This window comes from Melopsittacus undulatus, chromosome 8 (genome assembly GCF_012275295.1).
Source record: "Melopsittacus undulatus isolate bMelUnd1 chromosome 8, bMelUnd1.mat.Z, whole genome shotgun sequence".
NCBI classification, from domain to species: Eukaryota; Metazoa; Chordata; class Aves; order Psittaciformes; family Psittaculidae; genus Melopsittacus; species Melopsittacus undulatus.
This window is the reverse complement of record NC_047534.1, coordinates 24,119,842-24,241,737: the sequence shown is the minus strand read 5'-3', so window position 1 is coordinate 24,241,737 and position 121,896 is coordinate 24,119,842. Positions and strand designations below refer to the sequence as shown.

The 121,896-nt window shown below is 40.4% G+C and overlaps 3 protein-coding genes across 3 annotated transcripts in view; all 3 read right to left on the bottom strand.

The window, feature by feature from the left end:
* Positions 1–840: 840 nt before the first annotated feature.
* On the bottom strand, positions 841–24,437 carry CCDC34 (coiled-coil domain containing 34). Its single transcript, XM_013129395.3, has 6 exons — positions 24,094–24,437; positions 19,732–19,864; positions 16,820–16,927; positions 5,981–6,139; positions 3,302–3,443; positions 841–1,350 (listed from the first exon to the last, which is right to left on the bottom strand). The coding sequence occupies exons 1-6, from the start codon at positions 24,276–24,278 to the stop codon at positions 1,142–1,144; spliced, it is 936 nt and encodes a 311-aa protein (XP_012984849.1). The 5' UTR covers positions 24,279–24,437; the 3' UTR covers positions 841–1,141.
* Positions 24,438–28,348: 3,911 nt separating this feature from the next.
* LGR4 (leucine rich repeat containing G protein-coupled receptor 4) lies at positions 28,349–107,223 on the bottom strand. Its single transcript, XM_034065616.1, is given in 19 exon segments — positions 28,349–31,327; positions 34,324–34,398; positions 35,075–35,196; positions 37,064–37,189; positions 37,477–37,548; positions 38,513–38,584; positions 39,676–39,741; positions 40,989–41,060; positions 41,464–41,532; positions 42,189–42,260; positions 42,347–42,418; positions 43,001–43,069; positions 44,808–44,879; positions 45,531–45,746; positions 56,123–56,194; positions 57,776–57,847; positions 73,258–73,329; positions 106,915–107,027; positions 107,029–107,223. Coding segments are annotated over 19 exon segments (2,853 nt in total). The 5' UTR covers positions 107,101–107,223; the 3' UTR covers positions 28,349–30,050.
* Positions 107,224–118,097: 10,874 nt separating this feature from the next.
* LIN7C (lin-7 homolog C, crumbs cell polarity complex component) overlaps positions 118,098–121,896 on the bottom strand; it is a 13,049-nt gene continuing 9,250 nt past the window's right edge. Inside the window, exon 5 of the mRNA XM_005150578.3 lies at positions 118,098–121,651. Within this exon, the coding sequence (XP_005150635.1) occupies positions 121,496–121,651 (156 nt within the window). The 3' untranslated portion in view covers positions 118,098–121,495. The remainder of the gene's footprint in view (positions 121,652–121,896) is intronic.

Genomic DNA, 121,896 nt, shown 5'->3' with positions numbered 1-121,896 from the left:
CTTAGAGGAAACAGTCCTTGAAAATCACCAGTTCTCCTGGATTATTCTTTCTGCAACCGTATTTCATGGGATGCCTCCAAGTTCTTCAATGAGACAAAATCTGCTCTCCTGAAGTTCCAAGTCCTGCTATTTATTCCCTCCTCTTGTAATGCTGAACTCCACCATTCCATGGTCACTGCAAGCAAACCTACACCAAAGCTTCATGTCCCTGACCAGTTCTCCCTTGTTTATACATATCAGGTCTAGTAAAGAACCTCCCCTTGTCAGCTCCTCTACCAGCTGTTTCAGGAAGCTACCAGTGCTCTCCAGAAACTCCCTTGACTGCTTGTGGCCTGTTGTATTGCCCTTCCAGCAGATTCCAGGGCACTTCAAGTCTTCCTGTGAGTCCAGGGCCTGCAAGAATAAGGCTTCTTCTAACTGCCTGAATAATGTCACATACCTCTTCCTGATCAGGTGGTCTGCAATAGATGCCCACCACAACACTGCCCACCTTGGTCTCCCTTTTTAATCTTGACTTGTTAGGTCTCAGCTAATCATTGGTCCTCAAGCAAAACCTGATGTGCTCATTCTGCTCCCTCCCCTCCTTGTTGACCGAGCCCGGACTTAAAATGCATGCCAGCCATCCACTGCAGCACTCCAGCGATATAAGCTATTCCACTACATCTCTGAGACCCAATTACATCATAGCCCTGCAACTGCAGACAGGTCTTGTATTTCTTCAGGATTAAGCCAAGAATTGTTTTAAAGTCTGTTTTAATTAGCACCTTTAAAATAACCCAGTAATACTGGTGCCCCAAAGAACAATCACATAGAAAAAGAACTCATGCAACAGCAAAAGAGGAAAGGAAAAAACAATCCCATGCATTTTATTGGTATGGATCTACAGTCCCGTTACAATTGGCTAAATATGAATTCTTTTGGTTTGGGGTTGGTTTTTTTTTTTTCGTTTTTGTTTGAGAGTTTGGTGTTGTTTTCCTTTATTCTCTCTTTTTTTTGGTTGTTTTGTTTAGTTGTGGTTTGTTTTGTTTGGTTGGTTTTGGGTTTTCTTTCTTTGGGGCCTTTTTGTGTGTGTCTTTTTTGTTTTTACTAATACTTCTGTCTCAATTCACTCAAGATCCTAAGAACAGTTTTGTTTTCTGTGTTACAACTGTTTTCCGATCAAGGATCTAACGCAGGCTTTGTCCTTGGGCTTGTAACTTACTATAGGCAAAGACACATATGACTGAGAAGATACAGGTCTCTTCTTCATGGTAAGAACACTGTCTTCCTTTGGAGGAGGCACATGTACAGGTTTCCAAGGAATGGGATTACAATATGCTGGAACTGGATACAAATTCCCATCAGCACACCCTAAAATGTTTGGAAAACACATGTAACTAAAAAAAGATTATTTACACTACAAGCTTCATAGTGCAAGCAGTTATAATAATCATCTGGACTAATGAATTTAACAGCATCTGCAGAGGAAGACAGCATAAGCACATCATGCAATTTCAATGATTTTTTTTAACCAATAACTGGCATATTCTTCAACTCTATTTAAAATACTAAGCAGGTCGGACGCTTAACATTCATAATGCTTAATCCTTTGTGTAAAAGCTTTGTGTAAATGACTTAGCTACTCTGAACTATTTCAAAGCATTTATAAATAAAACTTCCTGCCACCACATATGCAAAGCTCACATATTTTTTCATCTTTGCTTAACTGTTGTTATTCATTTTATTGAGGAGAAAAAAAACACTACTTTTCCACATATACATTAATAACCTGCAATGAGTAACTCAAGGCTCATAAAGCAGTATGAGAAAACATGAAATGAAACAGAAGAAACATGGTTCCCATCAGTCATCTGTGTGTAGTGGAACTTTGGTGCATACATCGTGGTTGGGTAAAACAGTCTGTAACATTCTATTGCATGAACACAACTGAGTAGAGAACTAGGTTTCAGAAATCACTTAACTAAGTGATTGCAGCTGTGGGGAAATAATGATGGTCCAAAACAAAACATGAGGGCAAGGTATATCACCACTTATAAACTTATGGAAGCAAAAGAACTTCACTTGCTTGACACATTTTTCTTAAACATTCAGAGGCTGGAATTTAGATCCCAAATTATTTTCTGTTGACAATTTGAATAATAGCAATTATTTTAATTCTAAAAAAATATAGACAAAAATATACATATATATTTTTAAGCATTAATTAAGCACAGAAACATATAATGCAATTCTATTTCATACTGCTCTTCTGCTTTTGTACCATGTGGGATGACAGAAAGTACTAAATAAAGTGAGACTCACAAAACACCCCACTATCAACAGCATTCTCTGTAACGGTTCCCTTTCAAACAAAAAAGGAATAGGGTTGGAGAAGGCAAGAAGGTATGATCCAGATGTAAAACTAAATGGAAAGGAAATCCTAGCTAAGAATGCAGGTTGATTCCCAACTCTTCTTTTTCAGACAAGACCTTAGTCAGTCTTTTATTAACTTTTCCAGCTCAAAAAAACACTTCCTTTCTAAGGGGACTCAGGTGTGAGAAGGTGGCACACATCATCTGTAACACAAACGCTAACTTTACCAGGATTCTAACGTAACTGATTTGCTTTACAGGAACCGGCAATTGGCTCTAGTGATTCTTATCCAAATTAGAAAAATGAGATCAAAATCAATTACATTTGGTACATTTTTTACATGCTAATGATGTGTTTCCACATTGTACTCCAGTTGTACTTTGCTTCTGCTATTGGTGAGGTAAGTTCTGTTGATTTTTTTTTCTTTTTCCTGCCAAAGCACAATTTAAAAGACAGCTGATTAATAGTAAAAGAAATTATTTTTAAATGTGACTTTTCTATAATTGAGAAAAAAACCTCTCTCGCTAGCTTTGTATAGTGTATTCAGCATTGAATCTCAGGATGAATTTTACTGCAGGGCCAAAAAAGGGATTAATTCTCCCACACGTAACTGTGACAGCAATATAGGAATACCATGTTTGAGTTCTTAAATGTATAAAAGAAACCACTATTGTGTGGAAAAAGAGTACAAGTATTGGGTAACAAATTTGGTTTACCACTTATTCTCTCAAACAATGTAATTTTCATCCCAAATAGCACGAAGGGCTACAGGAATGCACAATGGGCCTCAGAGTAGAAGCTTCTCTGATTTACACCATTTGAGATATTCATTCCTGTGTGCCAAAATTAGATATTTGAAGAAAATCTTAAACGGGCTTCATTTTACATTCAAAGTCTAGAGGGAAGGAACCACAAACCTAAGCCATGGCATACATGCAGAAGTACAAACCTGTAGTCTTCCCACATGGAAAGCCATAACCATTTAAAACAGGGCGTGGTTTATTTCTAACATTATGTAGCCATTCCTTAAAGATCTTCTCTGATCTTGTTTTTTTCTCCTGTAGCTCAGCTTCCCTTTCTCTTTCTTTTTCCTAAAAATAAAACAAAAATCTAAGATTCACAGAGGCAAAGTGATATACAACATACACAAAATGGTAAAATACATCTTTTGTATTTTTTGTATACAGACTGCTAAGTATATTTGAATGTTTTCAAATATATTTTCCTGACAATAGAAGAGTTACTTTTTTTTTCTTTAAGTCTTGGAAAAAAAAAAACAAAACAAACCAACTTCCACATTAATCCGGTGTTTCTCTGAGAAAAAGTTCTAAAAAACCTTTGGAAGACTACATAAACATATTCTGAACATAATGGGCAGATGACCAGGGCCTACTATGCTGCAGTTAGCCTAAAGAGGCTATTGCGTGTGGGACAGCCACTCATGCTTTCTCTCATCTACCCATATTCATGCAGCCATGGGTCAACCATGACTGTGTTTCCTTAATTAATCAGAACTATTAACCAGAAAAAAAAGAGTAAAACTCATATGTTTAGGCATAGCATTTAGATTTAAACTCAGTTTAATTGATACCATGAACACAGCTTATAAGAACCTGCGTAATGAAGACATGTCTAAAAAGAACACACGTGGTTTAAATCTGTCTGACTTTCATTTTCTTGGGTTTCAAAGTCCTTCTGTTCTGCATTTCAGCACTCAGCAGTGACACAGAATCAATTTGTTAATCAGGAAATAAACCCCGCCAGTACAGAATATTTAAGTGTGTTTTAATTATATGGAAAATTTCAAGATACTGAGAAACTGATATAATTAAGGCCTAAAAACTGATCTGATACAGTTGATGGTATTTTAAAGTTAATCCAAAGAAATTATTATATGTGCTTGTGAAATACTTACAAATGTGTTCTGCACTCTAAGAACAATTGCTGTAATGTCAAGAGGAATATATGGAAGTTTTTCTCACCATAATCCTCCGCACACTTAGCTACAACAGTGGTGTAATACTCCTATAATATTACATATTCTACTGAAAAATAAAACTGTAATGTTAATTCAATTAAAATACACCAACCAATCAATCTCACAGATAAGAGAGCTGGTCACACATTCCATGAGGCACTGGAATGCATTGCCCAGGAAAGTTGTGAATGCTCCATCCCTGGAAGTGTTCAAGGCCAGGCTGGACAAAGCCTTGGGTGAGATAGTTTAGTGTGAGGTGTCCCTGACCATGGCAGGGGGGTTGGAAGTAGATGATCTTAAGGTCCTTTCCAACCCTAACTATTCTATGATTCATAGTTTTCAGCCATAATCATTACCAAATGATATTTCAGAGGAATTTTGGATAAGCTTTAAAGTCCTTTCCATCAGGAGAGCTTTGAATCCAGGTAAAAACTTCTCTTATGTGTTCATGTGGAACTTTGAGCCTTGAGACTTTAGTTTGCATTTCATGATGATTTTTGTGAGGGTGCATTTCATGAGGGAACTTTGAAAATTAACCAACATGTTGAAATACACCAACTCCCCCCTCTACTCTGCCTTGGTGAGGCCGCATCTATAATATTGTATCCAGTTCTGGGCCCCTCAGTTCAAGAAGAACAGGGAATTGCTTGAAAGAGTCCAGCGCAGAGCCACAAAGATGATGGAGTGGAACACCTCCCTTATGAGGAGAGGCTGAGGGAGCTGGGTCTCTTTAGCTTGGAGGAGACTGAGGGGTGACCTCATCAGTGTTTACAAATATGTAAAGGGTGGGTGTCAGGATGATGGAGCTAGGCTTTTTTCAGTGATATCCAGTGGTAGGACAAGGGACAATGGGTGTAAATTGGAGCATAGGAGGTTCCACGTGAACATCAGGAAGAACTTCTTTACTTAAGAGTGACAGAGCACTGGAACAGGTTGTTCAGGGGGGTTGTGGAGTCTCCTAAGTTGGAGATATTCAAGGCCCGCCTGGACAAGTTCCTGTGTGACGTACTCGAGGTTTCCCTGCTCTTGCAGGGGGGTTGGACTAGATGATCTTTCGAGATCCCTTCCAACCCTTGGGATCCTGTGATTCTGTGATTCCTGCAAGCATAGCCTTGTTAGAGCACTTGTTCTAGTAAACTAGAGTACCTCAAAGGCCATCCTTTAGGAAGCTTAAAATAAGTAAGAGGTCTTCTGAAACTCACTATGAAAATACATAGGTAATTAATTAATATGAAATAACATAAAAATTATAACTCCTAACATCAGATTGGTACAGACAGATACAAAGAAAAATGCTTTTCATTAGAAATATGTGCAAGTGTAATAATAATAGAACAGTGGTGCTGGGAGAAAATTGTGCATATATGCAATTGCCTATTTTCTGTCTGGGTCACCCTGAGTTATGATAGGTCTAAGTACAGTTGCAAGTGGTTTTCAGTAGACTAATAAACAAAATGCATTACTATGCATCTTGCTTTACAGACTGTACCTCTGTGTCAGAGAATCACAGAATCCCAAGGGTCGGAAGGGACCTCGAAAGATCATGTACGACATTGCCATTTGATAATCTACTCAATTTCATCAACAAATACATTTAATAATTCTGTATTTAGGTAACTCCATCCAAATAAATTATTAGTTGATTAATACCTTCTCTTTCTTCCTCTTTTCTGCCTCTTCAGCTCTCTTCTTCTTTAACCATTCTTTATATTTTGCTTCAGCCTTTTCTTGTAACTGCAGCTTTTCTAGTTCCCTTGTGGCTTTTTCTGCCATTTCTTTGCTCAACTTTTGTTCCTTTTCCCTTCTTTCCTACATGAAATAGATCGAATAAACAGAACAGAAGCTTTTCAGTATATTTCAATAAGCAATTCTTAAGAGGACTACAGTTCATTGTATTACATAATTATAAATAAAATTATCACAGACCTGAGAAAAAGAAACATTGTAAGGTCTTTGAAAACAGAATCAATCATCACTAGGTCCCAGATAAAATAATTTTAAACATAGAAAACTGTCACAAAACATGATACAAAAATTACTTTCAGGACTCCTTTTGCTGTGACATTTACTACTTTGTTTGGTTTGCTCAACATTTTTTAAAACACTTCAGACACTTCTCAGTTTTTCTGGGAAAGAAATACAGGTTGCAGTTCTTGACAATGACGTGTTAGGTTTACTTTTCAGTGAATCCAGAGCTAACTACAGTTCCAAATGGAAGTCATACAACTTGTCCCCTTCTCAGAATCATTAAGATAAGCAGATTGTTCAGGACACAAAAACATAAACTGATACAAAAATAACATAGTTCATGTTTTGTGTTTTATGTTCATATATTCTCTACATTTATTTTACTCTTTAGTTTATTTGCATACTGACTTCTATGAATCCATCTACACATTTATCCTCTTAAATGATGAAAGGGAAAATAAGCAAACACCTTTTAGGGTAGGTAAAAAGTGGGAACTGTGTGAAGTGAAATTGCTATATAATTGTATAATTTGAAAGATACAATACACAGAGGTTTCATTCACTTCTACATCTTTTCAATGTTTTGAAGACCATTCTCTAAGCAAACAAGCACATACAGATAGCCTTTTTTTATCTCAGCAGGAGGTCACTGGAAGACCAACAATAGCTCTCCCATACCTTCCCTTTCATAACCTTTATCAGATGTCTCAGATACTACTGATACAGCACTATTTCTGCTCAGTTTGCTTAGCTCTGAAGAACCTGCATACACACATAAAGGTGAAGATATTTACCAGACAAGCTGTGCACATGACTCAGAAGAGAGGCAGAAGATTTGACATCAGTTTCCACTTTATAGAAAAGAACTCTTGAATAAAAACGTTTTTCTTTTAAGGAAACTTTTTTCTCTTATGCATATTTCTCTTGAACAAAGCAGATGTGTAGTTTAGCAGAACATATGCTGACTCAAGAATGGTTCTAGTTGGCAGTTCAGAAGTCAAGAGCCTAAAACTACAACTGCAAAGTATAATAAATAAATGGAAAAGCAGAAAACCACACAAGAGCAGGAATATTCATCACATTTTACCTCTTCTATGCACAAAAGGGCAGAAAATCTAAGCTAAGGGTCTTACACAAAAACCATGAAAATAAATATAGAAAAATGAAAAAATAATGGGCCCCTTCCATAGCTAGGGGGATTGTTCAATAATGGGCAACAATTACAAGTAGAAAACAGCCTAAAAACATTTCTGAAGATTGTATCAAAAGGCAGGGAATCTTCTTAAATTATCTTTACTCACAATACTTCAGATGAGTTTAGCTACTATCTAGGCTGACCCAAAGTTAAATTAGGTCTTATGTAAACAATGATATGCCATTCACACTACCATGAAAGCCACAACTATTGCTAAATGTTACTTCCAGTGAGACATCCTCAAGATGGGGAGGCTCTCTGAAGAACTACAGACATTGTAGCCGCCTAGAAATTATTCTGCAGACAAATCAGAAACACTTTCTCTCAGGCACAGAACAGCTTTTCATTCATAAAGTTAGTATACACCACATTCCCAGCTGCTTTAATAACCTGTTTCATGTCAAACTCCTGTCACCCTGGCCTCCCCAAGCTTTCCCCCATCCTCATTACTTTCCCCTATACAAGCCTATCAAAAATGATAGGAACATGCATATTAATGTACTTGTTATTCAATCCTCCTTTCACTCTCCTTCCACATTATATAGGGGGAGGGAAATTATGTAATTTGTTTGTGCTTCGTGTTGTCAGATTGGGTTTTAAAAATTCTCTTTCATCCTGCATTCCAAACAGACACAATCTATTCACTAAGCCACTAGTAAAATTTACCTACACTTTAAAATATGGTTACAGGTATTACATAAATTAAAGTATTGATTGTAAAACATCCAATTACTCATTGCAAGAAAGGTTTGCTCTCCTTCCACCCCACCTCAGCACATTATTAAGAGAAATGATACAAATCTGCCCTGCAGGTTTACTGCTCTGGGCTGTGATCCTATCAAGCCTTAGAAACTACTGAATCCTGGGCTAAGTCACTTCTTGGAAATCCCCCACCCAAAACAAACCCAGCTGTGCCACAAGCAGAGGTGGTGACTCAGTAGGTAGCATGTGTGTCACTGAGTCAGTACCAATGCCTCATCAGCAGAACTACTAACTTTTCAAGAAAAATCAGACTTCTGTGTATGAGGAGAACCAGCAAGGGAATTTAAAATTTGAAGAAGCATTCCACTTTCTTCCTAACAGAAGGTATAAATATTAAATAATTGTCCAGGCAGAAAAAAGCCCAATTGCCACTGAAACAGGAAAAATGGGGGGAAAATTAATAAAATATATGAGAGGCTGGAAAGGGTACAATGCAGAGCTGCTTTCTGTTCCACATTTTCTATGTGGGTGCCACTGAACAGATATCTTTCCAGAAATTAATGTTGGGGTTTATATTTTTTAAGATACTTCTTATGGCAATCCTTTCCCATTTTCTGGTCTACAGAACCTAACAACACTTTTCATAGATAATTGATGGTTCTATTTTGCAGCTGTTTGCTCTGACATCTTAGCTAACACATGCTAGAATTATCTGATGCTGACTGATGTTAAAATGTAGGAAAAGTCCACATTGCTAGCAGTGCAACATACATCCAGATTTCCCCATTTATCGTCATAATTATCCTGAGCATCAGTCACAGTTAGCAGCCTCAGAAATCTTGGTTGTTCAGACAATTTTTATTATGTTTTCAATTTAGCCATATTACACAGATCACTCACCAAGTCTAGCCCATAGAAATACTTAACCTCTCAAGAACTGATATGCAAAGAAGAGGCCAGAAAGGAGATCAGTGAAACAACATTGAGCTGCACTTGTCTACTGGCAGGCATGTTTACAGTGATTTACTATTCCAGTTCACAGTCAGTGCAGACCCCACTGCAGTCTAGTCACTGGAGAAGTTTAAGACAGTTACATACATGTATCTTTCTTCCAAACCATGTCCTTTCATGTGGGTACTCAATATATGTGACAAGCAGAAAGTCTTAGTGTAATTAGTCCCTAAACACTCTCAGAGGCTTCAGAAGAACACTCCATGAATTCTGCTAAAAATAGACAGGCATTCCTATTTCAGTTATCTGCCACTCTGACCTTCTCCTTCAGAAGTGTATCTAAAACTCATTCTAACATTAAACATGAAGAACTACTTCGTTCTGCTTACAGTAGAAAGTTAAGTCTGGATAAAATTATGAGCCAGGTACAAACTACAGTTATAACCATGGCATTGGCCATGCCCAACCTCACCAAAAAGTTTCATGTGAAGACACATCAACACTGCTAAAAAGTAAAGTACATTGTAAAGTACTCCAGGTCTAGATGTGGAAAACTCCACAATATGCAGATAAAAACTTAATTAAGCCCAGTCACAAAGAGAGTATAACTATGTAAAGACAAAGATAAATAAACAGGAAACTTAAATTCTTAAATGCAGTTGGTTCTCAGGAGTGGAAAGCATGATAGATTTTAAGCTTCTCTCACAAGTACTTTCTTGAAAGGGTTCAGTCTTAAACAAGGTGAACATCCCAGAATCTCTTTCAGGTCTCAACTGTCAGCAAAAAACATAGCACATCAGATTTTACATAAAATGTAGCAGTAACCACTGCTCTGACTGAGAACATCAGCTGTTAGAACAGCAACCTAGGACAGGGAAGATCCAGATTTCATTGGCTTTCTGCCTGAGGGGATTTAAACTAACATGTCTCACTGTGGGGAGAACATTCTATCTACCAAGCTGCAGGCTGGGATGATAGGATTCTCCACCTCTTCTGTTGAAGAGGTACCACTCCTCACCAAATAATTAACAATCCATTGGATGAAAGAAAGAGAGCAGGAGTGAGCATGAATTTTTAACCTGAAAGTCATGGTCAAGCTGCTGAACCATCTGTGTTCTCTGTTACAATAGTGCGATAAAGTATGCATTAAACAAAAAGTCTTTGGAGTAACAGCTGGAATCTAAGACTCTCTTCTGAGAAGAATCATGCAGCACACCAAGAAAGAGAAGTCTGCTGCAATGTTCTTATTGTCACTATTTCACAGTGTGCTGGTCTTAGGCTTTCATATTTCATACTGATTTTTCCTTCTTATAAGGACTACCAGCCAATAGCAAAGTAAATTGTAAGAACAATGCAGAAAGTATTAGAAATTAGTCAAATTAAGATTAGTATTAGAATAATTTTTTCCCCATATAAAATGTGTAACTTCACTACTTGTGCTCTTATAACTTTGTTATCACCTTAAGAGATATCACATTAATATAGCATGAAGTATTATATGCCAGTTAAAGACCAATGACAAGGATGCAAACAGCATTAGCTTCAGAATTACATGGTTTTGAGGATGCAATCATACCACTTTTTAGACAGCAGTTATTGTTGCAAATATATATATTACATATGTACTGGGTTTTGGCTGGGATGGAGATAATTTTCTTTATAGCAGCTCCTGTTGTGCTATGCTTTGGATTTGTGCTGGAAACAGTGTTCTGCTGTTGTTACTGCTGAGCAGTGCTTATACAGTTTCAAGGTTTTTCTTTCTCATACCGCTCCACCAGCAAGCAGGCTGGGGGTGCACAAGGAGTTGGGAGGGGACATGACCAGGACAGCTCACTCCAGCTGACCCAAGGGATATTCCAGACCCCGAGCATATAAAGCTGGAGGAAAGGAAGAAAAGGAGGGATGCTGGGAGTGATGGCATTTGTCTTCCCAAGTAACTGTTAAGGATGATGGGAGCCCTGCTTTCCTGAAAGATGGCTGAACACCTGCCTGTTCATGGGAAGTGGGAAATGATTTCCTTATATTGCTTTGCTTGTGTGTAGAGCTTTAGCTTTACCTACTGAACTGCCTTTACCTCAGCCCAGGAGTTTTCTCACTTTTACCTTTTCAGTTCTCTCCCCCATCCCACTGTGGGGTAGGGAATGAACAGCTGTGCTGGGCTGAGCTGCCTACTGGAGCTAACCCACAATATGTAATATAAAGATGTGTAGACGAGGCCTTCAGTGGTATGATTTAGCAGTGGACTTGGCAATGCGGGGGTAACAGTTGGACTCGATGATCTTAAAGGTCTTTTCCAACCTGTTTCTGTATGTACACATATGCATATACACAAATTGAATACTCTGTATATTTCTAAGTTGATATTCTATCGGCATTCTACAAATGAAGTAGCTTTGCAGAGTCAGTAAAGGTGGATTGGAAGATACCATAATAGAGCATAAGGGTGGAATGCACTGCATCAGTATTATTTTTTTTAAATATTTAATCAAAAACCTTTTGTCATCAAGTCTGACATTTAATCCTAATATTTTATTCAGCATAAATTTGTAGGAGGTTCTGAGTGTTATGATAATGTTCTAAAACATTAAATAGTCATGGCAGTTTACACTTCACATTTTATGCAACAACAATGCATTTCTCAAAGCCTTCAGAACCTTGATTCGAAGGCAATTAATCAAGAATTCAGCAATTACATGTACCTTACTTAACTGTTCAATCCCATACCTGGTGGCAGGAATGAAAGAGACTCCTCATCTCAAGATCAAAAGTTCACTGTCAACAACAAGCAATCCTTTTCTATGGCAAAACATTACAGAGTAAATCATATGTACCTGGGGTTCTTCAGATACAGTCTTGTAAACACAGCACTCTTGACAGGTGGGCAAGTCTTAAACCCAAATTACACTTACAAACTATAAAGGCAGGAGCTGGCTCCCTGTTAACATGAAGATAAAAACATTTCATGTAAGACTACATAAAGGTCCATAGTCAAAACCACCCTTGGTTCTTGAGAGAAATATCACTGAGACTGAATAACAGAAGAAAGGGAGTCTGGAAATCAAAGGTTCTACCAAGATTCTAGCAAGGAGTTGTCCATGCGGCACCTCATTCCTGGGAGATGAGGTTGCAAGGATAAAGTTTTCTTCCTGGAAGAAGGCTACATATGTCTTGAATTTATTAACTGAAGGACAAATGAGTGGGGAAAAAAAGCCAAACTGGCTTTAGACAGAAGCTTGCATATTTCCCAAAACAGAGGAGAAGCTTTTCACTAGCATCTCCAGAAACTTCCATTGAGTAGGACACAGTAAGTCATCAGGCAGTAGAACCAGTACCTGGTTACACTGAGAAGGAAAGAAGGAACTTGGAATCGAACTGTAACTGGACAAATTATGAATAGTGCTGGTCTTCAAAGGAAATACTACAAAGAAAGTGTGAATGAGTGATCAACTCTAAACATCTATGACCTCACTTAGCAATCTTTTTTTTTTTCATATTTTACACCCAGCCATCGTTTTGTCATCACATATTTTATGATTCATCCATCAGAATTTGGAGAGAGAAAAATCCTTGGAACGAACCAGAAATGCAATTCCCACATATAGTGAAGATATTAAGCAGTACTTTATATTTTCCTCCTTAAACTGCAATTTACTGTCTGTAAACAGTGTACAGATCATCTACAGCCTGCTAAGCCAAACAGTTACAAAACTTTGTTAAGCAAGAACATATTTGACAAGACACAAGTTGCAAAGATGCCACTATGGAGAGATTTTCAAAATGCATCACACTTGTAGGTCCCCTGATCTATGTAATTCCAAGATACAGTTTAGGAGGGTGAAGTGATGGTGGTGTTAGTGGTTGTTGGGGTTTTTTAACTTACTCAGTGGTGGAGAACGACTGAAGTTAACTGATCTGTTCAGTATCTACAGGAAGTCAGCATGTAAACATGAAATGATAGATTTCAAGGGTCTCTTTTTGTAATGATAAATTCTAGCCATTCTTTGGTTTTATTTTCAATAAAAAAATTCCTCTAAGAATGGGTACTTTCTTGCTGAGAAAAAAAAACAACACATAAAGCACCAGAATGAACTTACACAGAGAAACTAAGCTTTCATGAGCATTAATTCTAACCTGAAAAAATGAGACAGTAGTCAAGTTTTTAATACCTATGCAAGATTTAGTTCTATGATGTGATAGGGATTGAGGTCATCAATTCCCTTCTTTTCAAACTTCATGGTTCAGCTATTAGTTGCCTACACAAGGGCTCCCAACCAAACTGGAGACCAAATATAGCAATTAGCAACCAAGCAACTAATTAACAATCCTGAAAGATTAAGACAGATTCTAATGGCTTTGCTGTTTTGCATTCCACTCAAATCGAGGACAATTTAAAAATGAAAACAAGACACTGAACACCAGCTTTACTTGCTCAGAATTTATAGTCATGCCACTTTATTTTCATTAATAAATCTAACAGTAACTGAGAAATAGAAGTTTTAGTTATATACAAAATCATGTTGGGTTTGTGTAAATTTTCTTCTGGAATCAAATGAATGTTTGGAGAGGTTTTAGTGATAAAATATTGATTTTAATAAAGACTGATATTTCAGTGACTTCTTAAAAAATAAAGCTCTACTACGTCTAAATCAAAACAAGTCCAACAGACTTGTGTTTACGCACAAATGACTCAACTTTAGGATAGAGAAAAAATAAGACTATCTTTGTCCTCCAGAGATCTGGTATCTTACTGGAAACTGTAAAGGCATTAGTAGAACCAGGACAGCACCTGACAGTTAATTTTATTAGACTTTCAATTCCTAATGAGCTGGAAAATTTTGTCATATTTGAATAAACATATTTCACAGCTTAGAATGTTCGTATTTCAAAATATTACTTCTAGTTCATTTACAACCTTTAAAATCATGAAAGCTATTTACATAGAACATCAAATGGCTATGGTTCCTTTATTTTCAAAAATAGCTTATGTAAAACAATTGGAAACATCAAAAATTTCACAGCATAATAGTTTTAAATATATATTTAAACAATAAAAAGAAAACTGCCAGTGAATGGGGCTCAAGCTTTGCTTCCCAACCTGACCCAAAAGCACTATGTTTAACAGTATAAGTATCACAATTGACATTGCCATGCAATAAAATGCAAGAAAAACTTGCTTGGCATACAAAAAAACAGAATTCTTTTATGCACAAACATTCCACTTCACCAGGAAGAGCTCCAGCCACACTGCCCAAGTGACAGAAAGCAAAAGCAGGGACTGGAGAATGAAGAACCACGTGTTGTAGGAGCAGAGCAGGTTCAAGATCATCTAAGGAGCCTGAAGGTGTGTAAGGCCATGGGTCCTGAGGGAACTGGTGGAGCAAGTGGCCAAGCCACTATCCATTATATTTGAAAAGTCATGGCAATCTGGTGAAGTTCCCACGGACTGGAAAAAGGGAAACACAACCCCATTTTTAAAAAAGGAAAAAAAAAAAAACCCAGGGAACTAGAGGTCAGCCACTCTCATGTCTGTGCCTGGCAAAATCACAGAGCAGATACTCCTGGAAACTATGCAAAAGGCACATGGACAGTAAGGGTGTGATCAGTGACAAACAGTGTGGCTTCACTAAGGGCAAATCATGCCTGACAGATCTGGTAGCCTTTGAAGACAGAGTTACAGCACTGGTGGATAAGGAAAGAGCAACTGATGTCATCTACCTGGACTTGTGCAAGGCTTTTGACACTGTCCCACACGGTATTTTCTGCAGTCTGCACATAGGGGCTCAGAATCAGTAACTGGACATGAAAGAGATGGGTGTTTATTGCATACTACAGTGAAGAGTACTGTGAGGTTTTGCCTCAAAGAGCATCTTTTGATGTGTCAAGGAGAACATGAAGTGAATTTTCCCTAATAAGATATATATACAGGCTCCTCACAAAAAACATACCAATCACCAGCACTCATAAATATAACCTTAAACTTCATGTGAAATCCTCATGCAATTTTAAACACCTTCTTAGTCATTGACTTGACATGTTTATCCTTCAGCCTGTGTCCAGATCCACAAAAAATCTTGTGGAAAAAGTGGTAAGGTCTATGCAGCATATCCTAAAGACAGCTAAGCTTTTAAATTCAGTTTGTTCTAGATTTCAATCGAGAACAATTTCTGTGGTTTACAGAAAAGACTAGCCAATGAATCATAAGATTAAATGAAAATCAGATTACTTTTGGTAAAATCTTGGGACAGGGCATAAGGATGACCTTATCCTTCCAAAATCTAACATGATAAACTCCAAACACGATTATGTTTTATCTCTGTCCTCTGGGCTGTCCTGATTAGCATAAAAAAAAAACAAAAAACAAAAAACAACCCTCCTATTCCCATTAACAACAGCAAAGAAGTTCAGTAAATCCACAAAGACAAAAGTCCAAGGAGCATCCAAACAGGTAGAAATTGACAGAAGCTGAAGATGGGATAGGGAGGAGAGAAAATTAAAATTTTCACTGAACTGTGAACAATTTTAAGAGGCAGACCAAACTCTGGCAAGCCAACAAATAGCTGGACATCTACAATTTACTCTGCATTTTAGAAGAGGAAAACTGCATTGTTAGCACTGAATAATATTTTTTCTACTAATTTTTGCTGTGTATCTGAATAAGGAAGAATCCTTTTTACATCATAACAAACACTTAGAGCAGGACTGGTTCTGGAGTAGGTGTATGTGAATCATCTAGTCAGCATAGAGACTAAGAGTAACCTAGGTTAGATCCAGCACAGATTATTCTAGCAGTTCCAGACTGAATCTTGAGTTCTGAAATGATGAAGACAAATGCTTAAGGTTTGGATATCCAGCTCAGCTAGTGCTACTGTGATATCTTTACTCAATTTTCATCTCATTTTATTCAGTACCAGAGTACAGAACAGTGAACTGGCATTGCTAAGACTGTAAGCCAATGAATGCATGTGCCCATGAACTACCAGGGGTTGAACAAGCCCAAGCGTCTGGGGCGTTCCCAATTCTGTCACTTGCTTTGTGCAACATAGAGCTGTATGCTGTCACATTGATTGTGTCTGATTCTGACCCTGGACATAGACATCCCTCTCAAGACAACTTAAACTTTTGATCCCCCTCAGAAATGACTTTTTGGATGAAGGAATTCCCAATTGTATACTGTGGCCTACAAAATTTCCTGAATCTGGCCTCACACCTCAATTATCCCTCTGAACTCTAGCATACTATTTGCCTGGCCACAATGGTACTTGACTCAAATCTTCTTCTGGCTCTACCTGGTGCACAAGACATTGCAGACAATCAAGACACACTCTACCAAAATGCTTCGGCATTGAACCTAGGAAGTCACAAACAGAAAGTTATACTGAAGATCAGATCCCAGCTACAACTAGCAGAAGGCTACTGCACAAGATGTAGGCCAACTGTCAGTTATATGACTACTCAGAAAACAAATCTCTTTCACCTTACAGAAAATAAAAAAAAAATAGAAAAAAAGAAATCAGTCTTGGAAAAACGTTTAACTGTGTTGGCACAGTTTAGAATTCTCAACTGAAACAGCCATTCATTCCAACTAACAAGTCCAAACAGTCTAAGTAAATTTTACATAGATTTATTTAAAGCATGGTATTTGCTCAAGTATTTGCAGCCAAAGCAGTATTTACCTCTTCTCTTTTTTTTTGGACCCATTCCTTATGCTTCTCTTCAGCTATCCTTTTCCTCCTTTCACATTCTTGCTTTTGCTTCATTTTCTCAAGCTGTATATTCATTTCCTAATTAAAGAAAGGGTATACATTTTAAATCTATGGTGACTGCCTACACCAATACACTCAACATTGGAAATAGTGCTGCAGTTAAAACAATGTAACCATTAGATTTAGATATTTTTCTGTCATTAAGATTTTGGAAAAGATGGATGAAAGTCAACACAAATATTAGGAAATGCAAGTGTGAAATTTTTAAAATAAGAACTGGAAACATGTATTTCCACTTGGAGTACTGTGTGCAGTTCTGGTGTCCTCCACATAAGAAGGCCACGGAACTCCTGGAGCAAGTCCAGAGGAGGGTCACGAGGATAAGGGGGCTGGAGCAACTCCTGTTGCTGAACACAGGCTGAGAAAGTTGGGGCTGTTCAGCCTTGAGAAGCTGTGTGGAGACCTCATAGCAGCACTTCCAGTGTCTGAAGGTGGCCTACAAGGATATGGGAGAGTGCCTCTTCGTCAGGGACTGCAGTGATAGGACATAGAGTAATGGGTTCAAACAAACAGGGGAAATTTAGGTTAGATATAAGGAAGAAATTCTTCCCCGTGAGGGTGGTGAGGTGCTGGCACAGGTGCTGGCCCAGAGAAGCTGCAGCTGCCCCATCCCTGGCAGTGTTCAAGGCCAGGTTGGATGGGGCTTGGAGCAACCTGGTGAGGTGTCCCTACCTGTGGTAGGGGGTTGGAACTAGATGATCTTAAGGTCCTTTCCAACCCTAACTATTCTATGATTCTATGATTTTGGGCTTTGGAAACAACTCATTCTTCAGCTTATTTAAAAGTCCTTTCAGTCAGTGGAATCTTAATTTGTGGCAATACATTTCTACAACACTTAAAATTTACACACCACTCTGCATTCAGAAAAGCACTGAAAACTAAGTGAAATATTGTGATTTCTAGTACCAGAAGCTTAACCAAAAACTTAAAGACAAATTTATTGAAGATTTTAGCAAACTTTGAAACAAGAACTTTATTTTGAAGATGAGAGAAGAAATTCTGAAGTATCTTCATAGGACACAGAGTATATACACAATCAATTATATCTAAGGAGATTAATCAATAAAGTAAAAAGATGACTAGGACAACAGTTTCTCTAACAGTAGCATCAACACAAAGCACTATTTTTCAATGAAAATTTAGAGACATTGAATTATTTCCATGAAACTGATTTTATGGTCCCTAAGCTGCAGTCAGTTTCATAGAGAATCCCTTCTTTCTGAAAAGATAGGAGCCTACACAGAAAGCTCATAGAAAACAGTCACAATATAGACAAAGTTTGAAACTATAGTTATTGCTGTACTGAGGAAAAGTTACAGCCACTAACATCTCCTCTAAATTCTGAAACATCTCTACTGCAGGGACCGTGGTTTCTGGAAAAGGCAATAGCACTGTAAGTACCTTAGAAGACCCATATCCACTATCCACTTCAAATGTTCACACACATTTCCCACATTCAGGGCAGTCTCAATGCTGCTGTCAGCAAAAGACCTAGGACTCCACAGTTTCTTCTTAGGATACTTTTTATATGCAAATGTAGTAACACACTTTTATATCACAATTACATACTTTGTTCTCTTCTGGTATCTTGCAAAAAGGTTGATTGATACAAGCTGTTTGAGTTGCCTATATTGCAATTTAACATCTAATGCTTTTAAAATCTTAAAAATAGATTTTTAAACATTTACTTATTCCACTGATTTCTACATGGCTTTAAATAATGCTTATCCTACAACTGCTCTTAATATGCATTTGAGAGATTTCTTCTCAATTACATTTAGTACTGTATAAATGCTATCATGTAATACACAAGAATAAATTGCTTTGATTACTCATCAAGACCATGTGAGAAGTCCATACACAAACCACATGTTTTACATGACACCAGAAATTACTTTGGCTCATTTTTTGTATTTAAAAATTAAAACAGGGAGAAATGAATTGAATCTAAAGGGAAAGTCATTAAATGTGTGGTGAATATTAACAGATTATACCATATTCCTCAAGTTTAACAAACTATTCTGGTATTACACTGACCTCTCAAAGACTGTTCCAGAACCTTCCAGCAGTGGGTGTTTTATAAACAACATATAACAGCTGTACATTATTCACTTTACAGATAAAGACAATCACAGAAAGGTTAGGACACTGCTCAAGATCAAACAATAAATCAGTAACTGAAGTGACAAATGATCTAATTTTGATGTGATTGTTCTAATCACTACCCAATACTTACAGTATCATTTAATCAACTGCAGCTACAAATACATTAATCAAGAAAAGATACAGCTTGCACTTAATTCTGCCCCAGTATTCAAAACACTTAATTTGCAGGGGGGCAAAAATATAGAAGGAAGGAAAAAACCTGGAATAGGGAAAGCTATTCTGGGAAAGGACACCAAACAGTTGTATAATTACACATTAAGTGGGTAACAACACTGTGCCTCATATCTAACCAAGCAGCTTGGCATACTTACACTCAGCACACACCCTGTCATGTTTTACTACCTACATGCAGTCATATGTACCCATGATGAAAATTAAGGTACCAATTATATAAATGCTTGAGTGCTTTAAAGTCAAACCATTACCTGGGAGTTGGATAAGCAGAGTATTAAGCAGCATCACTTCAGTGGAGCATAACATTTAGCAAAAGAGAACGTATGTAGTGTGAATCACATCAGCATTGTCAAACAGTGGGGAAGCCCAAAACACTAAAAAATAATGGACAAAACTACTTGGATTTCCACAACCAAAAAAAAAAATTCCTGTGCTTGCTCTCTTCTATTAGACTTAACACTGAGCCAACTGCGTGTATTCACCTCTGCAGCTCTAGTCTGTAAGCGGGCACGTAGCTCCTTCTCTTTTCCAATGAACCATTCTTCCCATGGTGAAAGGTTATCTTTCAAGGGTGACTCTTTTTTCTCTTCTGCTATGTCAGAATCTTCAGCCTTCCTGAATCAAAATGAGAAATACACCTATATTGCATTGAAAACTTAAGCAGTGCTGCTGGCTTGCAAAATGACATTCTTTTTATGGTATATTGTGACAGCAATTCCATCATTTTGTACTTGCTTAGCAATCTCCTGAATGAATAAATGGCATATATAGTGCACCTCCGACCATCCCCCTCATCTTCTACTCAGTAAATTCTAGCTTATTAGTAATTTTTCCCCACCCGGTTCCAAACCATGCAAGAGATTTAAGTATTAACTCTTATGAACCACACAGAAACTAACACCAGAAATATCAAAGTCTCACCTTCCTTCTCACAACTAGGGGAACCAAAGGAAATCAGACTTAACATTAACACCCTGTCCTTGGTCACAGGCAGGTTCCACGTACAAAGTGGCCCTTAGCACGAGCAAAGGATAACCATGAACGCTTTTTCTTTTTTCATGTCCTATAGAACTGGATTAATGATATCAAACAATCTCAGTATTAAGAATCCATTTATTCTAATAGGTAAAGTTTCCCACCCTAAAAAGCTTTCACAGGAAACATACTGTAGTGGTTTAAACTCAGCCAGTCACGCAGTCTTCTCTCTCATTCCCCCCCTTCCTCCACCCCACTCCCGGAGGGATGGGGAGGAGAATCAAAAGAATGTAACTCCCATGGGTTGAGATAAGAACAGTCCAGTAACTAAGGTATAACACAAACCACTACTGCTACCACCAATAATAATAATGATAAGGGAAATAAAAGGGAAGAGAATACAACCACTCACCACCTGCCAACCAATACCCAGCCCAACCGAGCAGTGATCTAACCCTTCCAGGTAACTGCCCCCAGTTTTACATCCTGGGCATGATGTGCTGTGATATGGAATACTTCTTTGGGTAGTTTGGGTATTTTGGATCAGGTGCCCTGTCTCTGCTTCCTCCCAGCTTCCCCTCCTCCCTGGCAGAGCATGAGACACAGAAAGTTCTTGGTCAGACTAAACATTACTGAGCAGCAACAAAAAAACATCAGTGATACCTGTGCTGTTCCCATAGCACTGCACCAGCTACTAAGAAGGAGAAAAAATGACTACTACGGCTGCTGAACCCAGGACACATACTTAAGAAATATGGCTTGCATACAATGCTTGATGGTATTATACAAGGTTCTATTAAACTTTTAATAAGATACCTTGCATAACTCCTAACTTCTGTACTCATGAATAATGCAGCAATCCTAGCCCCAGGCCAGAAATATCTTTTAAAATATTATATACATGAACTATTTCATATACAATACAGTACTATCAGCTCAAAGACAGTGAAAACTGAGAACTTGCCAATAGATTTCTTTACAAGATTCCTTCAATCTTATACAGAATTTTTTCTTTACAACTTAGCAGTGAAACTAGACTTCACTTTAGTATTTTATATGGATGTATGGGTTCTGTAAACACCTACCTACTTCACTACAGTGAGTAATTCTGTTTACTGAATTCAAGTTACAGAATAGGCATACAAACAATATTACATTAATGTTCCTGAAATCTTTTAAGCATAAGATATCTGGTTTTTATCAATATAAAATATTACGTATCTACAGGGAACAGCAATACTCTGTTGCCAAACATTTTACATCCCAGTACTCTTTAGAATATACTTCTGTGACAAAGCATCTGGGGACAATGTCATTGGTCCTAATGTCTATTATTGTTACCCACAGGTGTGTGTGCAAACATGACTATTCACTGGCCAAGCCATAACATACACAGGAGAACTGACTCACAGTGAAACTAACCTGGAAAAGGGTTGTTTTCCCCTGAGAGAAACCCTTTTTATGCTGTGCTGCCACAGAAATGTAGCACAGCGGAAACAGCAGGATGCCCTGACACAAAGACAATGCATGGACAGACACAGCACAGTCCAAGCATTCCCAAGCCCCACATTTTCCAGTACCTCCTGCTGCACGCCAGGGCTTTTATGCTACAACATTAAAAAAGACCTAAAATTTACCAGAGAGTTTTTAAACAGATATATATAATAAGAGATGCAACTTAAGAATTCATAAGAGCACATCTTGTTAGAAAACAGCTCTCTGAAAGTTTATTAAAGATAAAAGTATTATGCATTCAAATTTAGGAAACCAACACAACTTTGTCCAGACTTGACATTTTGGGCAGGGATACTTCCTCAATACATTCTTTCGCTGTGCATGATTTGCATTGAGGCACCTTCTGCTAGAATAATGCTGACATATTAAACTGACCTGAGAAAAATACTGGTAGATGGACTGAATTAAGAAAAATAATATTTAGTGTGTTTTCCTGTATCAGTAATTATAAAGTTGAAGCTTTTGACTTCTAAAAAAAAAGTTAAGAATCAGAGTAATGTTAAAAACTTGCTGTGTGCAATACATAAGAATTATCAGAAAATTAAGTTAAAACAGAGGGCAACACAAGCTCAATATGAAGAACTGCTAGGAATTTCTCCTCTCTGCACTACTGTGTCTAAAATTCTCAGATGGCACTGTAGCACGGACCAGAATCCAGTCCTCCAGTGCACATCCAGCTGTACTCTCCCTGCACACCAATTATGTATTTCAAGCTACACAGACCCTGAATTTCATGGGACCATTTTCTGAAATGCTAATACATTCACAGCTATGACCCTCCAGATAATTAGAAGACTTCTTAATGTACCATATGCTCAAGTGCATATTTCTTCTTAAATAAACATCTTAAATTAGATCCTTTTGGCATTAGAACTGAAGTCTGATTAACAGAACACTGTGATTATCATTTACCATATATTCACTTTAGTCATGCCATCAAACATAACCCTGATCCATAATGAAAGTATGAAAATGCTAACACCATTTCACAAGGCTGAAAAGAAGGCCTTTCTCTTTTGCAAACATCGCATTTCCCACATTAAATGTCTGCCTCCGGCTAATTTTTGTGCAGTTTTAAGAGGACAACAACAAAAAAAACTCTTTGAGAGAGTGTGTACATATTGCAGGCAGGGTGGGGTGGGGGGCAGTGGCTGTGTAAGAAGAGGTGGGTTTTATTATTGTACTTTTGAGATCTTGGCAGTCATACACGGAACATTCAGTAGAAACTTATTACAACACTGCAGAAGTATTATTCAGATGCAGTGTCTGCATGAGCAAGTCTACATTGTGCCAGCAGAGTTTAATGAGATTGTTTCAGCTCAGGCCCTAACAGAGGTCATCTTCAGTCACATCTTACCGCTGTCAGGGAATACTGCAGCAACAGGCCCTAAAATCGAGAGCTGTCTCAAGTAGCATCTCAAGCTGCAAAGACATGCAGTGCTTTGAATCGAGTACTACAGAACTTCAAGGTACGTGAACATTGCTGTTCAGTGGGAAGGAGTAAAAGGAGAATTAACAAAATCTGAAACAGAAAGGACCATAAACTGGTTATTATCCTTCTCAGTCTGACGCTTCCCTGACTACATTTGGACACTTTCCCTGGACTTTTAGCATCTTTTTCAAGACATGCTTGTAAGGAAAGTTCTGTGCGGTCCATATTCCTCCACTGCCCTCCATGGAAGCTTGAGCGCCACACTGAGACCCTGCACCCCCTGTGAAGTTCAGTTGTCCTTCCCTCATCCCACTTGCAAGCAACATCCACCATCAGTTACTGCACAGATCCACAAAGCTCATTGTGAAGACGTATTCCAGAATAAGACAGGCACTCCCTGCTCTTCCCCTTCCATTTTAAAGGGAGAAAAAGAATTATTTATCCTCCTGTCAAGCAGAGCAGAACCAAGGAAAGAAGACATATTAAGTCTGCATATAATTAAAAGGGAATGAAATTAAGCCACGGGAAGACCCGTGCAACGCATACACACAAAACTGCCTCTACCTAGGTACACCAGGCAAAACAGCTCGTTAGTTTCTAAGAGCATTTAAAAGGGTAACAGCAATGGTTGTACTTTTGTAAGTTGCAAAGACCCTGAGGATCAGGCTACCAGCTCATAGGTATTATATAAGCCCATGAAAATACTTATCTAACAGAAGGTACTTCTGTAACCTGCAACTTCTTAAGATACCATAAAAACGAAGGAGCTGCCTAAAGCACTTATCTATACAAACAAATCTATATTTATGTGGAATAACCTTCCGGCCTCAAGCAGAGGGAGGCGAATGCAGGAGTCCGGCTCCTTACACGAAGGCCGGCCCCGAGCTCCCTGCTCGAACCTGGGCCCGGACGCAGGGGTTACCTATCGCCTCGCCGAGAGGCCGCCGCCCGCTCCTCCTCGCCGCTCGGGGAGCTGGGGCGGGACGCGGGAGAGAGCGGGGAGCTGCCGGAGGGACTGAGGCGCTCGTCAGAGCTGGCAGAGGACGGCGGGACGAGGTGCACGGCCCTCCTCCTCCTCCTGCCGTGGGTCCGAACACGGCTGCTCATGCCGGCGGGCGGAACCGGCAATAGTAGGCAGCAACTAACAACGGTCAACGGCTTCTTCCCGCCCGCCACCAGAGAGCACCGCTCTCCCGGCGGCCCCCGCGGCTCCCTCCTCTCCCCTTCCTCCTCCAAGCGCCGCCATAGCAACCGGGACGCCCCGCCGCCAATCTTCTCGCCCGCCAGCGGCGCGCCCCGCGCCTGCGCCGGCCGCTCCTTGCCTCAGCTCGGCTGAGGGCGGCAGCGGCCCTGCCTGGCCCTGTCGCCGTCTGTCCGCATTGGGCTCTTACATGAGCTCGGTACAGCTGCTCGTTCTTAGTGATGAACGGTTTTGCACATTTAGCCGTTCAATAAACGGAAACCTCACACGTAAATGACGGTTTCCAACATGTCAGAAGAATGTAGCTTAGCATTTTCCAACAGTCAAGCCCCAAGCCAAGTGACACCTAAACATAAGCTGATGATTCAAGCATTGGAGCCAACAAAATACCATTAGAATTTAAATTTCATGCCAAATTAGAACAAGAAAGCTTCGCATCAGACTGAATTCTTGCAATACAAGGTGCACAGTGCAATGCCTCAGCCTTGTTAAACAGGAACCACGTATGGTTTTACATTAATGTCTGTGTTTGTGCTGCATGCAGCTAAGATGTCCAGGAAGTAGAAATGTTGTTTACTACATGGCTGAACAAGCACTGAGAGCAAAGCTCCCCGTCATGGTGGGAATGAAAACTTCAAGTATTTCAACAAGCTGCAGAACAAGGTAATTTCAAACCATCTTAGGAAGGCTTGAAAACCTTCCCTGGCTTTAAAGTCCACCTCATAGTGAAGGCTGGCAACAGTCTGAGAGGAAAAAAAAGTCCTGTCTCACTGAATTGAGGAATTCTGGAGCTCACTGCACTGGGCACCTCTCACTTCTGATGGAAGACCTATAGCTGCTACTCTGGGATGGCTTGAAACTGGGAAATGAATGTCTCAAGGGAAGGCAGCAACCAGCTGCAATCTTTCCAGACACGAATACATGAGTCTTTCTCTTCCCTCCTGGGAAGCCCCTCCTTGGGCATTCAAGAACAAGAATTGGGCAAGTAGCTTACATTAAGAAACCTCAGCATTGTAACAAGGTTTATGCATTGCAACAACCTATAGAGAGGGAGGCAAAAGCCAGTTTGCCTTTCCATGGATGAAGGCATCGTTACTGGAATAGAAATGAATTATAAAATAATACCATTGTTATCCCTCTTCTTACTGCTCTGCCCAACTTGTCAAGCCTGCTCCACAGCCACTCTGCCCTAGTTAATAACACAGGCATGGGCCCAAACAACATCCTCTGTTAAATACTAAGGATTGAAAACAACAACCCTGCAGGTTCAGGTACACTACTCCTATGGCCATAGAAGGCCTGACAAGCAGACAAAGAGCATGTTACCATAATATGCTTCACAGCAAAATCTTAATTCTGTGAATTTAGTACCATAATAGGAAAGCCTCCCTCTAAAAGCATCTGCCCTGGCAGGAATTAATCTCCAACTCTGCTGAAGCCTAGAGCAAAATGAAACTGACACAATAAAGTTGCTGCAAATAAATTTCTCACCAAAGAAATGGCAAAAAGTACATTCAGTCTTTCAGTGCTAACTGAACCAACACCTTCACAGACTATGGAGTAAGTACTTAAAGCTATCTAGCAACAGGGAGTTAAATTCAGAGTAAAGACAGAGTGATGTATTCACAGACCTATACTTTGTTCAGTCATGCCAATCAGCATGTCTGAACATCCAAATGCTCCTGACAAATTGCTCACAAAGTAACCCCTAATTGCCATCCACAGTAGTTGAAAAACCATTTAACATAGAAAATGATGTCAAGGAAGCAATTTTACAGGTAACTAACACAGAAGAGAATTAAATTCTAGGCATAAATCTACTACCCTGAATCACAAACTACCCTGACTTGACAACTGTATGAAATACTTGAATTTGCCAAATCTTCTTTATGATATAGTTGAAATTTAGAAATTGAACTGTAATCTGATCAGCTCAGTCTCCAAAAACTTATGAGCCATCAGAAGGAACCTCTCAGTTCAACCTGATTAATATTACATGGATTTAATAAAAAGAATCAGATACGATTATTTTCAGATTTAATGCTTAGTTCCACCCCTACATGCAGGAATGCAGAAAAAGCGTAAGAATAATCTTACTAAGAAACTCACCTGACTAAATTCAGACACAAAATAAGGCTTAGACAAGATGCCTAAAGTTTGAAAAATGTGTATCTTTAGTTCTACTTGCAACCTGGAAAAAACAAACTAAATCGAAACAAACAAAAAAACGAAGTACAACAGAAAATTTGACCCAAATATAGCCAAATTTGCCTTCCTGAGTCTTCAGATATTCCAGTGTGGGGAAAAACAATGTGGCAGGCACAGGAGTGAGGAAGAAAACTATTTGGCTCATGCTGTGTCAGGGCTGAATGAGCCCTGCCTATACTTGTCTACTGGCTATTTCTGTGCCTGCATTTGTAGTTCTTCCTGATGAGAGGCTGTGAAATCTAGAAGGTTGTGAGTTGCTTCAGTTTTCCTCCCTGGTAGAGTGTATTCACATTTCTGTGATACACCATGCTCACAGCACTCCTGCTTCTGAACAGCCTTCGCTTGTCTAGCTAGTTCATGCTCCTGCACAGTCTTTTTCTCTTTAAAAGCATCAGGAACAGATTTACTTGCTCCTTTTTGGCCTGAAATTTTGAAGGTATTTACAGGTTATGCTCTTGTTATTGGAAACCAGTGACTCACTTCTCATTTTGTTACCCTCAAGTCTAAATAATTTCACCAGAGTAAATGTCACAGTGATCATTAACTACTATTTCTTAGGTAAAACCGAACTTATATTTTCTGGTAGTGTTGTGCCATGAATGCAAGATCTGAAATGTGTCTGTTCACCCCTGAAGTTCTTATAGTATACAACAGTGAAGAGCAATTTGTGATGTATTATCCCATTTCAGATTTCACTTCCTTAAGTACTGAATCATCTTCAACTGAACATCAGTGCTAAGAGTAAATCTGTCAGACTCTATTGCATGGTATGTGAAAGGCAATATTAAAAACTCTTGCTAAAAATAAACTTGTTATGCTAGTACTGAAGGATCAAAAACAACTGTGTAATTAAAAATTATTAAGTTGGGAGACACAGCAAAGGAGGCATTACCTGGTGGCTGGATTTCTCTGGGTTCTCCCTGTGTGACCATCCATAGGTGACAGGCAATGCTGAGACGCTTCTTGGTGCGTTGATTTCAGCAGCTACTGCCAGCAATCTCTCACCTCTACCAGTAGATAAAACCTGTGTGTGTGTTGGAAGACACTGGGCTGACAGCATTAAAAGATAACTGCTAGCATCACTGTAAGTCCAGAACTAGAGTGATATACAATGAAATACTGGGACACCAAATGGATTACATCTGAGCATTTTAACAGAATTTCAGTGAAGATTTGTTTGTAAAACAGAGGAAGAAATCGATGCATACCAAAGAATATTGTTTGAAAACACAACAGGCTTTCTAAAAGCCGGATGGTTGGACTTGCTGATTATGAAATGGCAGTTGACATTTACTGTCCTTTTTGAGTATTCCCCTAGGAAGTATTCCTGTTATCTGTGAGTGGCTGGCCAATAGAGGGAGTGTGGAACAGGCTAGGCTCTGACAAAACTATGGCTTTAAAAAAACCTGCATGCAACTCTCAGCATAGAAATAGTATCAAAACCAACCTCATCATCTGTATATTTTTCTAAGCCATTCCAAAATCATTTAAACTCAAACACAGTATGTAAATCTTTAATAAACAGACTGCTTCATAAAAGGGCAAGGACTTGTCTGAAGGTTTTAACCTTTTGTATGCCAAGAGTCAGCATTAGTCCAAGATCATAAATCCACTTCTAAATGACAACTTCCTTATTTTTTCTGGCAATTGTTTCCTGAAACTCTCACCACATGTAGCAGAGAGCAGATGACACATTATTTATGCTCAATAATTTTATATGTGTGCCATTTTCAGCCTTAAACTTTTGAAAAATTGAGATAAATAACAATCAATATTCATGTACCCTTTATTTGCTTTCAGTGTAACATTCCATGCTAATTGCAGATGTAATATTCATGAGTGTAAATATAAGAATTAACAACTCTGGATTGACTTTCTTCACTTTTGCTTTACATGTGAATATTTTGGCTTACAAAATTAACAGAATACAGTAAATAATCCTCCCATACTTTATACAAACTACATGATTTTGATATACAAGGATTCTGTTTTTATTACAGTGACAATATACAACCATGTCTATTTACAATGCAAAAAGTATATAAACCACATTTTAAACATTCTGCTACTGGCAGCCACTATTGTTTAGGAGGTAGCTTTAATTAACAAAATGAACTGAAGCCACATTTCCCATCATGTGTTCTATCAAATAATTTACAATACAAAGATAAAAATTCATTGTATGAACAGTATATACAGTTTAATTCTGAAAACAGCAATCTAGCTTTAAATCTTAATGAGAATGTCTCCAGAGTAACTGGGATGGCAGTGGATTTGCTCTTAAATTTAGTGTTTTGTTCAAGAAACATACATATATTTACTTAATCATGCATTCATAACTTTGTATCAATTGATTTCAAACTAAATGTAGACAAATGGATTGCTGATTGTACTTAAATCATTTGGGTCTCAGGACTTGAATGGTTTAAAACTACTGCACTGATTTATGTGAAAATCAGTGACTGCACAGTGTACTTCACTCTCAGTAAAACTGGAAAAATGCTTTTCTTTATTGCAAAAATGCTTTCCCTTTTCCCTCCATTTGCTAAAATCTCAGTCTGTTCATAGGTATTATTGGGGCACTGTAACATTCTACAGGCTGCAGAGTATTAGCCGATCTTTCTGCAAAGGCAGCTGTGTACTATGACAGCACTGCTAACACCCCCTGATGCATCAATACTCCTTCCAACAGTGTGACCTGACTGCCTAATACTAAAGTAAGTTGCTGTGGTTCACCATAAGTCATGCATCATCTCTGGAAAATCCTGTTCAACCCTATTATTCCGGACAGCTGTTAATATTCTTACTTCATCATCTACAGGTATTGTGGATTACAAGTGCTTGATTGTAATAATTTTTTTTTTGTTAAAAATTGAGTATTCTGAAATACAAAACGAACATGGTATTCCTATATTGCTGTCACAGTTACATGTGGGAGAATTAATCCCTTTTTTGGCCCTGCAGTAAAATTCATCCTGAGATTCAATGCTGAATACACTATACAAAGCTAGCAAGAGAGGTTTTTTTCTCAATTATAGAAAAGTCACATTTAAAAATAATTTCTTTTACTATTAAACAGCTGTCTTTTAAATTGTGCTTTGGCAGGAAAAAGAAAAAAAAACCAGAACTTACCTCACCAATAGCAGAAGCAAAGTACAACTGGAGTACAATGTGGAAACACATCATTAGCATGTAAAAAATGTATAAAAGAAACCACTATTGTGTGGAAAAAGAGTACAAGTATTGGGTAACAAATTTGGTTTACCAATTATTTACAGTCAGGGCAATCGATTAATTTGTTTCATTATTTTTAAACGTATGGCTCAAGAAATTACTGCCCACTTCCCTTCTTTACAAGTGACACTAAACAATGATTACAAAAGTGCTTCCTGCTCAGAAAGGTCAAAACAGGCAACAGTCTATGAAGGATTATACCTCTTTATTAGAACAGCTGATGGCAAAAGGCCTTTTCAGTCTTTAATTCTTGGTATGTTGTAGGCATAACGAACCAAAGGGAACCCTCGGCTTTGGTAGAAGCACGCACGACCACAGGCCTGCACTTGGTCTGAGCTGTCCGACACAAAGGAGTCATCCTCATCTGCATAGTCAGAGTGGGCTGACTGGGTTCCACAGTCTGACCAGTAGCCATCCGCCCTTTGGCAAGGCACCACTGCCAGTGCGGGGCAGCTGTGTGATTTGATCAAGTGTTTACAGGGCACAGGCTTGGATAACAGGAGCGATTCGCAGCATTCACACACAGCAATGTTACCCTGCAAGTGTGTGTAGACACCACAGTCGTAGTAAAAATCCTGTGTCACACATCCCCCTTGAGTGTTGACGGCGATCGCCACTGCTCCATTCTTCCTGGTCATGTGGCGCCTGAGCAACTTCCAGTCTTCCTTGAACTTCGGGTTGAAGAACACATACAGGACTGGATTCAGGCAAGCCGGCAGTGGGAAAAATATCAAAGTAACAGACTTCATGATTTCAGGGCTGATAGAAATCGCAGTGATCAGCGGTGCAAATGAGAAGAATGCAACAGGACAGAAAAAGATGCAGTTCGTGAAGATTAGCCAAGCGACATGCTTAATCATGCTGGACTGCAAGTTTTCGGAGAGGTCCTCTTTCTCCAAGTTGCAATACAGTTTAGTGTAAATAACAGCCATTAGCAAAAATGCTAATGAATTCAGGAGCACTAAAGTTACGGTGAAACCTAATGAAGGTGTTTCTCCAGTGGGGAAGGGCAAGCAAAGGGGTGATGCTGAGTACTCCGCTTTGTAAAAAAGTGGTAAGCATCCCGCTACCACAGCGCACAAGAAAGCAAAAACTGCTGCAATCCGAAATTGTTTTTGGCGATTGCTTTTGCCCTTTTTAATGATCTCCTTTGCAGAGAAGCTCCGTTCAACAGCTGCCAACATCAGGAAAAAAATGGCACTTTCTGACGAAAAGACGGCAAGAAACCCAGCCGCTCTGCAACCACTGCCAGTCTCCCACCATATGCCAAATTCAGCGAATCTTCCCCAAGAGACAGCATCCAAGAAAGTTAAAATACCAGTATAGACTCCCATAAATAAGTTAGAGACAGAAATCAGACCTATAAACAGTTTCGAAGATGGCAATGGAGTACAGGATGCAAATATTGTTAACATGACAAGCAGGTTGAAGAATAAAGCAACCAAAAAAATGAACCAAACAGTAAGTCGAATCATCCAGCTGCCCAATAAATATTCACAAGGCTTAAAAGCACCTAGAAGAAAGAAAAAAAACAAACAAAAAACAAAACAGAAGAACAAGCAATTTAGGAAAAAAATCGTGCCTTAATAAGCAAGGTTTTCAAAAGGTATTACGTGAGCAGTCCTCATTAATTCCCAAATAGAGCACACAGCTGAACTGCTAAACAGGTCAGTTGAAAGTAAACTATTCTGCTGAAGCTATTTACTAATTAATTATGCCTGAAATAACAATTACTGTGAAGAATGGTCACTTGAGAATACTTCATGTAAACAAGCTCGCTAAACAAACTTAATTACCTTTCAGCTACTCAAAATAGCTTTCATTAGTGCCACCTAAATACCTTTTATTTTCTTTAGATTTCATACTTCATTAAAAAACACTGGTACCAAATAAAAGCTAATGTTCACAACCAATTTGCAAAGTGAAAGAATTTTTTAGAAGTAGCATGTTCTCTTGAAAAATGACTCACAAATGTGCCTTGTGGAGCAACTTTTGGTCACAAGGAAACATCTGTAAAACAGCTGACAAATTCAGTTTATCAGCTTTAAGAGGGAGAGCCCACTCCCCGATCCTTGTCACTGAAAGGCACTGTGAGCTTCAGTAAAATGATTTTTTTCTTCTTCTTTTGCCAGTTAAAAAAGCTTAAATAATAAAATACATCCAACGAGAAAAATAATACGAGCTGAGACAAGGAGGAAAGGTCACTACTCCTGTTTACCCCTCTAATCCTTCTAATTGCTATTTATTCCATAGGGAAATCCTACTGATTTTAAGTAACAATTAGAAGAGTTTAACCCCTCCTACATCCCCATTAGGCACTGCTAATTGTCCGAAGCACAATACTTGGGGATCTCTCCTTGCAGTTTGGCACTCTGTGAGCTGAAGGCAGAGCAGGAAAGCCCCAGACTGTGCTACCACCTCAGGCTGGAGCTTCGGAGCTGGATTCTGCCCATGACTCCTGGCTCTGCACAGCTCATGCCCTCCCTTCAGGCAGGTGAAAGGTAAGTACAACCCATCCCTCCTGCAGGCTGGAACAGCAACGAGGCAGAACGATTAAGTGCCAGCACAAGAAATCTCCCAAAGCCTAAAGCAACTTCCAGAAATTACTGAAGTGACAAATCAAAAAAGAATCTGTTTGTTTGTTTAAACGAGCATGCTTCATTTCTGGACAAGAAATAATGGTGCTAACCAGATTATCAGATCAGTAAAATCCCCCTTTTTACAGATATTACTAAGACACCCTCGCCAGAACAACTATTTTTACAGTACATTCATGTGATGCAAGAATACCTGCTAAGCTGAATGTACTTATAAATGAAAACAACTTTCACCTTAGGAAATGTAAAAGTGTCAATGTTGTGCTTCAAAAATCATTTTTTCTAGTAGCCATGCAGCAAGGCATCTTTGGAAAAAAAAACCCACCCCATTTTCCTGTCTTTCTCCCAGGGTTTAGCTATCCTTAGAGTCAAAAATTACCCTCCTCTTTAACCAATATTCCCAGCCCACACGGGGAAATTCATGCTGGGAAAGACGAGTTTCACCACTTTCAGTGCTATTCTACTTAACTGCCACTGTTCAGCAATCCATTCCTGCCATTAGGCAAAGCAGAAAGTGGATCTACGAGATGAGCAATGATTCAGAATTTAGATGGTGGGTGGAGTGTCCTACTTATGACCAGACGACAGCACGGCATAGAAAACAAGTTGTTAGTATGGGAGGGACTGGTGAAAAACAAGGCAAATTGTGAACTTGTAGAACACGCTCTTCATTCCTTTTAGAGCTACAGAATCTCTGGCATGGGCAAAAAGTGAGAGCTAAAAGCATTAAAGATTTAACCTATGTAACACACCATCTGAATTCTCATTCTGTGCACAGAAGATCAAAAGCAAATAAGCAGCATTGGTCAAATTATTTCTCAGATCACGTACAGCTACATTAATAATGTATTTTGACTTTCTGACCACAATTTTTTTTTGGTTGTGATTAAGAAATCCTTGTGATATTCTGTATACTGAAGCCAGAGCTAGCCAAGAGATGAAATGCTAAGATTTTCGTAATGGATGTAAACTGCCAGTTTAGTAGAAGAGAACGAAACAAAACTTGGAAACCCCCTGCTCATCCAGTATTAACTTCTCTGGAAGTATGCTGTTCCCCCGATCTATGTGCTCCTATTTATGCAAAGATGAGGGTACAAGAGGTACAGAAGGAATCCACTGGAGAGCCCATGGCAAAGGCAAGGTTGTAGGAGGCACCACAGCAAATGCTTTCAGAGCCAAGTGGAACCGTGTGTGGAAATTTGAAGTTTGAGGAAGATAAGCTGAAGGGCAGCAATGAAGCTGCCAAGGATGGAAATACTTGTTTGCAAGATCAAAGACTTTCAACACTCCTGAGCTGTTCAAGCCTGAATTGGAATAGTTCTGATATGCCAATAAGAATACTCATTGCACAGGTAGCTGTAGCAGTTTAAGATGCTACTGCATGCTCCAGCTACCTGTAACAGCCCTCTGCTGTCAGTTAATGTGGCTACAGTAGGGCTGGGGAACAGATTAGCTGAAGTGTTCCCCATTCTCTCTCCTGCAAAAATATCAAGTTTAGTTAAAACCACCTGTGACAGTAGTTTGAGTTAAACTTTTAAAGCACAGGCTGACTTCGCACTGAAGCAAATGAGCATTCATACAGACATCTCTTTGGCAAGAGTAACACAGAATTAGGGGGCAGTGCATTAAACACAGCAGGCTCTAAATACAAGCATTACAGTCTTGATTGTTCTGCTTATGGAAACAAAGTTCTGTTTTTTCCTAGTACAGTTCTCCAGTAGTGCTACATGACTAAAGCTGAGACAAATCTTTGTGACTGCTCATCCAAAACAATACTGACATCAACAGAAGTTTCACTCAAGCTTTGTAGAATTTCATCTCCTATATACAGAATGACTAGGAGGAATGAAACATGTAATTCTGCAGACAGCTATTTGCATAACATCATGCTAAAGCACATTTTAAGATTTACCTGTTGCTGGTGTACAGTGAATAATAGTCTGTCCCAGTTCCTCATTTTCCTCATTTCTTAGAACATCTGCATCAGCTGTATTCAAGTAAAAATGAAACACAGGTTAATTGTAGAAGAAAAAGTGAAATTCAGCAAAGCTGCCTAGGATGGAAAGATCAAAGGCCTAACACTTCACCAACATTCAAGACTTTAACAGTGGAGCCGTTCCCATTTGGCACATTTAATCAAATGCTCAGTGCAGGAATCGCTGCAGCAGTTTGAATTACTATTGCATGTCTCAGCTACTCACAACACTCTATAACAAAGCAGCAATATCTTTCATCACTGGAGAAAGATCTATGGGCCTTGAAGCGCCACAAAGAACCATCGTGGTTTAAGTGAAACCATGTGGTTTAAGTGAAAGGACAAGTCCTTTCTGAACAGAAAGGTTAAAATACTAAGAACCATAACACATTTTCTGCTCTGGCAGAAAATGACAGAAAAAATACTGACAATTATTCTTTTATTATTATTTTTATTTTTTTTTAAACAGGCAAATCTTGCACTGTCTGATAATACATTTCACTTTCATTTAGAAGGAACGTGGCAGTGCCAATCTGTAAGCAACTCCTAAGCACTTTCAGAGACAGCTTTTGTATCCCTATAAATATTTTCATTTTCAAAATTTCCTTATTCAAAGACAACATACACCATTATTCAGTCTAGTCTGACCCAAAATAATGATGCTGATTTAGCACAACGAAATGCTTACCCTTCTCACGATCCAGCAAGGCACCTTGATCTTGGTGACCTGAATCTTCAGCATTAGAGTTTAAGTAAGAATCACAACCCCAAAATGCGCAGCACTGATAAGCATATGGTACAGAGAGTGACCTGAAGTACAGGCAGAATACCAGTGTTACCCATTGTAACCAACATTATCATCTATTAATAACACTTAGATAGCACACTTGAGTGCCAAACTTGAAGCTTCTTTTTGTCATAGTCACTAATAAAAAATGATTACTTCAAATTGGATCAGTTGTAACCATTTTTTGATGAATTTTTGCACTGAGATAAAAAATAGGTGAAGACCTACATGTCTGCTGCAAGGAGTACAATGAAAATACTGCGATGTTTAGCACTCTTTACTACTGATTCTACTCCTTATACAAACCAAATTCTGATCAGTGTTTGCGGCACTGCTGTGCAAATGAAACTGCAAACTAATTAAGCAAACTAATTAAGGAGTAACTGTTTTGTAAGAAAGTTAATTCCCATATGATGACATTAAAATCTACCTCTTTCCTTCCCACTCTTCATTTTTTGGCCCCAAAAGAGGACTTTTTTTCCCCTATTTTGTTTATTTGAGTTTAACAGAAATGGTACATACTATTAATTCTGGTAGAGAAGAAGTACAGCTGCACACAGAGATTTAAGATGTCCACATAAACAATGAGATAATAGCAGACCAGAAGCTGATTTTTCTGACTCAAGGTTACAGTATCAGCTATCTGCAGTATTGTTTCTGAATTCTGTTCTTGTACATATCATCAATCTGAAGGATCCCACAATGCTTTAGTTCTCACAGATCAAAACCTAAAAACAATCTGCTATTCCTACAGGACTGCTGAGACATGATTCTAAAAGTGACACGGATTCCTTTGCTGGTCTTAGACAAATTAATAGCATGGGAAAAAAATCTTTAACTGCTTCTTAATGCACAGCAAGACTTCTGAAAACACAAAGCAGTCAATCACTGTCTGATCCACCTCACACTGAAATCAGTACCGGTCTTCCATTTGAATTATTACTGTGACTCTTATCATTTGCCTCCTCCAAGAACAGATAATCAAGACATCTGTGCATCTGCTCCCATTTTCCATGCTCTGACAGATGGACTCATTTCAGTAACAACTGGAATCTGCCAAAAAACACTACTCCAAAGTCAAGTGCTATCTGCCTGAGAAGTAGTGGAGGAAAAATATAAAAGGTTCCAAAGAACCAAGCCTGCAAGTGGCTTCTGTACTAGAATAGTCAGGTGCCCTTTCATATATGCCAACATAAGGCAATACAGGACTCGGCAGAGGGCCTGACCAGCAGGTTAGAGGAGCTGATTCTGCTTTAATAGAATAGATCCCTCTACTCTGTTCTCTTGAGTTCCCACTTTGGAGTACTGCATACAGTCCTGGTGTCCTCAGCATACTCATGTGGAGCTGCTGAAGCAAGTCCAGAGGAGGGCCAGAGGATGATCAGGGGGCTTGAGCACCTCCTGTATGAAGACAGGCTGAGAAAATTGGGGCTGTTCAGCCTGGAGAAGAGAAGGCTGCGTGGAGACCTCATAGCAGCCTTCCAGTATCTGAAGGGGGCCTGTAAGGATGCTGGAGAGGGACTCTTCATCAGAGACTGCAGTGTTAGGACAAGGGGTAATGAGTTCAGACTTAAATAGGGGAAGTTTAGGTCAGATATAAGAAAGAAGTTCTTTACTGTGAGGGTGGTGAGGCACTGGCACAGGTTGCCCAAAGAAGCTGTGGCTGCCCCATCCTTGGCAGTGTTCAAGGCTGTACAGGGCCTGAAGCAACCTGGTCTAGTGGAAGGTGTCCTTGCCTGTGGCAGGGGGTTGGAACTGGATGAGCTTAAGGCCCTTGCCAAACCATTCTTATTCATCATGAGTATTATCTTAACCGGCTTAATTTATGGTCTTATTGCTTGTTACTGTCAAAATAAGAAAGGCACTCTGTGGTGTTATTTACCAACATACCGGAGCTTTGCAAAGCTCTTTGCTGCTAAAGCTTCTTTCAGCTCTGAATTGCCTGCAAGTTTAAGCTGGTTCAGTCCACTCAATCCTTCAGTTGGAACTGAAGAGAGTTCATTGAAACTCAGGTCTCTGAAATGTGAATATTAAGACATTGTTACAACAAAGTAAGTTTGAAGATCCTTTAGCATACATTTCATTGAAATAAGAAGGCTTTTTAGGCCTCATACTGAGGCTGTGGCCTGGCAAATGCCTGTCAGTGCAGCAGGCGCTGCAAACAATGGTCAGCTAGCGAGAGGTTTCACCATTCACACATGAAACACATAATGGGCAAATACAAATTTTAAGCTAAAAATATTTACTATCTCAGCAGTTTAATGCTAGAGAGAGGAGGTCGCTGCACAGAACAGTCTACTTACAGGTTAACAATAGCTCCAACAGTAGTGAAAGCTTCCTTGTGGATCTGTCGGATCCGATTTCTACTGAGGTCACTACAAAGAATGCAAAATCAGATTATTTTATCAGCTTTATCAAAACTTTGTAACAGCCACTGTACTGAGGGAAAAAAGCTAAGGTGACAAATGCATTATGCCTTTGTCAGAAAAGCTGGACAACATTCTCACTTCCCTTCTCTCCCCTAGTCAGTCAGGTGCAGTAGCAGCCAAATCCCATGGTAAGACAGCTGTATCCTGCTTCACCTCACTCCCAAAGGAGAATCCATCTCCCATTCCTGCCCTGCTTTTCTTCCTTCCTGGCACTATCATCACAGTCTGTGTTCCCAAGGCATAAGCTGGCTCTAGCATCCCCTACTCCCAGGGTGAAGGTGCCAGGTAAATCACTTTGGTGACAACCACACCAGCGGCAGGGTACATTGGCAAGCAAGGGGGGAGGCAACACAAGAACAAGCAGAAGGGCCTCCACTCTGTTGGATGTCAAAATCCAGCTGAATCACCATGACCTATATTATGACATTCCTTTTGAAACATCTGTCAATTTTTGTCCTGATAATTTCAGTGCTCCTACTATAATCTTCCTAAAGCAAGAGATATAGGGGAAAGAGATAATTTTGTTTACTGGGCTGCTCATCCTGAGGAAAACAGATAGGAACTCTCCAATAAATACTGTATAACAGAATAATACAGTAATAATATAATGCAAGATAGCAGTGATATAATGCAGAATAATGGAGTACAAAAAAACCCACCATCTCCTTTTTCAATCTCCGTATAAATATGTTTTTAGAAGTATCTTTACAGGCTAGAAAAACAAAATGGAGAATCAAAAGATCAGGACTGAAACTAGCTGTTGCTAATACTTCCTGCACATGGTTTGCTTCACCTTAGGATCCAGCACACTTGGGTTTTTGCCATCAATTACATTTAGAACACCAAGCAGTTTACATGAGACTCAAAAACATTATCATGTATTATTCAGAATGCGGTTATGTACACTTACAGGACACGAAGGGAGGACAGTCCTTGAAAGGTATCCTCTGTGATTTCATGGATTTGATTGTGCTGTAAGGAACTGCAAAGTGAAGAAATATAGATAGAACTAATTAGCTAACTGATCTGACCTCAAAGTAAGGGGTAGGTAGCTTCATGCCTGCTAATTCAGATTTAGCCTTACCAAGGGCAAGGTTTTTCTCATTTCCCCTTGCAGGCCAACAGTTTTACTATTTCCCATAGCCACGTTAATATAACCATGAAGCACTTTCATGCAACCTCTGCCTAATCCCAACTCGCAACCAATTTAATTCAAAAGAGACTTAAGCGTGGACGGAATTATTTCCAAGCAAAAAAGTAACACTTTGCAAACTCTTAAGAATCACACTGAGATTTAAAGCAAATCCACTTCATTTTGCAGGGAATCTTTAGGCATGTTCTGACCCTCAGTGTACTTTAATTTCTCAAAATACAGATTTATGAAATATGTTGAGAAACACCCTCAAGAGCTAATGGGAGAACTGTACTTCCAGTTCAGTAGCTCCCTTTACAATGAACCACATGTACAATGAGCCTAAAGGTGTCAAAAGCATAACAGCAAAGGCCTTTGAGAAGTTTATTAGCCCTGCTCTGGCCAAGAGACAAGAAGCTTGAGTGCAGTAGAGACAGAAGAAGTAAGAACATATGCAAACATGTTCCACACCTTAGGCAGAAATATTGTTTAGGGTCTGGTAATTAAGCTTAAGAAAACTCAATGAAGCAAGGAAAAGCAAAGATGGGCTTTGAATGTGTCTTACAGGGAGTGGAGGAAAAAACATTTTATACAAGCATAGGCTGATAGTTGGAGGGAACTGAAGAAGAGTGGAAGAGATAAGAGGCAAAAAGAAAAACACATAAATTCTCATTCCATTTCTGTGTATAGCAATACTATTCTGAAATGCAGGATTCCTTTTTGTGCCACATGAACAATTTAAACTTAGCTAATTGAGGAAATTTAACCACTAAAGACAAGTGGTTGAATTTGCTATCCAGCGCACTTCTCACATTAGATGGTCATATCTCCGTCATTAATCTTAGAAACCTAGGATCAAACACAAGCAAAAAAGTTTCTAGAGACCTGGATTCAGCATACTAAGGAGGCAATAAAGATAAAAACCATGGTTTTTTTCTTACATTTCTTCCAAGGAATGGCAACCTTTAAAGCTTGGCAGGTCCTTTATACTATTATAAGACAAGTCCCTTCAAAACAGAAAACAGGAGAAAGGTGCTTAGTTCAGCTTTTCTCTACTAGAAATATCTCATCATTTGTAACCATTAAATGGATTGGCATCATCTTCCTGTTAGCAATGTTCTGAGAAGAAACTAAGGGCAATTTAGAGAAAATCATGAAAGGAATCACAATTCAATCAGCAAGGTAAAGCCAGCAACCATTACAAAAATTTCACCCATCCCAAAACTATCTGACAAACTTCAACTACTGAAACTGGTTCCTTGTAATTGAAAACTAATGGAAAAACAGGCTGTGCCTCTGCAGTGGCTTTGACAGCTCATGAGATACCTCCCAACCAGTATTTTTGATTCTATATCCTGTATTCTATTTCACTGCTTTCACCTCTGCATCTGGATATTCGTCTACCCCAAAACCACACTGTACAAATTCCCTCAATTCTGAGAGCTGTAATCTAAAAAGTTTTACTAATAATCTGCTTTTTCAGAATAAACTGGATAGATGGTATGTAGTGCAGGAATTCAGTGCAAATTTTGATTTAGTGTGTTGGTACCTCCTTGCAAAGCATCCTCAAATTTCTGCTCAAAAATAAACTGCCATTTGAAAATAAATTCTACCTCATCATTCCCCCCCAACCCCCCCAGTTTGTCTTCTAGAAAACAGAACCTATTTTTCTCCTCCTTTTTTCACCACTTGCTTTTGTTCCAAATTTTCCTGCATGTATACTTTGTAAACATTGCGTTGCTCCTCCCCTCACAAGGGTTTAATTTACTAGTTTGGGTTTCTTTGCATTTATTCTAAAATGCCCTTTTATTGCTTATTCTGTGTTTCCTTTGTTTTACTATCCTCTTCCTAATCCTCGTATCTATTTCTCTTAGTTCGTGATGCTCCCTCCTGTGTTCTCAAACACAGAAAGTCACAGCACAGTAACTAAACTCTACTCTGAATGTAGATGACTACTGTTGTGTTACCAATGAGTGGTGGCAAAATGAGTTTGAAGATGCAAAGACTGTTCTGCAGCACCACCTTACATGGATTTTATACCATAAGAAAGAAACACAGTGCATGCCTATAAAAGGAATATGTCATTACATCAACTCTGCCATGAGTCTTAATTCTTAAAATCAAGAAGCCACAATCAGATCTTCAATAGGACTACTAGGATGAGCGTTTCTAAGCAATACTTTTGCTGCATATTAGATTTAAGTTACTTTCAAAACATTTTGATGCAAATGAAAATAGAGGAGTGTATACTTACAAAGTTCGTAGCACCTTTTGCTCCTGGCATAAATTAACAGGAATACTGCTTATCTTGGTCCCTGTTAGAGTTCTGTGGGGAAAAAAGGGAAAACATAAATGTTTGTATTGTTGCTGGTAAATGGCATAGCAAGCACATGTAAGAGCAGAATAAGGATGGTATCTCAGCTACCGGGGTGCTAGTTTAACCATCAATTTGTTTGTTTGGAAGGGGCAAACTTTTCTGGTTTTCAGTTCTGTGAGAGAGGAGTTAGTATCAGTGGGCTTTTCATAGGCTGTTGTCAGCTCACCCTACTAAAAAAATACTTAAGAGGCACCCAGGTACCACATTAAGGAAAGCTATACAATTACTTTTTTTGACAGGAAGAGAACATACAAGCAGTCACTCTCCAGACCCACTAATCATGTTTCAAACACTTCACAAGAGTGTCAAAGTAAGTAAATTATTGCAAAAGATTTCTGTAGAAGATACTTACAAGCTCTCCAGGTTAACAGTTCCTGTCAAATTAGGAAACCACTGCACCATGCTGGCACCCCGAATGACCCTAAAAATATTCCCACAAAAATGAGCTGTAAGCTATCAGGTAGATATTTTCACTAATAAGACATTCTAACATTCTTACTGCTTTTGTGTAAGTTTTACACTTGAACAGTGCATAGAGGTATTTTCACTGCTTCTTATACTAGTAATATGCTTAATAAATCACTCCTCCATTAGCAAACAACTGGAATTCATCAAGCTGATAGGAGTCATATCAATACATTCATATGAAAAGGGCATAAACTTATAGGTAGTTTGTAGATCAAAGTTTGAAGCCTCGCTCCGCTTCAATTCCTCATCACCCTCAGAACTATCTTTTGAGAACATGTATACACTAACCTGCAAAACATTCTCACAGTGCACATCCCTGTTCAAAAGACACCTAGGATATATTGCAGTTTAGGTAGGAACCTGAGCATCTGGCCTGAGGTTATGTGTCTTATGCAAGGCAATCAAGATTAAAAAAAAAAGGTTGTAGAGCATATTTACTAGAGCTTCTTAACAAACTGGATATTCCCAACAAAAAACAATGTTTATTAAAGCTTAATGCAAAAAAAATTATAAAGCAGTCAGAAGATTTAGTTATTTTGAGCTCTTAGCCACAACATTTCATATCCTTATATCTATTTATTGTTACTGTATAGTTGAGAGGATACTTACAGGGAATGCAGATCTGACAGATTCTGAAACGCTGAGTTCCCCACAAAAGACAAAGGATTATCATACAAATGTCTGGGAAATAAAAAATGTGTTTTAATCTTTGTTCTTACAGTTACTGTCTGCTACATACTAAAAATAGGTGCATAAAAATTACTTACATCGTTCTAAGAAGGGGGTTTCCTGCAAATGCACCATCAGGAATTATGGAAATGTAGTTACTGTGAAATCCCCTAAAGATATTAGCAAAGAAAAAAAAAGCATTTAAAAACATACTGCCAGTAAATTCAACCAATAGTCATTTTCTTCACACCTACTCAATTCCCAATTGTGCCAAAACCAGGATTGTAGTTACACAGGAATAAGTCAAACTGTAGGAATAACTTGGAAGGAATGATTTATGTTTTTTGCATATCAAGTAAACAGAAAATATTTAATTAGAAAGAAACTACCTCTGTCCCAAAACATAATGCTGTGTTTTCTCTCTTCTTCCTTCTCTCTTAAGGAGGGGACAAGGAAAACATGTGTGAATATCTAATTCTGTTGCTGGGGGCCAAAACCAGCTCATATTCAGGATCTATGGTAATGGTTCGCCTTGAAGAAACTGTTTGCTTATACAGCTCCAAAATAATTTTCAATAGGTTCCCTGTCTAGCTGATGATTATATTTTCCTTTAATTATAGATTCACTTAGCATCTGTTAATCTCATTTAGACTGCTGCGTAATAAGACAAGCATTCCTAAATCCAAGAATTTTTTCTCTATTATGAAAAGGAGAAAGAAAACTGGTAAAAAGGGAGAATAAGTAATACTCACAGCTCCTTTAGACTTGGCAGTGCTTTTATGGCTTCAGGAAACTCTACCATGTTATTATAATTTAAATCCCTAGAAGAAAAAAAGCAGGAGAATTATAAAATTCCTAATAGCAGTCATGAATTACCAAACTAAGGTTTGTTTATGACAATTCAATGAAAATAAAAAGTTCTCAGAAGATCTTTAATTAGACCATAGAATAACTTGACTTGTATTTAGCCTTCTAATGTTTTACATGTTTTAGAACCAGCTAATAACTTAGGTAAGATATTTAATATTATCTAGAAGATTATTCATATTAAGTCAAATGTTTCTTTAAAGCAAAGTTCCTTATTTTTCAACACCCCACAGATTTTTCTTCACCAGAATTTACATGGAAATAAACTAAGATTTCAAAGTTAAAGAGTAGATAGAAATGACTACTCTTTATTAGCTTTCAGACTAGAAAACAAAAAGTTAATAAGCTGTTAGGTAATAGCAGACCTTGTAGCAAAACCAATTATAAACCCTGAACATGAGAAGAGGGAAATCTCATCACACTGAGTCAATACACATCAGTGACAGGGATCTGTTGAAACCACAGTTAACCTGTCACCATTCCAGCAGTAATGTCAAGACCTGCTACAGCTGTGTTTCCATGAAAGGGACTCCTCATGAGCAGTAAAAATTAATGTAAAAAGTCTTATATTTGCTATGCATATATAAATAGTATCTAATTATTACTTGAGGTTCTAAGAGAATGACAACACAGTTGGAGTAAGCAGCATTCCTGGACTCATCCAAACTCTTCATGTTAGTAGAGGCTGACACTGGCTTGCTCTTCGCCTCCTTCATTTGTTTTATTTATTTAGCATTCTCCCAAGCATAACAAAATGCACCACTGAGGCAATACTGCATATTAGATGTCTGATCTGTGAGACAAAGGGAAGTGGGGAATGTAACGCAAGCAGCTGAAAGGCATTCCTTGGCAAGGAGGCACTCTGGAGATGGAGTAGTCCTGCGGATGTGGGATCTGGTCACCATGGACACCCCATACTGAGAGGAGTATGACATGTCAGCAGGGACAGCAGACACAAGGTGAGGGGAAGGTGATGCTTCCCATCCCCATCCAAAAGAACATAAAACTCATTGTTTCAGATAAACCAGTCCATTATCTTAATATCTGCCAGTATTTGAAGTGAACTCAAGTCAATCTCACGTATGAGATGCTGAGAACCAGGAGCTGGGCTGTTTCCTACCAGCCTGCAGAGGACCAGTTCAGGAGCTGAGGGGACACGTGAGCAACAGTCTCCATGGCAGGAAGTGGTGCCCACCCAGTATTGGAGGAGACGTGGAGAAACAGCTCTCTGGAGCCCTCTAAGAAACCTCCTGTTGTCACACAGCAGTTCTGGCAGTGTATCTTAAATATGTTTAAACCTACAGTAAATCTGAGAAACAAATATTTGTCCCTTATCACCCACAGGGCCACTTAAACACTTCTGATATATCCACCTGACTCAGTGGAGTGCTATGCAAAGATACACCAGCCAGATCAGAGCTAGGAACATTAAGAGCTACATCATCCAGCATGACATTTCATCCAGGCTAATGTTTACCTGCTTCTCAACATAATTAATTGGTTTTGGTGGAGCACTGCACTGATACTAGCCTTCAGTTCCAAGACCTCAGCTGGACCCGAGTGTTGGTGCTGTGCTGCGTGGTGCATACATGACTTATTTGCAAGATCTTCACCATACCAGTGAGGTAACCTTAATTAAGCTGAGAATGAGACAGACACTGAACAATCCATTACTTTAAGAAGCATACTTACAAGGTTTCAAGGTTGTCTAATCCATCAAAGCAGTGTTTTCCTATAGTTTTTATTTTATTATTATGAAGATGACTAAAAAGCAAAAACAGAAGAAGTATGAAAGCAAGTTAATGATTTCATGCAAGTTAACACATTAGCATGTATTTCTATGAAATCAAGACAGTTAAATGGTTTAGAAAAAACATTGCATGAGGTAGGTTATGCAGAAGAATGGCTTTCACTTCCAGACAGAAATATTTCATCCTCATATGGAAACAGAACAGACTGCCTACAGTTGAGACAGCCTATTTTAAACCTTTACTCACTATCCAGAAAGGTGATAAGAATACATTTATATATATGTAATTTTTCATATTATCCTTGGAGATATTTAAGACTTCACAGAAACAAGTCTGTGGCAGATATTTTATTCTTGTAATATCTTTGAAAGCTTTCTTTGACAAACATTGTTTCAAAATATCTATTACTAAAATGAGATCTGAGGAACTTATGTATCAAGCTCACTACCTACTGCCTATTTGACTTTCTGTTTAAGAGAAAGTCTTTAGAAAACCTTCAGTGAATTGTCTAATACACATGGTCTCATTTCGTGTCGGCAGTATAGGCTGTTACTAGACAACTGAGCTAAAATATAGCAAAATCATCATTCTCAGTGCCATCCCAGTAATCAAAGTAACTGAGGAGAGAATCCAAATAACCTATGAAACAGTTACACATACTCACAGAACAACAAGACTTGAAAGGTTTGTAAATGCATAGTCAGGAATGTGTGTTATTTTGTTGAGAGCCAGCGTCAACGCCTGCAGAGAGGGCAGATTGCTGAGCGGGTAGATGGGAACTTCTGTCAGACTGTTGTCATCCAACCAAAGGTGACGCAACTGCACCAGACCCTCAAAACTGTCTTCTGGTATGGCAGTAATATGGTTGGCATCTAAACGCCTACATTAAAACAGAAGGAATTCACACAGTAAACTCACAAACCACAGGTAAGTAAAAATACCAATTAAAAGAAAGCTTCATAAAAAACTTCTTCTCAGACATTTTTAATAAAACATGTTAACAAATTCATATGCTTATAATCAGCCTGTGATTATAAGCATATTGAATTATAAGCATATAATGAATATATGAATTATAAGCATATTTAATTATAAGCGAAGTGAATTGCTAACTGTAGACATCTCACACACATGCACAAAACCTCAGCTGCTAACACCAGAACAAGTCTTTAAAATGGTAGCTTGGTAGTGCATCAAAGATTGCAGAGGCATTTATACCTCCGAAGTGATTATTATAGACCCATAGAATGGTTTGGGTTGGAAAGCACCTTAAAGCTCACCCAGTTCCAACCCCCTGCCATAGGCAGGGACACCTTCCACTAGACCAAGTTGCTTCCAAGTTCCGTCCAACCTGGCCTTGAACACTGCCAGGGATGGGGCAGCCACAGCTTCTCTGGGCAACCTGTGCCAGTGCCTCAGCACCCTCACAGGGAAGAATTTCTGCATAAGAGCTCATTTCAATCTCCCCTCTGTCAGGTTAAAGCCATTCCCCCTTGTCCTGTCACTACATGCCCTTGTAAAAAGTCCCTCTCCGGTTTTCTTGTAGGCCCCATTTAGGTATTGGAAGATTGCTCTAAGGTCTCCTCTGAGCCTTCCCTCCTTTCCTGTAGCTCTTCTTGTAATGTATTATTCCTATAGCTACACTGTTGACAGCATCACATACACTTTTTGTTGTGGTGCTGCTCTACACCTTAAGTGACTAATTTAGAGAATTGCCTTTAAAAGCAATTCTTGAACAGTCAGTGCTATGAACTATCCTCACAAATAAAACATTTTAGCATTAACCAAGACAGAAATCTCTCTTGCACCTGCTCTTTCCTTACATGCTCCACAATACGCAAAACAGCACGTTAGCACTGTTGACTATTGTACATTGTTGGATTTGCCATCATGCTTTTCCCCCAGACAAACTCCAATCACAAACATTAGTGGTAGTGACACACGTGGAAAGGGACCTAACCGCGTTCCACACAGAAAGTCAAGCCATGTGTGACACTTAGCTCTGCTGCAGCTACCGGCTCACCTATGCTGTGAGGCTTCACCACATCTCCAGGTTTCAAAGCATTAAAAAAATATAAAAGAAAGAAGAACTCCACACCTGGAACCCTAGGAGGCTGAAACGCACGTCCTCAGCTACGGCTCCAGATGTAAAGCCCTCATGACCGGAGGTGCAGGTGCTGCTGGCTGAATCTCACCCAGAATCCTGATCCATGAAAACTGACAAACCTGATACTGCAACTCTTTGTCTAATGGCTTTAGCAGTGACAGCAGAAACTCTTATGCAAGATGACGTGCTTTTTCCTCATGCACAACACTCTGAACCAATTTGGTTTGGCATCTTCCTGTACTAGCAGTGTGGTTACTTAGCATCAGGGGCAACCAGGGCAGGCAAAAGACATGGATGGGGACCCATTCAGGTTTGTCTACACTATGTCATATAAGCTGATGTGTCGTGAACAGAAGTGGAAAACCACCCATTCTAAAAGCTTAAGCTTGGATTTACACAGATGGAAGCCCCAGAAATAGGCAGCAGCAACAGGTGACCCAGGAAGAAGCAAGACATTAATAAAGCAATATTCTTCATATGGAGCTGAGAGGAAAAGTCAGCCCACAAGATGAAGTAAATGGACTGTAACCCACCCAAGCCAGGTTAGGGCCGTGAGCAACAGGCAATGTTTGCATGTCCTCTGCCCTGGAGGCTGTCTGCTCAGGGTCAACACACAGCTGAACCATGGTGACACTGCTGTGAATGTGGAAGAGAACGCCTTGCGTAAGTGCCTTTAAACACCTGGTGTACCAGCCGTGGGATGTACACTGCTGTCTGGGGAGACAGAACATGTACACCCTCCCCCATTAGCATTGATGACATAAATCAGCACAGGTTTTGACTTCCATTAAAGCATTCATTGTTTCCAAAGCCATGATAAAACATGCTCTGGGAACTCTAGCTGAGTTAGTTTAAGAAGTTGTTGCCTCCAGCCACTTGTCCTGTCCCTCTCTAGGTTGGCAAAGTGGACCAAGTGACTGTGTTGCACTTCATCCAAGGCAGTCACGACAGCTTAAACACTGAATTTGAAGGGAGAAACTGGCTTCATGAAGAACTGATACACCTAATCTATATCCATAAAAGAGAGTTTTGTTGTTGTGATGTACATGGTTTACAGATTTCAACATATTAGGAAACTCGGCAGCTGAATTTTCATGTAATAAAAAACCAAGAAATAAACCAAATTAAGCAACTAATACACATACAAGTGGGAACTTTCCAACCTTCTCTGCAGCCAAAGGCTCTCCCCTAAGATGAGCAAGGTGCCATTAGCTGTAAAGGCATACATCAAAGAGCTAATTCCTATGGTTCATATACTGGCATCCCCTTATCATTTGCCCCATGGTCTGACAGGTGTGTACACTATTCTGTTTGAATGCTTTTAGACTGCACTGAGACTGGAACATTTCATAGAAATTAAATGTCTGATGATAATGAAGAAAGGGGGGGGGGGGGGGGAGGAAAATAAGCCTGAGGCTGTGCTTCAGAAAGAAAAAAACAAACCAGATGTTACCTGTCTTTCTTCTCTCCTGTAAATTTACACACCTCCCTGAAGATCAAAAGAATTACTTTCCAGTGGAATAAACAGATCTGAGTCTTCTCCAACTAATTTCTCTCTGCTGCCCTGCTTATTTTTTGGGTTTTGTTGGGTTTGTTTTGTTTTTAACTTATTTTTTGTTTGCTTCATTTTGCAAGCAAGGCAGCGTACCCAAAAGGCAGGCCTCGGTTCTTGTCCACACCTACGTCTGTACTTTCACTGTGCTTCACACTGAATTCATGTACACTAGTAAACTCTGGAAAACCAAAACACACAATGAAGCCCTGAGCTGAGGAGCACCTCCTCTCCCACTATTAAAGCAGAAGATGACCAGAAAGAAGGATGTGAGCAACAAGGCAGCTGAACCCTCATCCAGGAAGAACAAAAGAGGTCACGGAGATGATGACAGAACTTTCATCCCTACCTTGCATTGCCAAAACCTATGTCCCCCAGTATAAGTGGATCAGAGCTGCATCTTCAACTGATGTCTCTGCACAGCCATCCAGTCTTTTGTGAATCTTCTGACCACAGCAGTAAAACGGGGGGGGATGGGGGGGATGCGGGGGGGCCAGAAAAGACCACGACCCACGGCTGTCATTCAGCAGGCAGGTTTCCAGGTGAAAAAGGGTGCTTTTCAGGCTCTCTGTCACTTCTTTGCCAATTTTTGCCATCATCTTATCAAATGCAATGTCTGAATAGAGTTAAAAGTAATAAGCAATGCCAAATCATAAAGCCCAAGTCAAGCAGAAAGACAGGACATTGTGCTGTGATTATCTGTGTGCCTCCCACCCTCCATTTGCATAGTGACTTTCAGATCTCTGCAGCTGAAAATCACTGCTACAGATGCCAATGGATTCAGCACTAAAATAAAAGTGGACTGTTTGCCCTGAGTTTTCTTTGACCTGCATTTATAGTTTTGACAAGAAAACCTGTGATTTACAAATGTAATAGAAACAGGCAGAGCACTGAATGAATCAAAGTGGTTATTATGTTCAATGCACAAAACACAGCTGTTTCTATTTAGTGTGAAATGGACATAACAGAGGACTTTGTGAAACAATTGAAAAGCAAACCTAGAATGTTTGACAACATCCACAAAATAACGTAACTAAGGACTGTGTCTTTTCTTTAAGATGGGACAAGGGAATATTCACTACCTCAAATAATCCAGCAAAGTACAAGTAATATTCTTCATTTGGACTGAACTTTTACAAAGACTGTCCTTTTCCACTAAAGTGTTAAAGATAAGACTATGTTCTTTAAATTAGAGCTTGCGGCATGTACTTAAATTCCTTAATCTTTCAGAAGCTACTCCAATTCCAGCTTCCCTATAGGCATTAGCTTGTGAGAGACCTTTACATTTTAGTCTATAAATTCAGAGTTCACTTGTAGAGCCATCACCTTTGCTTTTATTACCTGTCAGGTTCCCTCCTCAAACAAACTTCAACTTCCACCAGAAAGAAGAGCAGAAGGATGATACGACCCTATATATTCAGCAGCTCTTATATCAGTGTTTGACATATTGTTAAAACATGTAAAGAACATGGCAACTTAAAGGACTTCAATCAACTCAGACTTAAGGGAACTCAAGCTAGGATGAACTGCTACCTCAATTCAAACAAATAAAAGCTGTAAAGTCTAACACACACACACACACACATGAAATAGTTGTATTTATATAGACACAATGTTTTGTTGTCATCCTGTAGCCTCTACAGGCATTATATGGTCAACTCTTGCCCTTCTGGAACAAACCACAGCAGCATGCCAGCAGCCACTGCTGTAGATGCTCCCTAGCGAGCCAGCCATGCTCCTCGCTGCATGAGATACATCTCATAAATGTAATCTCAGTAATATTATGAAGGTACTGCCACACATTAACACTATTTACTTGGGAAGAGGAGACTATGCCAGATTTGTTTGTAGCTACTGTTCCAGCCTCACTAACTCTCACTGTGACCACACTGAGCGTCCCAGACTTCAGGGACTGGGAAATTTTAACAGCCTTGTACCAACAGCAGTTTAACATTGATGCTAATGAAAAGAAAAATCACTCCCAACTCTTGTGTTAAACCACTTCTGCTCAATAGCAATCATTAAAGAGCTTTTGCTCTTTAAAGTGCTCCTTCAGAAACCACAAAGAAATCACTCAAATAATAGTGGAGTAGATTTTTAGGTTTTGAAGTTGAGTACTGATAAGCCTGGTACCTAGGAAATCCTGCTACAATGCATGGCAGCAAACCCAACATGTTAACAGAGGTACTTTAAAATACTCTTCACGTTTGCTTACTGCATTTCAAGCAGCAGCTCTCACTACCTTATGCATTGAGAACACCAGGATTTCCTTTATTCAACAACAAATTTACAGCAGCTCTCAAAGTAATGATACACACCAAAGCTATTTCAGCTGCCAGTACTGATGTGCCAGCACATATGTTTCTTCTAAGTAAATGTCTAACATGGCACCAGAAGTCATACAAAGTTTGCTGCAAATTACCCACAGAGGATTCAGCTGATCTTTACCTACATGCTGTGTAACTTTCATTATCCCACTTCAGTTTCTGATAACTCAGTTTCTAAATAATGTACTGATTCTTATTTAAACATTAAATTTAAACAATTCTTTAAGCAAGCCCCAACAGTTTAAAAAAAACCAAAAAGGCTACAAAAATCCCAGAGATTCCCAAAGCTCACAACAAGTACCCATACCTCACTTTCAAGAAAACCAGAACAGCTTCTGAAGGTGAACATGGCATAGAAAAATGAGACTCTTGTCATTCAGCAAGTATGTAAAGTTCATGGAGCAGTATATTTAAACTGCTGCATATTTAAAGATTTTTCAGCACAAACATGCTCAGGAGAGCTCTTCTACATTCTTTACTCAAAAAAAAACAAACAACCCAACAAACTGCAAGGGAGAAGAGCATACTCAGCATATTTAAGTTGGCATTGTTTATGCAGTTTAAAAAAGACGTAAATTTCTTCTTTCCCCATTTTGGTGCCGATAGTTTAATCCCACAGCTTAAGACAGACTCGCTGAAGGGCTGGTCCCCTTTAACCCTTCAATAACAGCAAAGCAGTGAACTAAAAAGAACTCTGAAGACAACCCATTAAAACTTGGTTAGTTGAAAAAGAATCTGCCACTGGTAAAGGTTCACACTGCATGTAAGACCTTAGAATGCTTCTTAACTAGTCATCACTGTTAATGAACATCATCTTCCCCAGACTACCCTTGCAGACACCCCTATCCTTTGAAACTCTATACTCCAGAATCACAAAATTATCTGCATAAACCATAAAATACAAATCTGTAGGGATTTAAAATCCCTAATTGGGGAATCCTTCCTAAAACAAGGAAAACCTCGAAATGCAAGGCTCTAGCAAGTATGTGCTACAGCACACACTTTAAGTGTGTCCTGTCTGACTGAAATGCCTTCCATCCTCTGTCACCACCTTTTTACCCTGCATCTTTATCATGCAAAGCAAGATCCTGATCTTGGTTCTTTCAGTCCCACACTTAAGACCCCAGCCTTTTCTGCTGGGCCAAGCTGATTTTCTCTCCCAGAAAATACAATCACATCCCAGTTCAACACGTTCATGCCTCCAGCTGTATCCTGCTGCAGGCCTGCTCCAGCCTTCTGATATGGGAAGGCAGACTGCAAAACTGGTTCTAATCCTGCAGTGGAGGCTGTGAGCAGACCAGGCTAGGGAGCCACAACTACTATCAGGTACCACAGACAATGACTGCTGACCACATGCATGAAGACACTTAAACTGCAGCTCAGGTGAACACCCACATGCAGAGAAAAGCAGGAGCTATCACACTACAGTGCCACACTGGTATGATCCCAGTACCCACAATTCGTGAATCTGGTGTAACAGCGTAACTGCAGTGCTTTGAACTAGTGCTGTAGAACACTCCAATATTCCCCTGCATGTAGGCATGTGTGCACATGGGCAGGGACAGTAACTCGGTGATTCCTGACATACAATGATAATAAATCATCTCCAATACGTGAGCAGCTACTGACAAGCTTTCAAAAAATGACTCCTGGATTTGATGGCAAATGCTCACTAGAATTTGCAGCAATTAAGGCTTTGGAGTTTAAATGGAACACTCAAAGCATCTAAAATTCTTTATCATAGACTCAAAGAATGGTTTAGGCTGGAAAGGACCTTAAAGCTCATCCAGTTCCAACCCCCTGCCACGGGCAGGGACACCTTCCACTAGACCAGGTTGCTCCAAGCCCTGTCCAACCTGGCCTTGAACACTGCCAGGGATGAGGCAGCCGTTGCTTCTCTGAGCAACCTGTGCCAGGGCCTCACCACCCTCACAGGGAGGAACTTCTTCACAATGTCTCATCTCTGTCAGGTTAAAGCCATTCCCCCTTGTCCTGTCCCTACAGGCCCTTGTCCAAAGCCCCTCTCCAGGTTTCTTGTAGCCCCTTTAGGCACTGGAAGCTGCTCTAAGGTCTCCCTGGAGCCTTGTCTTCTCCAGGCTGAACAAGCCCAGCTCTCTCAGCCTGGCTCCAGAGCAGAGCTGCCCCAGCCCTCGCAGCATCTTCGTGGCCTCCTCAGGACTCACTTAAGCAGGTCCACATCCCCCTTTTGTTGGAGGCCTCACACATCCTGCCAGATAGACTTTTCTGGGGTGCTAGACAGCAAGTTCCCACTCAGTAAAACTTTCATTTTGCTAAATCTCACCTCCATAAATAAAGGCTCTATTCTAAACCTCTTTCAGAGGCCAGAGCTGGGAAAATATCCAATATAAACAGAAAGTAAAGAGCTGTTGTTTAGTATTCTGAACCAGGCTGGCTACTGGCCAGCTATAATATAAACATTAGAGATCATGAAGCTCCTGTAACCATCATCTTTATTTCCACCCAGGTATGTTTACTGGGCTTGTTAATACATACAGTGTGGCAACCATCTTCCTACGCAGTTAGGACTGCAGCACATTAAGAGAGAAACTGGATTATCAATACATTATAAAGTTTTATGAACAAGTAATTTGTGTCTCCACAAAGAAAAAAAATCCCCCTAAAGCCTACTTCAGAGCAAACTGTGAAACTGCCAAGAGTCAGTTAAGCGATGTTTAAACTTGCAGGTTTTGTATGGAGATTATATATTTAGAAGGTAGAAGCAGGGTTTTTACATCTATTCTGCAAACAGTTGTTTGTTTTAGAAGAAAGTCACAGCAGCTCAGGAGCTTTAAATCCATTTTTGCCACAAATTCCTTTGGGCGAGAAATAAATCACTTTTTTCCTTTTTTTTCCCCCTCACCAAAGAAATCAATAAAGCAGCATGCTGACACATTTCCATGCTCACACACAATTCAGAAAACCAGTCCTACATTTCTCTGCCAGAAGGTGCTCCCGACACTAGTAGGGAATATGCATAATTACACTGTAATCCTGTGAGTGATGCAATAAATGGAAAGTTTCCCTGAAATTTGTTAAAATGACAGATACGCGTTCCAGTGAAGGAAACAAACTGCCCAGGAAAAATGTTCTACATTTCTTACTACACTCGTCTCAAAAACCAATTTGTTTTCAAATTGCTGCCAATCCTCAAAAACAATGTGATCTTCAATGCAGACAGATGTCCTTCTCAGGAACAGAGAAGGGGGCAACCCAAAGTGTGAGGCACAACAGTGGAATCAAGAAAATAGATACAAAAAGTTCCTTGTGAGCCTCTGACACCCATGAGTTCCAGACTGCATTTGCCCACCCTGTTTCTTAACAGCTGTTCCGAAATGCCGATTTGGCTTTCCTGGGAAAAAGTAGTAACAAGTAACATGCTGCTTATTAACCAATTTCCTCCTTTTTCATCTTCTTGAAATTTATACAGTTTATCATTTGCCTAGCAACAATGAAGCTTCCAGAAAGAGAAACCTCACCGCACTCAAAGTTGTTACTATTATATTTTAATTAGAATGATGTTATGTCAAGGGATTACACTGGTTACCTTATGCAATATTACATAAACATTCCATGATTCTTTTTCAACAACCAAAGTGTCTCTTTTTTTTAAATGGCTCTAACATGATCTTTTTTCCAACCATATTAAAAACATACGAATTTTTAGAAAGAGAGAGATGCTGGCTTAGTTAATTGTTTTTCCTTTAATTTTGTCCCTTCTCTTTCGCACATAAAGTTACCATGAAACCAGTAACTGCAGATTTGATATATTGAACTTTCATTCAAGAAAAAACATACCACAAACAAGTAAAGGAAAAAAAGCACATTCATTGAAAATGAAACGGTGATTTGTAGACAACAAAGGTATTTACTAAAGCAGTTTCTGGTTTTTGCATTACTGAAATGCTGGAAGCCAGGAAGGTGTTTTGTTTTGAATAATTACTAAAGGGTTAGTCACATCATACAGTACGAAGAATGCATTTGCACAAGATGACAGTGGCACTCAGACCAAGGTATTCTCTCTTCTACACACACACCCCAAGACAAGAGGGAAATGTGGACATCAGATTCATAAAATGGCTGCAAACTGAAAAGTGCATCTGTCTTGCTCTTGGATTCAAAAGCCTGGAAAAGCTCCTGCCCGCTCATGGCATCAAAACTCATAGCTCCCTCCTGCTATGAGTTGTATGCTTCCCATGCTCACTGTGGTGGACAGGAGATACTTGTCGTAAGCAGCTCAGCAGAAGCAGCTCTGTGGCTCTGTGGGAATATCTGCAGCCCATCTTATTCTTCTGCCCTGTGCTGCTTACCATGCTTTCTTCAGGTGAAAAAGGCGGGAATACCCACACAACTAGGAGGAGGTAGTGGCCAAGATCCAAGTTGAGGGAATGCAGAAAGCACCTATGCAAAAGTTGCACAACAGTTTGCAAAGCCAGTTTGCAAACCTAATTGTTTTTTTTTCCTCCTCCAAACTGTTCCATAATCTGATGCAACACAGAAAGAAAAAAGGTTTTAGGCCAGAAACCTGAATTTTGGCACAAAGGGAAGAGATAATCTGCCCCCTCTCTCCGTATGTAAGCAGAAAGGAGGAAAAATCTTGAAGCCCTTCCCCCATCCGCCTCCTCATCACAGTGATAAGTATCTACCACCTACAGAGCTGTAACTAACTATTAAGGTCTGATTAAGATGCTTTATAAAACATAATAAGCCGTGAGATAGTATAAGTATGTATGAAATACCTTGTGAGCAACTAGCAATAATGGCTGAGGTATTCATAACTGTCTTCGTGATTTCAACACATTCCCGTAAAACCAATACTATGTGTGTCTCAAGCAATACTCCTTCCCAGAAACCCCTTTTCCTCCTCCAGATACAAAAGACTTGGGCATGATTCATTTTTTTTTTGCACAACATTTTAAAATTGCTTGAACACCTTAGGACATGCAAGAAGGATGACAGATGTTTAATACCACCACCACTGCATTTATACAGCAATCTTGTACCTGTGTTTGAGTTTTGTAAGAGTTTGGACTTGGGTCACCCCAGCAAACATGAAAAATAAAATTCCTTATAAACTTAGCTTGGGAAACTTTGCTCCAGTCGAAACTGCAAATATCTGAAAGCCCAAGTACATTACTGCACATGCATAATTATACTTCAAAAGATGACAGAATGAAGAAAATGTGCACAAAGCGACTGAAAGGGGAACATGGAGAACAGACATGAACAAAAAGCAAAGTACAAAAACTTACAAGGACTGTAAGCCGCTCAACCCTCTGATGGCCTCATTAGGTACAGTCTTCAGCTGATTGTTCTGCAGGGTTCTGTAAAAATCCACTGTATTGGTAAAGTTCAATTTGACAATAATCTTTATCAACAGTAAAGGTGGCAGAAGAGCCCACGGTCCTGTTATGGTTTCACAGATTTCGAGCATACATAAAAACATGTAGAATTATCAAGCCCAGATACCCAAAGGCAAGGATGAAACAAGAAAATGGCCTATTCCAGTTTATTTACAATCCATTCATTAACTGCATGAATTTGCAGAGAACAAGCCTCTGACATAATGCTCTGAAATTCCCCTGGGAGTTCACTGGGGAGGCTGAACAACTTAACGCTGCTACAAATTTGCTACAATGCATGCTATTTTACTATTTTCTTGTGAAATCATCCTATGCATGCTACCAAACACACAAACCTCTAATTTTTTTAAAGCCGCATCAATACACAATGCGTTAACAATCTAATTTGCAAAGTGAGTTCACAACAAAGCACCTCTGGGCACAACATGAAAAAGACACAGAATGAAATCAGAGCCAAACTGAATTAAGTTATACTGGGGTTTTATAAGAAGTTCTCTTATGGGACAACATATTATTACATGATGAGTTCTTTCATAAAGAGAATTTAAATAACTGAGATCTCACACATTGTAAAATCTTCCCAGATTTTGATGCACATTGGGGTAAAAATGCAAGTGGACAACTAAGTTAACTGTTAATTAACAGCCACATGCCCAGTGTTTCAAGAACTCCTGGAACCTCAGGCACCTTCAGGACTGAGTATCCTCCCATGACACTCTGGCATTCAACTCACAAAACATCACATTTAGTAGTTTTGCAGATGGTCAATTTCCTAATCTGTACCCTGTTTACCCTGTTTATAGTTCTTTCTTTACAACTTCAGGGTCCTTTTCCACTACTGATTTTTTTAATATCTGCTGAATAAACTATCCATTACCCTACTAGCCATCGGAAATATTTACCTTAGCATAAACGCTACAACTGCTACATACAGGTTTTTAGAACCACAAGCAACAGAAAGCTCTTTTTATCTTTGACTATGGAAAAACAGTTGAAATGAATATTCTTGTCTCAGAAAGGAAAACAAGATATGGGAAACAGGGCACACAGCTGTTTGGTTTTCTTTTTCAATTAAAACTTTTTTTCTAATAGTAATTCATTTTCACCCAAAGCACCAAACTCTAGGAATTATTTCCATCACCATTAAAGGTCAAACAGTTTTAAATCACTGTAAGTACTAGTACTACCTGATAATGTTGGGGCACCTGATGGTGTAAGCTGAAGGGGTGGAAAAAAAACAAAAATCTTGATGTGACCTTTTTAGGATTTTTCATTCTTAGGATTCTTCAAGATATACTTCAGAAGCAAGTAAGTGTTCTAATTAAACACAGTAATTACACTTTAGTCAGGTTCACCACTGTTCATCATCACCACTGTTTATCATCACCGCTTATAGCAGGCTTTGTAATAAAACAAATAAAGTAGAAGAGCTAAAATGGGACAGGGAGAGCAAAGATTTCCTCCAGCCCACCAGTAAACAGGCTAGCTGTGCACTAAGAAAGCATACAGCTAGCTATGAAGCTTTAAAACCCCATTACTTACAGAACTTTGAGTTCTTTCAACCCAGACAAGGCCTTTGGATGGATAAAAGAAAGGTCATTGCCAGCCAGTCGCCTGGAAAAAAATTGCAATAATAATTTCAGTCATATAATAAAGCACTTCTACAACCATCTAAGAAGGAAAAATCACAGATACATCAAATCTTGCAAGCAGTTATGCATTCTGTGTTCAGTTATGCCATATTCATGACCTTCCAAGTTGGCAACAATAACTTCAGTCATTGCACATTTTTAGCTACAAGAACACGTTACTCAGCCTCATGTATATATTTTGCAAACATGTTAGAAAAAGCACAGCCTAGAATGATAAAACAATCTTCTTATGACACTGGGTTTGAAAAGTGCATTTACCAACTATTAATACAAACCCTTCGCATTCAGCATTGATCTCCTGAAAGCCATGCTCTGGTACCCATGTGGTTTTAATCTATCCAGCAGTTTCTAAAGAAAGTTAATACAGTTAAGTAAAAATAGCTAGATCCTAGTATGAAGCAGCGAAAAGTTTCTGTGACAATCCCAAATGTGAAGGTGATATTTGCAAGCAGGCAGCATGTTCACAGTGCTGACAACTGACAGGATGCCTGCTGACATGACCAAGACATAATCTTGGTAATATTTCATCTTTTGGGTCAGCTGTTTGGACAAACATTTCAGGAAAGAAAACTCTTTTGGGGGAGGGAGAGAGGGAACAGGATCCTCAGCTGTATTCTCTCTCAAGATGTGGCTGGTTTCATACCTGGGACTTCAGACACTAACATAAAGTAAATTGTGAAAACCACTATGATATTAAAAGCAATAAATATAGGAGATTCTGCAGAAGACAAAGCAGGAAAGCAGAAACAGCAGCCAAAACAGCTGCTTTCAAAGAGCTTGCTCCCCCTTCCCCCATGTCCTGACCAGCAGACCCTGTGTGGTCCAGCCTTCGTTGAGTTGCTAATAGCACGAGGTATTTTATTAAGGATAAAAGACAGTGATGCAGAACACCTGGTAATCTGCAGCTGCCAAAGATGCCATCATTGCAGCCAAAGTATTTGCTTTCAGACTTGATTCCATATCCAAGCTAAGAAAAAGTGATGTTATGGAGAACGCTGTACAGTGAAATCACCCAGTGGAAACACGCACTATGTGTTAATAATTAAACAACAGTCAGTGTGCTTTAACAAAGGCCACAGAATATCAAAACCCATCTCTGCTGTTGCAGGGTACTCTGAAGCAAACCAGCTACAGTAAATGGAAAGTACTGTATGAAAGGGGCAAACGAAGGAAATAACAAGACTATCATCCAAAGCATCAGCTTGCCAGAACATGACAACTTTATTACGTTTTTATCTTAGGCTCTGTTTCTAACTACATAAAAGAGATTACCCAAATTATTTTGTGCCTACATAAATCTGCTCGCAACAGAATTGATGACTTCATAAAATGCTGCCTGATCGAGAGGATGCTAGTTAAGTTTATCAAATGCATTTGACAAAGATAGATGGTTTCATTTACAAACCAAGAGAGAAGGAGATGGCTTCTCATGAACAGGAAGGTGACTACAGCAGGAGATACTATCTGATTTTAGAAAACTGTATTACAATCATTTGTTAAAGCAGACCTTGGTATTTGTTTAGTCCTATTCTCATGCACACCCCAACCGCCATAGCTACGGCTCTGACATCCTTACAAGCATGCTTAAATCTCAGCTTCTTCGAAGCTGAGATCTCCGGGCTGCTGAGAAAGGCTTCTCTGTGTGGCTTGTGTGTAACCGAAGAAATCACAAGTAAAAGAAAAAGAATCAATGTAACTTACTCTTGATATCTCCTGTCTGCAAACAACCTCAGGATTTCAGAGCTGTGGCATCATTTTTCAAATACTTGGCATTTTTAACATGAACAAAATATTCCAGATGGCAATTAAGCACTCCCCTAAATTCACTTTACTGTCAGAAGCTGCCTAAATCAACTGTATTAACTTTTTGGGGGGGGACGTGGAAGGAGGTTTGCAGTATTTCATAGCTTATCAATTTCTTAAGAAGTTCACTGTAAGCAGCAAAAATACTGGTGAAACATGCAGGATCTCTACACCAGAGAGCCAGTGATGTAGAAAACATATGTTTATTTTTAAAAGTGTTCAAAATATCAAAATAGAAATCCTTAAATCAAGCAAAATTTAGCTGATTTTATTGCATTGAGTTATTTTGGCACTCTGGTTGATGTTGATGCTACCTACCACACCATTCAAGAAGCAGCAACCCTAGCACAAATGCATGTCAGCCAGCTCTGGCTGCAGCTCTGCTGAGGTTCCCTGTTAACTGGGATGGTGTGCGGATCGTCGGGCATTTGCTGTAACTTCCCTACCATCAGAAGAGGCTGGGGATTATGGTTTGTTTGAAAAAACCTAAACTAGATCCAGTTGAATAGCTTCCCCCACCCTCACTGAGTGTCACTGACACAACCTACAGAGCACTGGAAACAAAATACAGCTGAGCCAGAGAAGGCTTGCGTGACTTCAAATAGCAAGACTTCACCTACCTCAAGGCAGCTCCTGTTTATTCAGCTTTTTCGCAACCAACCAACAGAAAAAAACCCTCTTGCAATCCATTACATTTCCGTTTCTCCTCCATCTGGCAACCTTCCAGGAAACAGGATACAACTAGCCAAGTGTGCAAAGGCTTTACTAATCAGTTTACCAAATACACATTTATCATTCACGTCCTAGCCTTGGGGAGCACGGCTGCTCATCAGATTTCAACTGCAGTTTTCCAGCAGGCAAAGACCAACGTATCTTCCCTCTGCTGCGGCATGCAGCAGCTGAGAGGGTGGAATGATTTCTCTTTACATAACCAGATTCATTTTAAAGAAATGAAAAATTAATGGAATATAATATAGCGCATGTACAGCATATAAATGAAGACACCACTGAAATCACCCAGGCAGGTTTTCCATGTTACCTCCTTTCAGCATGTCTCAAAACCAGTCACATTCAGATTTTCAATCTGAACATTTATCATGTTCAGACTGAATGTTTAAATGATTAAATATTTAAAAAAGCACCTCCAAACTTAAACGGGAGATTTAGGTTAGATATAAGAAAGAAACTATTTACTGTGAAAGTGGTGAGGCACTGGAACAGACTGCCCAAAGAAGTGGTGAATGCGCCATGCTGGAAGTGTTCAGGGACCGGCTTGGAGCAACCTGGCCTAATGAAAGGTGTCCCTGCCCATGTCAAGGCATTAGAACTGGATGCTCTTAAGGTTTCTCCCAACCCAAACCATTCTGTGATTCTTTCTCTGAAACACATGGTAAATTTGCTAAGGAAAATCACAGCTTTACCAAGGTCCAACTCCAGCACAACAGAAAGGAAGCAATCTTCATCTCCTTGCAGCAAGACTCACTCTAAACTGCTTGGGATCAACCCTGGGAACCTCTTCTTGGTTGGGAGATAACTTCACACTGCTACAAAGTGGCACCTGAAAGCTGCCCTACATTCACACTACCCAGAGCAGAATACCCATCCGTCCCTTCATTTTGAGTGGAAACAGCCTCAGAGACCTTGTCTGAAAGCCCGTCTATTGTTACTGAGTCAAGGTGCATCACCATTAGTTAAGAGATCTTTCTCCAAAAGCCAGAAGACTATACAACAGATTCATTCATCGAAGACAGTAAAGTCTTACTTTAATAAACTATTGTAAAGTGTCCTGTTATGCTGTAGGCCACAAAATCTTAATTTGCTGTTTCTTCATTCTCAAGGCACACAGACACAGCAGCAGGCATCATCTGCCATGGAGCATGTGTGTACCACACTGACCGAGAGTTTCCCTCCTAACTCAGGTTACACCTCCCTTTGTCTGGAAACTCTGACTAGGATGTGGGTATCCTGCATTAGTTCATGTGAGTTATAACTTGGAGGCTTCTGCAGTGGAATCACAGTTGTAATATGTGACCACACGAGATATCTTTCTTCTAGATTGTCAATCTCCTTGTAATTGCTTAGTATTGAACACTGTAGTACTCTATTTCTGCTTTGAAAAATAATTTAGTGTTTCAATGGAACAAAATCTCTGTAAATTTGGATAAATTCAATTAGACATAAGCAATTTCAGCATAGCAGGATAACAGAGTAGAACATAAGGAGGACAAACTACTACTTCTATCCCGTCACATATAGGTACCCTCTAATCATTAGTTTCAGTGACAGAGTAAATGATCTCCAGATGTAGAAGACACTTTGGTGCTATTTCAGAAATGCAATCTGGCTGGGGGAATAATCTTGCATGGTATCCCATTCCCAGGGTACACAGCAAGAAGAGCTCCTTGCAATGAAACTCATCTGAAAGCAGCAGACCGCTTTCTGTCTTTTGGGAAATTAAAACTTCTGCAATTATGAATCTGGCAACCTGGCTGCATGTTAACCAAGCCAAATTAACTCCAAAATCAGGCAAGATGTCCCAGGTATACGTTTTTGTCTGTAACAATTAAAACCATCACTCTCTTCATTTTGACAGGATGCAATACAAACTTCTTGGAAACCTCTCTGCTTGTCTTGCATCCCAGATGGTGGTGAACCTCAGGTTACTTGAGCAAAGAATTAGCTATTTTTCTGTCCTGAAGAGCTCGTACAAGTAACATGTTTTACTATGGGTTCCTTTCTTCCTCTTAGTGGTATTCTGGGATCCTCCTAACCCTATCTGTCCATCCTGTCTCTGATCACAATACATTGGCTACTTTTTTCCGTTCATCACGTTAATTTTACTGGCTCACTGAAAATTCCAATAGGGACAAAGACTGCAATCCCAATGTGATTGATATAAATCACCTGATTTCTTATTTTCATTTCTTCATTAGCTGCTTTCTGGTAAAACTCAAGACTCTTACTTCAAGACCTAGTCAAGGCTGAACTTTCTATAGCCCTTATAAATCATCTATCACTGCCCCTCTGTCCATTCAACTTTTAGCTCTTCAACCTACCTGTTTTCATCCCATTGGAAAACATTTCACTGCTTCCCCACTTGCACTTCTGCAATTTCTTTACTTCCTTGCTCTCTTACAAACTATTCTGCCACCCTCACATGCCTGTCCCCGACATCAATGTCTTCTTTGAAAACACCTCATAGACACACCTGTTGATATCATGGATTACATTTTCTCAAACCTAAGAAAAGAGCTTCAGGTTACACCTATTCCAGAGAAGCAGCTGCTTCAGAACAGAATTGAGTTTCCTTAACAGATGACACATAGTTATATGCTACATTTTATTCATCAAGGCTTGAAGTTTCACACAAGAGGTACAGCCACTTGCAGGAAACTACCAGGGGCTCTCTGCCTGTTGTGCAGCCAGCTCCCACCCAAGCTGGGCAGCTGCAGAAGGGGACAGGCTGGTAAATGAAAGCCCGACCACTACTTTGCTGATCTGTGATTAGCAAACAGCCCCTTTGGGACTTCTATCAGCTGCAGCCTGCTGCGCTGCTGTGAAGCCAATCAATAACCTAGAGATTGCTCCCAATTCTTCCACGCTGATATGTTAACATAACTTAATGGATGCTTTATTCTGCTGCTGCTAATGGAAAATGTATTTGTCCCCTTCTCCTTTTCTTACTGTATTCAGTATTATACAACCACAACCCCTAAAGTCATGAGTATGTAAGCCAAGACACATCAGGACTGAGAAACAAAGCCTGTAGTTACAACTAGCACTGAAACTGCACCAACTCCATTCAGCTGAGTAGGCACTTCTCATCCTCAGCCTTCCCTCCCCACAGCATTTACAGCTTTCTCGAAGTTACACTGAACTTCAAGGTAACAGCTTGTTTTCAAAATGTGTTCATGGTCTAAAACTCCAACATGTGCAAGCAAACTAAACCAATTGAGTGAATGAAATCTCAACCCTGACCAGAAGTTCTTCTGTCAAATTGTCAGCAAAAGTCACCAGCACCCACTGCAGGACAAAATATGGCTCTATGAGACTGCTTTTCATGGACTATCAAAGAGTATTTGCTACTGTATTTTTTTTAATTTACTTACCAGGAAAGTAAGTTATGATGGATTTTGAAGAAAGCAAGCATCTCCATCCATGCAAAATATGCTCTATCATTCAATTTGCAGGAAGTATCTGTGTTTGGATAAGACCTCCTTGAAGCAGAGCCCACATGCTACAACATATATGCACTGAAGGAAATATATAATAACCTAAACCAATTACTATACAACATGAGGTCTTAAAGTAACCTGCTTCTGTAGTCTCAGTTACTATTTTCCAAGGAAAAAAAAAAAAAAGGTATTCACAAATCTGCTAAAATTACCCTGTGTTGGTCGGAAAACTGGCAACAAATCTACAGCATGACAAGTTGTTGCACTAAGCAACTTTGATTCCTCTGGCCACCAAATCAGAATACATTTTATAAAATGTGCCTTTTCCTCTCCAATTGCCTTTGTGGTTCTTGCACTGTGTCATGATAACCTTTCCTTTGCTCTGCCATAGGCCAAGTAGACCTTTCTCTTGATAGTTATCTCAAGGCACCTGAGTGAGTCTGCATATGCTGATCCAGGTTCTGCCACTCTGGATTTCCAGTTCCCTCTAATTTCTCACTGCCTGAATAGCCATCATTACAAACACCATTGTGTTTACTTGAGAACATGTCCCTGTTCCTCACCATGATGACCAAACTTAAACACTTCAGTGGCAAGAGTATGGGGAAGTAGGTGGGTTTGCTGGATTTTATTTCTTCTTCCTGTCCCCTCAAAAAGCCGTGTCTAATGTTAAACTTCTCCTTTTTGCTGTGGATGCTAAGGGATCAAGGGCACTCAGCTGTGCTATGGGAATGACTTCCATAGCGATGGGCTGGCTGCTGAGAAACTAGAGGGGAATTTGTAGTTGACAGCTGCGGTTTGGAGGACTCTCACACTCCAAGAGGGATCTGTGGATTTGATACCAACTTAACTCATGGGCCAGCACAGAGAGAGAGAACTGACAGGAGCTCTTTCAGGATCAACTCACTCCTTCCTACCTAGAAATGTATTTCACTTACCTTGCCTGAAAGCAGAGACACAGATAACAAAAGTAATTGAGCTCAGTTTTGACTAGGTTGGATGAAGCCCTGGGTGATACGGTTTAGTGTGAGGTGTCCGTGCCCATGGCAGGGGGGTTGGAACTAGATGATCTTGAGGTCCTTTCCAATCCTAACTATTCTATGATTCTATGAACTGGGATACAATAACTGAAACAACTACAGGTATGTGCTTTTAGCAAAAACAGTGATATCTGGAAGTTCAGAAGGTTTCCCACATCATGAAATATGTTAATGGTTAGACATGAGTAAAAAAATTATTGTTGAGATGGTAAATCCTCAACATTGCTTTGGTCTGTCCATACAGCATGTCTCTTGCCCTGACATTTATTGCTTTCCAGGCTCAGGATCTTTTGAATGACCATGCACTTAGCAAGTGCAAAATGTGGAAGTAGATTAAGTCTACATATATTTGGCAATTAACCTTCTGTTACAATCTCTCTAACCCCTTCAGATACATACAGAGTGAATACAAGACCCTGGATTTGTAGAAACCTTCACACCAAATGACCTTGGAGGAATGGGAGTACTTTTCAATATGATTTTTCTCTTCTTTCAGATTGAGGTCAACTGTTACCTTTCTCCCAGCTGAAAAAAAGGCAAATATTTTATCAGAATCATCTGGAGTTTTACTTTTACACAGGAAGAGCAGGAAAATAATTTTCCATGAGTACTGCTTACTGCTTCTGTGCCAGGATAAGACCTGCCAATGCTAATTAGGCAAGAGTATTTCAGTACTCACAAAAAATATACCAAAATACAACCACCCAAGAGGAGGAGAGGAAGGAAGGGAAAAGAGTTACTTTATTCCTCACTATGTCTTATTAGGATAGCACAGTATCATACCAGAGCACTATAATGTCAGAAATGCGCTCTATTTTCTCAGAGCACAGGGATAATGCATTTACCTCCACATACAGGATTTGCTTTTAGTGCTTTTCTGTCTAACCCTCTAAGCTTGTTGCAGAGCTACATGTGACTCTCATTGAGGCTTGAGCCTAGAACTGGCTTCTTACTCGCTGGCACACATACATCTTTTGTCACACCCTCCAATTCCTGAGACCAAAAGGAGGAGGCTGATGCACAGCAGAAGCACAGTTTGGGGGACTCTACCTGGAGCAACTCAGCCTGAGAGTTTCGGAGGCTACCAGAAGTTCCTTATCTGGTTTATACATTCATACAGCCCCAACCTGGCAGCTCAGGCAGCATAATAAATTCAGGCTCATAAGATGGGTCTGGAAGCTTAACACCTCAAAGTTCAGCCTCCAGGCCATTTAGCTAAGCCAGCTTCTGTGTGTATGCACATGTCAAAGTAATGCTGAGCACTGAAACTCAAAGACAAGAGATAAGTAAAAAGTGTAATTTTCCTCTAAAAGTACTTGCTGCAGAATAACCAGTCTTGGGATCCTCATACACAACAATGCCAACTTTTGCAATGAACGTGTAGAAACAGAAAGTGGAAAGAAACTTCCTCATCTTTTAAAACAATGAAATTTACTCAACCTACTAGTATTTGTCCTTACAAACAGGAAAAATATGCAACTGTTAAGCACAGCAAGACCATTCTGAACTACAGAAATACCATTCTTCTATCAGCAGGATCGAAACTCATCCAGAATCAAAACTGATTTAGGACTCGCACAGATAAGAAAACATTAATTAAACACAGGTTGGCCACCATGTTTTTAAATATCACTTAGCATCTAGTGTAGACCAAGTAAGTGATGTTTAAAAATATCTTAGCTGACTGTGGTTAATTCTACTTGGGAGTCTTTGCCTAAAGGTCTGTCTTGACTAGAATCTGAAGATACAAGTTACAACACGCCAACGTGCTTTCTACAGCTCTGGCACTCACGAGGCAGCAAATGTTTCTAATGCATGCTAGCTGGTCAAGTCGAAGCTTAGGCTACTTGCTACCACATGTGAAACCTACACCTTGCATTTTCTTCATTAGAACTTCACCTCTGGAATTCAAGCTGCAGCAACTGAGGAAATTACCTCCTCCAGGTGTTCAAATATTCGGAGCTGGTAGATGGATGAAGAGCACTCATCAGCTTCCAACCCAAAGTCAGGCGGCTATTTTTGAAATACCAAAAGAGGACATCTACCAAAGCAGCTGTAGAGAGCTCTTGGCTCGTTCCTCAGTTTCTGCTAGCAGGGCTGAATGGACAGGCACAGGGTGGTAACATCTCAAATCATACCAGCTAGTTGCACAAGAGGATATTTAAACACAGCCTCAGTTCCCACATGCCAGCTAACACGAGGCACCAGGAGAGCTTTTCTTGTGAAGATTCATCCTTATCTTTTCTACTCAAAACAAACCCTTCATCTCCAGCTTCCCACTACAAATCCTGGGACTACTCATGTTTAATAAAGGGAGAGGAACTGCACCATCTCATCAACATTGACACACTACCTTGAAAACAGTATTTTAAAAGACCTAGGACTAATGGACAAAAAAACCCATCCTTCCTCCAAATGCTCCAGAGCCAGGTAAGGAAAGACACTGCTTCCCAAACTAAGAGCTCAGCCTTGGTGGCCTTGGCGTTACTCCAAGACACATCTTATTCATAAAACCAAAGTAATAAAAAAGACAGACACTCCCCCCCCCTCCCCAAGGATAATACAACTTGATGCTGATGCAGAAATTAGAAGGAAAGAGACCATCTAAATTACACACTGAAATAGATACAACAAAGGCAAGCAGCTGTGACATTTCAGCCAGGTGGTCATCTTCAGCTGCAGTCAAGAGGAAAAATAACTCTAGACATTTCCCTTGCAGATACTTCCTGATTACAACCTTATGGCAAAACCACCTCATTTTCACTACCAGAATGCATTTTAATTAATCCTTATGTTCTTAAAATATACTTTGTCAATGAAAAGCCATGATCAGAGACTCTGGCTGGGGAAGGGGGAGTTGAGACGTTTAAGGAAGGCCTCTTAGTGCTGTAATCTGCACAGATTTTATTAAATAGTCGAGCAAATACCCAGTTGCACTCTTTCTTTCCCTAAAAAATTAGTTGTGTGTGTGTGCGGTCTCTCACTTGCTGTTTTTTCATCTCTCAAAAAAACAGACTAGCATTGTCTTTCAGAAAAGAGGAAATTTTTATTGTTCTAAATCTTCCTTTTATCACTTTATTTCCCTAACCATTTTCACCAGCTATTAAACAAAAACCTCAATAAAGTGTGACAGAATGAAAGTTGTTTCATACTGTATATGAACAAAAGCCAGAAACACAGACCTTGGCATCAGCACACATCTGGAAGATAAGAGCACTGCTCTCTCTTCAGTGATTTCAGCTTCAGTGCTTGTGCTTTCAGGAGGGACTGTTTTCCTTGCAGTATTACTGGGCATGATACAGTCTTCAAAACCACACCAGTCAGAGAGCACAGCATCCTCCCTAACCCTTACTGGAGAAGGTCAGAGCCCTGCCTTGAGGCTGACTGGTTGGGAGGTGACCAGCGCTCCCATTGGCACAACCACATGCTTATGTCACAGGCAATCTACAGAAAGACTACAGGGCAGTTGGCTGTCCTCTGCCTCTCTGTAGCCTCTCACATGGACCAGTAGCCAGGCAGCCAAAATCTTATCATCTAAACTTCACCCATCAACACAGGGCAGATAACAACATTTTAAAGAGTTAAGAGTGGAAACTGAAACAAGGCTAGAAGGTCAGTAAGTCAAGGAGATTTCTGCTTTATTAGAGTGGTTGAAGTTTCTGAAGCCAAACAGGTAAACTGGGCAAAGAATGAAAATAATTGTTGATTTTCCCTCCTTTATGAGAGTGTCTTTTTAATTACTCCTGCAGATCATTAGCTAATAAGGTGAATTGAAATCATGCAGTTAAAAACCTTGAGACTGCTTCAGATAATTTTATTTATTAGGAGGAACTGTATCTGTGCAGAAGAGTCTCAAAACATAACACAGCCTAACTCTTCCAGTTCAAAATTCACACTGGAAAATGGTTTCTGCTTTCTAAAAACACTGCATTATCTAATTGTATTTCCATCTTCTAGCTTTCTATAAATACTTTAAGGTGTGGTTAGAAAAGGGTGGCCAAGTTCTTCAAGGATTTTTTGTTTCCATATCCAGCAGTTCAGGGCTTCAGTGTATTTATGTTAGCATTTTCTGGGGAATACACTTCATTAACTGCTGTGGCAAAGCCCTTGGTGGTCTGCTCCTTGCTGACTCTGACCATTGCCATTTCAATCATTCGCAAATTACTTCCAGATGGGTATCAGTTACACAGAGAAGGAGAATTTTTATAACATTTATAAATAGTGCAAGAATCCTACAGACATATGATAAGTGTGCTATGCAGTGACAGGCACGATGAGGCTGTGGACAGGGGCGCATTGATCACATAACCCAAAGAGCACATTCTACCCATGGACAAGCTGGAAGCCCTTTGCTTGTACCTGTGAGTGATGCTCAGGTAGGATGCTACCTTAAGGATGCAAAAACTCAGAGGACACCTGCAAATTTGATACTTCTCAGGGGAGCCACTTCCCTAAACACATCCACTTCAAGCCAGTTCATATGTCTTCTTCCACCTAGCAGTCAATCTCCCAGACTTGCTAGTGTCTCCAATAACCCAGCATGGCATGGGATGCATCCATCAAAGCACCCAGGTCCCTCCCCCTTCAGCAATGTAGAAAGCACCATTGCACTGAGCAGTCAGCCTGTACAAGTTTGGCATGCTTCTTCTTGCACTTTTATTCGCTGGTGTTCATTTTAGGATTCAGAAAATGATCCTCCAGACTACCAAAGGATTCACTGCATTAAGGAAATTACAACCCCCCCTTTTAAATGGCTCTTACTGCATTTTTTAATCCCATCCTCTTCATAGAGGCACTGTGTAAGACTCAGTTGCCTACATAATACATCTAATTGCCTCCCATTTATTCAATTAAATCCTGTGATACTATTCTGCAATATTAATTAACTGCCTTTGCCAGGGGCTAATGTCCCCAAGCATTTGACAAACAACACGGCTAAAGTATGGTAAAAAGAGAAAAGGTGTCTACGACTGTCTTCTGGATGAATAGCTACTACAGTCCATGGTGATGTGGGTACTTACTGCATTCCTATTAGTTTGTGGGATTTTCATTTGCTTCAGATGTGCAATTCTTGGGGAAAGTTCTCGATGGAAAAGTCACTTCTAGCACAGATTTCAACACTACTTTGGTTTTTCTTTGGTGTGGAGACTCACACCCAGGTTTCTGTGCTGAAAAAGCAACTTTGCTAGTGCCTAGCAGTCAGAATGTGGATCTGTTCAACTATAAATAAGAGACGGGGCTAGAGTTTGAAGATCATCTTAAGAGTGGAGAGGGTAAATTGTGTTTGTAGAGTGGGAAGTAAAACAGTTTGGTTTTTTTCTGTCCACAATAAGCAGAAATAAAAACCAAATAATTTCTGTATCCTGTCCCATAGAGAAAAAGGAACTGGCAGAATGAAGCAAAACCATGTTATGTCTAGAGCTGGTTATTTCTACTAAGAAGGGAAGTTACTTTTCTTTGATTATATTCCCTCTAAGGAAGAACATGAACCGAAGCAAAGGAACATGGAGTTGACTAGTGCATGAATGGTCTTGAAAGAAAAGGAAGAAACCTTCCTCATTCAACGTTGGTAGGCATGGCCAGAGCCTTTGCACTCTTTGCTTCAAATTCAAAGCAGCTGCTGCCCTGAAACATTACCAACAGCTGGAAAGTCTCGGTTAATGGTTTTCAACTGAGAATTACTGTTCACAGATACTGTCTACTGATGGCTCTGCTCTAACGTGTGTTTTCCTGTCTTTCTGCATCCATGATAGCTGTTGAATTGGAGAGAGCTTTTCTTTTGTATCTTTCTGGAGAATCTCCTACCTCTGCAGCTGTAGGAGGTAACTCAAAAATGAAAACTGTATCTATTTTTTTATTGCACTAAGGAGTTATGACTGATTTTAGTATGTCTAAACATTTGGCAACTATCATTTTTACTGTAAAGTTGTTGGGGTTTGTATGGGGGGAGAGGGGTGACCTTTTTGTTGGTGGTTTGTTTTTTTTTGTTGTTGTTGGGTTTAGTTTTGGTTGGGGTTTTTTTCCACCAGAAATTGCTTTGACATTTCAAGTAAGCATACTAGGAACAAATTAAAGCTTCTGGGTGTTCACTTTAATTCTGAGCTTAATTCTAGCCTATTTTTTCTTGCAAACTGAAATGCTGGAATACAGGGGGACAATGAGAGACACGCTGCAAATGGCTCTTAGGCAATAAGCACAATAGATGATGGCTGAAGGCTCTGCCTTTTCTCTTTACCTTCTTTACCTCCTGACACACCCCAGGATTTATGGAAGTTACACAACATGCACACCCACCAGTTAGGTTTTTATTGCTTAATTACTTATAGGGGAAAAAAAAGTCTCCCACAGTCATCTCAAGCTGGAAAACAGCGTTGTTTGGGGGTTTTGAACTAACTTTAGCTGTGAAATATGACTATTAAGAATCTCAAAAAAATGAACTATGCATTGTTTAACAAAACAGACAGGCATACAGCAGCATATATTATAAAGCACACAGGTAATGCTGGCCACTACATATGCTGGGCCAAACAAGCCTTCTCAGGCTTCAAATTTTTCTATTCTTTTTTTTTTTGGGGGGGGGGGTTCTTTTTAATTAAATTGACTACTCCTGCCATAGTGCCTTTCTGAAATTGTGTCAGTTGCACACACACATCATCTGAAACCCTGGTAAACCTATTTTCTTTCATAAAGTATTCTTGACTACATTGCAAAGTTAAGCAATACCAAAAATCAGAGGGAATAAACCCAAACCTGTTAAGCATGAAATAAGATACCACACACTATTCATCTGACACAAATAAGATCAACTGCTTCACAATTTTACTGGTGAAAGCCAAAACCACTTAAGAACCAGGGAAAATTGAGTTATTTAACTGTATAAGTAATGGTAACTACTACATTATCAGGATATAAGAGAGACCAAAATAGTAAGTAGAGGTAGAACACCTTATTAGACAAACCAGCACAGCTGGGGTGCAAGGAAGAAAAGCAGAGCACCTTTCAGGAATGCAAGCTTTTCTTCAGGAGCAAGTGTTTCATCTCATATCAAATTTCTCAAGTACCTTTGTTCCAGTACGGTGCAGTGGTTGAGCTCCTTATAGCAGATAACCAGAGTCAAAAGGTTCTGGGTTTTACCTGCAGTTTTGCTATGGGGTTAATTTATCATCTTGCCCTCTACAAATGTCTTCCATGCTTTGCTTCAGTCTCTTCATCTGTAAAGTTGGAATAATGCTTCCCTACTTGATAAACGTTTGTCTCTTTTGGGAAATTAGTTGTTCTTTCCCTAATGTGTATTTATTGAAAAAAAATCTCTCAACACAGCATTCATAGTTCCAGTCTAGTCAAAGTCACTAATGAAGACAGCTTTACTTTGTATTTTAAAGTCTCCTCCATGCAGGAACTGCTACTTTGACACTGAAAACACACCAGAAGCAAATCAAATCACTGTGGTTTTGTCATATCTATTGCTTTTTACTGGAATTTCTCAATGCTTACTGGCAAAGGTTGAACCATTACCCTCTCTTCATAGATAAGGAAACTAAGGCACACAGAAGCCTCTTGACGTATCAGAGTACCCACTAAAGTGGCAATTGGAAGTCAAAGCCTTGTCCCTGTTCATCGACCCTGAAACACAGTCTAATTCAGGGCTATGCTGTGAAAGGGTGCTTCAACTTGGCAAAGACATCTCAGTGAAGACTTTGGTTCAACAGAACACCAGGCACATGAACCTTAGCAGAGCTCAAGGATTCAGAAATCCAAGTATCACTTTAGTGAAACTTCATAAAAAGCTAAAGAAAAGCAAAAACAAAACAAAACAAACAAAAAAAAAAAAAAAAAACAAAAATAAACCCAGAAAAGAGTGAGGAGAGAGGAAGATGGGAAGTAGAGAATTACTTCTGCCAAGGAAACTAAACACAAGAAAGCCCTGTACCACAGAACTTGAATTTCTGATGTAGGTCCGGATGGGCTTGTGAGCACTGCACCTGCAGCCTATGGGGGCAATGGGAGCAAGCTGCTCTGTAAACGAAACAACATATATTTTATGGAACTTATGCAACAGCTATACTGTAGCTCCTTCAGAAACAATGGTAATTACACACCTCTTGTGTTATCTCTGGATAACACTGTAATTAGTATGTGTCATCACCCTAGCCATGATTAAAGTAATTACCGTAAAAAGCCCCTTGTAAGTAGCATTTACTGTTCCGGTTTCCAAACATGTACAGGATTATTTTTTTAAAGTATAATTGCTTTCTCTGTTTGCAGCTCAACTCAACACTATTTCCCCACCCACCTTCCACTTCACACAGCCATCTGATGTTGTAGCAAAACCTGAACATGTGTGAAATACTTACAGCTCTTCCAAGTAGGGAAAGTTCTTGAATGCATCCTCCGGTAGCCTTGTGATGTTATTCATGCTGATATCTCTGGAAAAGAAAAGTAGGCAGATTTATCAATAAACGGGAAAGGATTTTTACACTCTAGCAAAAGAAGGAGAAAAAGAACGTTTAGGCAGATTGCATGACAACAAAAAAAACAAATTCCAGCATCACACAGTAGTATCTCTTTCTAGTAATTTGCCTCCTGAACACTCAAAGCACAGTAATTTGAGAATCCAGCTGCAGCAAAGACCTATATAATGGAAAGCTGATAAAAGAGTTCTCTGACATCTCTAAGCAAAAAAATTTCCTGTGAAACTACAGGGTATGCATGGATGGAAGAGGCTCTACAGCACTCTTATCTCCAGCACGGATTTTTACCAACTTACACATGCACACGATTTTAAACACAGATGATTAAGACCACTCTACAATCACATCATATGAAAATAATAATAATAAAAAAGACTGCGACCACCCACCATGCAAATTTTCATCCCACAGTGTCTTAAAAAAATAAAAAAAAGTATGCATTGGGACTTAGTAAATAGCTTCTGGCACACAGGGCTTCTGGAACTACTGACAAGAACAGCAGAAACATGTCCTAGCTCTACCACAGTCATTTTCCTTCTACAAAACTTATAGAAGTCCCCGAGGTAATAGTTTTAAGCAGATTTCATTCTCAGTCCGTGAGCAGAGACAGGCCGGCAGCAAGTGCTTACATGATAGGTATGCAGACCTGTTCAGCCTTTTTTCTTTCCAAAGGAGCAGTAAGTGGCAAACCTGGTGCCATCACCTCGGTTCACACCTACATAACCATCACAGATAATCCCATCCTAAAGCAAGTTATTACTCAATGTGAGTAAAAGTAGCACAAAAACAATTCAGTTTAATAATTAAACTAATAACTGCCTAACAATTCATGACATAACCCAAGTTCTTACTTTCCACTTGGTTACTGCTTTTTTTGGTTGTTTTCAACATGGAGTTTAATGAGCAAGTCAGAGAGACTATGTAGAGCCCTCCCTGCTTCCACGTACTGTTCTGTAGCATCCATGTGCCGCCCCCCCACAGATTTTGGGTAAAAAGAAACAAACAAAACTAAATTACCCATTCCATCTCACTGATAGTCAGCCAGTAACACTGAGGCTCCTCTAGGAAGATCTGGAAAGGTTGGTGACTGCATACAGGACAACAGATTTTGCTTGCCACCCGAAATGCTTAATGTCAGAATAAAGTACCTGCTGCTAGGGCAGACATTCTCAGCCCATCCATAGCCACCTCTCTTTTCAAACATCTGCCTCAACTGCAGTTATCACTTCCAATGAGGCAGAGGAAAGGCAACTCTTCCTGCTATGCAGGGAAGGCACAAATCCCTGAAGAAAAGGCCCATGAGAAATAAAAAGTTTCACATTCAGGATATCTTCCATGGCTCACACCCATGACAGAACTCAGTGCTGACCCTAGGAGATTCGAAGTCAGGCCCCTAAGGGGAACAAGGAGCATGTGAAGGGGTTGGTGTTGCTTCTGTGCACAACCATCTAAAGCATTTGTGTCTCCTTTCATACTGTTGACAAACCCAATGCCACATCAGTACCATATAACCTACCAAAAATGTTGCAGCAGCTAATTAAACCCCTTTTTGCAAGTGCCCACATTATTCCTCCAGCTGCCACACCATAATGTCTAACATAGCTTATGAAAAAAAGTTTCCTTATTTATACTGACAACAGAATGCACGATTTAGAACACGCCATAGTTACTGGGGGAAAAAAAAGTTTGCCCCACGGCAGTTGACAATGTCAACTGATGTCAGTGAATTTATGTTCAGATTAACAAGTAACTGGCAACTGGTCTGCTGGCCCTGACCTGGCAGCACAGGCCCTCAGCAACCCCTGATATGAACACTGCACTCTTACATATAATCTAGATGACATTGTTTCTTTAAACTAAATGTTTAGTAAGTAGCAGGCCAAGGCTTCACTGCCCATATCCAGGTGTAAACCAAGAGAGTTACTCCCCAGGAGTTGTTAAGAGTACGTTAACGTAACTCAAGAGCAACTGTACACCATCATAACTCAAGACCAATGGAGACTAAAATAAGATTCAGCACATACAGACCAAACCAATTGTGAGAAAAGGACCCAGAAAATCCACTGTGGCACAACCAACTCCCTCACTAAGCTCCAGAAGGAGCTGAACAGGAAGATGATCTACTTCTGAACTCTACGGCCTGCATGCTTTAAGAGGTTCTTTGTGTCTCAGCAGCAGCCTGGGTACTGCAACATGGTGCAGTTGCTGTGGGCGACATTTTTCTTCTTGTTCAGGAAAGTAAATGAAAGTATGACACACATGAATCGCCAGCTGTCTGCTCCACAGGAGTCTGCAACTTTGATTCACCCTACCCCCCACCGGCATTTTTCAAATTGTCACGAATATACGTGCTTCACAAATCCAGACCAGCCCTCTGCTTTCCAGAGGACTACACATCCCTGCCACTATCAACTAGGAAGCATTTATGAACAGAGCAAAAGAGCAAGCAGGAAGTGGATCCTAAGAAATAGTAACCCGTGCTAGCAAATGAGAACTCTCTCAAAAGACTGTCCAAGTGATATAAAACCCTATCAGGGTATATTAAATGGTGGCAGTAAGTCAACAGTACGTACCATCAGAAAGCACTTCATGAATGACTAACCACCAGTTTGTCGATGGTTTTGACTGCAACCACATCTGTTGCACTATGTGACAGCCCTTCAGGGCAGAACAAGTAAGAAATCACATCTGTCTGAAAGCAATGGTCTTGGAAGTTCCAGAGCAAAAAATGCCTGATTTTCACAAATGTCACTAAACAAAGTCAATGGAAACCATGTAGACCTACAGTATGGTTCACATCCAAATTTGACATAATTTTGGCTTTCTCTGGGTTCTGAAATCAGAAAAGAATTATTTTTGCCTGTGAGTTAGCATCTACAATCTTCATATAGGGAGCAGACTCTTCAGATGTAAGCATGAAAAAGAACACCTTAATAATGAAGATGTGTAAATCATCAATATTCCCAAATCCTACTGAAATGTTTGTTTCAGCAAAGCTATACTTATAACAGAAAGATGCACAAAGACGCATTGCAATTCTGTCTTTAGCATTATCATGTCAATCTTCACAGGCTGCTTATCATGATGCCTTGCTAAAAGTCTGGAATTATGAGCAAGTTTCTGTATCTGCCTTCACTGCAACCGACAGTCACTCCTACTCAGTAAAAAAGCCAATCTTTACAGCACTAATTCACAGACTTCCAAAGTTTCTTCATGATCACCGCACTACTTCTAAATCAAATTTTGTTTAACTAAAAGCATTATGTAAAAGCAGTTTTGCTGCAGAAATTGTAAGTGTGATTGCAAATGCCTCACCTAGTAGCAGACTTGAGTAGAGCACACTTTGAAAAACTGCTAGCTAAAATTAATCTTATCTGAAGTGCACTATCAGCAAAAAAACAACCCACACAGAAGGAAAACCACAAGGAATTGTAGAAGCCAAAATCAGACACTTGTTTTGTTTTTTATACATATGTGTGTGTGTGTGCATACATGTAGGTTTTTTAATTTTCACTTCACTGTACAGAATATCCTCCGTCAAAGAATGAGTTCAGGGGCACAATTTTCTGGTAATAAAATATTGAGAAGTTCATGAGCTTCAATGCAAGAATTTACAAACAATATTATCAAACACCCATATCACTAAAATTAGATGACTTAATAACTACTCTTTTAAAAGTTTACCTACTTAATTTGGAAGACACTGCCAGTATCCATGGCAATGATACTATCACACAACCAAAGGGTCATGTCAGCAGTTGCCTAATGCCTCATTTCATCAGGACTCAGCTGAAGGACCCTCTCTGGATTGGGTTATTACACCCAGACCTAAGCCCCCCCAAAACAACACAATACCTACAAATCTTTTGATCACCACCAAAACACCACCCCCCACAAGGCCCCCAACAAACACCAAAAAAGCCCCACAGTTGCCATAGATTTTACTGGCACACTGAAGTTCTGACTCGGTATCTGAAAGGCATATCTTTAATTTCTTGGGTTTTTATCCCTTTGCAGAATGATCTGTCAGCCCTGGCAACCTGTATCTTTGTCTTGAAATCAGAACTCAGCCCCATGCTTATATTTGGGGTGTTTTGCCTGGGAAGCACAAAACAAACACAACATCTTAAAGAGGCAAAAGACGAGGACAGAGATGTTGTGGGATTACATCATGGATTTGTCAGGAAAATTAAGGAGAAGTCGGGGTAGACCTGCACCTTTCAGTGGCTAGCCATTAACTGAGCTTATCAGTACAAAGCAGCCAGGCTAAATCTTCGCTTACTAACCAACTTTAACTGAGGAGAGAGGTGGTAGATGTTCCCCATCCCTGGAAACATTCAAGGGTGTGATCAGGCAAGGAGCTGGCATCAAAACTAAAACGATGAGCAGCTGAAGGTGGTAATTTCTTTAGCAAGAAGAGGCTACATGTCAGGGATAACATGAATCACAGGCTTATAGTTACAACTGGTTTCACCATTTCAGGTAGGAGGGATGTAACACCAGAATATAAACAATAGTGTGCTCCTTCCTCCTGTGCTATTGCTGCCGTGGCTGCAGTTTTGAACAAATAAGGCTCTAGCATGTGGTCAGCAGATTTATCCTTCTTCCAGGAAGGTAATACAGAACAGAGAAAAAAAGCCCCACCAAAACACAACTAAGACAAGTACTGAAAATGTTATTTCATTATGCCAGGCGCTGCAGAAACAAATTTTTACAGGCCAGAGATGAAAAAGCCACAGTACTCCAGCAGTCATCTGTTGTATGTGGTGGACTTCAGCAGATTCCTCCAGGTTATTCAGACAGCTACTTTAATCTTTATTTCCAGCTTAGTTTAGCAAAGTCCCCTGCTTTCACCCAACACTGACACATGAAGTCTTTACAAATACTTGTACCTATAGTAACCAGCACAGAAGCTAAAAGCATGAAACCTCCCTCTGTTGAAAACAGGCATCAAATGAGATAAAATAACTTGGCAGAGGACAGCACCTTTGCTAGATATGGTAAAAATGCACAGTACCACATCTCCTCTCTGCATAGATTTAAACTCTTAAAGCACCCAGCAGAAGAGACTTCAGAAGTCTGAACTAGGCAATATAACACACTTAAGGTTTTTTATTATACTCCTGTGCAAAAATTCCAGTCCCTGATATTTCCATTGTCAGTTTGGGTTTTTTTTTAAAGATTCTTTATTCTACCACTAACCAAATTCAAACTCCCCCAGGCTTCAGGATGAGCAGAAATACTTCCCATCATAAATGGCATCTTACTAATTCTATCACATTTTAAAAAGAGAAACTCCTGCTTATCTTTAGAATGTGGCTTCAGTCACAGCTTCCATCCGTGGTATCAGGCAAAAGAGAATTAGATGAAATGCACAGCTTCTCACACCATCTCCTGCAGGTCACAACTCTCGCCCTCATTTTAAAGCATAGCCTCCACCATGAGGCAGCCTGAAGTTTATCCTAAACTTCCTAACAATGGCCAGAGTGGGATTCTGGCACAAACAGAGTAAGGGAACAATAATTCTTGCATGAGAAGAAAAGTTGCAACAACAAAGAAGGACCACAAAATGGGAAACATAGACTGCCTGTAGAGGGCGACAGAAAGGACAGGCAAAAAATTATAAACAAATTAGCCCAAGATATAGGCTGAGACTGAAAGCTAACAATCCACAATAGTTGATGGGCATTGGAAAAGAAAACTATGCCAGCCTACCTAGACTGAAGGTCATTTAACTGCTACAGCCTAGTTTTGATGATACCCACTGTTCTTCACTGCATCTCCCCAGCCAAAAGGTATGTGCATTTTATGCAAAGAAACCTTGCTTGCTACCCAAATCTGTTATGCTGGCACATCTAAAACTCAGAGATGTGGATGCTAAATTCCTGATCCTGTGTTGCAGCCTTGATTATCAACACCTGGATTTGCCCTGAACGTGCATGCCCCTTCCTACCTACCACATCCATGCATTCTATCCAAAGGCATATCAGCTACTTAAAATACTCCAAAAATACTATACAAAAGTTCTTCAGCTGGAAAAACATGAAATATGTAGCTACAGAAAATTACATTGCAGGCAAACCCAATCAAGATTGGCTGCTTAGAATATAAAACCAAAATACTTCCCCCACCCCATGCTCCCCTGCACTTTGTTAATAGTTTTCTTTTTGGATATCACCTAACCTCTATCTTTTGTGAAGTTTAGAAGGGGGAGAGGGAAGGAAAAAAAGAGAGAGAGAGAGAGAGAGAGAGGAGTGTCTGTTGAAGGAAAGAAGATCATGTTTCAACAAGGCACCTTTAGAATCCTATAAAATACTCCCTCTGAGCAAGCTTAACCTGTTTGCTGATAGATAATAGCATGTAATACTGTAGGCTCCATTCAGTCTTTTCCAAGGTCTGGGCCCTCTGCCACTGAGTTATTTAATTATAACACTTACAAAATGATTTAGGCAGAGCTATCTATATTTGAATAAAGCCCTCCTACCTACTTGCAAGAAACCATTAGGTAAAAGGTCTTAAGTCTTATGCAAAATTCCCCAGGTATTCAGCTTCAGTAGTACTAGGAAAAGCTGGAGCTGTTAATATCTTTACAAACTGCATTCAGTAAACCAGGTTACTGCAAATGCAAGTCAACATGACAGAAAACATTCAGCAACAATCAGCCACCAGTTGCCACTGGGATCACTGATGGGTGGATAATGTCCCAGTTACATTAACATTGGTGAGGATCAACAAGACAAAGCAGCAGGTATTTTTGTCAGTATACCAGACCAACAATTCTCTGCCAATTATCCAAAAAACAGGGACAGAAGTAGATGTATGAAGAAGTAGAAGTAGATGTATGCCAGTGCTTCGAATTTGATCCAGGTCACATCTGCATTAACCAGCACAACTACCTGGAGTGAGGAGAGGGCAGGGGAGGAAAGGAGAAGTCAGGGAAACTCAAGGCTAGACCAATCTAAGTTGTCCTGTGGTGCCACGGTTCTGAAGAAACACCTTTGGCAACAAACTCCTTGGAGAAATACGCTCACAGGATGAAAACCAATGTAATTCAACCTAATCACACACTTCAGCAACCAGGTCCAGGGGAAACCAGAAGCTGAATTACATCCCTAGTTTAGACCTACTGTTCTGTCCTAGTTAGCCAATTCCCTCAGGATGAACATAAAACCACTGAAGTGATATAGCAGGCAAGTTTGCATTAATACTGTCCCATGTCTTAACTGTATTCAGTATATAATGAAAACAGAAAGCCTAGAGGATCAGCAAGGAAATTCTAATTAAATTAATTCAATTAAAAGTTTGGGTTGTTTTTTTGCTGTCTTACTCTATCTGCCTGGTGACAAGCAGCAAACAATTCTCTTCCAGAAGCACCTCCTCAAAGATACTGTTTGGAATGGTAATGGACTGTGCCATGAATCCAGTGAGTGCAGCTAAAATTCATGGGTATGTATTACAGGCAGACATGCCAATCCCAACAGCTAGAAATCATGAACAGAAGGCAAACAAAATTGCCATGTGTTGGAGGATCCCAGGTAAATTTTTCAGTCACTTGGAGTGGTTTCTCAAAACAGACTGAAAATTGTCCTTCGGCTTTAAATTTCACTCATGCTACAGAAATGTCATCATTCAAGGCCTGATGTGGTTCTGGGCAACCTGATCTAGTTGGGTATGTCCCTGCCCATGGAGGGGGTTGGAATAGATGACCTCTGAGGGTCCCTAACCCAAACCATTCTATGAATCAAGCAAAGGAAATCTGATGTTTACAGAGGAGCCTACACTTGGGAAGTGTTTGGGCTTGCAGTAACGTTTGGGTTTAAAGAAAAAGTTATACACTGAGTAATTAATTTCTTACCTTTTATATACTACCTGCATCTGTTACTGCAAGGTTTGGCTACCTCAGCCTGTACTATTAGGTAATGTTTATATGGCAATAGGACACTGATGCCCCAATATGTTAGACTGCTATTGTATTTAATGTTTACCTTCAACCAGCTTCTGACAGCTCTGCACAACTGCTGGTGCCCATCTCTCATGGGGGAGGGCCCAGCCCAAGGGCACCTCTGGGTATGCCAACAGCCAAGGACTCCACAACCGATATCCTCCAATCCTCACTGCTGTGCCCCAACACATTCTTCTCCTTCTAATCCTCACCTATTGTTACCTTTAACACGGACAAAGTTGTTCATGATAAAACAGAATGGAAGATTTGAAGCTAATTATTGCATTAATGTACATTTTTCTCCCTGTGATTCCATCTCTCCCCAAATACCTTAAGTATGGTCCTACTGCTTTTGACATGACCAGAAACCTCCAATGCTTAAAAAGGCACAGAAACCTGATCTGCGTTCACAGCTCATTTTGCAGTCACAAAAAACCTATCAGCCATGCCATTTTTTCAATTATGAGCCTGTTTCCTTTCTCACTTCTTCTAGGAAACATTCTTGTAAGAAAGGATATCCAAATACTTAAAGCCTTAATCAACATCTGCAGTGACTAGCTAAATAAGACAGAGGTTGCATTCCCACCCAGAAAATACACTTGCCATTTCCTAAGTACTCATACTATCTCTCTAATGAGCACAACGCCTTATCATCTCGTTTGTATTGCAACAAGAAGCTAAGGGCCCTAGTTCAACATATCAACGTGTGATTGGCACTGTATAAATACACAGTTGGAGACACTCCTCACCTAGAAGAGTTTGCTGCTTAAATGGACTAGACAAACAGCAAATGGACAAGAAACAGGCACAGAAAGGTGCGGTAAGCTGCCCGAAGTTGCCAGCAGAGCCTGGAGTCCTCTCCAGTCACCCAATGCTGCTCTCAGGTGTTATGCCCAGCAACTACCCACCATGTAATTTCCAAAACAAATTAATTATGTTTCTTTTCCCTGGGTTTGGGGGTTGGGTTGGGGGGGGTGTTAGTCTTTTTTTTTTAGCAGAACAACAGGTCAGGAGACCCTTTTGACAGTTTCTCCTTTGCTAGATGTGTAGGTTCACTCCATTCGGTAGCAGCAGAAAGAAATTACACTCTAACAGCTATGCAAGAAGTTACATGCAGTGCTTCCATCCACTTTTCTGTGGCTCAAACTAACTGGTACATTTGTGTCACTGCTCACTTGGGGATGAAGCACTTAAAACTGCTTTTTCATGGAAGCAATCAAACATGAGGCTACCCACCAATCCTGGCTATTAAGAGGGGATTGACCTACTCATAAGTAAACAAAGGTACATGGAGCTGTTGCTCAGCACAAATACACAAAAAAGACAAACAACCCCACATAAATCCTGTTGATTCCAGTAAGCTTTTAGCATTTTGCTGAAGTAGCACCTACATTTTCACTGACAGCCACAGAAAGGCTGAAAACATTCAGACGTGTCTGTTCCTGCAAGGGAAGTAACATCCCCCTTTCCCCCACCGTATCTCTAAGTTATTTCTCCTGCCTCCTCCTTCCCATGTCACATCAACCTGTTGCTTTTTATTTTCTTTTTTTATTTTTTCTTCCAATGTGATGTCTTAGCTTTCTTTCAGACACAGTAACTAGCTCTAATGTACCCTATTCATGTGCCAATCAAGCCATCATCAAGATCTTAGAGAGAACAATACTTGTATGCAAAAGCCTATTTGGAACTGGTATTTGAGTCACTGCAGGCCAGCCATTAAGCAATCACACATACGGTTAATGGTCTATGTTGACACATGGTGGGGAATTAACCCAGAAAAAAATTCCATTGCGTTATTATGAAAGAGATCCTATCCTGGAATAGGACTATAGCACAAGTTAACATGCTCTTCGGTTAATTTTTAAGAGTCACACATTTGGTGCGGATTACAGGCTGAAGGAAGGGCTGATTGTAACCTGAAGGAGGAAACAAAATGTCTTTCAGTCCAAGAGTATTTCCCTTACATAGTTCAGAGATTATTTACAGCTGATAGTAAAATTATGCATTATTCATAGTTTTGTAACTACTTATTTTCCAGAATACAGGAATGCAGGGAACCGAGTACAAAAAAATAACAGGCCGTGAGTATGACAGGCACATTAGTCAAGCAGTCTGAGGGCAAGCCAGTGCTGAGATGCTCTTCCTGTATTTGTGAATAACCATCATAAAATAGGAATAATCAACCTGTAGAAGACCATGAAAAAATCCATGAACAAAACCAAGCAGGAACTTAGATCATCCACATCCCGGATCTGTAACCAACGTTCTATGTGCTGCTACCACCCAAACTACTAGGGAAGCTCCCAGCATGGCTTCGTAACAGCTACCTTCTGGCCTGAATGTAACCTGGCTAATCAAGACTCCGAGAGTAACCACAGATTAAAATGTCAGATCATCATAAGCATTTGGTGACAAACCCCTCAGATACGCAACCACTTGAGGTAACACAGACTACAGGGGACTTCAGGAGAGCAGTGAAAATCTGTAAGGACCAACATTTTCCAGAGGACCACTGGAAAGCACCTTTGCCAGGCAGACTCATCATGCCCTGCAACTAGCACAGCAGTTGTTCAGGGGGTGAAATCTGAACAATGTCATTATTTCAGACAACTGCATGTTTTCTGCACTTTACCCAGTTTGGCTTCTGTCTCCAGACAGTACGGCTTAGGTTATGCACAAAGCCAAGGCTAGTTGTAAATCTGGCAAGATGTAAACCTGGTGCAAGCATTCAAAATGCTATCCTCCCATTAGTGAAACTTTTGCACTTCATTGATGTCTCTTCCAGCTACAGAAAACTATGAAGAATACTTTCGTCCCATTTAACAACCCATAAACTGGCTGAGTAGCAGCTCTCCAAGTAAGGGAGCTTGAAACTGGCATCATCTATGCCCAAAACACACGTCTAAGTCATTCATTGCTACCATCACTTCTAGAAAGGCTTGAGATGATTTGTAAAAGCCACTGAAAAAAAGCAAAGGATTGTTTCTTTTTTTATTATGATTTTTTAATCCATAGCTCTCCACACATAAAGGGTAATAGAGAACACAGCAACAGACTACATGTTTAAGGCTTCAACCTATTACATCTCCAGGGTGTAGTCACAAAGGAAATTGACTTATATTCCCATCGCTTTCCACCTCTACAGTGGAACTGTTTACAGGCAGCATTCTATAATCAGATAATTGTAATAATCTGGATTTAAGCAAAAACATTACTGGGTTTTGGCCTATTATTGTTTTTTTGGATGAGGTCAGCTTTCTGCTCTATAGCATGGCCTTGGAGAGAGCTGCGCCAGCACAGCTATGGAGCAGCAGATGCCTGTGGCAGTAGGAAAGAGGAAAGATACTGAAAGAGACAGTGTGAACTTCGCACTAAAAGCAAACATAATATGTAGCCTGTGATGAGCTCAACACCAGATTCCCTAAAGGAGTTTTACAGAAAGTTATTTGTCATGTTTTAAGTAAATAAAGTTTAACACTGTGTTTGCAACCAACTTAAAATAGGGCAGCACTGCCAGTTTCAACAATTGTCTTTACTACTGGGGAGTCATACTGAACCATCAACCACCAAGATAGCTATATCATTTTTAAGTAACTTGAACTTTGACTTTTTTTAATGAGCTACATAAGCACCAGGTTAGACAAACATTCAGGTCTTAATTTAAATCACATATTACTAAACTGAACACAGACACTTTACGTGTTACCAAGCCAAGGTTTTATTCACTACTATTGAGGAAGTTCTCAAGCATTTTGCTCCTTATCAAAAATTTCTGTGAAGAACTATTGCTGAAACACTAGGAACATCACCAAACTATGTCATCAAACCAGTTTAATGAGATCTGTGCGTCCTCCCCTCCAGTCTCGGGTCCTTGCTGCATAACCACAAACACCTACAAAGCACGTTTCATTCCATTTAACAGCTTCAAGGGCAATGCCATAAAACTTAAACCGCCTCTACATGACTGTAGAGAGCCACACTCACCCTTTGGACTCCAAGGACACCACATCTCCCTCCACCTAGCAACACAGTACTTACTACAACAAACATTTCACACCAAAACCTCCCCGTTACAACTCCGGACAGAGGTTCAGTTCCTTGCCCCAGCAGATACCCATTTTGTGGGTTTGGACAGGTTGATTCCCCTTCCCAAACCCCAGGTTCAAAGGAGAATAATCTTTTCTGCATCTCTGCAAGGAAGAGGGAGGATAAAGCTGCTGATGTTTCTGAGCTGCCCAGACAGAGCCCAGCACTTCAATCTGATAGAAAAGCAGTGCTATCATTACACATATATATTCACATCGAAATCTTCTGCTGCATTTTCACTCTGTGTTTTTGCTCTGTTACAGAAAGAGAACACCAACAGCTAAACATCCCATTTTATAAAAATGCCAACTTTAGTAACTCTAAGTACTCTGGATTTTATTCATTTTCTTCTGGTTTATTTTGGTCTCCTAGTCTGTTCCACCCAATGTTTAGAAAGCAACCTGAGCCTCAGAAGTCTGGCAAGCCCTGCATTTTTAGAAGGCTACAAGCAAAAAAGAGCAAAATAAAAATGGTGTATGAACACAGTCACTGACAGAATCAAGCCAGAATACAAAATGTAAATGTCTCAATCAGTCCAAATGTATATACAACAGGTTCAGCATCTAAGATTTTTTTCACTTGCACATAACATATAAAATGTAACTAAAAATTATTTCTAGGAGGAAAGAAGAAAATTAATCTTTTCCTGCAATACAGCACTATAATTATCTACATACTGTGGGAAAACTAAAAGCACACTGTGCAGCTTTCTAGTGTCAAAATAGATTTTGTGGCAGCACCTGAAATGGCCTTTAGAGAACCAAATGTGCTTTTACATAGGAATTTCCAAAGCACCTTGAAGTAGCTGACAAAGCACATTTTGATACAATGTAAAACTTAGGTTATGGAAAATATTGATCATCAACTACCGCACAGTACCTGAACAGAAGAATAATTTCCACTTTGTGACTTTGAAGGTTAAAGTCTGCTTGAAACACTCTGAAGTTAATACCTTCACCAGATGGTAAAGGGAGGGTTGCTGCCTATTGACAAGATGTGTAGCTTAAGACAAGAATCCAAACAGCCTCCCAGTCTTTACAGGTACTCTGGTCTCAGCTACATTCCTCTTTTTATTTGAGATGGACGGCCAAGGCCCTTACACGCATAAGTACATGGGCTGAGCATCCACCCTACATTGCAGTGACACTTAGACACAAATTGAAATGAAAGCTGCACAAAATGTCTGCCAGCAGACTCTTAGATAAGAGCTACAGTTTTGGGTTCTACTTCCAACAGCATAGGATTGAACAAGGGATGTCAAGGAAGCATTCTAAACCAATTTTATTTCTTCTTGCATAATGAGAGTTAGGAATTATCTCATTCTTACCTGACCTAAAGCAAATTATTTCATTTCAAGCACAAATTATGCTTTCCCTTGTAAAAAAAACAGAACTCTCTGCTCGGTGGTCCAAGTGGTACAGCTTTTTTTCCCCTCCCACCTTCTCAACTTCAATTTGCTGTCATGCTAAAGCAACATAATATCTTTATTAAATGTTCATGGTGTAAATCATGAACTGTATGTGCCCACCACAGGTGACACAGCACCTGTGGTGGGCACATACATAATGGTGGGTTTTCTCCCCCAAAGTCTGCAGTAAAAACCATTTAGCAACATCAGAGAACTGCACACATTTGCATCACTCATATTGAGAACTTGGTGAAGGTACAGCCCTACCACTGACACCATCCAACAGATAACAAGAGCCCACAGAGCCACATCCTCCAGAAAGGATGGCTCCTCCATCAAGAACCTCAAGCTAGGCTGTCTGCACCATGCCAAGCTCATGGGGGACACAACTAACTTCACTCAATGTGGGCTGGCAATACAGGGGCAACTAGCAGGAGCGGTCATGTCTGTAGATAGACAAGCCATTCAGTAAAAAAAATCTGTAAAGGAAAATATTCAATCTGGATGAAGAGAAACCAACTGAAAGCACAAAAACTCTTAAGGCAATGGGAGATGAAGGATTAATGTCCTCAAACAGCTTCCAACCTCAGAAGGCTGAAAGACAAAAGGCAAGACTCTCCATTCACCTGCTGCAGAAAGTCACATAAGATGACAAGCACCACCTTTTTTTATATATATACTATATGATGAACTATGCCTGGATACAGATTTTAGATGGCTACACAAGGAGGCTACCACAACTACCAAGAGGCCTCCGCAGCTAACATGCCAAGAAGTCTTCCAGCATCACAAACCAAGATGGATCAACTCTGACTGCAGCATGGGTGCTTCCTCAATATTTTCCCCCAGCTGGAAGAGACTTCTCCAGAATCAAAACAGTTGCTGAATCTGGCTATTCATCAACCAAGTCTTTTCACACACTTAAACTACAAGTAGAAGCTCAAAGAATCAAACAAACAAAAAATAGGGAGAAAGGAAAAAATTTGGAATTTAAAAAGCAAGAGGTATGGGAAGGGATTTTACAACGTACTGGTCCAGCCAACAGATGTGGGAGAAGAGATGGCAAGTTTCAGGCACAGGGACACTTTCTAAGGTCCCTAATGGCATGCAGACGTGTTTTAGGAAGTCCTACAACAGCAACCTGCAGAGGTTGTCCTTCTATCACTACGGCACACAAAGCAACCAGCACAGCCTGAGCTGGCAGCCATGAGAGGGTTAATGCCCACTGCACACCAATTAGAAACCCCCCTATAGTTAAAATTAACTGCAGTTGCAAAGAAAAAAAAATACAAAAGAAATAAGAGGAGAAAAAAGAAACCCAAAAAACCTCACTCTCTCAGACGCCCTGAGAAAAAGCCAAGTACGCTCTTATCGTGGGGACACATTCCCATTCCACAACAGCATATTCACAGTAGTTTTCAATAAACATCTACACAAGTCACTGGAGGGGGGAGGGGGGGGGCAAAGAAAAAAAATCTGTTTTCTTTCATACAATTCCACAAAAATAACTGTCATCACAACCATCCTTGTGGCAGAAAAGTCCGTATTTGCCTGCAGTGAAATCCGTCTGCAGCTGCCCTGTGGAAAAGACAGGCAATAATTGGCTTCTTTCACCTCTGTTAACCACGAACAAAAGTGTCATTCAGCTCCCGAATGGACAGAAGGCACCAATGGATGGTCAGCTCGCTGAGCCAATGGGCTGGAATAACAATAACCCTGTAGCATTTTCTTTTTCCTTTTGTTTAGTCTTTCAAAGCCCTTAATTAAGACCCTCACAAAGCACCCCTACAGACTTCTTTCAATGAGGCATTACACGCCTGTTTTCTTGTATTTAAGGAAGAAAAGTAACAGGGATTTCTGAAACACATTAAGCAGTACACACAATTTCCATGTATTCACAACTGAAATACTGTTACGTTTTAGCTTTTAAATATTATCATCCATAAAAAGAAGTTCAAGCTTACTGTGCCCACTCTTTGCTGTACATCCATTGCTATGTCAAGAACAAAAATTAAACACAGGTGGTCATAAATCTGGTGTAATTGCAACAGCTCACCCCAATCTTTCGCAAGCCAGCAGCTCCCAAAAGGAAGGCAAGTTGATGAAATATCCCTGGGCATCCTAAAGCAGGCAGCTGAGAAAGGATGGGGTAACGTAGGGAACTAATTTGTTGCAACTGCATATGACGCACTGGCATTGTCTGAAAATCAGAGCTGGTGAAGGCAAAGGTATGTTCCCTGCTGGGTTTGGTGACCTTCCATACAATTCAGTATCTGCTGTCATTTAATATACATGAAGGTAATCTGTACTCCACTATTCACGACCAAACTGATGGAATACCGGTGTTTGTGTATGAAACAGGACATCTAAGGACTACTACTGCTTTCTGTCAGCACAGGCAGTCACTGCTGAACAGAAGAGCTATAGAAACTTCCTAGAAATATCTGAGCACACAGCAGCTGCTCTCTTCTTGAAGGTCATCTCCCCCAGCCACAAACAGGAAACAAAATAGTCCTAAGAAAACACCACTGAAATACCATCTTTGTAGGTGCAGGCTACTTTGGCCAAAGCCAGTCACCATGTTCCTTCCCACCCCAAACCAGCCTCAACAGCAGGCTAACATGGCCCCTGTTTTTGTGGGGCACCCAGTGCAGTGAAGGGTATAGGGATGGGTGGGAAGCATCAGGTACAACTAGGACCTAAGGAAGCCATCACCGGCCAGCGATGGTCCAATCCCTCCAGCATGCTGCAGCCCCTCACCATTGTCTTGTAAATACTCTTGGCCTGTGAAAGGTGGCATCTGGGCAGCTTCCTTGCATTAGATCAGTCCAGTGATAGAAGGTCCAGTGATAGAAGGTGCAGCCAAACAGTACCAAAATCATCAGCAGACAAAAAAAAACAACACAGGTGGAAGCTCTGGTAGTCTCCAAAATGCTTTCTTCCCTGAAAGAGAACAGGAATGACTTTTTTCTCAGTGACAAAACCCCACACAACACGATGTGGGAACAGAACGAAGACATTTCTATTACTAATACCAATCTGAGTGAAGACAAAAAGCAATGGTTTAAAACCCCCCTCTACACTACCTACCTATCCAGCAGGCATTCGTTAACAAGCAGCACTTGCTATAAAGATCACATACATCTAGTCAAAATGCAACTGGGTATAAAATCAGCTTAGACCTTCTTTATTCTTTTTAGTTTTTAATTTTTTTTAAATATACCAGTGTTAGCTGCATGTATCCATATTCACACAGACAAGAAAGAAACCTGCCTTTCAGAAATGGTAATCTAGCAGTAGTACTTGGTGATTTTGCTTTTCAAAATCAGACTGGCCTATTTAGGTACTACACACCAAAATCTCTCCTAGTCAGACCTCAGACTACTTAATTAAGGAGACAAGAAATAACACAAGATTATCAATTGTGCTGCATGGACATTGTTCCCATTTCCTACTACTACAAGAAAATACAATATAACTGTACTAAAAGGCAAGAATAAAATATGTTTTTTTAAAAAAGACAATGTCTACATGACTTGGTTTTGAAGGCCCAAGCAAGCACATATTCTTGGAATGCCTGTTCATGTACCTTTATCAGGATGTGTTGTGTTGCTGACCTTGACCATGATTATTTACCACAGGAGTTCAGGAGGAACTCCTGATCAACAGCAAAGAGAAGTTAAATTCTGAAAACAAGCATGAAATGTCATTCTAAATACGTCCAATGCACCAGCCACAATCCAAATTCATATAATGCTGATAAAAGTCTCATAAGAGCATCTGGTAAAACTGCAACACAATGTTAATATTCACCACTGCAGTATAATGCAAAAAAAGCAAAAGAGGACCCAGCTTCTCCCATGCCGCCCCAAAGCCCCAGATACAGCTCCAAGTGCCCAGGACAGGGGGATCTCGGTACCTAAACAGCCAAGGTCTTAAAATACAACAATCAAAACAAAAAACAAACAACCCTCCCAAAAAATCCCTGTGTGGACATCTGAGGCGCTCTCCATCATGACTTTGTCAGTCAGGAATCGCATCCCAAACTGGATACTTGTGCTAACCAACTTTAGTAGTACACCTGTGGATTTGTGGATTCTGCCCTGACGCGAATAAAAATACTACTACTTACCATTGCTGACCCAAGAATATAAACTAAGAAGTAGCATATTTTTCTAATTTTCAAGGAAAAGGCATACAAGCAAATGAAATATTTCACAGAAACCTTCAGCCAAAAAAACTGACAGCCATCACTTGCCACAAGAGGTCAAAGAAGCACTTATTACTCTTAAATTTCTTGAAAAGGTAAAGTTCTCTCTTTAATTCTGTTCTCAGTACACAACTATACCTATTTAAAACCAAGTAGATTTTAATCACTAAACTGTCAAGAAAAAAACCCAGCACAGTTAATGCAAAAGAACACTACAAGTATTTACATGAAAAACAAAGACCTACCACATTACCTATCCAGCCCACACTGTTAGCAACAGAGACTAAGGCTTGTCAAGTTTAATCATGTACATTGGATCAATTTTTTATATAAACGCATCTGATGCATGTGTGATGGAAAAGCCAGAGAGCCACAAAAGGCAATCAAGTAATCCACCTGCATTTCTAGCCTGCTTGTAGATAGAAATAGCACATGCATCTTTCCAGCAATATGCATCTTATAGATTAACTCCAAGAAGAAAATTGGGCTTGTGAACCCTTATCTCCTTCTATCTCCAACGCAGCAAACATGGGCACATTTTAACTTCATCATTGCTATCCTACAGGCATCCATTGCTATCCTCCAGCACTTACCTAAAGGCCATAGGTCAAAGCAAAATACTTTCTGATGTATAAACCTATGTTGCAGTGAAGACAATTATAATGGATACAAGGTGGACAAAGAATACCCCTCCCAAGCTCCATTAATAAAAAGATCTGGTTTTTCTTGTTCTCACTTGCTTCAAAGAAGTCCGGTTTCTTCTTCCTTGAAAGACTATGGGTTTTACTGAATCAGGAAACTGGGGCCAGTAAAACTTGCCATGCAGCTCAAAACCTGTCTCTAATATGGACATCTGAGTATTACCAACACCCTGTTTTTCTCATTACCAATCTCATAATGTATTAAGAACAACACAGCAATTTTTCCAACCTAACACCAGCAAAACTGTGGAGATACTGTTAAAAAATAACAGTAATAATGAACCACATGAAAGTTGAGAGGATAAAAAGGTTTTTATTGAAACTAGCCAACCATTTCCTCTTTTTATTTTTAGTTACACCTATTATTCTCAATACTTAACCTACCAGAAATGAGATAGTGCTAATTATTCTGTCAGATCCCGTGGTAAACACCAACACATCTTATATCCACTATCAAATCTGAAAAGTATAAAGCAGACGTAATAATTTAGCTTTTAGTTGAGGGACAAGTAATCCTGCAATGGATCAGAGACCAGAGCTTTACGAGACTACCTTAAAACAAAAGATGAGAAGACACTTAGAACATGATCACTTTTTTTCTGTGTTTTAACAAACATCAGGATATAATGAAGGTAGCATAATTAAAAAACGTACATGGCTTTGTCATGTTCAAAACAGTTTATTTTTTCCACATATATGAAGACACTTGAATTTACAAATATATTTACAGACTGTGTAATAATAAGGTCATTATTCCATCTTAATAATAGCACTGAATATTCAGAGGTCCAAGACAAATGGAACCTTCTGCTACTTTTCATTATATTTACCACAAAATAGCTAAATAAGAACAATTTTTATTTACTTTTTTCTCTACCAGGTTTACAGTTTATCTACAGTAAACCTGATGGAGAAGGAAACATCCCCATCCCTTTAATGTATCGTATTGAATTTTGTGTAGCATACGGGCTGATTAACGTTGCGGAAGACAAAGCTTATAGAACTAATTCTGTACTGCTTATTCCAAGAAATGATCAGTCTTACCTCCTCTAACTACCATCAACTTAAAGTTATTTTAACAATTTATTTATCCACTTCAGTCCTGACGGTCTTTACTATTCCTGTTTTCTTTTCCCCATCCTATGTATTAGGAAGAACAGCATTAGGAGGAACCAGAAGGATATAACCCTGAGAAATTTCCACAGGATTAAATATGTATTTCTTTGCTATCACAGGAGCAATCAGTCTGGCAGCATTGCATCACATTCATCTCATAAGGAGTTATTCTCTTTTGACATTAAAATAGTGTCTGACTAAACAACAGCTGCTAGTAGAAATGGTAGAATTAATAGATGCCATTTGCTAAAGTCAATGCCCTTTCCTTTTTAGCTGTCCTGTCCCATTACAGTACCAAGATGCAGTGTTAACTAGTGCTTTTCTGCAGGACCCACACCACCTTCGGCAAAGGGAGAAATATTTGGAGCTTGCTAATGCAGTACATCTAGCAGTTGAGTTTCAGCAAACTGAAGTTTAACATGCTATGCAAAAGGTATAAATTATGCTTCCAAGAGAGCTCCAGGCACTGCCTTGTATGGAGTTGCTTACTGAGCAGCTACATTTCTCCAAACAAACTAATGTGCAGAAGGGTAAAGGGCAGTGAAGGTAATTATTGGAAGGAAACCTCTCCCCAGGGCAGAAAAGAATAATTAAGCTTGTGCATGTTAAATCATATAGGGGAAATGAACACTGAAGTAATCGACTGTAAGTGATAGCAAGACCTATCTGCGATCTTTTTGAAAGGAAATTAAGGAAGGGGGTAATCTAAAGCAGGACTGTCTAGACAACACAAACACAGTATCCCCAAACTTCATTCAGAGTTCTTTGCATAAATGTGAGTTCTTTGTATAAACATATATGTTTCCCCTACATACTCACATGCATATAGCAGCACCCCCACAGCAGAAGAAACTTTCAGTAACCCAGTAATTAAATGAGTGTGCTGAAACCTAAAGCAGTTCAACTGCATTCTGCAAGCCTGGATCCAACAGTTACCTATCGCTCATTAATCTCTCTGCAGATAAACAGCTAAAAATGCTTGAAGTATGACCAAGATTTTCAGCTTTTAAGATGCCTCTTATGCTTCAACTGCAACGGTGTTTTGGAATCCACCCCAGCTAAATGAATGCAACATATATGAATAAGTGCTATGAGTTCCTAGTCTAGTCTTTCCTCAAAAGTCCTGGGCTATTGTGTGAAAACTTAATGAAAGTTGCTTGCACAACCCTGAAAAGCTGCTGAAGAAAAGCTGTAACAGAATCTTCTTCTCCTGGCCTTCTGAGTTGCTTGTCTGGGGAAAAGAACCTAAGACATGAGCCATGCACTGCTGCTGTTGACAAGATGGCAGCAGAGCAGGGGTTGTTTGTGGTTTTAATTGCACACATTCTTGGCTGGTATTTGCTGAAGCTTCCTGGATGACCTGCATATATTCTGTTAAAGTATACTATGTACTAACCGCTTTTAAAATATAAAGCAAATACAGAGCAATACTCTGTATTTCTAACATCTGAGACACTTCAGGGGACAGCTAAACCAAAAAGAGACAACTTCATAATGGCAGGTTAAAAAGCAATCCTATTTAGGTCCATGCTGGTGTGCCTGAACTCCAAAAGGAAAAAACCAAAATCTGTAATGTAGGCAGACATTAAGGCTTTCCCAGTAATTTGGCAGATGCGAACTGTTAAAAGATCTGCTATCAGCCTCCAAAGACCCATTTGCTAGCAGTGCTCTGCTGTGAGAACCCTTCTGCCTCCTTTACCAAACCTTAAAACTTTGCAATTTATCTCTCAACCCATTCAGCAAAGCCCTTAGATTAACTTTTAAGGCTGGATATACAAACAGATTTCCATCTATGTACAATAGAGCTAAAGAATGGTGTCTGGGCAGCAAACCTCACCATCATCAGACATAAGGCTTGCACTGCAATGCAAACAGACGGCAGGGCTCAAATCCTGAAGTAAGGTGTTACTACTCAATGAGTTTTCCTTCTTTAAATCAGACACACAAAAGGGCTTCATCCTTTTGCAGAGGACATGCAAAGTAATACTGGAAATGGTCATACATAAAATACCTCTGTAATTTCATTATTGATTCACACTGTGGTTCACCTATTCTCTTAAAATCAGAAGCTACTTTTCAATTTGACATAGGAGTTTAAGAAGGACACCAGCAATTAAAACATACCTCGTGTGTGGGATGAATGACCTTAGGCACTACACACTTCTTGTCCTTCTCTGCAACACCACAATTCAGAACTAATGTACTGTCTGTCAAAAGGGGGGGTTGGGGGAAGAGAGAGGGTGGGTTGATAAGAGTACATATATCATGACCACTTTGTAGAAATCTGTTTCCCCAGTACCTCTACAGTGTGAAACACCAAGCAGGGACTGGTCGCACAGGAGCTATCACTGCAACTCCCGTGTTCAACTAGCGCTTGTTGAAGAGAAGTACTCTGGAATAGGGATAACTCCTCGGTAATGCTGTAATTCCAGATTGCTGCAACAGGGCAGGAAAAATACCCAAGTTCTTATTTAAAGAAAAATACCAGCCAAAGTTCAGGATAGTACCTGTTGCTTGTTTAGTCATCCAACAGAACCAACCCCATACAGGTGACTCTATACCCATTTTTGCATGACTAATATTTACTGCTCCAAGATTGTAGAAAAAAGATCAAAGTCCAGATGTACTCTGAACAAATGGGGTGGGGGAGGGTGAGCTGGGGGGGGGTGGGGGGTAAAGGAGGAGATGATGAGGGAGAGGTGATGGACTCCGGCCAGCATAACATGGTTTTATCAGACACAGCAAAACAGACACATGCACAAATGTTTGCCAATTTGCACAGGATTCTATAAAACAGACTCATGTTATAGAATGCTCATGGAGGAAGATTTTAGACTGTCATGGTATGGCAGAATTTCCCAACTTGGTGATCACTTGCACATTACTTATCATTTGAAGCATTTGCTTCTATCCTATCTATTGTGGTAACAAAGCTTACATGGGCAAAAGATTATTAGTCTGGCACAGACATTAAGAGAGCAAGCAGTCAAGGATCAAACTGCACAAAGCTCCCCCAGCCTTCCCAAATGTCTTATCTAGAAAAGCCCAAAGGGCCACACCAGTTCCATACTAACTGCAGACGAGGAGTGAGCCCCAAGCTGTATCTTCTGCCGGGCCCTTGAAGGACAGAGATGAAACAGAAGCTGTCTATTCCCATGGAAGATGCCACAGGACAAAGCAATTTGCTCAGCAAAGTGACCTACAATATCAGTCTGACTAATAATAAGTCAAATCAGACCGGATATCAAATTTGCTGAGCCAAATTCAGTGCGAAAACACCATTAAGAAGGAATATTTTTATGCTTATGTTATCATGCCACTATTCTCTATTCCTCATTGCACTGCATCAGCTCAGACTAGGTGATGCACTATGCCTGCAGGAAATGGGAATATACTTGGCAAAATATCCAAGGTATTTGGAAATAAGCATCAATCTCATCTATGTTACAGACCAGTTAGTTGTTAGAGCAAAAAAATTATGTGAGGAAAAAACGGCACACTTACTTCAGAGTTGAAAAATACATGTATTTTATTTTAAGGAGGAAAAAACTGGCCCTGCTGCACAAATGCAGAGGCTTCTGCTGAAACACTAAAGAACTGCCATTTATTATCCTCAAACCATATCAAAACCCTGCTTAGAAGTCCTAAACATCAAGATACTGTACATATTTGATATGGAAACCAAAGACCTGTCTTTTCGGGAAGCAGGTTAAAAAAAAGCATGTAAATAAACTAGTTGACAATGACATGTCAGGCAAGTCAATTCTAAATCAATGATTGACCTGGATATTGAAGAGATTTAATGCCTCCACTAAACACTTAGCACAGAGCCAGCAGATTTGCCCTTGGAAGAGACATGGATTTTCTACACCTAGCAAGACTCATACTAGTTCTGTAAAATATTAACAGTCTGGTCAATATTAGCACATATTTTTCTTTTTCCCTTTTTTTCTATTTTCTTTTTATTTTTTTATTTTCAAACCTAAATGTTAAAAAAACAAAAAGGAGTGAAAATACCTAAAGGCAGAAGTCTGTGCAGGTCCAAATCACCATCAACTATATTCTCCAAATAGGGCCCCTTACACAGGACCATATCCTTTTCTCTCCCAGCTCAGTATCCCCCTCTCTTAATTCCATAAAGACCACCACAACCCCAGGGAGACACCCAGAGGAAACACAGCAGGGTGAGAACTGCTTGAGTGAAACACAACTAAAAAAGATGAACAAGGAATCTGCAGATTGCTGTTGGCAGCAGCTTTTCAAAATTCCCTTAAAGAATGTGTAAGTCTGCGCATAAGTGCATCAATCTTCCAAACAGCATGGGGCTCCCTTCAGTAGGTTCAAGGGCTCCTAACTTGCTGGAGCAGCTCAGAGAGCACTGAAAGAGCAACGAAGCGTGTTTTCCAATCTGACCAATGCTTCCCATGGTTAAAAACACATTTTTAGTCTCTCAAACACAGTACCTGAAAGAGAAGATGGCTCCTTCACAAATCTTAGGTGCAAGAAGCAAATGAAGGCCAGATCCACTATTCTGCCAAGGGAGGAGCATGAGGTTTCCCCACAGAAAGATCCATTGCCCCAAAGAGAGAGGCCTGCACACTGAAGTCTCTTCACTTTTCCAGAGGAACTACCTGTACCCACTATTGTTCCGGAAAAATAGCATTCGGAAAAACAGCATTCAGAAAAATAGCAAGGGTTATTTTTAAAAACATATGAAACAGAATTTTACAAAGGAAGGACTGAAGCTAGACACCACCAAGTCCTTTTAAGAAGGCATGGAGCAGCAAAGCTTTTCTCAACATCCTCTCCTGACCTGCACTATCCTCTCCTCCAAGGCAGTACTGCAACAGGAGCAAACCATCCATGCTTTCCTGCCACAAGCCCAAAGCCTTGAATGGGGAAAAACAAACGCACTTTCAAGCTAACACATCACAGTGTCTGGATCACAGGAAGAGCTAGTCCCATTTTGTGCTCTGAAAGGGAATGTAATGGGCATAGGGGAAGGCAGACCCCAAGGCACATTCCAGAGGGACCCTTGCATCTGCGCTGGCAACTTTAGCACCTACTGAACACCAAATGCCAGCCACCGCAGCACCCAGATGGTTAACAAAAAACAAAGAACCACAGAACAGTTTGGGTTGGAAGGGATCCTAAAGCTCATTTAGTTCCAACCCCCATTCTGGAACACCTTCCACTAGACATAGAATCATAGAATAGTTAGGGTTGGAAAGGACCTTCAGATCATCCAGTTCCAACACCCCTGCCATGGCCAGGGACACCTCATACTAAACCACACCACCCAAGGCTTCATCCAACCTAGCCTTGAACACTGCCAGGGATGGAGCATTCACAACCTCCCTGGGCAACCCATTCCAGTGCCTCATCACCCTGACAGTAAAGAATTTCTTCCTTAGATCCAATCTAAACCTCTGCTGTTTAAGTTTCAACCCATTACCCCTTGTCCTATCACTACAGTCCCTAGTGAACAGGCCCTCCCCAGCATCCCTGTAGGCCCCCCTCAGATACTGGAAGGCTGCTATGAGGTCTCCACGCAGCCTTCTCTTCCCCAGGCTGAACAGCCCCAACTTTCTCAGCCTGTCTTCATACGGGAGGTGCTCCAATCCCCTGATCATCCTCGTGGCCCTCCTCTGGACTTGTTCTAACAGTTCCATCACTCAGTACCATCTAGAAGAAAGAAAGGCAACTATGGTGAACTCTACTGCCTGGTCACATTATTAATACTGCAATGCCAAAAGAGCTTTGCTCTACATCCATGATTCCTGTCCCATAGCAAAGCATGACGCCCTTAGCAAGAGCATTTTGAGGGCTCACACCAAAAACCCTGTGGCTAGCTTACCAATCTACCACGAAGTTTGAAGCCGCCAGCCCTCTGCCCTTGCAGAGACAGGAATGAAATATTCCATATGTTTCCTTTGTCAGAGACATGCCTATTGAAAGCACAGCCACGCCGCTCTCCCCACTGGGGCACCGGGTCAGGCTATTCATCTGTAACCATGCAGATGTCAAGAAGGTAATGGGAAAACTCCCAAACAAAAACACATTTTCACAGAACAAGGTTCTAAAATACACAACTGTGTTTGTAGTATTATTGAGCTAAATTAAACAGGTTTAGGCCTCCCCTGCATACCTCTGAAATTGCACATCCATTTATGATTCACTGCTAATTGTGTACCAGTTAAAAACTCCAAACACATTTGCTCAAAAAGTTTAAGGTGAAAAAAGCCCTTGCAAGACCTAGCATTCCTTCAGGACTGGACGGGGAGAGGAAAGGAAGTAAACTACTAAAAAAGCCTTTACGTTTTAGTAAAAGAAAGCTCAACTGGAAGCTGCAAATACAGCTGTTTCCTCTCTGAGGGTTGACTGCTCAGGGTACTCTTCAAAAAGCTCTCTACAACTTCATCTGACTTCACATTTATTTCATCTTTTCCTCAAGATAAAAAAATTCGCACTTCCTCTCTTGCAGGAAAAATAATAAAATCTCTTCTGCCCCAAAGAAACCCCTCCTGTGCAGCTTCTATACCTTTTTCCAGGCCACCCTGACAGTTTGAGGCTCCTCCCGTGTTTTTAATGCGAAGCTTACAGGAATTAGTTACTATATTAAAAACAAACAAAAAGCTATAGTTCTTAACCTTTGTGATAGTTTTCCTACCCCTGAAGAAAAAAAAATAGCTATTATTTTTTGATCTGCAGTTAGGAAAATATTAAAATCAGACTCAAAATTTACTTCAATAGTATCTTCACTGTGCCAGAATCTTGAGGCTAAATTGTCAAAAATTAGCAGCCATTGTCTGAATTACCTACAGTTAACAAAGTTATAAACCAAGATTTTTAATTACATGTGTATTTATCAATATTAGACTTGAAAAACATCAACAAGATGAAGGAATAAAACCACTGATGCACTGTGAGCATCAGATTTCAACCACAGACCTTATACACTTTATAGTTATCTCCTGTTATACCAAACAAACTCTTGGCTACATTCAAAACTGCTATCACTTGAGAAGCATGGAAATCTTTCTTCAGTAGTGAAAAAATGTATTGCTCTTACCTTCCACATACTCACGACTTTCCCTAATGAATTGTATTCATCAAAAAGAAGTGCAAAACACACAAGAGAAGCCTAAGGAATTTATTTTTATTTCTGTAATGTTATGTTTAAAACATTATCATATTGACTGACATGACGCATAATGCTATCAGTTAGTTGTTACATATTCAAATTCAGCAGTCATTTTCAGACACCTACTTTAAGCTGGTGTTTTTGAGACAGTCCCCTCTGTTGTTTTGTAAAAGATGCATATCATTACTGATGTCAGTTGACTGGTTTATGCAGAATGAGCTTTCAAATCCAGGGAGAAGCCGAAATACAGATTTCCCCTAATCTTTCAGCAACAGCAGTGTGTTTCTGGGAAATGGAAAGTTCTGACCTTGTCACAAGCCTTTAACACTTAAATCATTCAACAGTAAAATAAAATGGATTCTGCTATTTCAGCTATGCATTTTGAAATACATAACATCAGATTTGGAAACTTTCAATTTCAGTGAAACTCTGACAGCTGCAGTAACTAAGCACTTTAAAAGAAAAGCAAAAAAGATCAATTGTTTTGTCAGGTAGATCACATGCTGTTCCTGCATGATTTAATAACACTTTCCAGGCACCCATATATTTAATAATAGATGCTTCTCATTGGGACATATCAGCTTTATTTGGAAAACAAAAGTGAATAAATCTGGGCTTGATTCTGAAACAAGGGATTTTAAAGATGTTTATAATGAGGGCAGTTATTTATATAGTAACATCAAGATCTTCCTCTCTTCTGCTGTGCCACCCATTGCTGCATGCAGCTCTACATCAACTGAACCAACTGCTCATCTATCAGCAAAGAAAATACCAACAGCTACCTCCGCATTTCCACATTTCCAAAAGGGCTGTGCAGGGCAAGCCGGCGGTGGGAAAGCTTCAAGAACCAACATCACATGACCAGAAATCTCTTCTCAGACCAAAGTTTGAGAACATCTTATCAGAAAACTGCAGCTGTACCTGAAAGGCAGGTATGGGAAACCACAGAAGAGTATTTCCCCTGCAACAAAACCCTAGGTCACTATGGCAGCAGGTGGTGAGTTTACCAGGTGGGGAGGATGCCCAGGGACCATTAATCCATGAAATCCCTTTCATACCTCTGTTGGCAAACATCTCAGAACATTTAAATCTCTGTTGCTTCAGTTTACAGGCTTCTTGAGATACAGACGGCTTCTTCTCTTATCCTCTCTCATGTACCCTTTTCCCACCTTTGTCTCCTATTTCTAGATCACACAGATCTTTATAATTCTTCCTCAAGCTATTTTTGACTTTCTGCTTCTTCCGTAAAGAACCCCAAAACCACAGCTTGGCAGCACAGAGCTGCTGCCTGAAACACATTCATCCCTTAATAGAATAACTGCTGGCCATGAAGTCCCATGCGGCCATACTGAAGCTAACCAGCCCCATCCATTTCACTCCCTTGCTTGCTTGCAAAACAAGGAGCAGGCAAACCTGAGCTGTTGGCAAATCTTCCATGATATAAATACATCAGCTCCTGCCCTTTCCCAACAGGAGGGCCACCTTCAGGAAGAAGCTTTTAGCAAAAGCACAAGGGTGGCTGAGAGGAGGGTCTCAGCCACTCAAGAGACACTCCTGAAGCCCCACAGCTCCCAGGCTCTCTAAAATGAGATATGGGTGCTCAGCCCTTCTGAAATCTAGGCCAGTAATTTTCTCTGGGTAAATAAGAGCTTGTGTTCTGCAAAAATTGCTGGCTTAGATGTAGAATACAAAACAAATAAAGATCCTTGCGGAGGAGGTTTCTCTGGGTTTTGTTTTGTTTTTCAGTCCTCATATTACCGTTTCCATATTTTCCATCTCAAGCAGATAGTTATTAGTAAATTCCTCTCAAGAACTGAAAAGGTAATTATTTACTAGCATAAACTTGCTCACATTAAAGTCCAACTTTTTTTTTTCACGCTGAAGAATCATCTTAGCATTTATTCCCCAAAGTCACACTCAGGAGCCTCTGTCAGGAAGCATCAAACATGATATGTCATATTGCTGATACAAATGCTCAACGTACAAAATAAAAGCCAAATACCTGACAAATTACATGCTACAGCAGGGCACTGGGGTTTTTGGGGGGAGGGATAAAAGAAAAGGAGGAAAACACCAAATTTTCTGCCAACAAAGATTAAAAGGGTAAAAAACATTTAACAAACTTTGAAACAACAAACACCTCACTTTTCTGTGCACTACTCAAGAGCATCTACTTGTTTACAAGACTGACTGACAAATCAGATAGGTTGAAATTAATCATAAAGACTCCAGTCTTTGCATGAATGCTGCTGGAGAGACAGCCACTGGGTGCTGGGTGCTGGATGCTGTGTCAAACTCAAGTCCCCCTTCCAACCCGTGGGATTGCACAGGCATGTACAAATGCAACAGCATTTCTGCCAACTAACAGAAATATTCCCATTAAAATGATGTGACTGTGTCTTTCCAAAACTAGTATGGGAAATAATGCTTTTAAAAAGCCAGAATAAGCCTCTTATTACTTGCCATCCCATCACCACCATACGGCACAAGCAAGCAAAAAAACCCCAACGGTGTCACTGTAAAACCTTCAAACCTCTAATTAGATAAGACTTTTCTATCTCAGGAGAACTGCAATTATGCTACATTTTCCAGACTCAAGGTCATGTCTGGACATCTTTACTTTTCACTGTAATAGCTCTGCTAGACAGCCTTCATAAAACCTCAGCCATGTCCTTTTCTTGTGCTTATCTGACCAAAGCAGGATGCTAAATATCTGTGTGTTTGTACCAGACACATTAGAAGAAGACATCTCACACCTACCTACTGCATTTCTTCACCATCCTACAAAAAAGTGCCAGATGAAAAGACAAATAACAAAATGCACAAGCTCTGCTGAGTCCAAACAGAACCATACCATTTTTGCTATTGATACATAAACAAAGCAGGACATGAAATGCTAACGTGAAATAGTGTAGATACTTCCAGACAGTAAGCACACTGTAAAAAAAAAAAAACCAACCAACCAACCAAACCCAGAGGATCAAGTCTCTGTGATTGCTGCAGTAACCTGTGGTATGAAACACACAAAAGAAGGGTCCTTCTAGGCTGTCACATCTTGATCTTACAAATCTTGTGCATAACACAGCATACAGAAAGATAGCCAGTATTAGGTTAAAGGAGTAATAGAAAAAAAAACCAAAAAGACCAAGATGACTGTTTCAGACTGAAGTTCTATCCTCTAAAGCAGCCAGGGCTCATAAGCCTACCTTTCACAACTCAAAGTAAAATTAAAGCAAGGGACCCTGCCACTCCCTAAAAATACAAGCAAGAAGCACCAGAAGGGAAATCAGCTGTATTGTTTATACCTTTCAAGTGCCCAAAATACAATAGCAGGCACTGAGAATGGACTACATTCCTCATGAGTGTCAGGCAAGCCCCTAAAACAGCCAGGTCCATGTAAGATGCCTCTGAAGTCACCAGCTAGAATTATCTGCTTTTCATCTCCTGCAAAAGACTCACACATGTATTAAACCTCTAAAATTGCAATCTGAATTCTTGAACTGACACCCATGAGAAATACAAGTGTGCCCTACCATAACTGTCTCCCACTAAAATAGATGTTTTCTAGCACATGGCATGTGAAATATCATAGCAAAGATCAGGCGTGCACCGCATTGGTTAAAAAACCCAAACAAACAACATTTTCACATTCTTGCACAGGCATCTCAACTTGCTAGACGACAGTTATTTTGCAACAAAGCAAAATCACAACCTTTATAAACAGAAAAACAGGCAGCTGGTAATTAAGAGTTACATAAACACCTACCTAAATTATATAGAACAAATGGCCTCCTACAGTAAAAGTATCAAGTAATTATCCATGGTCATGTCCTCCTGACTCCCTCTCATCCCATCCCCCCACAGTGCCTGGATCTAGTGCTGCCACCTTTCTCTTGTCTATCTCCCCAGAATCTCTCCACCAAGATGACTGTGGTTGGGATTACGTACTCACCTTTCTTCATTCAAATTCTATCTCTCAAAGCGCACTGATGACTCAAAAGTAATGAGCTATAGATGCCCTCTTTCCAAGCTGCTTGGTCTGATGCAACTACTCTCATGTAACCATGCTGCACATCAGTAACCATGCAACCATGGATCCCCCTGCTATCACCCCAGTCCTCCTCTCCCTGCACCCAGCACCATGGTTGCAGCACCTTTTGCCAGTTATGAATGGAGTGAATTTAACGTACATTCCACAAAAAAAAAATAAAAAATCTGTTGTGTTTGGAGGAGCTTTCTAACCACTGCAGTAAACAAAGAATGAACAGCAAAGCAGTCAAGAGCTGAGGAATGGGAAATAAGGGGGGGAACCTGAAAGGAGGTGCTTCTGAGGCTCTACAGGAGTCACTGCCTGACCATTCATGGCAGCTGGGGAAACATTGCTGTGTTTTCAAAATACACCTTTGGAAGTTATGTTAATTTATTCACATTAATTTTAATAATTTAAGACTGCAGGAAAACAGATGTAAGAAGAATTAAATACCAACCCCCTTCCCATGGCTCTCAACTGCCTCAAAACTCATTCACTGCCAGCTTGGGTCAATAGTGAGCTAATTTCCTTTAGTTGCTCTCTCCTGGCCAAAGCAGAAAAGCAGGCACAGCTTTGCTTCAGTATCACAGAACGTTGCCTGTAACACTCTTCCAGCCATCTCTCCTGTGCTGTGGACTCACTGCTGCTACAGCTATAATCAGAAAAAAAAAAAAAGCCCTGTAGCAATGCTAAGGGGATTTCCTGGCATCCTTACCTTGCCTGACACAAAGCATAGCAAAGCTTTCTTCTCTTCACATAGCTAACACACTTTGCCATGACACAAACATATCAGCTGTGGGGGGGGGGAGGGATGTATGTTATTCTTTTTCTCTTTCTCCCCTCCTCACAAGCCAACTCAGCTTCTCTGGCAAAACTGTACACTGTCCAGGCCAAGCAGGTCTGAAATGAGCTTTTTATTGCCTACAAAACTGTTTTCTACATATCCTAACCTTCCAGTGGCCTTGCTACAACAGAGACTATTCAAGCACAGAAATGCCAAGAAGTCCTTTTTTTTTTTCCTTCTGTAAACAAGGGAACAGAACTAAACACAAGTGGGGACCAAGAGTTTCCTTTACTGCCACAGAACAAGATAGCTAGAAAGTTTCTGCTCACGTTTAAGGGGCATAAAACCAACAGCAACACAAATCCATCATGAAATACGCTGAAGCATATGAAGATCTCCTCTTACCAAAAGCCTTCAGCTGGCTTCGGGAAATTTACCTGGAACTTGCAAACTGAAACTCTTCAGCGACTTTATCTCTAATGGGTGTTGGCTATGACGACTTGTACCATTAGACAAGGAATGCCATGTTGCAGGCCCGCAGAGATGTACGGAGCCCATTTGTACAACACAACATAGTAGCCATAAAACCTGGCACTTAAATGCGGCTTTTACCAGGTAGGCTTCAAGTACTTGATGAAATTGGGTAACTTTCCTGGTTTTGTCTGTGAAGAGAAGACAATTTACCAGCGAATCCAAGGCTTCATAACATCAGCTCACGACTCCCTACCCCACACGCTCACAAAACACCATTTCTGCCACAGAAAAACAACCACGAAGTCAGTTCCAAATAACACAGCACAGGCACAGAAAGGAACAAAGTATTTCAGCATAGGTAACAACCGAGACCCTAACTTTTGCCATTCATCAGGTACTACACAAGCAAAAGGCTCGGTAACCTTTCTCCTCCCAGCTTGAACAACTAAGAGAGAGAAAAAAAATGCAAACAGGTAGGAGAAATTGGAAACCTGCTCAGTAAACAAAACATCCAGTAACTAAGAATCAGACTCTCTTTGCATATTAAGCGTAGGCAAACAAAGAGGGGGGAGGGGAAAAAAGTGACATTTTCGTAGGCATACGCTGCCGCTGTATTTTGACAACACGATGTGAACCCATGTGCTGTCACTTGCCGGGGTTGCACTCTGTGCTGTATGCTGTAAAGCTTTAGCAATAACAGACCTGACCACTGGCCCATACAAGACCTCGTTCCAAATCTTTGCTGAGAAGCAGGGCAAGACTGACAGGTTTTATTGTGAAACTTAACAGGTTTGTGGATTAGCAAAGCTACCATATTGAAAGCTGTAAATCCCTCTCTGGTCATGTCTCTACAAAACAGCGTGTTCACTCCTCAATTAAAATCGTTATTATTGAAGTTACCAAAACTCAACGCAACATCCACCAGATTGTCCCTGCTTTACTATATCATCACAGGATACCGGAGAAAGGGTCTTCAGAGTTTGTAATTTTCTCTATCCACAAAGAAAACTCAACAAAGCTCACGACGCTTGTTTACACTGGAGTTTTTTCCAAGTTTCAGCTGTGCATATACACTGGGAGGTTTTGTAACAGCACAGGCATCCTTATTTAACTGATTCACGCTTGCTGAGGGCTGGAAACGCCTTGACTTTGGGGAGAAGATCAGCTAGCCTGAGAGCTGGTTTCTGGAGAAAACTGAAGAGAAAGGCGCTGCAGTGCGAGGACATAGCATAGAGACACACACACACACGTGCAGGCAGCAGCTCCCCTGCCTTAGGACGGCATCAGGAACCCATTGAACCCTACGGGAGCTCCCCCTCCACCGCCACAGGCTCCCCTTGCTAACCCTCCTAAGCCTTTTAAACCTCCGAGAGGCCAGGCCGGGGCCCGCGGGGCAGCGGCCGGGCCCAGGTGCCGCCTCAGGCCCCGCCGCCCTCACCTGCCCCTGAAGGCTGCCCAGCGGGCCCCTCCGCTGCCCACGGGCCGCCACCCGCGGGCCGGGGCGGGGGGGGGGGGAGCGCGGCGGCCTCGGTGGTGGCCGCGTTAGACCCGCAGCAACAACAAAAGATACATAAACACACGGTTATGGGAGGGTAAATAAAGGGGGACAAAGCACCCACCCGCCCCGGCCCCCACCCCGACTCACAGGGCGTGTGTGAAGGCACTGAGTCCCGGGGGCACGACGGCCAGCCCCCGCCCGGAGCAGTCCACGCCGCGGTCACCGTCGCAGCTGCAAGACGCCGGGCAGGGCGGGGGGGGACGCTCCGCCGCTGGGCCCGGCCCAAGTCCCCAGGCCCCAGGCGACGAGGCCGAGCAGAGCGAGACACCGCATCGCCGGCCCCCGCCGACCGCCGGCTCGGCCCGCCGTCCTCCGCACACCGAGCCCCGCCACCGGCGGGCGGACAAAAACGAGAGGTTTAAAACCAGCAACAACAACCACAACAAAAGGTAAAAATAAAAAGGCGCCTCCGGCCGGCGCGGCGCTGGGGCCACCTCAGCGGCGCGCCCGCGAAGCCAGCCCTGCGCCGCCCGCCCGCCCCATCCAACGCCCGCCGCCGCTGCTCATCTCAACCCAGCAGGTCCCGCGCGGCGGCGGCCATGGCCGGCTCAGCCCGCGCCGCTGCCAGCGGGTGGCGGTCCCCAGGGAGCGCGCCGGCTGCCGAGCGCCCCGGGCCGGGCCCCGCGGCGGGGCTGCCTGCGGCGGGGCTGCTGAGCGCCGCCCGCCCCAACCCAATCCAACCCAACCCCGTTCGCTACGAGCCGCGACCGCGGCTGCTCTGCGCCTAGCACAGAGATGCGTATGCTAATGAACAGCCACTCTCACCACTCAATTGGCTCAGAGGTCCATAATATGCAAAGCAGAGCGTGGTAACAGCCAATGGGCGCTGGGGGGCGGGAATACCCAGCTGCAGAGGCCCCGCCCCTAGGCGCTTCTGTCGCGCCCCCTCGGACGCTCTGCGGGAGCCACCGGGACCGCCCGGGACTACCCATCCCGGTGCCCGTCGGGGTGTCTCCGGGCTCCGCAAACGTGACAGAAGGACCTCAGCAGCCGTGGGACCAGGCTGTCCCTGCGCTGCAGGAAAGCACCGGTCCCGCACCCCACCCAGCCCCGCCAAGTGCCGGCATGAACTGCTTCTCAGTTTGCGCCCCCTGAGAGCTGGCAGCAACAGCCGTCTCCTGGGCCTGGTATAAAAGGAGGCTGACTGGCACTGCATCTCCATCCCCTTGAGCAGGGATGCGGTGCTGTGCAGCTCTCTGACTGCTAGACCTAAGCAAGAGGGAATGCATCAAAAACTCATCTCAAAACAGTTTTGCACTGTTTCCCAAGAACAAACCCCCCCCACAGATGGTATGTGGCTTTGATGACAGGTTTGCATCGTAACCACACTTATGCCAGGGGCTATTCTATGTCCTCTTCTCCTTATTGCCTTAAAACAACCAAACAAACAAATCTGAAAACCCATCTACCCTTGGGACTAGGATCCTCCATTTTTACTTTGGATATCTCTTATCTACAGCCACCACCAGCAATAAGCCACGTGTTCAATTCGGCTTTCCTATGTTCCACACAATCACTGTGTTTTACTGGGGATGTCACTGCAGCAGTACTCAGGCCACACCAGTTGGGCCCTCTCACTCTCCCTCTGGTCCAGACCCTGGAACAGGCTCTGAGGTGACAGACCTGGCTGAAGCAAGCACTGTGATGGTACTGAAGCCTGCCTTAGTGGCAAACACACCATCTATTTTACATGTCTGCTTGGGATGTCTGAAATCGCTTGGGGAGCTGCCTCCCCGGTCCTGCCATCGGCACAGCCCCTGGGTGCAGCCTGAATCACCGCCAGGCAGGTGGCTGCATAGCCCAACCCAAATAGCACAGGTCCCAGATACCCCATGAGAGATCCAAGCTTTTCTAAGCCTTTCTGCCGCTACATAGGTATCATGCTGTTCATTTCATGGGTCAGCAATGGAGGAGCATGGAAACAGGGAAGGGACTGACAACCTGCTTCCAATGTAGCAGGGAAAACATAGAATCATAGAACCACAGAATGGTTTGAGTTGGAAAGGACCTTAAAATTCCCCTAATTTCAAACCCCCTGCTGAGCATGGACACCTTTCAACAGATCACCAAGCCCTGTTCAACCTGGTCTTGAACACTGCCAGGGATGGGGCAGCAAATGGGTCCAACATCACCCTGTGTGCACCTAGCACCACTGACTGCCCCAAACCCAAGAGCAGATTTGCAATAATGATTGAACCTCAGTCCAGATCAAGAACTGCGCAACACATGGCACACTGGCACTGACTTCAAGTTGCTGTAACAGCGTCCAAACCAGGAAGCAAAGAGGAAGTGTTCACAGCAACCCTGGCTCCTCACCCATGCTCTGATCCATGTTGCAGGGGGCAGGGGGTCAGAAGCTGAAGATCCCCTACACCTTACCTTACCACAAGCTGCCCTCACCAACATGGACATTGCAGAGGAGACTCTTTGTTGGGCTGAGGTCTGGGCTAATTTCACCTTCCCTGTGCTGAGGTGCCGGAAAAGGAGAATGGCATCAGCTTCAAAGTGTTCACTTGGTGACATTTCAAAATCAGACCTGTAAAGAGCTGAAGACTGAAAATCATCTGCGCTCAAGATGGTAGAGTACACACCAAGGACACTAGAAATACAGATCTTCCAGACACAACCTTCACCTCCTATATTTCTCCTTATAATTTCTCAATGGTTAACTCTCTTCTAAAAATGCTAACATTATTTCACCTAGTTACTGAACACATTATTCTTGTCCATACTGGGAATCCTGATTTTGTATGAACTTCATCATTTGTCACTGCAAAAATAAGGTAATTTTAATAACTTACTGTGTGCTTGTCCTATACCTAGTAAGCAGTACCAGGTTCTCATCAAAACTGAATTTACCAATGTATGATAAGGCTTTGCCATACATATATAGACACATGTGATGATCGCCTGTCCTTCTCCCTGGTTGGTCTTGTCAGCAGAAACATGTCAAAACTGTGTTGTTCTGACAGCCCCTGAGGCTAAAAACACTGCACATTCATGTCACTGTTTCTGTGTCTGTGTTCAGGGACAGAGATGGAGAACCAGTAACCAGAACAGGGAAAAAATAATTAAAGGGATTATTTTCTGGTCATATTTCCACAAGCAGACCCAAACCAATCCAGGTAAACAAAGTGATCTCCTCCCCCTGCCCCGACTGGCAAAGAAAAACAGCAGAGTGCTTATACTTACTCTGTAAACAGTCTCACTTCACTAACCAAAGATAATGGGAGCAGAAATGGCCCTTGGTGCCTGCACGGTGTTGGGAAGATGAACAGGAACACGGAGCACACTTTGTACTGCAACAGTGGCAACCTGCAACACCTCAGAACTTCTCTGCTGGAAAAAACAAGGACAAATTATTTCCAGTAAAAACAGAATAACAAAGCGCTTTTTTCATCCTTTGAAAACACTGGAATAGTTTATTTTTTCCTTTCAATCTTTGCCTGGTTTCAAGTCTATCCATTTCTTTTCCCAGCCTGGCTTCAGGTATTTTTTTCCTTAGTGGAGCTATCTCAAGTCTCCGTCTTCCAAACTCCTGTCCTAGAAGCAATCCATTTGTTCTTTCCAACCAGATGATACTGGTTTGCTGTTTCCAGTTAGTCCATAACTTGTTCTGATCAACGAACCAATCTCTCTTGCTAGAACCATTCAAGCATTGCTCTCCATCAACAGCCTACCTTCCTCTCTCTTCTTATGCAGCCACCAGTTTCCAGGCATTTATTTGGCTTATTTTCCTTTATAAGGAAAACCCTATTGTTTATTGCAAAGCTGGTTTGTTTATGTAACAAATATCTACATGCTGAAGTATTTTTAAGCTGAAAAACATTATTGCTACATTTTATTAAATGACCTATTTAGCTAAAAATTATACCCATGGACTTTGAAATTATCAGTTTAGAAACCTAGTCTGAAACAATCCTCAATGCCACAAATTCCAAGAATCATCCTCCAAAATATGGCTTGTTTAAAAAGAAACAAATGTCCCACAAAACAAAACAAAACAAAAAGAGAGAAAAAAAATTCCTCTTTTACACCAGGTGAGGGAGATGAGGATCTGGCACCCAAGTCAATTAAAGAAAAAAAGAGAAATGGAAGATTCACTTTGAGCCGTGGAGAAACCACATTCCGCTCTTCTTCAGGGAAACTGGAAAGGACTATAAACCAGTCTATTGCTGCATGAGATCTTCAGGATTTAGGGCCTGATGTATAGGTGTCTGTGAAACTTATCAAGCATTTGCTGAAGAGGCACTAGGAAAGCTTAAAAAAACATGTTTATAAAAAAACCTGGGCATTTGATTTTTTCCTGCTATTGCCTGTACAGCAATATAATAATTTCTGACAAAAGTCTGACAACAGTCCCACTTCAAAGACACAAATTTGTCTGGATTTGATGTGAGTTCAATGTGAAATAGCATACAGATGAGGACCTGAAACACACACATAAATAAATAGTTTGAAGTGTGACTGGACAGCAGAACTCCTCAAGGCTGACTTGAGGGGAATGAGAATGTAAAGCTCATAGTCATGATTTGTTTTGCTGTAAGAAATGATTCGACATTTTAAAACAGGTACCTCACCAGTACTGGACCAGCACTGATTTTCCTTCTCCAACGTTGCTTTTGCCAACTGATGCCATTGCAGCAGCGCTGATTTAAGTCTGATTTGTGCAGATATTACTATAGACCATGCTAATATTGGTCCAAAGGGGGAAAAAGTCTGGCAGAGGGAAGTAAGGACTGACACTGACCCTTGGGAAAAATGACCCTGTCCATGACATGACACAGGCAAAACCAGCACTAACTTTTTCACCTTCAGCAGCTGACTATCAGAGCTAAACTGAAGAGCCAACCAAGGGAATGCACATGGAGGTTTCCATCTACACACTAGGTTAAGATGCTGTCAGTGTACTGGTCCTGCATCATGAGCTGCTCCATCCCTGCTATGAAAACACAAGCATGTGCAGTTTAGAGCAGCTTTCATTTTAATTTATCTCCATCTACTGATAAAAAAGCAAGGTTTACACTCCAATAGGCTAGAGATAGAGCTGAGAGATCCATCCAAACCCTACTGTACCCCAGCATCATCAGCAAAAGATGCTGCTGCTATTTGAGCCTTGTACTGCTAGAAATTCAATTAACACTTTGATTTCAATTCCAAGGAAATTAATGTTATGCCAGAGAGCATCACATGGAGCTGCTATGAGGAGAGAAAGCACCATGTCTGGAATATCTGCACTGACAAATCAAGCTCCCTTAAAAATTATACTCCTTTCCAGAAAACAGGCTGGGGCTTTTACTCAATTGAAGTAGAACCAAAAATCACTTCAGGAAACAAGCATCAAATGAAAAAGAGAGGCTAAACTAAGTTCAGAGTTTTGTTAAGAAAATTAAGGTAAAGATCCAAACCTTGGTGTAGCAGGTATGATTTCAGGCTTCATGAAAATGGTTAGACTGAAAAAAATTGAGAATTATTTAGTAGGATTAAACGGTTGCCCAGGAAATTACTTTGTCAACAGGTATTTTACACCTCTGTAACACAAAAAAACACTAATCAAGACAAGCAAGACCACCAAGATCCAGCATTCAAAACCAGCACTTGGAGAGCAAAGAAATACACAGCTTAAACAGCGAATAAAAACAGGAAAGAAAATTCATTTTAAAAATGCTCATAATTAAACATTCTTTATAGGTAAACAATACTTCCAACGGTGCAGTGCCTCTACACCATTCCTCTATATGAATTACTTATGTGGTCCACTATGTAATGTATTTTGCAGTAACTTGCTCAGTTATCCCAGAAGCTGCCTCTGGAATGCTGGGTTGTGAACAGAAAAGGGACGTTACACTGTAAGTGGGAGAGAATAACATGAGGCAGCCTATTCCAACACCTCAGTAAATCTGATAGAGCAAAGCCAGAAGAGAGGAAAGCCCACAGCAGTGCAGGGCTTACTGGTTTTTTGTTTGCTTGAGTTATTTTAGCCTAGTGTCAGCTCCTCAGCTGTCTAGAATTAGCTCTGGATATTCTTCAGTACTAAGTATTCACCTTAGAAAAAAAGTTCTCACTTTAATGTAATAGCATCATAATGTAACAGTTCATTTTATCATAGCACTCTAACCCAAGGTTAGTTTTCCCCTACAAAATATTCATTACAAGCACATTAAATCAAGATTTTCAACAGACATTCTAGTAGGACATAATTCTAACATTAAAACAAATCAAACGGCAGCCAAAGAGAGATCAGTTCATGACTGGTTGTTTATATATGATGAGCATATGCTTTGCAGGGAAGGGGTCCCAAAGAAGTAGCATCATAGAATCAGAGAAGTACAAGAAATGCAGTGGACACAGAGCCACTGTTATTAAGAGCTGAATAGGGAAACACCCTGCAAGAACAAAGCCTTAACAGTTCAAAGCCAAACCTACCCAGTAATTCAACTGCTGAAAAGACAACATCCATATCCACTGATAGGTATTTTGTGCATTTTAGCATATTTCAGGGTAGGTGGTCAGCTGAAAAACAGCAAGACGACAGGAAGGAGCAGGCAGGATCTAGTTGGGCTTACCCAGCACACTCAAGAGGCAGAGGAAGGGCCCTACTAACACCCGTTTCCCAAAATCCTCCCCAGGAAACAACAGGAGTTTTATTTTAAGCCACACAGCATAGTTTCAACTTTTTTATATGCCACAAAAGCAGTGAGCAGTATAGAATTTAAGGCAAGATATTATACTAGGCATTAAAAAACGTAAATGAAGTGGTGCTTTAAGGGCTAAATCTGCCTTCGCAGAGGACCAGCTTAAGGATTATGTAGTTATAAATCCTACTTAAATCCTGTTTTGAGGAATTATAGTAAAGCCCAAGTAATGTAAAAGAGTAAACTTCAATGATAAATTACTCCCAGAATGTGCCCACAGTCATAAGCTGTTTAGGAAAATATTATTAAAGCTCCTGCGTTAGAATAAATAAAATTATTTCAAGTTTTTCTTATTGAAGAAGATTTGATTTGATATATTACCTATTACCATCACAGCATAACCCAAACGCTCTGGGAAAAGAAACACACATGGAGCAATACATGGGAGTTTATAAGGGAATGATTAATCATAATGCAATCACTTGGTCAAAAATGATTTTCAGTGCTGTGCTAACAAATTATTCCTTTTTAAGTCATAGATATGAGAATATCCCTTGTGAAGACTGAAGGGATGCAAAATAAGGTTGGATACCTTATTTTGGTATGTTCTCTGAGATGACTAGGTCACTCATGAGTCTGAGTTCTTCCTTTACATGGAGCCTTAAAAGACAAGCAGAAGCAATGGGTTTGGTTTGTTGTAGCATGCAACTCCTCATCACTGTCTAATGCTTTGTCTGCATTGTTCTTAGATGCTGCAGTAGTACAGAGATTTTGTGTTCCTATTTTTAGGAAGTATAAACATCACTAATCTGTAGGCACCTTAGTTTCTGTAGGATTCACTTCAGATGTCCTTTTGAAAGGCCCTTACAGTTACAAGGCAACTGACTCAACAGGCTCTGGCAGAGTCCCTATTACCAGAGCAACTAAGGAATCCCAGCCTGATTTAAAGTAGCTTGTATCTTGTAGGGGAGGAAGGGAAGAGAACTGCTAAGTAATTATGACTCGTCATCAAGTTGTGCTATCAGGTACTAAGCTATCGTCAAAATTTAGGGCATAAGCAAACACTGGATATTTTGAGCCTCAATTACCCTATCTTACCCTCCCTGCCAATTTTTTATCCTTGTCTTTTTTGCTCACCACGAAGTAATTTCCCATTTCTGTCTGGCTTGCTATGCAGAGAGGTTCAAGTTTTGTTCTGCAGTGTAAAGTTAAAGCAACACTCACTCTGCACCTGCAGAACAAACTGAAGAGCTGCAACTGCCTGAGCACTATGGAGAACAGCCCTGCTTCCAACTCTCAGAAGGCAGGTTCTTACAGTTCTTCTACCAGGTGGCACTCCTCCCGCAAATACTGAAGCCAGGCTTAACCCAAAGTCTGCCTTCAGTATTTGCAGATGGGGTCTATGCCACAGAACAATATGCAGACAAGTAAGTCCTGGAGAAGCCATGAGCGTTTCTCCACCTCAGGGATCAGCTCACTTGAAGGCAACCAGCTCATTCCTGGAAATATTTTTATATCATCTTCTCTGTCATTATGTTAAGAAGGGTATATAAAAGGTGAAAAAGCCTTTAAGTTCGGAAATCACAACCAAGGCTCAAGGTCACACCATCTATTTCCACTGTGGAAGGGCTGATGCTCTCCAAAGAGGCAGGTGCTTCTCAAAGATGCTTTTGGTGGAGCAAACATACCAGCCACTGATGGATTGCTACCCGTGCCATAGAGCCACTGCCCACCATGCCACAACTGACCTAACAACATGATACAGTATTTAGCATGCCAAACAGGATATGGAAATTAACATGAAAACTTCGGGGGACACCCAGGACGAAGCAGCACACCTACCTGGCAATGACAGTAACTGACAGAAACTTCAAAGACAACCCTCACTTTCCAAAAGAAACTGCAATCCATTGTGATCCCTTTATTTTATTACTTATCTATTTGCTTTCTGCTTATCTAATCAGAATTACTCTTGGTATATCATTCGAATACATCCTCACATTTCTCTAAGGCTGTTGCTCTACAGCTTGATTGCTGTGTGCTCCACATCTAACACCAGCAGCAGCTTAGACATGTTATCCACATTTAATATATTCACAAAACAGCAGCACAAATACAATTTCTTAGGGACTCCACATTTATCATGGAGATGATTGGAAAAAATACACGGCTACTGCAGGCTCTCCACTTCAGTAAGATTAGTCAGGAGCCTGCCAAAAAAAGAGCAGGTTTTAATATGTATAGGTATTTGCATCTCAAGCTGCCTGCTTGTGCTGAGGGACAGGCTCACTGTTGTACCCCTCAGAGAGGAAAAAACAAAAAAAAATAGTTAAATTGGCCCCAAATTAATTGCAGAGGAAACTGCAAAAAAAGCCTTCTTTTTCTACTGTATTTTCCCCCCACTTCTCAAAAACACTTATCTTACAATACCAACCCCAAACCCTACAGCTTCTTAGCAATAGATTGAGGCTCTCTGGAGCCAAACTATTTGTCCTGTGTTTGTACACTGCAAAACACAATAGGATCCTGGTTCAAACCCAGGACTTCCAGGGGTTGCTGCGATGCCAGTAATACAATAAATTACTAACTTTTGCCTTTTACTTACGGCCCCTTGAAGCAGGTGAAAGGCCCAATGACTTATTTTCCTGCTGTCAGCCATCCAGTCTCCAGCACAGATTAGATTTGATTCAGACAATGCTACTGTACTGCTTGGGCAGAAAAGCAGAGCCACGATTAGATAAGAGCCAAGTAGATGTGGTTTTACTTACCTTGGGAAGTACACAGTTCCAAGCCTTGCGCTGTTTGGAGAGACGACTTCTGGACTGCATTAATGGGGCATTTCAGGGTTTTTTTTTGCACCTCTACAAATCTATTTTCTATACAGGCAAGGAGAAATCAGAAATAAAAGATGGAATAATGTGTGTCTGAGCTACCTAAAAGATATGGTAGGATGGGAAAAAAAAACCCAGTCACTTCATACAAAAATCTGGGTAACTTAGATCGACATGCAGGGGGGATGGAATGAGATGATTGTTAAGGTCCCTACCAACTCTAATCATTCTATTATTCCACTTTTGCCTTCTATGCTACCAAATCAGATTAACCAGCCAGGAAAATATACTATTAAAAAAAAAAAAAAACAACCCAACCCAAACCCAAAACAACTGTTGAATGAGAGGTACAAAATTTACTCTAGAGGGAGAAAATGACTAAGTATCACCATTTCTCTACAGTACACATAACTGCAATGTAAGGTTTTATAAAACTGAACATGATCACCCAGCACTACCACAATGTATCCATCTTACTCCACCTTCCATAGTAACAGAAGCCTTTCTATATAGGCAAGATTTATCAATACATTGAGCTATACAATTAAACAGAAACAAGGGTTATACAGATATCCGAGGATTGTTTAGTTTGGAGTTAATACACTCAGTTTCCCAGTCTTGCAACATGGGCTCTTCATTATTCTTTGAGGAGTGGGGAAGAAATGATTAGCATGTGTCTGAGCAGAAGACTTGATTTTAAACCTTTTAAGCCTTTGTTACCAATAAAATACCCAATTTACTTCAACCAACCAACCAACCATGAGGGATGCAATGAGTTAATTTTACTTTTCATGATTTTGTTACTCCAGACCCAAAACCTGTCTCTAAATCAAGGAGAAAGAGAGCTCATCAGAACTTCAACACTAACTTAATTTCAAAAGGCTTCCCTGGAACTCTAGTTGCTGTTTTCTTGATTGGGGGTTTAAGTTACAACTAGCTACCGGTTTTATCCTGAGGCACACTCCTGAATCTCAGATGTCTTTTTTGAGTGTGCTGCCTTAGCCTCAGACTCTCCAGGCAAAGGACAGCTTCCCCATAAAAGTGAACATGGCAACCCTGGCTTTTCTCTTTAACCAGCTTCAAATCAGTATTTTACATGACAAAGAATCACAGAAACCCTGCTACTAACTGCTCTGTATCTCATGCTTCCCTGTAATTTCAACCAGTTTGCCTACCTTCAGTGGCTCTCACCCTCTCCTTGCACCAGTGCAATCCCTTTGACAATATGCTTTTCGAGTTATGTCCATGGAAATGGACTCAACAAAACCTGACATCATTCATGTTTTCTGCTAGCTTAGGGCACTAAGCTTGTTTGGGTATTGACTGCTAGATCACAGTTGAAAACTAAGTCAGAAATTAAGGATGTCCTACTGACTTTTTCAGTTGTTTTTAAATCAGTTAAGGCAGTAAACTGCAATGAAATACACAACATTGATGAACTGCAGCTTTTTTTAAGCTATGAAATTACATTAACTTCAGTCTTTGCTTCAGTATTGTAAGCCTTACACTTATGCATCATTTAAGCAGCTGAGGACTACGGAGGTCTCAAAAATGCAGGAGGCCCAACGTATTATACGTACTTGAGAGTATTCCCATTTTCTTCTTCAACAGTGGGGTAGGAAAGGAAAAATCCATAAGCAATCAGGAGGACTAACTAACAACAGCCTGAAGTTTTCCTCTTCGGACACCCACACACATGCAGGGTGTTTATACTGAGCCCTAGAGATTATGAACACCCAATTACAGCAGTCTGAAAGAAGTGCCTGGAACAGGAAGTCAGAAGAAAAAGCACAAACACAACACATGCAAAATTTAACTTTTATTTTTCTGTTGATAAAACCCAAAGATCCCTCACAGCAGCAACAGATGCATAAGTATCTGCAGAAATGACACCTCTTCTTAACCTTTTTGCATACCCAAGTATGCCAAGTATATAGGGACTGCATGTTAACACAGTACAGGCACTGCTCAGTAGTAATAGAGATCAAGTTTCTTGGCATATTTTAATCCATCCTTTCCTCAACAGTATAGGATTTTCATAGTAGTAAAGGTGAGTATTAATAAGTTGCCTGTTTATGGATTTTTTGTTGTCATTTAAAAACTTTATTAAATTCTACATGTACAATTTATATGCTCGGATACACCTCCCCACGTTTTGTAGTAGCTGACAAGCTGTATCCAAATGCTAAAACTCAGAATGAAAATGCTACCGCATTTAGCACCTCTGGCTGCACTAGTGTAAATATTTCCATAAAGTAGCAAAACACACCTCTTTTCAGTAACACAAGGGATACAGGTTTTAAAATACACATTTCTATCTCCTTTCCATATCCTTTTTTAATATATATATATTTATATATAGCTCTAAAACAGATCTCTACTATTTTACAATTAAATTAAAACACATCCACAATTGGTCTAACTAGTGATTTTGTCTCAATACCTTAAACATTAGCTGTTCCGTAAAAATATACAATTCAACATGGTTGTATCAGTAACATAGGGCCTTTTGAAAGAAGCCCATGACACACAGCCAAAGCAATTCAGTGCTCAATGTCATCTAGCTGATAAATACCTATACTGCATTTTCAAAGTATCAGTATCTTTAAACCCCAAATTTCTCTTTGCAGGCTTACCATGCTTACAAACATGCAGAAAGCAATCACATTTCTCACTTGTCTGTAGTAATCACATTGTTTTTTTCCCATGGGTCAACTGACAAAGTACAAACTTCCTGCTGTCATTTTTAGGTCACTAACCTTTTCCTTTCCTTCATATACTGAATTACCTCACAATGGATCATACTGCTCCATGTGAGACTAGGGATTAGCCATGTAGCAAGAACTGCACTTTTCAGTTTAAGCTTCTAAGAATCAAATTCTAACAGTCAATTAGGATGCATTCATAGCTGCCATACAAGTGAGCAAACACCAAGTAGACAAATTAATTCCAGGTATATACCAGAAGATGAAGTTTAAAAAACAAAAACCAAACTAAAAAGACCCCAAAACCCAAACTATACAAGTACAGCCTCAAGCCTGGCAGATTCCAAGAAAAGGACCTCTGTCCAGAATTATTCTTCCCAATAACAAACAAAAACCATGCTGCATCAAACATGCTTGAGATAAGACATTAGTTGCTTTCAGCTGGAGATTCCTTATAACTACCACAGCATCACTCCACAGAAAGTTTTACAGCGATGATGATGTGCAGTACTTCTGCAGTACAAACAAGAATCCGCCAAGTCAGAAGCAGTCAGTAATAACACCCCAGACAAGTTCACATGTCATGGTAACCTAGCATATAAACCTCAGAACATTCTACTCTTATGCACGTAATAACCAATAATTTAGGTACTAACTATTCCAAGACCAATACAGTCAGTCTGTAGATAAGACTACAATAGAACATACTAAAAAACCCACAAGAGGTATGACAATTAAGATGAGTATTTCTTCTAAACAGCAGAAAGTTAGGGAAACATCTGGAATTCTGTTGCACTGCATTATTATAGCTTCTGTTTCCGAGTATAAAAATACATCTAGAGAGTCAATTCAGAACTGCATACAGAATTCTATCCCCCGCCTTAACTGCTTTAAAATTAGTACAAAATAAGTTACGGGAATGACTGTTGTGAAATTGTGTCAGTATTACAAAAATCATTATATGAGAACACCAACTGTAAATTATTTACAGGCGAGGTAATACAGTTTCCATAATTATGAATTACAATTTAGCAGAAGTGTAAAAAATCATGTACTCACCAAAACATTACAAAATCTGGTATCGTTATCAGCTACACAGTAGATCATGATTAGGTTTTGTAGCTGATACACAACATATTGTTAAGAAAAGTGCCAAAATACTGCTACATAAGAATCTTTTTTTCCAAAACCATTCAGCAAAAAAACCCTGCAGATTCTATGTTAAAGAATGCCTAAAGGAAACAGGAAAAAACAAAAAAGGGATGCCAATTGTACAAGTATGTCTTATTAAATGTCTTTGAAAAACCTGCACATTCAATTCATGCTTAAAAGTCTGACATGAAAGAGGCTTATTAAAAAAAATAAAAATCTAGAAATACCAATATATGCTTTTTCAGGGTTATCTTAGGCCATTTTAAAAGTACACATTCTTCTTAATTCATGAAACCTATGGAGACTGAGAACATTCTAAGCATAGCTGGACTGCTGAGGGTTGCTGTGATGAGTGGCACAAAGTCCTGCTGGATGCTAGTCTCTATTGGTGGACTCTAGGGGTCTGTACTGTGGCCCATACTGGTTAACATTTTCATCAAGGACGGGGTGACAGGACAGAACACACTCTCAGCAAGCCAAAGGGATCTTGGCAGGCTACAGAAATGGGAAACAGGAATCTCTCAAAGTTCAGCAAAGGTAAGTGCAAAGTCCTATCCCAGGGAGGAATAACCCCATGCACCAGTTACAGGCTGGGGGCCAATGTGCTGCAAAGCAGCCTGGTAGAGAATGATATCAAGCTGACCATAAGCTACCATGTGTCCTCATGGCAAAGCAGCCCAGCAGTCTCCCTGTCTGAATCAGGAAGAGCACTGCCAGCAAGGTGAGGGAAATAATTCTTCCTTCCCCTCTTCTAAGCCCTTATGAGCCACGACACAACTGCTGTGTCCAGCGTTTTGGGCTCCCCCTGTATACAAACATGGGCATTACAAGAGCAAGTCCAGCACAGGGCCACAGAGATGAAGTCATTGGAGCATCTGACAGACAAGGAGAAGCTGAGAGAACAGGGATTTTCTAGCCTAGAGAAGAGGCGGCTCAGGGGTGATCTTACCAACATGTGTAAGTGGCTGACAGGGAGGAGTATAAAAAAAAGCGCGAGATTCTCCTCAGTAGCATCCAGTGGCTGGACAAGAGGCAATGGGCACAAGTGAAAATACAGGAAGCTCAAACACTAGAACAGGTTGCCCAGAGATCTTCTGGAGTCTCCATCCTTGGAGACGCTTAAAGCCACAGCTTGTTGCAGTCCTGAGCAACCTGCTCTAGCTAGCCCTCCTCCAAGCAGGGGGCTTGGACCAGATGATCCCCAGGAGCCCCTCCAAACCTCAATCATTCTGTGATTCTACAAAAAGGACAGGGTCTTTTGTAGCCCAGGCATTGGATCAACTGAGTCACAAACTATAAAAATGCAAATGGAATATATTTTCTCCTCAAATTATTGCATTCAAAGTTAATTTTGCTGTCTGCGTTTTGCTGATCTCATTTTTTCGAATCTTGACTCCATTTCTTCCAGGACCTTTGGTGTGTATCGCACAACTAATTTAACCTTCCCTTGAGCTGCCTTCAGCAGTTCTACAGCTTTTTCATGGTGTTCACCTTCGACGCTCTGCAAAGCATAAATGATGGAGTATTAGTAAAGACACATACTGAAAACAGATTTCCTTTTCAATTCTTTGTACAATTTCTATACAATCAGCTACTGAAGTTTTCTAGTTTGAAGACTGCACATGGACAACATCACTCATGTTCAAGATTTATTCTTCAGCAAATCAGTAAGAGGTGATGATAAATATACTCATTAGTATTAACAGAGTACTACAAAACTTTTGGTCAGGTTTATGCTGAACAATC

What these genes read in the sequence shown, in the direction of transcription:
- CCDC34 (XM_013129395.3), bottom strand. Translation starts at nt 24,278, where the DNA reads ATGAGCAGCCGTGTTCGGACCCACGGCAGGAGGAGGAGGAGGGCCGTG. An exon ending in AAAAGAGGAAGAAAGAGAAG is followed by an intron (nt 3,444 to 5,980) that starts GTATTAATCAAC and finishes TTTTATTTTTAG; the next exon opens with GAAAAAGAAAGAGAAAGGGA. An exon ending in TCCATGTGGGAAGACTACAG is followed by an intron (nt 1,351 to 3,301) that starts GTTTGTACTTCT and finishes CAAACATTTTAG; the next exon opens with GGTGTGCTGATGGGAATTTG.